This window comes from Syngnathus acus, chromosome 3 (genome assembly GCF_901709675.1).
Source record: "Syngnathus acus chromosome 3, fSynAcu1.2, whole genome shotgun sequence".
NCBI lineage: Eukaryota > Metazoa > Chordata > Actinopteri > Syngnathiformes > Syngnathidae > Syngnathus > Syngnathus acus.
In genome coordinates, this window is record NC_051089.1 from 2,292,446 (window position 1) to 2,419,455 (window position 127,010).

At 42.2% G+C, this 127,010-nt stretch overlaps 13 protein-coding genes, 2 long non-coding RNA genes and 2 other non-coding genes across 24 annotated transcripts; 8 read left to right on the top strand and 9 right to left on the bottom strand.

Moving 5' to 3' along the window:
* Window positions 1-6,657: 6,657 nt before the first annotated feature.
* Window positions 6,658-13,492, bottom strand: rbm26 (RNA binding motif protein 26). Of its 2 annotated transcripts, none has more exons than XM_037247835.1 (22): window positions 13,028-13,492; window positions 12,714-12,832; window positions 12,494-12,612; window positions 12,211-12,302; window positions 11,845-12,122; window positions 11,477-11,752; window positions 11,159-11,398; window positions 10,899-11,039; window positions 10,662-10,802; window positions 10,422-10,530; window positions 10,189-10,348; window positions 9,623-9,817; window positions 9,410-9,508; window positions 9,260-9,328; window positions 9,080-9,178; window positions 8,722-8,796; window positions 8,428-8,610; window positions 8,180-8,284; window positions 7,862-8,065; window positions 7,566-7,652; window positions 7,351-7,464; window positions 6,658-7,102 (listed from the first exon to the last, which is right to left on the bottom strand). In XM_037247835.1, exons 1-22 carry the CDS (start codon window positions 13,084-13,086, stop codon window positions 7,013-7,015), a joined length of 3,054 nt encoding a protein of 1,017 aa, XP_037103730.1. In that variant the 5' UTR covers window positions 13,087-13,492; the 3' UTR covers window positions 6,658-7,012. The 2 variants fall into 2 exon arrangements, with proteins under 2 accessions (XP_037103730.1, XP_037103729.1); XM_037247834.1 differs by having other exon boundaries at window positions 9,410-9,511.
* A 174-nt stretch (window positions 13,493-13,666) lies between these two features.
* Window positions 13,667-19,611, bottom strand: LOC119120885 (cytochrome P450 27C1). The gene is made up of 10 exons (XM_037248113.1): window positions 19,318-19,611; window positions 18,546-18,736; window positions 18,177-18,376; window positions 17,878-18,087; window positions 17,448-17,611; window positions 15,339-15,505; window positions 15,133-15,211; window positions 14,737-14,940; window positions 14,543-14,662; window positions 13,667-14,449 (listed from the first exon to the last, which is right to left on the bottom strand). Exons 1-9 carry the CDS (start codon window positions 19,609-19,611, stop codon window positions 14,543-14,545), a joined length of 1,629 nt encoding a protein of 542 aa, XP_037104008.1. The 3' UTR covers window positions 13,667-14,449.
* A 1,387-nt stretch (window positions 19,612-20,998) lies between these two features.
* Window positions 20,999-23,280, top strand: gpalpp1 (GPALPP motifs containing 1). The gene is made up of 7 exons (XM_037247738.1): window positions 20,999-21,223; window positions 21,303-21,417; window positions 21,499-21,588; window positions 21,665-21,914; window positions 22,082-22,246; window positions 22,339-22,440; window positions 22,508-23,280. The coding sequence occupies exons 1-7, from the start codon at window positions 21,145-21,147 to the stop codon at window positions 22,724-22,726; spliced, it is 1,020 nt and encodes a 339-aa protein (XP_037103633.1). The 5' UTR covers window positions 20,999-21,144; the 3' UTR covers window positions 22,727-23,280.
* A 249-nt stretch (window positions 23,281-23,529) lies between these two features.
* gtf2f2a (general transcription factor IIF, polypeptide 2a) lies at window positions 23,530-26,534 on the top strand. 2 transcript variants are annotated; one of them, XM_037247739.1, is made up of 9 exons: window positions 23,530-23,690; window positions 24,028-24,101; window positions 24,182-24,206; window positions 24,304-24,442; window positions 25,004-25,063; window positions 25,349-25,430; window positions 25,589-25,688; window positions 25,882-26,025; window positions 26,122-26,534. In XM_037247739.1, exons 1-9 carry the CDS (start codon window positions 23,622-23,624, stop codon window positions 26,242-26,244), a joined length of 816 nt encoding a protein of 271 aa, XP_037103634.1. In that variant the 5' UTR covers window positions 23,530-23,621; the 3' UTR covers window positions 26,245-26,534. The 2 variants fall into 2 exon arrangements, with proteins under 2 accessions (XP_037103634.1, XP_037103635.1); XM_037247740.1 differs by lacking the exon at window positions 25,004-25,063.
* A 2-nt stretch (window positions 26,535-26,536) lies between these two features.
* Window positions 26,537-28,279, bottom strand: LOC119120662. The gene is made up of 4 exons (XR_005097558.1): window positions 27,997-28,279; window positions 27,613-27,673; window positions 27,192-27,321; window positions 26,537-26,672 (listed from the first exon to the last, which is right to left on the bottom strand). It is a non-coding gene; the product is annotated as an uncharacterized LOC119120662 (long non-coding RNA).
* Window positions 26,858-26,991, bottom strand: LOC119121144. Its single transcript, XR_005097630.1, has one exon. It is a non-coding gene; the product is annotated as a small nucleolar RNA SNORA31 (small nucleolar RNA).
* LOC119121145 lies at window positions 27,389-27,523 on the bottom strand. Its single transcript, XR_005097631.1, has one exon. It is a non-coding gene; the product is annotated as a small nucleolar RNA SNORA31 (small nucleolar RNA).
* A 289-nt stretch (window positions 28,280-28,568) lies between the features above and the next one.
* LOC119120016 (zinc finger protein 771-like) lies at window positions 28,569-30,663 on the top strand. The gene is made up of 2 exons (XM_037246593.1): window positions 28,569-29,019; window positions 29,172-30,663. Exons 1-2 carry the CDS (start codon window positions 28,827-28,829, stop codon window positions 30,191-30,193), a joined length of 1,215 nt encoding a protein of 404 aa, XP_037102488.1. The 5' UTR covers window positions 28,569-28,826; the 3' UTR covers window positions 30,194-30,663.
* A 263-nt stretch (window positions 30,664-30,926) lies between these two features.
* On the top strand, window positions 30,927-32,924 carry LOC119120025 (gastrula zinc finger protein XlCGF8.2DB-like). Its single transcript, XM_037246609.1, has 2 exons — window positions 30,927-31,264; window positions 31,638-32,924. Exon 2 carries the CDS (start codon window positions 31,667-31,669, stop codon window positions 32,621-32,623), a length of 957 nt encoding a protein of 318 aa, XP_037102504.1. The 5' UTR covers window positions 30,927-31,264; window positions 31,638-31,666; the 3' UTR covers window positions 32,624-32,924.
* A 525-nt stretch (window positions 32,925-33,449) lies between these two features.
* LOC119120026 (oocyte zinc finger protein XlCOF6.1-like) lies at window positions 33,450-34,747 on the top strand. Of its 2 annotated transcripts, none has more exons than XM_037246612.1 (2): window positions 33,450-33,536; window positions 33,709-34,747. In XM_037246612.1, the coding sequence occupies exon 2, from the start codon at window positions 33,719-33,721 to the stop codon at window positions 34,649-34,651; it is 933 nt and encodes a 310-aa protein (XP_037102507.1). In that variant the 5' UTR covers window positions 33,450-33,536; window positions 33,709-33,718; the 3' UTR covers window positions 34,652-34,747. The 2 variants fall into 2 exon arrangements, with proteins under 2 accessions (XP_037102507.1, XP_037102506.1); XM_037246611.1 differs by having other exon boundaries at window positions 33,460-33,531; window positions 33,704-34,747.
* Window positions 34,748-35,355: 608 nt separating this feature from the next.
* Window positions 35,356-37,519, bottom strand: LOC119120007 (gastrula zinc finger protein XlCGF17.1-like). Of its 3 annotated transcripts, none has more exons than XM_037246582.1 (3): window positions 37,100-37,519; window positions 36,513-36,906; window positions 35,356-36,179 (listed from the first exon to the last, which is right to left on the bottom strand). In XM_037246582.1, exons 1-3 carry the CDS (start codon window positions 37,188-37,190, stop codon window positions 35,504-35,506), a joined length of 1,161 nt encoding a protein of 386 aa, XP_037102477.1. In that variant the 5' UTR covers window positions 37,191-37,519; the 3' UTR covers window positions 35,356-35,503. The 3 variants fall into 3 exon arrangements, with proteins under 3 accessions (XP_037102477.1, XP_037102476.1, XP_037102475.1); XM_037246581.1 differs by having other exon boundaries at window positions 35,356-35,647; window positions 35,816-36,906; window positions 37,100-37,517; XM_037246580.1 differs by having other exon boundaries at window positions 35,356-36,906; window positions 37,100-37,511.
* A 151-nt stretch (window positions 37,520-37,670) lies between these two features.
* dhodh (dihydroorotate dehydrogenase) lies at window positions 37,671-40,755 on the bottom strand. Of its 3 annotated transcripts, none has more exons than XM_037246597.1 (9): window positions 40,651-40,755; window positions 40,070-40,282; window positions 39,795-39,994; window positions 39,291-39,373; window positions 38,997-39,184; window positions 38,754-38,867; window positions 38,517-38,670; window positions 38,294-38,453; window positions 37,671-38,209 (listed from the first exon to the last, which is right to left on the bottom strand). In XM_037246597.1, exons 1-9 carry the CDS (start codon window positions 40,666-40,668, stop codon window positions 38,128-38,130), a joined length of 1,212 nt encoding a protein of 403 aa, XP_037102492.1. In that variant the 5' UTR covers window positions 40,669-40,755; the 3' UTR covers window positions 37,671-38,127. The 3 variants fall into 3 exon arrangements, with proteins under 3 accessions (XP_037102492.1, XP_037102493.1, XP_037102494.1); XM_037246598.1 differs by having other exon boundaries at window positions 40,070-40,279; window positions 40,651-40,741; XM_037246599.1 differs by lacking the exon at window positions 40,651-40,755 and adding an exon at window positions 40,354-40,561.
* Window positions 40,756-48,777: 8,022 nt separating this feature from the next.
* nr2e3 (nuclear receptor subfamily 2, group E, member 3) lies at window positions 48,778-51,797 on the top strand. The gene is given in 10 exon segments (XM_037246639.1): window positions 48,778-49,092; window positions 49,359-49,509; window positions 49,777-49,880; window positions 49,957-50,053; window positions 50,055-50,138; window positions 50,177-50,250; window positions 50,372-50,550; window positions 50,665-50,905; window positions 51,140-51,245; window positions 51,360-51,797. Coding segments are annotated over 10 exon segments (1,260 nt in total). The 5' UTR covers window positions 48,778-49,001; the 3' UTR covers window positions 51,493-51,797.
* On the bottom strand, window positions 50,047-55,482 carry LOC119120048. The gene is made up of 5 exons (XR_005097422.1): window positions 55,361-55,482; window positions 53,222-55,278; window positions 51,116-51,261; window positions 50,657-50,913; window positions 50,047-50,234 (listed from the first exon to the last, which is right to left on the bottom strand). It is a non-coding gene; the product is annotated as an uncharacterized LOC119120048 (long non-coding RNA).
* LOC119119997 (receptor for retinol uptake stra6-like) lies at window positions 52,615-56,945 on the top strand. Its single transcript, XM_037246563.1, has 17 exons — window positions 52,615-52,784; window positions 52,903-52,969; window positions 53,081-53,166; window positions 53,232-53,371; window positions 53,453-53,619; window positions 53,681-53,788; window positions 54,093-54,163; window positions 54,346-54,425; window positions 54,495-54,556; window positions 54,676-54,838; window positions 54,924-54,999; window positions 55,149-55,282; window positions 55,382-55,499; window positions 55,576-55,677; window positions 55,739-55,902; window positions 56,021-56,158; window positions 56,474-56,945. The coding sequence occupies exons 1-17, from the start codon at window positions 52,684-52,686 to the stop codon at window positions 56,725-56,727; spliced, it is 2,031 nt and encodes a 676-aa protein (XP_037102458.1). The 5' UTR covers window positions 52,615-52,683; the 3' UTR covers window positions 56,728-56,945.
* Window positions 56,925-60,696, bottom strand: LOC119120043 (immunoglobulin superfamily containing leucine-rich repeat protein 2-like). The gene is made up of 2 exons (XM_037246638.1): window positions 60,556-60,696; window positions 56,925-60,006 (listed from the first exon to the last, which is right to left on the bottom strand). The coding sequence occupies exon 2, from the start codon at window positions 59,995-59,997 to the stop codon at window positions 57,964-57,966; it is 2,034 nt and encodes a 677-aa protein (XP_037102533.1). The 5' UTR covers window positions 59,998-60,006; window positions 60,556-60,696; the 3' UTR covers window positions 56,925-57,963.
* Window positions 60,697-88,088: 27,392 nt separating this feature from the next.
* On the top strand, window positions 88,089-118,773 carry mpped2a (metallophosphoesterase domain containing 2a). The gene is made up of 7 exons (XM_037246614.1): window positions 88,089-88,521; window positions 90,435-90,687; window positions 99,614-99,795; window positions 101,496-101,721; window positions 115,788-115,903; window positions 117,081-117,194; window positions 117,274-118,773. Exons 2-7 carry the CDS (start codon window positions 90,575-90,577, stop codon window positions 117,390-117,392), a joined length of 870 nt encoding a protein of 289 aa, XP_037102509.1. The 5' UTR covers window positions 88,089-88,521; window positions 90,435-90,574; the 3' UTR covers window positions 117,393-118,773.
* Window positions 118,774-127,010: the final 8,237 nt, after the last annotated feature.

Sequence of the window (127,010 nt, forward strand, 5' to 3'; positions counted from 1 at the left end):
CCTACTCGTCGACACATTACTCAAGCGCAGCATCTGTCCCATTAACGGGCCATGTCGTTCCCGCAGCACACTTTTTCAAACATCTCCACACAGCCACTCATGGGCACTTCTTGGTAATCACTTGCTGAATCTTATCGACAGCCTCTGTCCGCCTGCCAGATTCGACTTTATCCTCTTTATTTATCGTTATTACGTTCATTCGACCTCAATTCCAATCTCATTCCGCGCCCGTCATGTGACAATGAAGAAGGTATATTTGAAATCATTCACTTTACAGCGGCACGCCAGCCAATTGGCTTTCCAAATCGATGATGTTGGATCGGAAGGTTTTGGCGGGTGAGGGATGGTCAAGCGCCAAAACTATTTCATTAGTCGTGATCGTTAGAGGAGGCAAGAACTAAGTGACTTTGACGGGATATGTCTTGTTGTACTTTGTCGCAAGGGCCTCTGTGGTGCAAACAGTGTCTGGACTTAATATATTTAAAAAAAATACTTTTTTATGATGGCGGAAATTACAATCTCCCAACTTCTAAAGTACACACTGCTGAGTTGAAAACAGGGCTTGGAGATCTGCAAACTTGATTCAATTCATGGTGCCAGAGTTCAAAGTAAACATGGTGAAGCTGCATTGGGTTGTTATGCTGCACACAAATGGACCAAGCTGCCAGCAGAAGTCAAGTCAGCTCAGCGTATAAATGCTTTTAAATCCAGGTTAAAAACTTTTATGTTTTCCCCATATATTAGTTCTTCACTTTTTGAATGTTTTTAAAGTTTTCTCTTTTACTGTTGTCACTGTGAGTTCTTTTAATATGTTTTTGTAATATGCTTTTGTTTTTTTTCTGCTTTGCTTCTGAATGTCATTAACTGTTGTGTTTGTAAACGCTTGTGTGAAGCACTTTTGTTTTCTCTGCTTTGCTTCTGAACGTTATTAACTGTTGTGTTTGTAAACACTTGTGTGAATCACTTTGTGTATCATCAGATGTGCGATGTAAATAAAGCTGCTTTGAAAAATCGTGACTTTTAACATTAAACAAAATATTTTTTAATTGTTTTTATATCTGCCTCAAAGCAACCGGGAGTTTCCTGCCTTTAAGAGAAAACTTCACCTGTTATAATTTCCTCATATGAACTCATTCACAAGCTCCTTTGTTGGGCAAATAAATCAAACGAAGCAAAATACAACCGTAGTCGTGGGAATTCCTTTGACAGACTTGGTAAATAAACTCTGTAAAAAGCTTGAGCAAAAAGTGACAAAAGGAGATATTGAAAAAATAAAAATCATACAACAGGAAACGGCGTCTCGGAACGTTAAGAATCCCACAAGTCTTTAATTCTGCATTTTGATGGCTTCCGCAGGAAAATGCCGGTCGTTATCAAAAGGCACTGAAGTGTTGCGGCTCTTTCCCCGGGGTTTGGCTAAGGCACTGACTGCACACTCTGACAAGTTCTTTTTATTAAGCTCATATCGTGCAGAATGGAGCCGTTTTGATTTGCTTTGTAAAACAGGCCTAATTACGGAGTGAGCGAGGCGGCACATCTAACAGGAAGTTGCAAGTACAAGCTTGTAATCTGGGCCATTTTCCCTGGTCTCTGCAAATACTGATTACATGGGGGACTTTAAAAGGGAAAGTACAGCAAAACAATTTAAATGTAATGTAGCAGTCATACGTGCGGGGGAAGAAGGATGGACAAAGATATGGCCGCATTAATAATACATGCTTTAATTAAGCAGCAGGGAGCGCAAGGAGCACGATCAAGAGATGGCGGAACGCATAAAATGGGGGAAGCAGTGTGAAAGATGGCGGGAGAAAAAAAGTGAATGACAAAGAAGGTGTGAGAAACAGTTCAAAAGTGGAAGGAGGGAGGGTGTGTTCACTTTTGTGAGTCAAGATGCAAAGACCTGATCAAGTGGAAGTTGCTACTCGTCTACATGTTGCACAGTGAGCTTTCGTCCATGTGACGGCCGAAGAATGATGACGGCTACCTCCGACAGACCATAATACACGGAAGGAAAGCTGCTTCCAACCAGAAGAATTCTTTTAAATATTGTTTTTTTTGTGTGTGTGTTTTCGTTTGTGCGACAGCAGCGTTTATTGATCTGCCACTTAGTTACTTTTTAGGTGGACACAAAATAAAATAAAATAATCCAAAAAAAAATGATAATAAAATAAAATAAACTGAAGCTGATCAATTGGCTGAAATGGAATCTGTCCACCTTTTGTTGTTCCTTCTGTATTTCAATATGTATGTAATGTACTTTAAAATGTAATGATTGTTGGTTAATCATTAAACCCGGACCTATGGAGCTAAAACCAATAACGTGTTTTATTTCAAAGTCTTCTTTTTTATTTGTAAAGAGCCCCGCCACACAAAGGCCCTATTTCCCCTGTCCCCTCACAGTAGACATTAACACCAGGATGCTAGCATGGTCACAGTCAGTAATAAATTGTGGCCAACATTGATAAACTAATGCAATTACCTGCAGGCCACGGCAGTCAGCTAATTTAAAGATACCAGGTTTGTTCATGGGGTGGGAGGCGCCCAATAGGCCCCAAGGGTGAAAGATGGCGTCTTTATTACATCTGAGAGGTCAGCTTGGTAGCACTGTATTAGGATTGATCTTTTGATCCCTGTCTCAAACACCCGGCCAGGCCCACCCCCACAATGTACACTATGCGGATGATGCGAAGGGTTAACTCTGCCAGCCAGGCAGCCTAATTGAGCGCCGCACATCTTGCAGCACAAACAGGAACCTGGAGGGTCATAACAAGCCAGCCGTGACTTATTCACATAATAAACCAAGCGGATATCTTAATGAGCCATTGAGCAAGCCAGAAGAGGAGGGGAGCGGGGGCCATTAGACCGCCTGGACCATGGGTACATATTTGTATATCTGCAATTGCCTAATCATTTGCATACGTGGCTGGCTTTAAGACATGCCAGAGGAGCCTTGCATCCTGGGCTCCGAGCATGCCAACTATCTTGGACTAGCTCAAAGGCTCATAAAGCACAAAGAGCTTCCACTGATAGATAACAACAAAAAAGGTGATGCACAGTCACGTTGATTCGAATATTTTTGAATTATTATAAGAGAGGCTGGATATTCTTTAGTTCGACTTGATGGTAATATACCACAGTGATTGACAACAACATAATAGATTATTGCAAAGGGAGTGTGTTTCTTTTTTAATGCAACATTATTTGATTAAAAAAAAAATAGTTTTTCTGAGCCTCAGATTGTGCAGGTCTATATGTTACTGTATACATACACCATTTAAAATGCTATGTTGAAAATTGGACCGACCCAGGAAATTGGGTCGATTTGAACCAACTTTAAAAAGATATATATATATAAATACATATACATTTATTTATTTATTTAAACTGATTTTTGAACAAAAGTGGGTTAGGTCTCATTACAAATATGCCAATTGAAGAAATGTGCTCCTCAATGTCAAATACTGTTTCATGACAAAAATGAACTGCTGCAAACAAACAAACGTGTAAGTTTCACCCTTCAACTTCATCAACATAACAACACCAGCAGCAATCATAAAACTAATAATAAATGAGATAAGACCACTCACAGGGATAAAGTTGGCAATCCAATGCAAAGTGCACATGGAACTCTGGACCAGGAAAACAAATGCTGCAAAGGGTGACACAACCAGAGGTCGTGAACTGTTAGGAAAAGCCCGGTGCCTTCTGGTGGCCGGAGGAAACCCCTACACTTTACTTTATTTTTCTAATGTGTGTACATTAAACATCTAATTAAAGCTAATTTATTTTTCTGCAAACATTTGACTTCACACTTTCAAGAAAGTTTATACTTGACATAACAAATATGCCTAAATTCATAAAATTCTGAATGTAGGTCAAGCTTCTTTCCTTATCTGACTATTATCATGCATGCATTCTCTTCACTGTTCCTAGGTTCTCCCTAATAAGATGGTCCTGTAGTCAGGGGTCAAGGATCAGAATTTAATGTGACCTCTGACACATAATTAAATTGCCATCTTTAACCTCAGTTACAAGCTGTCACGGAGCATCGGATTGCATGCTGCAAATCACAGGAGCAATCAATGTGAGAGGGGAGGGGAGGGGAGGGGAGCAGCATGCCTGCCTGCCAGCATCTGCACAAGCATGTTATCTTTCATGGAGTTCAACTGGACACCGATCATGTTCGTGTGCAGCCTAAGCACAGTCATGGTAGCTGCAAAGCACATGCTTGACACAGCATCTTTTGCAGCTATACCTGATCGAGGACCCAAGCAGGACCAGCACTAAGTCCAAATAAATGTAGACATTTTATGTAAATTAATTTTTGGAGTCGATTATCTCGAGTCGTTTGAAATTCAAATAATTAAATTGACTTGAATTAAACCAAAAAATCTTTTTATCTCTTTTAAGTTCTACTTTGCGTAAACAATTTTTGATTGAAGGAACAAGCTATTTTTTTTTTAAAGTTGTCCCAAATAAAGTTGTCGTATTTTTTTAAGAGCAAGATATGTGAACCATTTGAAATATTATTTTTAATTTACACTGAATACAACTGCATTCCACACCAAAAAAATATTTCAGCGTTACTGTAGCAACTGTGTCGCTTTTTAAAATCAGGTCTGTTTCCATTTTCAGCCTCCAAAACACTGACGTAATGTAAATCATAGCATATCTCTGCAAGTCAACTTCAGCAGTACATCAGAGGCCAGCAGGCTGAAATTCAGGTTCTTCACAGAGGCCAAGTGAACAGAACTCGCCATCAACTAGGCAGACAGGCGGATAACCTGAGGTGGCAGAAGAAATCCATCTTGAATTTAACGTGCATGTCGGTGTGCGTGAGGCAAGGTTTTCTTCACACAAGTGCGGATGTGCGAGAACATCAATGTGTCCCCAAAGTCACATGATGCTGAATGACGATGCTGATTATGATTTAGGGGCTGCTACTCTGGTTTCAAAGTGTGCCTGGCTTTGTGGCCAGGGGCCCTGTGTTGTTTAAAGGGGTAGAAATACTAAATTAATCATGCTTTGGCTCCACTTGCTAGAGAGTGAAATTTGCTTATGGAAGCCCATGATCACATCAAATATTAATGTCTTCACAGAGGCGTGCCATTGTAGCGGTGGGGACATTTAACTTGGAAGGGGGGTCAATGTGGAAAACACCTTCTTTATATTGGAGCCCTTACACGGTGGAATAAAGGACCGGTGGTTTCTACTGTAAATGTGACCAATCAATAATTTGAGATTTAGATTTGACTGTCAAAATGTGATTAGCATGCAAGGATGTTTTTGTGTTGCGAAAATCCTGAGATGAGATTCAAATGAATCGGAATAAATACACTGGAAAGTGTGTTATGTATATGCACTAGCCTAGATGTTGCATATCCATATGAGCAGCTTCTGGAGCCCCGACGGATTCCAGTAAACAAACTTTTAAGTGACAAGTTTGAGCATGAGAATCCCTCGCATAATTGAATTTCGGTTTTCTGTTACAACTTGATGTTTCTTTTGTCTCATATGTGGAGGTTTGGTGAAGCCACAGTAGGTAAATGAGATGGCGGGAGGGGGGCCTTTAACACCCCCTCGCTGAGATGGAGGTGCTGTGCTGCTGTGGAAGCCTTAAAATGATGAAGAGCCAAAATTGCACATGTGCAAATCTGATTCCTCACAATTATATCTGCGAGCCAGACAGGCACCGAGGGTGGTCCGGGAAGATTTGAAGTGCAACACCCTGATTGGCTTATTTGTCCTCTCTTATCCAAGCCTGAGGAATTGTGGGAGCTTGTCTCTGTGGGTGCTGAGCCACCTCACACAGTTGAGGAACACCTAACAAAGTCACTGCTGGATTTGTAAGGAGGAGACCATGGTGATGGACACATCTTGTGTGAATACTGACTCACATTTTAAATAGGACTTGTAAATGGCCAGTTGTGGTTATCTTCGTTGTTTTGATTTTGAAACACAATGCGGTCATCTACAATGGTCACTTATGATATATGCAGATAAATCAACTGGAGCAAATTTATTTTGAGGTTGTTCTTGATGATGGGTCAAAAGATTTTAACAATGCTTAATCTTGTAGGCTGTGGTATGAGGACGCGTTTTACCAGTCTGTATCGGGAACCAAATAAGCACAACACCGGGAAATTCGTAGAAAAATACATATATATAATATACATTAATTCTATAAAAACAGCAAGATTTGAAGTTTCTTAATTTCTTCAACTGGATTACCTGCAATAAAAATAAACATTTTAAGGATTTGTTTCACATTTGTTTTTTTATAAGTGGGAATAGTGCACATTTCAAACAGTGGAGATGTTTGAAATATTTGACAGTGCCTTACCTTGGAATCATTTACATACAGCAGGTTACCTTAAATTCAGGACGGAGGAATTTTTCAGGAAGTTTACTCTTTAGGTGAACAGTTTTGGTTGTTGTTGTTTTAATGGTCAATACAGCGTTTAAAGAGCAGAGTTTGTCTAACTGCCATACTTCTAGTAGTTTTGCCCCCCGTTTTGGCAGTGTCTTCTGACCATTTCAAGTTTCTTTTTTTAAACAATGCAAAATCAAAGCAAATTACTGAGAACGTAAGCTTTCGTACAAATCTTTTCAACCTCGACATAAAATATTTACATATGAACTTTCAAACAACCAATGTAACACTATTCTGCAAAAACTTTATAGTCTGTCAATTTGTTAAACAGTAATACAGGATGTATTTTTTCAAACTGATAATTCAGCAAGCTGTCACATGTCCAGACAAACCAGTTATCATATTACAAAAGAAAACAAAAACAATTCTACATTAAGAACATTAAAAAAAAAGTTGCATCTGGAATTACATATTAAAAATGAATCAAAGTTGCATGTTTTTTTTTTTTTCAGCCAGTTACATCAGTGTGACGCCAAGCTAACGTGCCTTGTCAGATTTATAAACAGGCATTAAAATAAATAAATTGCAGGACATCTGGTCATCATTCCACTCAGCTGTGAAAGAACATCGGGATCATCTTCATCTGCGCCAAGAGCGAGGTTCGTTGTCGTCCTCTTCTTCGTCGTCGTCCTGCAGCAAGGCGTCATCGCTCAGTGACTCTTCTGGGTACTGGAGAAGAACAAAAACAAGCAACCCATTGATTTGAGCTGGTTAATATCCAGAGGTACCTGATGAAAAGAAAAGTGCATTTTTCTTGAGCGTGTACAGAGAAGCTCTAATCAGAGCTCTCTTGTGTACTGGCTCTCTTGTGGTCAGGGATGGTACTGCAACACTCGCACTGAGACGAGACCTTATATTATGCGGAATGCATTATGACAAATGTGTTAATCTGCAAGACACAAAGAACTGACACAAACCTCATCCTCTTCTGGCTCAGCCTCATGTACATCAGAAGCGTTCAGCGTCATGGCAGGCTTATGCCAGGCCAGGCGTAAAATTCGGTTGTTCAACTTGAAGCCATGGAGGGCTGCCTGCGATTTGACAAAACCAAGCATGCAAGATGAAAACACAAAATAAGAGGGAAGTGGGTGGCAAAACAGCCCAAAGTATTTTGTGGAAGGCGACGACTCACCTGCTCAGCCTCTGCTCTTGTCCTGTAGGTGATGACTGCAGACAAGGTGTTTTCATCAATCTGGCAATCTTCTATTTCTCCAAATTGCTTCAAAATTGTCAACATGGAACATTAATCACTTGACAATATCCAATATTAACTTGTGAGACCAATTAAATGAAATTGCTATCTGACAGCACATTATTGTGCAGCGACACATGACTCTGACTAACCAGTATGTGCAATGGTGGACTGTAGTGCCATCTACTGGACGTTTACTGCATTACTCAGAGAAGTGTCAGAATATGCAGACTTACAGCAAAATGTGGCAGCAGGTCGACACACTCTGTCTCAGTGAAAGCAGAAATCGCCAGCGCTCTAGGTCGGTGGTCCACAACTGCGTGCAGGGGAGCGCCTCTTCCTCGTCCTCTGGCGCCTCTACCGCGGGCCCTTGGAGCGCCACGTCCTCGAGATGAGAGCCCGCGGCCTCGTCCCGGTGTCAGCAATCCCCTTTTGGCAGCCTAAGCAGAAGCAGTGGACAAGATCATTGAGAATTGACTATATATTATTCAAATTGCAATCCATTTTTCCTGATCACTCAATGTTTTTTGAAGACATTCAGCCATAAAGCATACTTCTATCTGCAGTTGGGTATATTTGATCTTCAGCAAAGCAGTATCCTCTCCAGCTTGAGTCTTCTTGTACAGATCTAACTCTGCATCAAGCAGTTCTCTCTGTGCCTGGGGGGGGGAGAACAAACATGACTTTCTGCCATCTTTCAAAAGTCAAGACACATAACACCAGTTACTTAAATCCCATGAACATAAGAAACTTGAATACATTCGGAGCTGAATGTCCATGCTGAGCATTCACAAAGTATTACCTGGGCCTTGCTCTTGACGGTGTGCTGTACCAATAGATTGCTGCTGATGCTGCTGCTTGAGATGCCTTTGATTTCCTCTTGCAGTTTGGTGATGCTCTTGGTTAAGGTGCCCAACGTTTCCATGATCTTGGCTTTATCCTCTGCTTTCATTGTTTTGTTTTTCTCCAGTTTGGAGATCAGCAGCTGTGGACAGCATGAATGAACCGTTGCGTGGTTGCAAAATATTTCAAAGTAACTTGTTTGCGTTTCAAGAAAAAAAATGTTTTGCCAGTCCATTCAATCAGATGATCTTACCTTCTGTGTTTCAATGTGCTTCTCCAGTATTTCCTGCTTTTTCTTCCGTACGTCTTGCTGTAGCTTTAGGGCTTCCTGGGAAAAGAATTATGGGACATGATCAAAGAGTGACGCTATTGAAAAGTACAGCTGCATTACGCAACCAACACCACAATTTGTTTATTTTTACAAGCTGATATATAAAAAAAAATCTCAACGGAATTTAACGACAACAAATATTATGAATTCCACGAAGATATAATTACACTTATAAAGATGGAATTTTACTGGCATCTGCGGTCGACCATTTCATTGATAAATTTGGGTGGAGGGTTTTGTGACGCCCTCCATGCCTCTTGCAACATTTCCCCCCCCTCACCTGTTTCTTCTTCAAAGAGTCCTCTGTGTTTTTTTGGACCGCTTTTAAGGCCGCGGGATTGTATACCGTCTTTGAGAGTCCCGCCGAAGTTGAAAACACCTGAAATTGTGTCAAATGTGAACACAAAAACGTTGGTACAATGTAAAGGGGAACGTGAAGATCTAATTGGCTGACACTTGCCTTCTCAACGGGACCTGCAGGTTTGGCAACGAAACCCAGACGCTCCTTCACTGAGACTTTAACGGGATTCTGGTTCAGTTTGGGGGCAGGGGGGTTACATGTTATTCCAAATAGTGTACATGGACAAGTTGCACTTCCACAAAAGCACACCTGAGAAGCTACGCTGGAGTCCTGCGAAGGCTCAGAGTTGGCAGGGAGAAGAGGCCCGAGGCGATCTTTGACGGACTGCTTCAACGAAGTCGCTGGAGGCTGCTGAATGTTCAAGAGATTTAAATCAATGCTCTGAGAAGCGTTTGTGGCTTCTTAGTCTCTGTGTCGGTGGTGGAAATGTATGAATCTCAGAGATCAAAAGGCACAGTTTACCATGGCTGACTGCGATTGCAACTGCTGCACGTGAGACAGACCCTGTCCTAGTCCATCATTTCCGTTCTCCCGGAACCAATGCACCCGGATAAAGCGGTTGTTGAGGACAGCCTCTGTGCTTTGGATGGCCCGCTTGGCCTCATCTGGGGCCGCAAACTGGATCAACGCACCTTCGGGGTCATTCTGGTAAGCCACCTTGGAAAATGGAGAGCATGAAATGATTTGAGGTATAAGGCCATTTCAATGTTTTGTCCACATGGAGTCTGCATTTTAGGAGCCCAGAAGTGGGTCTCAGGGTGGATACATTTCTCACTAAATTTATTGTCCATCTTAAACTTCCTTAATTCAAAGATCAACACTGTAAAAAATGTTGTTGTTGTTTTTGGAGAAAAGTGGCTGACATTATGGAAACCTCCCTGCTGAATACTGAGAGACTCATTCATACCCAAGCACGCACACAGTTACATATTAGCTCATGGACAGAATTGCTTATCTTTAGACCACCAGGCAGATAGTGGAGTCACGAAAGAAACAAACAGGACGGCAACGGTGAAGAGGTGACCTACCTGCAGGTTGACGATGGTTCCGAACTTGCTGAAATGCTCGTTCAGTTTGCTGATGTTGTTGAGTTCGGAGGGAATTTGCCGAACTAGCAGCTTGGTGTTGGGAGAGTTGAAGGGACCTCTTCTGTGGTAGCCCAGGTGGTTGGGTTTGTTATAGTTTGGTCTGCAAGGCAAAAGGAGACATTTGTCTATATGCCAGGCTGCTTTTGGCCAGACTCCGCTTCGTAATTTCTCACCTGTCAAACCAAGGTTTCTTGTGGAGAATGCTTCCATCATGCAAACCGGTAGGTCTCTTCCTCAAGCCCGAATCCATAACAATTCTCATACTGTTGTTTGGAACCTTGTCTGGGGAAGGACAAAGCCAAAGTTAGGTCATCAAATGTATTCAAAAAAAAAAAATCAAGGAACGTATGAAATACTGCATTGGTGTTTTGCAAATGAGCCTGCTCGCACGTTTGCCATGGGACCAGGCCTACCTTTCTGCGGCTGGTCCACATCCCCCATCGTGAGGCCAATCAGGTTGGGCCTCTGGGCATTGACCCGGTGGCGGTACATTGGCCTGGAGCCCGTAGTGATACTGGGAGCCTCGGGGTTGTACACATCAGTCTCGTACGTATCTGCCGCAAAGATTACGACAAGCAACGACGTAAGCGACATTTACGTAATTGGTTACAAATGCATTCGATTACCGGCGAGCACGCAGCTGCTCTTACCGGAGGGGAAAAGTGGTGTCGGCATTTGGGGAACTGAAGAGCGTATACCAGACGTGACAATTGTGGGAACGGCGCTTGTTATGGAGTTTGGAGGTGCATCCATTCCAGATGGTTGAAGTGGAGGAAGAGGAGGAGGTGGTCCTGAAAAGCAAGGGGGGGAAAAAAGTAAATCCCTATCACAGACGGGAAACCATAATCACTCAAAATGTAAGTGCCTATTCACCAGAATGTGGATTTTCCAAGGAGGACAGAAAGCTTACCTGCAACTGGTGGAAGGCTTGGTGGCAATGTGCCAGGCGGGGGGACAGGAGGCCCCAGATTCACAGACGAGGGGTTCATTAGTGGTGGAGGCGGAAGGCCTGGGGGCGGAGGGCCGTCCACGCCTGGGATGGGTGGAGGTTGGAAGGGCATCATATTGGGCAGACCAACGTCCTCCACTACAACGGGGTCACTTCCGTGGTCGAAAAGACACATGTCTCCTCTCATGCAGAAGCCTTTCTCTGAAGGACGGACATGACATCATTACCCCAAATAATGTCGACGTGGATTTAACAACTGCATTCTTCCGCTTTGCTCACCGTCATAGTCGCGGCAGCGTTTCCTCGGTTGAGGAGGGGGTCCTCTGAAAGGGCCGCGATCCACGGGGTGCTCAGGGCGGAAATCTGACCAGCTTTCAGTGGTGTTGTTGCTGTGATGATGAGTGGGCGCGATGACCGTGATGGTGCTGCTCAGTGTTGGCACGGGAAAATGGGAAGTGGTAGCAGCGGAAGCAAGAGCAGCCGGGGTGTAACTCTCAGAACCTTCCAACCTGTCCACTCGATCGTGATCATACTTCAACTTCCCGGGATCCCGCTCTGGAAACAAAGGGGTGTTACAGCAGCTAGGGTTGATATTTGAATCATTTGGCTTGACTTTCATGAATGCTGTGCACTCGCAACAATCTTACCTCTACTCCTACTTCTTGACCGAGTTCTGCTGTGAGAGGGACTTCCGCTTCGGGCTCGATCCCGGTCCCTGTCTCTGTCCCGGTCTCTATCTCGGTCCCTGTCTCTGTCTCGGTCACGGTCTCGAGTACGATCCTTGCTCCAACTCCGACTTCGGCTACGGCTGTAACTACGACCCCTCCGTCGATTGTAGCGATCGCGGTAGGAGTCCCTTCTGGGTGGATTGCGGTCGTAATCTCTCTTCCTGGACCGGTCATCTCTTTTACGATCGTCTACTCTCCTTTGGATTACAAAAATATATGTGACAGACAGTTGAAGATGATGGCAAATAGTGCATATAAAACGGACATTTGCTACACTACACGCACCTGCTATCTCTACTGTAGCGGGAACTCGATGTCGCAGGGCTGTTATTCACTCGCCGAGAGAACCTTTTGTCACGTTCTTCTTCTCGGTTTGCCTGAACAACAAAACGATGCATGCAAAACCATATATGCAGCTGTACTGGACAAAGGTAACAATTTTAATGTGTACAATTTAAACAATCAGTTATCGAAGAGAGCTAAATGAGGTCGAACTATGATGCGTGTCCTTATCGTGTCGTACAACTAGGAATGGATTAAACGTTTTTATGATGGAAAAAAATGTTACCTCCTCTTTTTTCGACTCATCTTTCTCAACTTTGGCCAAAGTGGGTTGTGGTTCCGTCGGCGGCAGATAGCTTTTGTTGACTATAGCTTCAAACAGCCTGTCCACAAATTGCTGGGTCTCTGGAATTGAATTTGATTGAACAACAAAATAATCAATACAAAAAAAACTCAAGATCAGACGAGAAGTCCGATCAACTTGTGACTGCGAGATCGATTGGTACCTTTCTGGAGAAACACGTCCAACTGGTCAATACACAAGGCTTTTAGTTCTTTTTCAGTTTTGTCTTTCTTCACCAGGGCAACAACATACTTGGCGAGTGCTGAGGGGTCAGCGTCGCAGCTACAACAGTAGAACAAACAACTTTTAAACCGGAACACACGCTCAGGGGAAACACAGATCTTTTGTTAAATAAAAGGGACTACTCATGCCATCCACGCTTTGTTGCTACGTAATCGTGTGCTTTCAAGGAAAGTTCATTCATACCGAGTTTAACTAGTCAGTGAGTCGTAGCTAGCAGCTAACGTTTTTACTTACATGGGCTCGAGCGTGTCAGACAGCCATGTTTTCAAAGCATCCAGATTTTCTATTATCATTTTAGATCCAGCCGGAATTTATTTTTTGTCACCGATTAATTAAACGCCGAGATGAATAGTGAGCATTCGCTTAAGTAAAGTAGTCACTTTAGCCTTTAGTTGAAGCTAAGATGCTAAACGCGCCGTTAGCTCAACTCAGCGGCAACAATGCTGGTCGACTTAGCACAAGTCCCAGGCCGCGAAACGTGCTGTCGGACGTCCGTACTGTGAGTGTTACGGATTGACGACTCACGTGCACTTGTATGCCAACCGATTTCACAAGCTCGACTCAAGATTACAATTAAAATTGCGCAGTTAAAAAATACAAGTGATTTGCACGCCGAACATATCACTTCATTTACGCTCCGCGGTAGCTCGCGTGCCTGTTCGACTATTTACTTCCGCTTTTGATCTCGTTAGCAGCTATCGCGAGAGCAGCGGTGACTAAAGAACACGTTTCATATGAATAGCGTTGTAATCGTCATGGTCATTAACTTCATGCATTAAATGTATCATATACATTTAAAAACTACAAATGTAGTATGAACGGTATGTTTCGTGATTTTCCCCGTGGTTACTATGAATAAGAAAAAAAATAGCACACATCATAATTCCATTATATTTATGATTTCCAGTTTTACTGAAACTACAATTAGAGCAGTAAAAAATACAATTAAACAGATCGTTACAATTGTATAAATTTGTTCTATTTTCTTCCATGAAAAAAGTGGGAATCCTCATCCCTTTCTTTGTTACATGCATTACCTCTAAAATAGCTAAAAGTATGCATCCATAAAAAATAACACTAAACAGTTTTGTCCTTTTACAGCGCATACAAAAATACAAACCTACATTTTATTTGTTTCACAGTTGTGACTCTTTTACAAATAACGGATTGATCAATTAGATATCTGTTTCTTCTTCACACGCACACAAACATTCTAGCACACTGCTTACACTTGAAAAAAAGAATTAAAATATATAGGCACAATACTTGGTTGGAATAAGTCGTTTAGTACACATATAACAGTCAGCAAAAAAAAATTAGTTATGGACATTGCTTATAAAAAACGCTGATTCTCAATACATTCACTGTTTACCATCAACATTCAGTGTCCAACCCAGGGGGAAAAAAAAAAACGGTGCATGTGAAATTGTGCCTGCATCAGTGTGATTATGTAGGTTACAGTTTGCGTTGCACTCATTATTTTTTATAGCAAATAACAGAATGAATCACAGGAGTCCCATCTCTAGCAATAAAATACAGTGGTTTGATCTATAACGGGCAAAACATAAAATGAGCTAGAGTATTTTACTTTATATCATTGGTCCAGTAAGATTCGTGTCCTTCCTTTGCTGCCCGAGTAAAACCTCAGCAGAAACACTGGACGATGTGCAGAAAGCAGTCTTGTGAGAATTTAAAAAATATCGATGAAAAATGTACAATACAGTAGATGTTACAGAGAGAAACTTTCACCTAGTTTTGTCTGTCAATAAACTGCAGGTGGATCGGGCTTGCAGGGCAGAGAAGGCCGTGAGTTTTGGCCTGCACTTCAGCAGTGACAGAAGACGTGCAAATGTGAAACCTTTGGATGAGCTGTAAAACAAGACAAGAGTGAATAATTTGCATCGTTTAAATAGTTTCTTGTCAACACTGGGTTTATTTTTTACCCGCGTCAGAACCAGATGCATTTCTAATTCGGCTATTCTCTTGCCAATGCAGCTCCTGATGCCGTAGCCGAACGGAATGGAGCCAAAGTTGTCGACACGATCTGAGGAATCTTTTCTTATCCAACGATCCGGCCGGAAGTCTAAAGCGTCAGCAAAGTTCTCCTCGTCCAAGGAAGTGGAGTAGTGACAAAGAGCCAACTGAGTCTAGCAAAATGGAGAATGGGCTATTGAGAACAACTGTACTGCAGCGGTACAACAAAGATGCATGAGTAATGCAGGATCACATTACAACTGGCTGCACTGTATATTAAAAAAAAAAAAAAGACTCCATTTTCTTCGAGCACGTGCTCACCAAACAAGACACACATGTTGAATGTCCACACAAGACGTACGTACCCCTTTGGGGATGTAGTATCCGCCCACTATCAAGTCATCCTGGGTAATCCGTCCATTGCCTGGGAGAACTGGAAAAAGCCTGCTCTCAGGGAGGAGCGCACAAAGACTGTTAATCAGCACCATTCTAGATTAATGCTTTTACAATAAGACACAAGGATAATCCTATTCAAACACAATAACTGTTATTTGTAGCATGCAATGTTCACCTGAGGGTTTCTTTCACCAGGCCTCTGATTAGAGGTAAGCGAGTTATGTCTTCGGCTACGGGGACAGTTCGAGGTCCTAAAGTCTTCTCCACCTCCATGTGGATTTGTTCTTGGATTTGGGGGTGCCGTGCTAATAGGTAGCTAGCCCATGACAGGGTGAAGGATGTCTGGAAAAAAATATACAGAGAGCTCATCACGTTAAGAAATCTTTTTTGAAGCGGGGAGTGTTTTATTAAATTGGTGAGAACGGGTTTTGTGAGCAGTGCCTGGAGTGAGCTGACATAAGAGTTTCTATCACGTTGCATAAGTGTTCAGAGAGTGGGGGGGGGCTTTTGAGTGAGGGGTGAGGGGGGTCTTTTTTTTCCATGTGCTGAGCAGACACCAGCTGCAGTCTTGTCCTTTAGCCCGCTTGCCATTATTAAGCATATACCTTAATTAGATGTGCTAAATCTAGCTACACATTTTGTTCCACTGCTGGAAATAAAATAGTCATGATTTAAATTCACACAGTTTCCTCTGACAAAAACATCATTTATATGACAACATTGCCCCACTCTGGTAAATTCCGACAGAAAGAAATTTACTCTCACATATGTGCCATCTCCGCATACTGTCAGTTCGCCTCGGATGATCAACTCACATCTCACTCCCTCTTTCCATTCAGCCTTCTTGTGACTTTCCCACCCAAGTATTTCATGACGCTTGCGTATTAGTCACCATGAATAGACCCAGGAGATCAGTAAGGGATCACTATCTGAACAATGAACAAACAAACCTTTATCCAGCCCATTCTTTTTTGTTTGGGAGCCTTCCAAAATGTCCTCCACCCCCCCATTTCGCACCCTTACTGATCATCGAGGCCAGTTGGCGGAGACACTTGCAACACCTGCGACAAAGGCCAAGAGGAATCATATAACAGAGGCTCATCCAAACTCCTCTTAAAAGACCTTCCTTTCACTCCGTCCCCCACAATCTCTGATTTTCCTGCATCCATTTTACACCCAGGATCATTTTTACTCCCCCCCACTATTAAAAAGAATGGTTGCTAGATTGCGAGAGAATCTGTCCCGCTCCGTTCCCACTAAGCCAGCTCACCTCTGGCCAGTTTGTGCCATAACTCTAGCTGTGGCTAACGTGTCTTGACAGCCCCTGTGTTTGCTGAGTAAAGGAACAGCACAGCTAAATCCACCCCCTACCAGCACATGGCCGTTGCTACAAGTTCAACAAAAACACACACCCTTTCATGTTGCGGCCCGCAGATGAGCACAAAACACTTAGGGTACACGCCGAACAAATTAGGCGGTAGCTGTGCAGATGTTCACATTCCTAGTTGTTCTCCAGAAATGGCTGTTGAAAAGAGATGACTTCAATTTGTATTGTTGCATATTTCTCTAAAATAACCAGTTGTGACAAATGGAGTGATGTAATTCATCGGAGAAAAAAAAAGAAATCTCAGATCTGATGAATGATTTTTCTTTCATCCATCAAATAATGGTAAGAAAATTCCTTAATATAAGAATTGTATCACTGCAAGTGTCTATGGTAGGGGTGTCAAACTCATTTTTTTCGCGGGCCGCATTGTAGTCATAGCTTCTTTCGGAGGGCCATTATGACTGTCAACCCAAATAAATGGATGAGCACCTCATATTATATACAGTAAAAGCTGCAAAACAAACTGACAAATAACTCGTTTTCAAATCGGACGAGTAAAAACTGATCAAATATTTAAAAAAAAAGATATTATTAAAAGTGAAGACAATTTGCAATTCTAGTAATGACACAAATCTGATGCACAATTTGTCTTCGCGGGCCACATAAAATGATGTGGCGGGCCATATCTGGCCCCCGGGCCTTGACTTTGACACCTGTGGTCTATGGCTTCATGGAGAAGCACACAAAATCCAAACACAGATGCCTGCTGGGGTTCTTCGGGACAACCCGTTGACTTCCCTGACCTGACGCTGGCACAACTACACAGGCGGCAGAAACGCCATCCTTGAAACCTAACACTGACTCAGTCACACACACACATGTGGGATTCCTTCATCCGCTGCTAAAACACACATCCAGCGCACCGCCGACCGCATTCCTCGAGAGCCGATCACACACCGTGTCAACCCCTGCGAGTAACATCTCGGTTGCATTGGCGTAGATTTCCTCCATGCTCATCTCCTTGGTGACGAGCATGTGTGTAAGCAGTCCTCCCTTCACCTCCTCTCCCCGCTCAAGCTGGGCCTTGATCTCACTGAGCCTCTTATCAATGTGAATAACGCCTGGGAGCAGACACACACAGAGAAGGTGGGATGAATAGAGGGGGAGTAGAGAAAGGGTAGTGAAAGAAAGAAAAGAAATGAAAGAGCAGGTTATGTAAGAAACAGAAGTCACACAAACTAAAGATTTTCACTTTAATCACCATTTCGGAAGTTTGGGAAAAGGAGAGCCTTTTAGAAATAATCTCAAATTGTACGTTTGTAGCTACCTGGACATTTTGCACGAATATACAGTACAACTGAAGCGTTAAATGACGTCGCCATCTTACTGAATTTGAAGAGGCCGTCCCAAGAGAAGCAGAACTCCTCCCAAGGTTTTGGGATGATGGGCCGAAGCCACTTAGGGATGGCTCCGGCATACATGGTAGTCTTGAAGGAACTGAACATGAGGTGCAGTGCGTTGATGTAGTCTTGAGTTTCTTTGGGAATCTCATTTTCCAGACAGCCTAAACGACACTCGTACAAAATGGCCGCGATACCTGCAAAGACAAAAGAGAAAGATTGCATCACCCCGAACAGCAACCTGGCTCGTTCCACTCATCACAAAGCTACGTTGTCTTTTACGAACCTTCCATGGCGTATTTGAAGAAGAGGTCATTCACGTTGGGCACAGTTGCTCCATCCGCCGCCTGGCTACGCACAATACAAACTCTCTTGATCAGGTCATCTACCACGTTGTTAATATCTTCGGAGAAGACCGCCACATCCCGGGGGCGCATGATGAGCTGCCTAAGGACACTTCGCATTTTCAGCCAATGCTCACCCTCCCTGTAGAAAATGTCATACTTTGTATGAATGACTTTCAATCAATAGACAGCAATGTGAGTGATGGCCAATTGTACCGATACAATTGTTTATTGATTTCTGCTTAACCCAGCAATATGTACTGTCCATAATCTATTAGCCATGCCACTTTATTGAAAGAAAAACTACTCACGCGGAGATGAGACCTGTGGAACGTCCCCTCATGTCTCTGTACTCTTTCCAGGACTCCATGTTGGCTCTCTGGGGGGCCACACCTTCAGCCCTCAGCACCTCAGCCACCAGATCACGACCGGCGATGGAGACCACCAGTTGAGGCCCAAAACGGGATTTAAAAATGTTCCCATATTTCTTGCTGTGCTCCATCTATCACACATCGGCAACCATTAACAGATGTTGACAATATTCTCGTTTGCTCCTCTTTATTTAAGATGTTGTATAAATGATCTGTAACAATACTTCACGGACTACATGTGCAAATATTTGCGTGTCTCACACACGATTTAGAATTTTTGTGAAGATTGCAATAAGACAATTTTGAAGAGCATGGATGGATGGTGCTACATATTCCAGCTGAGCCCCTGCAGTATTTTATTAGATCGGCACCCCCGCGACCATGAAAAGGATATGCGGTATTGAATATGGATGGATGGATTTTAAAATATAATTGGGGTTTATTTTGGCACCTGGAAAAAAATCCGGGAGCAAGTACCTGGATTGGTGGGGTGATTATGAATCACTACCTGCGTGAATCAAAACAATGCACGGGCCATAGTGAAAAAAACAATATATACAATCCCGATCAGGTGCATACACTCGAAAATAAACGATGAGCATATTGTGATAAAAAAACAAGTTACTTTGGTTTACGCACAGTGGTTTGGAAATACTAAAACGGACAATTGGCGTGATGCGCTTCCATCCAGAGGCATTGAATCCATTTTTACCTGGATTTGATGAATTCTACTAAAACCGTCCCTCCAGAAAAATTCGACGAGGTTGGACGTCGTGCTGGGGCCGGGCATCTCTTTCAAACTCTTAACTCTTCTGTTCTTGTCTGCGATTTGCGCCGCTGTGATGAGACCCGGGGAGACGCTGTCCTCGTCTGTTGACGCGGGGATCCCAAAAGCCTCGCTGGCTGCCGACTTGTGCAATGCCCGCAATGTGACCACCATCTTATTCAGATGGTCCCCGTGCAAATATTTCCAGCAAGTTCCCGTAAAATTACTGAACAGGGCCATTTTTTTTGTGACTCCGTCCCGTGCGTAAAATCGACCTCAGCAGCGTTTACATGGAGCACGTGCTCGTCCTCCGTGGTACGATTACGTGAAGTTGGTGCGGTTGTGTTGTGAAACGCTTTTAAACGGTGCCTTGTGCGATGAAAGACGAGGATTGGATGTTTGCTTCGGGAGACCTCTGTATACGGATGTGGGCGTTTCCTTACGCCCCCCCTTAAAAAAACTTCTGGTCCATCCTTTCTTTGAGAAAAGGAGGGGAGAGGTATTACAACATGCCCCCCAAAACTCTGTTACGTCACTTCAATCAATCGGCATGTCGTGAACCCGCAAACACAGCGAATGTACACAAAACCAACATACAGTCAATTACATGACCACAATTATTACGCGCGGTGATGCATCTATGCAGACATTAATTCAAATATTTCTCATCACTTCATTCCGAACCAAGTGGCCTCAAGTGTTAGGAGGCAGGACACAAAAACATGATTCACAGAGAACAGAACCCAGCTTCGGCTGGCAAATTTGAATGGACGAAGGTGGACACTTTCCCACGCTCACTTCTTTGGCACGCTGCACAATGCACGAGACGCTATATGCCATTCTTGAAGTTCTATTGGAGCAAATTCTCTTGACTTTAAAAGCAAAAACTACAACCCCCAAATCTCGTCCCAAACATTTCCTTATACTTCCAGTGAAAATAAACATTGCCTTTTGTCACCCAAAGAATTTCGCACCTTGAACATTGATAGGCTAAGAATAAATTGGAACTTTGATAAACCTTGTAAAAACATGAAAAAAGAAGGCCAATGCTACCGATGAAATGCTAGTATAAAGAGTAGTATGTGAATTTTATTGAATATTTTGCATGTGTTTTTACAGCATTTTACAAAATTGCGTGTGACTGTTACAGTTTGACTTACATATATCATTTTTATGCATCAGCCTTTGTCTGCTAAGATTCAAATGTTTTTTTTCCCAATACTAAAACAGGGTTAATCCACCTGTTAAAATCTAAATGATGAAATTGGCTGGTCTTGCTTTATAGAGAGCTAAAACCAAATTAATTGTAATTTCCATCATCACAAAATTGTGTCAACATTTTTGTATGGCTCTAAAACCTTCTAATCTGCCACTAATCCTCACAAAAAAGGTATGAAAAAGTCATTAGTTTGAGATTAAAAAGCGAGGGGAAGATGGAAAATGCAATTTCCGGTTGTACCCTTCAAAATAAAGTTTTCTTTCCAGGCGCAAACTTCAAACAAAGAGCGAAAAAATATACATGTATCCGAAGCAGGTACAGTAGCCTGATCGTAACTGAACCACAACCGTAACAATCACAATGAATACAATTTACTAGATTATATTTTTGTAGGTGACTTCCTGTATCGGGGTGAACTACAACAGAGCATGCGCAGCCCTGCTCAAAATGTCGTCCTGGGTGAAGAGCGAAATGGAATGTTTTACATGGATCGCAATGACTTAAAACCAATTTTAGAAAACAAGTAAACGTGGTTTGTGCTAACCGGTGCCAGTATGGCTTCCCAAAACTCAATAGGACCTGCTTTGCCCCCAAACTTTAAAAACGCGGACGATTCTGATGATGAACGTGACTGTGAGTATAATTTACATTTTGAAATATTACGATACTAAATCACGTTTAAGTGTCATATCCATCATATATCTGTGATTAGTTGCTGGTCCCGCTTTGCCTCCTGGTTACAAACGAAGAGAACAGTCCAGCTCGTCAGATGAAATTGAAGAAGTGATCGTCAAAAGAGTCAAGACGTCTGAAGACAAGCATGCAGAGTATGTAAATAAGTGCATGCTATTCATAAATGTAACGTGAACTGTACATAAACACAATCATAACATCTGTTATTTAAACAGAGTGGAGAAGACAAAAGCAGAAGATGACGATGGCTTCTTTGGACCAGCATTGCCACCAGGTTTTTGCAAGAAACAGAGCTCACCAGAAAGGTGACAGAATGCATGGAAAGCAAACGATTTGGATAATTCATTGTTCTGGGCTAAAGTTGTTGACATGTTCTTGCAGGCCACCTGTGCTGGGACCAGTTTTGCCTCCAGGGTTCCGCCGTGCAGTGAATGATGATGACGATGATGGTGATGAAGAGGGTTTCCCTGGGCCTGCCTTGCCACCCGGCTACAAGGCTGACTCCCTCAGTAGCGAGGAGGAGGATGACTTGATTATTGGACCCATGCCATCCGACGGTCCAGTTCAAAATACAGTGGCTCTGGACATTGAACGCAGATCACGAATAATGAAAGACAAGCTGACTAAAGTTGTGAGTCGAAGCTTTTCTTATAGCTTTTCCATAAGTATTTTTTAACATCTACCATACCTTCTTTTTCTCATATGAAGTGTTGGTCGAGAAAAAAAAATACTCTCGTAATTGATTTTTCTGATGTGCATTGGTGCAAGTGTAATAAGGAATAATTAAATAATTTCTAGGATGTTCCAGAGGCGCCAACCCGAGACACTTGGATGACAGAGCTTCCACCAGAACTACAACATATCGGTTTGGGGGCTCGCACTTTCAAGAAGAAGTCAGGTCCGGAGAAGGGTGACCGCTCCATTTGGACCGACACACCTGCAGACACAGAGCGCAAGGCCAGGGTAAGAAAATTGTCATTCTTGGCTTATTGGCATCTCGTCATCATTTAAAGTCATAAAAACACAATCATTATGAGTTTCTTCTTGAACAATAGGAGCGCCTCGAGAAAAAAAAGACAGGGGAGACTGAGAAAGATTCTGCTCCACAAATCTCTGAAAAGGATTTGGAAATGGCGGACAAAGTGTCCAAATATAATGTAAGTTGTGACAACGTTTACTTGACAAGCAATATGTTCACAATCATCCTTATTTTTTTTATGAAAGAAAACGAAACGCTCAGAGTCTCTGCTGAGTTTGCATACGAAGAACCTGAAGGAGAAAGCAAAGCAGGTGGAAGACCAGCCGGTGGAGAGAAGAGCGTTTGATCGGGAAACTGACCTGAAGGTCAATCGCTTCGATGATGCACAGAAGCAGCGTCTGCTGAAGAAATCTCAGGAACTGAACACGCGCTTCTCCCACAGCAATGATAAGATGTTCCTTTAAAGACTGTGTTTATAGTCAAATGTTGTCCACCGAATAAAACACAGAAATGGACAACTATTTGGAAGATGAGGGCCGAGAGGTGGGGTTTGCATTTTTTTCTAGGAGATTAGTTTAATCTAGTCAGTGTAAAAATGTTATGACTAAGTAACATTTCTTCCCATGCCATTCCTTAAAATGGAAACATTGTAAATGTAGTTTTATTTTTTTCTGCTGTCAGTAAGAAATAGTAAACAATCGTTTCATATTGTTATAAAGTAATGTAGACTCAATGTAACTTCTGGAAATGCTCGTGATGTCATTGCTGCGCTTCAATGTCATTTTATACTATACATAAAAAACATTTTATTTTTTAAATTCGATAAGAAAATTTACCATTGAACTAATGCTGTTGCCCAAGGGAACTCTGGAAAACACGAACTAGTGAAATTATATCTACCACAAAAAAATCTGCAACAGACCCAAATTATCATCTCGTCTCTTGATGTTGTGTTTCAGAGATGATCTGTTTATTATTTTTTGTAAGAAAATAAAGTGTTCAGTGTATTGTGAAATTAGATTCACATTATTTTCTTCTCTAATGTCATGTAAAACCTTTTCTAATGTAGAGGCACCAGTTATAAATGTTTTTCCTAAAAAGGTGTTTTGTGTCAGAGTAAATGTCAACCTCACTATTCAATGCATGATTGGATAGTCATAAGCGGGGTAACAATAAATTATAATCACTAATTATATTTACAATGTACACGTATTCGTCAACTGCGAATTGGCATGAAATATAAAAGACAAATGCCCTCGATATTTTTGGACCTTCTAAGGCACCGTCTTACAGTACTCATGCGCGAAATACTTAGAACAAAAAGCTTCATTGCAAGATTTTAAATACAACAACGTTACAATGACAGAGAAAGCAGGAGAAGTAGATTTAACCGGTGCTAAACTAAATACAGGCGTTTGGCTTGTAAAGGTATGTACATGTATTTAAATATTCGAAATACGAACACTCAACGGTTAGCTAACTCGGCTAACGATCGCTTCTACAATATTTCGATTGCAGTATTTTTTTTCAAAATCAACTTCAATCGTCGTCTTTGCAACACACAACGAGAACGATGATTAAAAAAATTTAAATAAGCTAAACGTTTCTCCTTCGTGATCGTGGTTCCTTCCCATTGTGCTCATTTGAGGAAGTTGTTCTGCATAACAGCAAGATTTGACCATATTTGATACAAGACTGTTTATTGTGGTAAGTGGAGCTTTTCCCAAAATGCATCCTGTAAACAAATAAACTTCTGATTCTTCAGGTGCCCAAGTACCTCTCTCACCAATGGGCAAAAGCCACAGGAAGAGGCGAAGTCGGGAAACTCAGAATCACCAAGTATGTTTTGTTATTATGGTTTATTACCATTAATTATTTTGTTATTCCACTTTATTGACATACTGTCTTTTTCTTTCAAGGAAAGGTAATCTAGGGAAACCAGAGGTAAGAACTAGTATGGTATATCAGCTACCACTATTTGTCATTATGGTAATCGGTAGTTATGCTGTAATATGTTGACCTTTGTCATTATTCCTTGCAGGTGTCTTTTACTTTAAATGAAGAGTTGACTGCTATTGATGGGATAGAGGACAAGACAGTGTCTGCACCTCGGGAACATCCGTTGACAATGCAGACGGTGGGAGGTCAGACATTGGCAGTATTCACAGAGATGACATCGGGTGAGTATTTTTTCCCCTCATCTTTGAGCTATACTTGGGAGTGCTGGGTTGTTCTACTGTCTCAAATATTGAGAAAGAGCTCACCAATAGATTTGGACATTAGTGAGCAATATTTCGGAGAACTTGTACAGTCACGTTTTTTTTGTTCTGCTTGTGAAAAACGGAAGCAAGCACAAGTGTTGTTAGTCAGAGCGCTTTCAAAACAATCATCCGAAAGGTTTTATTATGATACAAAGAAGAAAAAAAAAAGATGCTCTGACTCGATGTGGGCAGTGAGCGTGCCTTGTGTGAACTTGGGCAGCACCGTCGTTTGTGGTTGTTGTGTTTGTGGTGGTGGGTCAGGTTTTCTCTGCTCGCTGCTTGTGAGAGCTTTCTTGCTTTGCTGGTGTGCACGCGCGCTCATGTGTTCAATAGCGTTGGCTTGAATTCATTTCCCCCGGTGATAAAACGTGTGCAACTAAACCCTGGGAGTGGCTCTGATTGTGGATTCCCCCTCCTCCCTCTATTTTCCACCCCACATATCTATTTTTTATTTGACCATCCCTCCCTCCCCCCCTGTAGGCCAATCAGAAGAGAGATCTGATGGTGGCAGCTCAGGTTCGGGGGCAGGGGCTGGTCCAGGTGAGTTCACCTTGTTAGGTGAATCACACACAAGTGATAGTTTCTCGTCATCCTAAGATGCCGAAATTTTTTTGGTTGTGCCTTGGAAGATGCAAACACCAGAACGGTAGCTTCTTGATTTAAACATTTCGATACGAGGTACCTTAGGTGGATTATTGGGTGATTGAAAGTCAACATTTCGCTCTGAATCTGTCAATTTGTGGGCTTTGATAATGCAAATATTTTACAAATCGAATATTCTTTCAAATACCAATTGTGATATGCATTTCCCCCCCCCCCCTCCAGATAAAATTGCTTTGGAGGGAGTTGTGGTGCAGAGAGCAGATTGCAGGCCGGCTGTAAGTGAAGGCTATATGAAGCTTAAGAGGTGAGAGACTTGTGTCTTAAGCGAAACTCATTTCGACAAGTTTAAGAATTTTATTTTTACAAGTCTACCACTGCATTGAGAACCGTGAAATATTTTGCTCAGACCGCAATTGTCTTTTTGCCACAAAGCAAAAAATGCTCATGTTGATCTTGAAACAGGTTACAAATCGAAGAGTCCACCAAGCCGATCCGGCTGTCGCTGCAGTTAGCAAAACCAGTCACCAACAACTTCAAACCTAAGGCCGACCATGCGTACAACGTAAGGACAGCTCACATTTGTCTTCTCATTCGAATTGCATGTTGTACAATCTGTTAGCGGCATACCTCATGTTGCTAACAAGTGTATAAATTTCTTACTGTATTAATCGTTCATATTATTTGGTCAGCATGTTGTGGATCACAATTCAGGGCTTGGATAGGAAGTACCTATCTCTCTGCTTTATGTCTATCAGATTGAGTATGAGAGGAAAAAGAAGGAAGAAGGCAAGAGAGCAAGAGCGGACAAGCAGCAGGTGTTGGACATGTTATTTTCTGCTTTTGAGAAGCACCAATACTACAACATCAAAGACCTGGTGGACATTACCAAACAGCCCGTGGTGAGACAGCACTTTGAATTTACTTTACAGGGTTATTCGAATGTTGCTTTCAGAGTATATATATGTTGATTGCAACATTTTCGGACTCATTCACAGATTTATCTCAAGGAAATCCTGCGCGACATCGGCATCTACAACGTGAAAGGGACGCACAAGAACACTTGGGAGCTAAAGCCCGAGTATCGACATTATCAAGGCGAGGAAAAAGTAGATGAATAGGACGAGATAGTTTGATGTGATGGTTGACTCCATCACCCAGTGTGCCGTGGAACCTCAATTTGCAAACACTTGGAAATTTGTGTGTAACAAACTGTGTAAATATTTGTGGATCATGTGTGGGGTATAAATGTTTTAATAGCATGTTTACAAAAGCATGATGACAGACTGCATCACAGTTTTATGCCTTATTTTTGTGATTTTTTTCTTAGCATTTCCTTCATCTCCACCCATTGAAATATTTTCTAAATACAGTATGAAAAGCATCTGTAATAAATAAGATTTTGATTAGATGTCATGTGAAAATGTTTTAATGATTATCCATGATACAGTAATGCAAAATGAGTTTTCAGTTTCACTGAATCCAAGTCCTGGCAGGTTTTGTTGCCACAGGTAACGTCGACTTTGTCCTGCCGTGAGACATTTTACTCCTGAAAGAAAACACAAGCTATGAATAACCAATTATATAAACCTCATATCGCAATATAAAACTGCTCAGTAGTTCTAGATACAACTGCACAGACAAAAGGTGGCTAATATTAGATTCTTTCCCAATTGAAATCCAACTGACTGTAGATGGCAAGAAAGCAAGCGACACAAAGAAAGACAATGCTTGATATGTATTCCCCAATTCAAACTGTGCTGCCAAGTTAGAGTAGCAGTCAGAAAGCGAGAGGAAAGTTTAGTTTTGCATCTCTTTGCAAACCCAGAAACCAATGCAACTTGCTTCGGGTCTATCAGTGGATGCATCATGACGCATGGGACCACAACCAGCACTGACGTGAACTGGTCGACATGGCTTCACTGCAAAGTGTCTGATGTAAACGAGTCGCTGCCATTTTGATCAAGGGGAAAATATTTACACTATGGGAACTTTATATGTGTATATTTGTAATATTAAAAATAGTTTTGCATAGAAATTCACCAAACAAAATCAATGTACAGCTCACCGGCAACCTTCTGAAACATTTGTTTTCCCTCAGGCAAACATGAGTGATCACTCTTCTTAGTGGCATGTCGACTTTGTCCATCATGGCCAGCAGATGAGGCAGTTCATCCTGTTTCTCTTCTTGCTTAACCCTGAGCAAAAAGACGACAATTTTGGCATGCAAGTTTGCTACACACATTATTTTCAGTGTCATATTTCATATGTCGTCCCTTATTCAATCCGAGACACCATGAGACGGGTGTGCAGAAAGCGCAGGGACAGTTATTATTGCATCTGAAATAATAAAACCCAGAATCTCTCACAACAGGAGTGCCCAGGCTGTCAAAGATGCAGCTACGGTCCCCACCATACTACAACATACCAAAGTAGAGTAACACAGACATTCTGTAATAATCAGGTTTTTAATGATATTCGACACTTACAGGCAAAATGTCATCCATCATCAGAAGTGTGTGTCCACGTGTTCAAATGGCCTGTGAACATCTGGAGGGGTGGACATAAAATAAATTGGTATCTTCACAACTTTGTTTTATACACAACTTTTTAGAGTTTGGGCCAAGCCGACGAAGCCAAAACGCAACGCATTTCTGATATTACTTAAGAAAATATTACAATTTTGCTCGAGTAACTAGTCTTCACACGCGGGTTAGCATTAGCCACACGAGCCCATGACGGCCACGAGGGAGGTTCAAATCTTAAGATCACTGCAAAGCTGTCGCGCCGTACTTACAATATTTACAATATTGCACGATCACGCAGTTAAATGACAGGCTTGCGACTTCTCGACTGCAAGAGGAGATACGAACCATAAAGCAAGGAAGAACCCATGGCGACGATTCTGACTTCACGTGTCGCGCGGAACGGGTTGGTTCCAACTCGTTATTTTTGGAGTAGCCAATAAAAGAAAACGTCTTTTGTCAAATTTCTTCTCCGGCTGCATTGCTTTGCTGGCAAAACAACCGATGACGCAGCAGCTCCTCGGCATTGTAAAGAGCGTTGTTTTTTAACTATTTTGTCGAAAACTATGCTGCTAATGGAGCTCGCCGTCGGAGAAGCTTCTCCTCGTGCACTTCTCGATCGACAAAATGGCTGCGGTAGCTAGGCAGGAAGTGACGCATCACCGGACCTCTTATCTGACGTCATGTGTGCTCACTTCCGCCTCTTTAAAGACGGCACCTTGATTGACGCAGTTTAAATTTTAAAATTTTGAGTACAGTCACACAAAGTAATTAAAGGTATTCGGTGTATTTTTAAATTCCATTTGGTGTATTTTTTTAATCTTTAATATCGATTATCAATTTAGCAAGGCAAAGCAGTAATCATTTCAAATCAATGGGTGGCAGTAATGTCCTAATCCAGTTAGTAAAACGCCAAAAAAGGACAAGAAAAAAAGGACTGAGGATGAACATTAGCATCAACACACCCAAACAAGCTGGCGTGGTTGTTGTACCGGTTAATGCGTCGTTTCTTTTGTATGTATTTGTAAAAAACATCGTTGTTGTTTTTACTGCTTGGATAAACTCGTCTGAAGGTCCCTCAAATTGGCTTCGCTTGTTGGCTGCAAACAAAGAGACGTGGAAGTTAGCCGCTAAAGCAAAGATCGAGTGTGTCAAGTGTTGTGATTGCCGAGTGAAAAATGTGCAAAGTGCAAATGTTGAGAGCGTTGCTAAATCAGCGACTGAGTGCGGCTGTTGACGAAGTATTTGTAGTCTTCCAAAGAACGATAGCGGAATACGAGGAGGAGCTTTGTCGTACAAAAGCAGAGAACGAGCGACAGCGTCAAATATTGAAGGCTGTTTTCAAGCCTCAGTTTGGATTGAACAGCGCAGGTTTGTTCACTTCTTTCACTTTTGAAATATGTTTTTCCAGAACCTGACACAAATTATTTTAAGACACACCACGTATAAGCAAAATTGGCTCATAGGTTCGAATGATTAATTTTCCTCTCAGTGCAAATTTAAATTGGGTTATTTTTCTGCAGACACACAAACAATGGAGGACGTTGGTGAAGGTAGACCTGCAAAAAGTTGCAGCAAAGATAATCTTGTCCCTGAGCAAGAGTGGAGCCCCAGGGAGGAGCTAGAAGAGACTTGCATTAAAGAAGAGGAGGAGGAAGCTGACATCGCCAAGTTCCCATTGACTGTCGTCCACGTAAAGAGTGAAGATGAAGACAAGCCTCAATCCTCACAGCGTCAACTTATTCAAAGCAAAAAGAGACGAGAAGGTCTCTCAGCTTCATTACCAGACAACAATAATGCGCTGCCACACCTTCCCGATGCTGATGAGCCTAAAGGTGATGCGAGGAGTCAGACGGACAGTGGACATCTTAAATGTACAGATTGTGACAAAACGTTTAGTGACAACTCAACATTGAAAAGACATCGGCGCTGTCACACAGGAGAAAAACCTTTTGCCTGCTCACTGTGTGACAAAAGGTTCTCTCAGAGGGCAAGTTTAGTGGCACATATGAGAACACACACAGGAGAAAGACCTTATACATGCTCACTCTGCACCAAAGGTTTTCGCGATAATTCCGCACTAGCGACACACATGCGAACGCACACTGGGGAGAAACCTTTTACATGCCCATTTTGCGATAAAAGATTTGCTCACAAAGGCCATTTGATATCGCACACAAGAACACACACTGGGGAGAAGCCTTTCACCTGCTCGGTGTGCAACACGAGTTTTAGGGTGCACTCGGTGATGATGATACACATGCGAACGCACACGGGGGAAAAACCTTTTGAATGCTCGGTTTGCGGCAAAAGGTTCACTCAAAAAGGAAGCTTGATCATACACACAAGAACACACACTGGAGAGAGACCATACACCTGCTCAGTGTGCAATAAAAACTTTCGGGTTCGTTCAGCGTTGGCAACACACATGAAAACACACACCGGGGAGAAAGTTTTTGGCTGCAGTGTGTGTGATAAAAGATTTACTCACAAATTTCAAGTTGACAGACACAAGTGTGCTGGTGAGAACAGCAGCAGTCAGTGAAGGACTGGAAATGAAGGGAAAACTTGAAGGCTCTTTCATAAATCAATCCCTCAACATTTCAATATGTAGAGTTTATATTTTCCAACCTACCTTCTAAGTGCAATAAATGTTTCCAAAACGCCCGCAGATTGTACTCGAGGACACAAATGTGAAAAATGTTGTTTAGGGTTTATAGTGTGTAATCTCTGCGTGTAGTCAAATGTCATGTTTCGACTAGGGGGAAAAATTAAAATAATTTAATAAATGCATATTGATATTCGAACTGATTAGTGATTTCTGTAGACGCGCTCGATTCAGTTGATAATCACCGCACAATATTGTGACGTGTCTGTAGTAGTGAATTAGTTTGAACACTACTCGGGGTGCCGTTAACTAGGTTATTACAGTTGCGCGTCTACAACATGCCGGATCGCTTCTGGATATCCATAATAAATACTGAACTAATTAAAAATAAACACGATACTGTGGCATTGGTTTTTTTTTCCAGCTGAATGTATTTTTGCATGCGCTTTAATGCCACACCGTTCTGACCAGTAGGTGTCCCCCGTTGCAGTTTTTAACGAGTGGTTGTACTGTTCCGTACAGTAGCTAATTAAAAAATGATATTACGATTATAACATGTGATTTGTGACACAAACACACCACGTAAAACATTATAATGAAACCGCTTCACCGATGTGTGCCCTCATTCCTCGCAGAGGCATCGCTTGTGAGTAAACAATTTTGTCCAAGTGGCCTGCCGTAGATTGAAACGACTCGGCTTCACATCCGGTTACCAGAAGAAAGACTGGTGTTATTGTCAAATCGTTCATGACGACGCTGATTTTGTCCATCCAGAAAATATTTCATATAACTATTTGAACGTCAGTAACTCTACTCTTTTGGATAAACTAGCCTCGGTGCAGTCCTACGTTCTCCGAGCTATTTTCTCTTCCTCGCTCTCTGTAAACAAAGAGACGCGGAAGTTGCAAAACATACCAAGAGTACGACGAGGGACTTTTCCGATCCAAAAGAGCGGAAACGGACGGGAATCTAGTTTCAGGAAGTCTCAAGTTGCATTGCACATAACAGGTTTGCCGACTTCTCTAATTCAAACATTCATATTTCTCCTATCATTAAAAGTACGTGTGCAAAGAGCGATTTTTCCAATTGGAGATTATCAAAACGTTTTCCCCAATTGAAGATGATCAACACCGTTTCCCCAAAACGTTAGTAGGTCAAAAAGTCTTATTTGGTCTCCAGTTTCAGAGAGCTTCCTGATTGGCTATCGTTTGGTTTCACGTCACAACCACGAAGTCCGTGGCTCTGCTCAACTCGATGTCATATGCTTCTTTCACTTCTGTGCATGCTTTTAAATCTCTTGCACTGCTATTGTACCTTTTCCCTATTAGTAGCCAAATTTGAATCCTCTTGATGATCGTGATCATTTCTCTGATCATTCCAGTTTGATATCATACCATCAAAACACCAGCAATGGACATCGGAGGGATGAGAGCAGTAGAAATCCAGCTTCCGCCCGTGGAGCCGGAGCCATCCTATATTAAAGTGGAAGAAGATGAACACAGCATTAGTCAGGGTGGAGAGCAGCTTCCAGCAGTGGACTTCCCGGTGATTTGTGTCATTGTAAAGAGTGAAGACGATGAAGATGAGCTTTGTGAGCACAGATCCAAAGCTGGCAGCCTCGTCGCTCCAATGTCAGATAACGATGACAGTGATGATGAACACGCCAAAGGTGATGGGACATGTCGCACTGTCAACACACGCTTGACATGTTCTGAATGTGACAAAGTGTTTGTCAACAAGAGGAATTTGAAAAGACACATGAGGATTCACACAGGAGAGAAACCTTTTGTATGCTCATTTTGCGGGAAAGGGTTTTCTGAAATGACAACATTGATAGCACACACAAGAACACACACTGGAGAAAAACCTTTTCCCTGCTCAATCTGTAACACAAGTTTTCGAGTGCGTGCATTGTTGGTCAAACACATGAGGACGCACACTGGGGAGAAACCTTATTCTTGCCCAATCTGCGAAAGAAGATTTTCTCGAAAGGAATCCATGATAACACATATGCAAACACATACAGGTGAGAAACCGTTTGCCTGCTCAGAGTGTGGCCAGAGATTCTCCCGAAAGGGAAATTTGAGAACGCACTCAAGAACACACACTGGAGAGAAGCCATTTTCTTGCACAGTCTGCAATGCAAATTTCCGAGTTCAGTCAGGATTGGTTCAGCACATGAGAACGCACACAGGAGAGAAACCTTTTGCCTGCTCAGAATGTGGCAAACGGTTCACTCAAAGGACAAATTTGATGACGCACTCAAGATCACACACTGGAGAAAAACCTTTTACCTGCTCAATTTGTCAAACAAGCTTTAGTTATCATTCCTCTTTGAACAATCACATGAGAACACACAGTAAGTAACAATGTCCATATTAAGATTGGGTGATAGCTATATTCAAAAGTGTTCTCTACATTGTAAGGGTTTACAAATTTCCATGTCGCCATAGTGACTTACAGAAAACATATTGCAGTATTGGATATCGTTCTTTACCGCATTGTGTTCTTTATGGAAAACAAATTCCATATGCCTGATTTTTCATTTGACAGTTTGTTGAAATGAAAATGTATCGAGACTGTGGTGGATACTCACAATTTGTCATAATATATGAAACAAATAATAATGAATGTTGTGTTTTTGAAATATAAATGCATCACGAATCAATTAAGTCTTTGGTATTTTCTCCTTGAAAGAGAAAATGATGTCAAAACGTCTGGCGTTTGAGGTCGATATATTACCGTAAATTAGTGGAGTATTACTTTTATCTTCATTAAAAATACAAAATAATTCCACCGGAACCTTCGGGTTGGCAGCCTTTTGCCACCCGGACATGCATGAAATGAAAGAACGCTCTTTTTAAGTTTGTCCAAACAGGGTCGCCGTAGCCAATGCGTTGCACAGTGTACGCCTAACTGCCATCAAATTAGTTACTGTTACAATGTTTATTTTTGCGTTATAGTGATCTCATTTTAGTTTTCAATTCTATCACATAACGGGGTAACCGTAACTTAGAAATTATCAGGCGCCATTTAAACTGGTATGTGATCACTTTCGAGGATCTCCGGTTTAGCTTAGCTTGGTATCTGCTTTCAAAGCGACGCAGAAGTTAGCAACACAGCGCTAATCGCAATCAATTAGAGTGTAAAGTGATGTGATTCTATGAAATAACGAGAGTAGATGTTTAAAAGTGCGAAATACGCATTCTGAACTTTCTCGAACAAACGAGCGATAACGTCAACTCCCGGACGGACAAGCCTCAAGTTGTGTTGCAGCAGCTTTGAGCAATCTTGACTTTCACTCGTATAGTAGCTTTGTGTTTTTGTTTGTTTGATTGTTAAGTGGTAACCGTATCTGCCCTACGTACATGATTTTTCTTCCCCGATTTCAATACTTTACATTTAGCCAACAGTCGTTACTTTTAATTTTGAAATTTGCCATCTTTTGCAGCCACACACACAATGGATGACGGTGGTGGAATCGGGCTCTGCTTTGCGCAGCCCCCCAGCGTCAAAGAAGAAGAGGAGCAGCGCTTCATCAGTCAGGAGGGCGAGCAGCTTCAAGGGCTGGACTTCCCGGTGATCCGTGTCATCGTAAAGAGTGAAGATGATGAAGACAGAAGCGAGCACAACAGAGGGACTGAACCTCCGAGTAGCAGCGCGAGTCAACGCTTGACAGCAGAAGGCGATCACTGCGGAAGATCCACAGCTGACAGACTGCTAACTCCACTATTAGATAGTGACGACGCAATGTCACGCTATCCCGACACTGACGATGAACACTCCAGAGAAGATGTGAACAAACCCTTGAAATGTTCTCAGTGCGACAAAACGTTTGGCCACAAAAAGAATCTGAAAAGGCACATGAGATATCACACGGGGGAAAAACCATTCGTCTGCTCATTCTGCGGTCAAGCATTCTATGAGAAGGCCCATTTGACAACACACACAAGAACACACACTGGGGAAAAGCCATTTTCCTGCTCGATTTGCGATAAAATATTTTGCGATCGCTCTGCGTGGGTTGTTCACCAGAGAACACACACTGGAGAGAAACCTTTTACTTGCTCAATTTGTGGAAAAAGTTTCCCTCGCAGGGAAAATCTAAGAACTCACACACGAACACACACAGGAGAGAAACCTTTTACATGCGCTGTCTGCAAAACCAGTTTTACTGTTCGGTCCACGTTGGTTCAGCACATGAGAACGCACACGGGTGAAAAACCTTTTGCATGCTCAGACTGTGGCACAAAATTCTCTCAAAAGACGCACTTAAAAAATCATATGCGAACGCACACTGGGGAAAAACCGTTTACTTGCCCTTTTTGTGACAAACGTTTCTCTGTTAAGGGAAGTTTGATAACACACATTCGAACGCACACTGGAGGGATGTGATGTGTTGCTGTGAGTTCATTTCTTAATAATCATCAGTCACCTGAGTTTTCATTCTACACAATACTCATTTTTTTAACATTAATTCTGATGTATTTTCCGCTCTTCATATTATACAACACTATCATCTCAAATCAAGTTCCCAAGCATAGTATGTAAATTATGTATCATAGTTTGGGATGATGTGATGGATTCCATTACGTCATTGATTGTACTGCATGTCTTCACATGTTTACAATGAAGACTAATGGATCCAAAATGGGTTTGACTGCAATAAAACCAAATTGACACTCTTCACATGTGCAAGGAAATTGTGTTTCCAAACGTTTCACTCTTACACAATGGGATGGTTTCCTTTACACATAAACCCGAGGAACATTTCAATGACATGATGCCATAATCGTTATTGAAGCCTATTTGAGTAAGTGAAAGGAATATTATCGGCACCATGACGTGAGAAACTGCTGTGCACCTTCGACTTTACTGGTAAGTGATGTAAACTGTTTTTCGACATGTTGACATTTGTAAGGTAGGGTTCTCAAATTTCCGAGTCAAGAATCAGAAACTTTCCAAGGATGCCCTCATAATACAAACGCCAAATAAACATCTTCACATCTACTCCTAAATGCCATATTCATTTAAAAAGTCGCCTATTTTCTGAGAAAATAAAAACGTTATGAAAAAAGGTGTATTAGGTTTCAAAGTAGTACACTAGGACAAGATGTTTTTATTTTTAACGACACTTTTATTTATTCATCATGAAACATTTGACATTAAATAGAATGAGAATACCACACTTCAATGCTCAAGGCAAATAAAGAACATCACACACAAAGAAAAAACATCAGAGCAAAGTTAATTTGTTCCCTGGAGAGAATCTTGCGACACAATCTGCGCAGGCAAAGGGTTTTTCGCCAGTGCGCATGTGTGTGCTTTTAAAAGTTTCTTTAGCGTGAACCCTCGTTCACATAGTGAACAGCCAAAAGGTTTTTCTCCAGTATGTCTTCTTCTGTGTGCTTTCAAATGTCCCTTTTGTCTGAATCGTCTACCACAAAATGAACATTCAAACGGCTTTTCCCCAGTGTGTGTTCTTGTGTGTATTTGTAATTCGATCTTCATCCTAAACCCTTTACCACATATTGAGCAGGCAAAAGGTTTTTCCCCAGTGTGTGTTCTTGTGTGTCTTATTAAGCTTTCCTTTAGAGAAAACGTTTTCTCACAAACGGAGCAAGTAAAAGGCTTCTCCCCTGTGTGCGTTCTTGTGTGAACCCGTAAATCTGCATTTCTAGAAAATCTTTTACCACATTCTGAGCAGACAAAAGATTTTTCCGCATTGTGTCTTCTTGTGTGTCTTGTCAAATATGCCTTTGAAGAGAATCTTTTGCCGCAATCCGAGCAGGCAAACGTTTTTTCCCCAGTGTGTGTTTTTAAGTGATTGCTTAAACGCCCTTTTCTAGCGTAACATTTCCCACAAACTGAGCAGGCAAAAGGTTTTTCCCCAGTGTGTGTTCTTGTATGTATTATTAAGCTTTCCTTTAGCGAAAATGTTTTACTACAAACTGAACAGGCAAATGGTTTTTCTCCAGTGTGTGTTCTTGTGTGAACTGTTAATTCTCCCTTTGTCGAAAATTCTTTACCGCAATCAGAGCAGACAAAAGGTTTTAACCCAGTGTGTGTTCTAGTGTGACATATTAAGCTTTGCTTTAGAGAATAGCTTTTACCGCAAATGGAACAGGCGAAAGGTTTTTCTCCAGTGTGTGTTCTTGTGTGAGCGATTAAAGTGCTTCTTTGAATGAATCTTCTCCCACAAACTGAGCAGGCAAAAGATTCCCCTGTGTGTATTCTTGTGTGTCTTTTCAAGGACGACTTGTAGACAAACGTTTTGTCACACTGAGAACATTTCAATTGTTTGTTTTCGGTGTGACGCATCACATCACCTTTGGAGTGTTCGTCATCATTATCATCATCATCACGATTATCAGTGTCAGAAGAGCTTGACGTGATGTCGTCTCCTTCCGAAAGTGGAGCGAAGAGGTTGTGTGTTTGTGGTCCTCCGTAGTCACCCGCTTCAGTCTTCACACCAGTCAAAAGAAACTTTGTGATTTCGTCCTCCTGCTCCTCTTCTTTAATGTGAGGATGTTTTGACTTCCCCTCTTCTGCTTTAATTTGGACATACTCTGGCTCCTCCTCTTTAATTTGAGAACACTCTGACTCCTCCTCTTTTTTAATTTCATGCTCAGTAAGATCTTCATTGAGGACTGCAGGACACAAGAAAACAAAAGTTAACCTTTTCTCACCACTTTGAAATTCGTGGTCAATCATCTATTTGAGTAATGAACGTGAACAGTGAAGACATGCTTTTGTGCAAGAACCGACGTAAACAGTAAATAAAAACAGCGTAGGAATATATTTGACAGTTACTAAACAAGTGAGACTGACAAGAGAACAAACCTGCGCTGAACAGCACAGTTCGAGGCTCCAATTTGAAACGCGAAGGTCCACAAAGGTCCTCGTCGCACTCTGCTGTCTTTCTTGCACACATTTTCAAGCGACAATCAGAATACTTTGCATTTTGTCGATCTCCTCTTGGCGATGTGTTGCTGTCAAACACGTCTCTTTGTTAGCCGCGAGCAGGTTATGCTAAATTAATCATAGAAGCTTCAACCCCCGGACACGAAATTTAAAATGATTCTTTTAGTCGATGGTGCACGTTGTGTGTTCAGTCCTCCTTTCTGAAACAATTATTTGATGAAGCGTCTTCAAACTGTGGCTATACATATTAGTCAGTACGCATGCGCAAGGAATCGCCCTTTTTTTTTAAGAAAGGGAGGGGGAAGCAAGCTACGGCAACTACAATAGGACAGAATTATTGGATTTTCATAAACGCATGCAACTTGAACTTTCTAACTGTGCTTCAATATGTTTGAAATGAAATCAGTTTACTTCATACATTACACCACATTTGCATTTTTTTGCAGGGGTCCAGGGTACTTTTTTTTTTCTTGATAATAAAATGACATAATTGCAGCTTTATTTTCATAGCACATTTAATACAAAAGGCCATTGGGTCACCTTGGTTCAATGTGGTAAGAAAATGAAAGTAACTTGGCGAAAACCATCTGAAGAGGGGTGATGATCACATCTTTGACTACTTTGCTTTTGTGTGTATTATTAAACTTCTCATTGGAGCGACTCTTTTCCCCCAAGTTTTCAACCACAAACTGAGCACCAGTGTATGTTCTCGTGTGAACCGTTAACCTCTTTCATAAAAATAGAAGATAAAATACATACAGTATAAATCAATGCTGTTCACAAGAGGAGCACAGCAGCATTCATGTTGCACAACGAGAACGCTCAACTGAGGCGTCCGTAGTGGCGAGTATGTTTGTATTAGCGTTTTGCTAATCGCTGTTACACTGTAACAAAAGATGAACTTCTGCCCAGCTGGAGGAACGACTGCTGCAGAGATGGCGGAGACATCAGCTTTCTTTGCGAGTGGCTCCATCTAATCCCTTGTGATCTGCGCCGACGGCCTCAGAAACACTGCTAAATCCTTGTTCCCTGCAAAAAGTGGAAGGGAAGCAACAGACATGAAGGAAAAAACAAGCAAGTCTGTTAAATCTGACAAACGTCAACATTTCTCACTTCAGAAGCTGTTCCAATTCCCGCTTTATCTTGGTGACTACGGGCGGGCCCTGGTAGGTCAAAGCTGTGTAAAGCTGAACCAATGATGCACCGGCACGGATTTTATCCATGGCGTCCTGTCCGCTGGCCACGCCCCCAATTCCGACTATTGTCACTTTCCCTAAGAAAACATTACCACACTTGCAGTGGGAGAGAAAAAAAATAATAAAGGCGTGTAATGTACCTTTGGTGAGTCTGTACATTTCTCTAACGACATTTGTGGACATGTCTTTGAGGGGCTGCCCACTCAGCCCGCCAGTCTCAGACTTTTGAGGATCTTGTAGAGCTTCCGGCCGGGACACAGTGGTGTTGGATACCATTAAGCCATCCACGCCAAGCTACAGAAAAAAAAAAACATCACCGTGTGTGTTTGGGAGGGCCTGACGTCAAATCCAAATTAGTTTGAACTGAAACTTCAGACCTCAGTAACAACATCAGCGATGTCCCGTTTGTCCTGAGCGCTGAGGTCTGGCGCGATCTTAACCAGGACGGGAGGCTTGTGTCTTCCCTGCATGCCATCCCGCTTTTTCAATACCTGAAAAAAACATTAATAGCAGCACATGAGAACAAGAGGTGGCAGAAACAAAACTGGTTTTCGATTTCTATTCTAAAATAAGACGCAGCGTCACATGAAGGCGAGCAACGAACGGATGTTTCAACAAACCGTATGCAAGAGCCGTCGGAGCTCCGCTTTGCCCTGCAGGTCACGCAGACCCGGCGTATTGGGACTGCTGACATTGACCACAAGGTAGTCGGCCAGCGGGCCCATCGCCGCCATCCCCTCCAAGTAATCTGCCTTTGCATCCCAGGACTCCTTGTTCTTACCCAGGTTAATTCCCAGGGGAAAGCCGGCTAGAAAGAAAAATAATCGGCATCATCGCAAGAAGCCTCAGACGCAGTGAAATATCCAGTGAGGCAAAATTAAGAAAGCATTACAAATAAAAGAAAAAAAACAAACCTTTTGTTTGCTCCTGTTGAGCTGCCTCCCGGGCCTTCAACCTCTGCTGTGCTTCGAGAATACCACAACTGTTGAAACCGTATCTAGAACACAGTGAAACATCTCATATTTAAAATAAATTGCAATGAGGGATTTCAACTTTTAAAGTTAAAGTCCCAATGATCGTCACACACACATCTGGGTGTGGTGAAATTTGTCCTCTGCATTTAACCCATCCCCATGTGATTTTAATCCATCCCCTGGGGGAGAGGGGAGCAGTGAGCAGCAGCGGTGCCGCGCTCGGGAATCATTTGGGGATCTAACCCCCCAATTCCAACCCTTAATGCTGAGTGCCAAGCAGGGAGGCAATGGGTCCCATTTTTATAGTCTTTGGTATGACCCGGCCGGGGTTTGAACCCACAACCTTCCAGTCTCAGGGCGGACACTCTACCACGAGGCCACTGAGCTGGTCAATTCCTTGCCATGATTAATATTTAACAGTGGCGTTCCTAAATAATGACGTACCTGTTGATGATGGCACGGTCTGCTGCCAGTCGGAACACGCGCGGTTTGGGGTTGCCATCTTGCGGTTTCGGGGTGATGGTCCCAACTTCGACAAAGCCAAAGCCGATCTTGTACAAACCGTCCACCGCTTCCCCGTGCTTATCAAAGCCTGCCGCGATCCCGACGGGGTTTTTGAACTTCAGGCCCAGGACGTTAATTTCCTGCACACATCAGAGCATCAACACGGTTTTCAAGGATACAATTTTGTCTCTTGGACAGTAAAAATATCAACTCACCAGTGACTCGGGGTCCTGGTAGCGATTGACAGGAACTAAACCCAGACTAATCATTTTTATGGCTAGCACGTGAGCCGTCTCTGCCCCCACTAGCCTTTGCAGCAGGGGCATCAGTTGGTTGGCATAGAAACGCTCATCTCCCACCACTGTGAGGTAGGAAGCAAAGAGGAAGCTACCCGAGCTAATGACCTTCACTGCCTCTTTTAGCTGCTTCTGTACAAAGAGGAGAAAAGATCACAAACATGCAAGTTGACAGAGACATTAACAAGATTTGGATGATATACCATTATAATATTCTGTATGCATCAACTCTTGCTATTTTGCCTCTCCTGTCGTTTGCAAGTTATGAAGAACAAAGTAGAGTGCAAGCAATTTCGTCATTCTAATTTTGATTGGCATTTTCTCATTGCTATTTTATGAAAACAAGAAGTAGAAGATCACTGTGAATCAAATTCAGGACACTCAAAGTGGCAACTCCAACCTAACGAATGACTGCAAGATACAACAAAACAAACCCAGCAAATTAGTGTGGCTTAAGAACTTTACCGTCATGTCTGTGATATTATAAAGTGTTATTTTACCTTCAAATGTGCCGCCATGGGTCCCACTCTGATTCAGTATGAAAGGACACAAGTCACCATCATGTTACGCAAACGTGCGCGGACGCGTCATCATCTCGCGATATTTCCACCCGGCCTATTCCTCGTCTCGAGGACCATATAAATATAACCACTAGAGGGCGCCTCGGACGCTTGAGCGCGCTTGGGATACTGCAGTACTGTAATCCTCGGCCATCCGATATTCATGATAACAAATTGAATTATTTACCGATTTTAACGCGAATTGATTTGTTGCAAACGTCAAACGTGCAGCTGGCATTGTAATTTGATAAAAAGGGCTTTTTTACAAGTACACATTTACAGTAAAGTATGAAAACGCAGTAATATTGTTGTTTAAAATAGGTCTTTTAAACCAGAAAATGCTTAGTGGGCAGTATATGCCTCTGAATGTTTGTGGTATTATCCATGTTCCAGTTTACTTACGCTTGAACGCATTTATTTGCCAAACTACAGCATATTGACCTGACGTCATATATTCGGGAGCAGGTGCCTCATTATTTACCCAAAAGACTCTCATTTAACAATAATACAACTAATCCCAGATAATTATTGTATGACAGTATTTTCACAGTAGGGGGTCAGCGGTGTGTGATGTCAGAGTTATTGTTTGAAACAGATGTCACAAAGCCCCCTTGTGCTTTGAAAAGAGGGGAATAAAATAAATCACACAGACTAAAATTAGGTGAGGGTTGCTTCAGCATGGTTATTTTTTTCATGGCCAGTCTAATGTTCTCACAACGTGATGCCTACATTTAAATTGAATTAACATTCAAACTTGAGCCCAAATACTTTTTTCTTCAGAAAAAAAAATTGTTGGCTTTGATATTAAATTGTGATTTTCAGTCCACATCACAAAGCGCAGATAAATGGATTTCAAGTCTGTCACTGTATCTGTGCCTCCAGTGGGGTGGCCCTGACCACTGGAGGGGGTGCCTTGTTACAAGTGAGTTGAGTCAGGGGGGAGGAAGGACAATGCTGCTGTTAACACTGCTGGTGGGGACCTTTGGATCCACTCAATGTTTCATGTGACTCTGTGAGCGACCTGCACTCTAAGGTCAGAGATGAGCCCGGCTCGGCGTTGGTGCAGGTTGCCTTGTGTTGGTGCACATGAAACTAAATGCCTACTGGGGGGCAAGAGGGGGGGGGGGGCAGGACTTGTTTTGTCCCGTTTGGCATGGATAATGAGGCATCTGTCTTCATGTACTTCATAGAGAAGTGAGGCTCACTGTTTCAATGGAAAAAGAGCACAAGTTACCTGCCTGATTTGTCAGCCCAAAGACAGGCTCAAAAGCATCGGACCCATCCGCCTAAATGATTAATTGCACTTGAAATACTTATCAGATCTGATAAATTGATAATGTAATCTTATTAAATGTGTTGCCACCATATCTACATGTTTGTATTTGCAACTACATGGATTGGAACAGCAGCACTGTGAGCTTAAGCATGATGGTGTGTCCCATAATCACAATCACACCTGTGTGTATAGTAAATTCAAAAGTATAACCATCCCATCTTTTTTCCCGATTTGTCTTAAAATTGAGTTTGTGTGGTTTCTTTGCTGGTGTGCATGTGACAGAAAGCCATCAGCCTCCCACTGTGGACCTCACAGAGTCCGCGGAGTTGGATACAAGGCGGAAAGATGATCTTGGCGGTGTTTTGTCTTGGTGTAATCAGACAGCGACATCATCAATCATGAGCAGGGGAATTACAGTAGGTTACAATAGGAGATAAGCTAACGTGATGATAGTGGGGCCACGCCGACCTGGTGAGACACAGCTCAAGTTCCCTACCCCGATTACATGGCAGCGGCTTGCCCTTCGGCCTACCTGCTCGCCAGCTGAGGACACTGCTTGCTAAAATCCAACACGGATCTAAAATGGTGGAAGGCGAAGCGGACTGTCTAACTTTAATTGTGGTTGGGATTATTCAGGAACTGTGAAGGGTGAACTTCACCCAGTTTCATTGTGAGCCTCAACAGAAAAGAAATGTCTCTCTCTTATATATTATAAGTGATTATAGATTAATTTCTGAACCAAATAAATTAACAAATATTAAAATCAAAGACAGATCTTGTAACCTGGTGACCATTTTGAATTTGAGAAGATTCCATTCCCGTCCAAAATTGGCACGCTTCTTTATTGACTTCTATTTTTAAAATCTCATTTGTTTAATCAGCGCCAATGTTGTTAGCTTTGTAGCCATCACATGCTTGCAGGTGAGTGTTTCATGTGCCTGCGTGGAATTATAATCTGTCTGCGGCGCTTGGATTGAGCTCAGTGACGAGCACGCTTGGGCACACACTCTCACTCCCTGACATGTGCCGCTTGTGTCTAATCCCTCACTGACGCCTCTTTGGAGCATTACACTCGCCAAGTAGACAATAAATGACCACCGCAATGACCTCAGACAGGCCGCCGGCTTTCCCAGTTTCAATCGGGATTTTATTTGTCTTCGGGTAGCCAGATCGGCTGCTGTCTGTCAACAGATTGTTTTTAGGCCAAAGTCTTTTTTTTTTTTCAGGATTAAGGCAATTGGGAGTTTGAATAGAAGATAAAAAAAAGAGAGGATGTGAATACTTTTGTCATAATAGCTGATGTAATTATTTAACAATGTGTTGTATTTGCAACAAAGCACAAAATACTATTTAGAGCCTAATCTAATGAGATGTAATCTCATATGGTTTTATTGCTTTGATACGGATTATCCCCATGAGATCGACATAAATAAATATTATTCACCAAGGCAGTATATTTAACACATAAGTATGAGAGATATTGTTTGATAATCTGAGCAACGGGCATCATGTAGAAATCAAATAGAAGGGGTTCAAGAATGGAGCCTTGTGGAACTCCACATGTAATTTTTGTTTATTCAGACTCCCAATTGAGACAAAGTAGTCCTTATTTTGTAAGTAAGTAGTAGTTTTGTAGTACCTCGTGCAGTATATATTGATCACCAGAACCAAATGCAGTACTGAGACGTGTCAATAGCAAGAAGGAATTGTTATTCAAATGTTTCTTGACACGTTCACCTCATCGATCAGCTCTAATTTATTGTACAAGCATGAAAGAAGTTAACTGGTCTTTAAATGGGTACGATATTTACCCAGGCAATTGATTTCTTCCCTCTGATTATTTTGTGAATGGCAGATGGCTGGCCGGTGGTAATCCCAGATGCCCAATGGCCTGACCCTTTGCACTCAAGCCCTCCCCAAAAACCTTAACGAAGCGGCTGAGCTGCACAGCCAAAGAGCTGCTTTAAACTGGTGAGTAATGGCTGTGTCAGCAGTCACTAGATGAGCCAGAGGGTGTGTGTGTGTGTGTGTGTCTGTGTGTGTGTGTACGGGGAGGTATTAGAGCACTATTGAAAGCAAGTGGTTCTTATTGTTCAGAAAAGAATGAATGGAAAACATCGTACATTTACCATTATTTTAACAAAAACATGCAAAATAATGTTTTTATTCATTTCATTTGAATAATCAATTCATAATTCTGCTTTCTTACATGCTCTACTCATGCTTGCGTGGATTATTTCCAGTTACTCTAAGTCTTTTTTCCTCACATGCATCTGAAAAATGACAATTTTCCACCCCAGTGGCCTCAGAAGACTCCCCCACCTCCCCTTAATCCCAAACTACTAAAAGACACACTAGTTAGCAATATACTGCCCACCAAAGTGCTCCCATCTGTTGAAACAAAGCAGATAAACAGCTACATATCTGTAGCTTAGAGAAATATAACACTTCGCTTGAGGTACCTCATTGGTCGTAATCTTCTTGCTTTCTGTGCATTTCCACAAGGGCCCCCAATCTAATCTAAAGTCATGGCCGTTAATCTGCCGCAGCAACAGTGGTGCCACTGCTCGAGGTAAATTAGGTCTTGTGATCGCCATCTGCCACACGTGTGCTTAATTGGTTTGTTTTACTTATCTATGATGTAGATAGGTGTCAATTCAAACGTAATATTTCTTGTGGGATTTTTAGTTTAGGACACTACCCAGAGAAGTTTTGACGGCGCAAACAATAATATAGACGTAAATTCAATTAGATTGGTTTTGATATTGTTCCATTGTAGTCCTATAAATGGTGTTAAGCGGTCATAATTTTAATCTCTGCCAGCACTTGACATTCAAAGGAATGTCTAAACTGATTTAGGATGAAACCACTCAGATGATAGAACACGTGTGCAGTGTACGGGATAGAGGACCCAAACGCATGGAAACGCTGCAGGAGTAATATAAATGAAACAAAAGAGCAAAACATGGTACTGGGATAAATAAAGACAAATTTAACAGAAACGATCAAACAAAAAACAAACATTAGCATGAACAGCAGACAGCACAGCACATAGGACAACAGCCAAACAAAGACTGAACAGAAAGAAGGGAACTTAATATAGACAAGTTGACGAGATAACTAGGAATACCTGGACAAGACATAAGTGGCCGAGGGAGCTGATTGGAAGACACAAAGGGGGCGGGGCTAATGAAAACAGGTGAACACCAGGAAAACATATCATTGACAGAAGGGACAAGAAAAAACAAATCACAACCAAACAAACTAAGAATATGACATTAAAGGTGTATTTGCATTAATTTTTTAATTTTTAATGAATTAATTTATTAAGCAGTCAGAGATTTTGTGCATGGAAAGTTTATCCTTGCGTGAAATCTACCGGTCCATATTTTATATACTGCTTGTCCTCATTTGGGTTTGTGTTGGGCAAACGTTGTGAACACAGACATTCTTCTGATGAGAAAAAAAAAAAAGACAACAACAGGAGAAGCTTAAATAATCCCACAACAGCAGCAGTAGTCAACTGGCAAGTGTCTGCGGATGGTCTAAACAAACCACAGGGCACTGAGCTGCATCAAGAGGCTCAGCTGAGGTCCAATCTGACATTTATCTCTCCTGGCTGTTTTGCTGATGGCAGCACCACATCGCTTTAGGACGCAGCTGTTCACTGTCAGAGATCTAGGTCAGGACAGGGAGAGTTGGTCGCAAAAAGGCGGGCCTGGGTCCAACGCCAACACTGACATGCTGGCCCCTGGCACTGTTGTGGGCCACTTGATGATGGCGGGGCACAGAGCTGGAAGTGAGCCACGGAATGTTACAGGGATTAAACGTATTAAACAACAGGATGCTTAATTGCTTCAATCGTGATACACTAACTGTCTTTCCTTTTGGCGACCCTCAATGATAAATGTGACGACTGTGAAATTTGCTGGTGACCATTCAAGGTCAGAGCGAGGCTACATTAATTTTCCTCCTCGTTTATTACTCGCTGCACCCATCCGTTTTCTCTACAGCTGCCAAGATGGCAGGCAGGCTAATTGTGACTTTGACATACTTCCTCTCCTATTTTTAGATCTGTAATTTTAAATTTGGGTCAAATCATAGCCTCCGAGTGAGAAATTTGTGGTCAGCTTCAAATACGTGCGCAACTTACCAATTACGGTAAGGTTACTTATTTTATCAAGAGGTATGTCTTTTTATTGTAAATGTGATATTTTATTGTTTTGCAAAGGGCAGTTTGCTGAATTTGCCACTTTAATGTTACATGAGGCTTTCCAAATAAACCATCATTAAATCATTATGCTTTTTGTCTGTTGTGAACAAAAATATCCGAGTTGGATTTCCCTTCCTCTTTGAATCCAATAAATACATTTAATAATAATAGTCATCATTCAAAAATACTGCGTGTGTCTGCTCGTGTCAACATACAGTGAGCCGATTGATGTATAAGATTAAGATCCGCTGTCAGACACACCTGACATACAGGTAAGCGGCTCGGTTTTCACAGTCAGATCCCAAAGGCAGATTTATCATAGTGTTATATAACACACACACACACACACACACACACACACACACACACACACACACACACACACACACACACACACACACACACACAAACACACACGAGACGGGGCTGATGCGAGGATGTCACAATGCTGCCGTCAGCACTGGTCAGATCAGATTTACCCCCCCGCCTTCATCTCCACACAATCATCCTTGAATTCCCTCCATGTTCCTGGCGACACTCTAAATTGGAGAACGTCTTTTGGGAAGACCAATGTCCATGGAATGCCCTGGAATGCAAAAAAATAAAAATAAATAAATGAAGTGACAGATATTTGAATTTGAATTTTTCTTGTTGCTAGGCAGAACCATTGCTAGCGATGTCCAGTATATTATTGTTGTTTTCAAAGTCGGCTATGAATCTTTCATCATTACATAACACCGCTCCTCTAATCATTCCTTGAATCCTAATATTAGACTGCTCCCATGCTAATCTATTTGTCTTGGCATAATCTATGGCCTGCGCATGTAAGCATGTCTTCACCTAAAACGCCAGATTATTATCCACACGCTGTCGGGACCTGTGCTTACCACAGAAACAAAATCATCCCCCAAAAAATATGCAAATGTATTTTTTAAATAAGCACACCAACAGTATGACATCATCATGCTTATGATAAAGATATTTATTCTACGAATGCCCATTTGATATCCTCAAACAAACGATTACAAAGCTCATAATATTTGAAAGGTGATTTTAATGAATATTAAAGCAGTTCTTTGATCATTCATGAGAACCCGTGGGGAGGATATTAAAAGGCATGGCCAGTAAATATTAGGTAAATTATTGCTGCATAATATATGACTCCAGAGACTCTTTTTTGAAGATGGAAAAACTGCCGGAGGGAAATATGGCCTCTTTTAATTGCATGGACTGTGATTTAGTTGTGGCCTTTATTTTTATGGTCTATGCTTTATGAAAACTTTGATCCAAAGTTACATCACAATTTGAAATTATGTATGTCGCTGCTGCTGTTTATAATCTTTTTTTTTTTTTTTTAAATCCCCAAAGAAAAAGACTTGCACAAAAGATAGATTTTTCTTACCGTGCGGCATCTTTGGGAAAACATTTTCTTATTTATTGTAGTGGGGCAAAAAATACCCCTCCCCTCAAAACGTAAATAATTCCATATCCAGGTAATCAGGGTCCGATTAGGTGAATCCAAGCAGAAAGTCTTTAAAATTCGGACCTCCGAGGACTAATTAACCGGTAAATCTTACAAAGGTCACCAAAGTGGCAGCCAAGGATGAAAAGAGTAGTCACCATATGGCAAAAGATGCCCTCAACAAGTGTGTCTTCGCTGCTCTTTTAATCTTTTGAGCTAATTGTGTTTCTCCCCCCCCCCAGTCTCTTATTGACTGTGACTAGTGTTCGGGCAGACAAAATGTGGTCAAACCCTAATCTACTTAACTGCTTTCCACCTTGTTTTTGACATTTTTGTTTCTTTCCCATCCTTGTTGTTGTTGCAAAACGCTGACATTGACAATAAATTTGCTCTACCATGCAGGTTTATAAGTGATTTGAGCAATAAGCACAAACTTGACAAATTCAGACGGATTTCACGCGTCAACAGTTGGCTTTGCTGTCGATGAAAGCGGGATTTGAAGCGGCACCAATCAATCATTTGAAAGTCAACAAATATGGCGAGCGCACACTTATTCATTTATTGTCTCCCGGGAATTTCATTCACAAAATGAAAAGTTCTGATGAGTAGTTGCTTTGGACTGCGCACATTCCAACTCAAGAACATCCCTATGAGGTAAATTCACATCCAATTTTTATGAGTCCCCCCTGGAAGCAGGTGATATGCATTTTATCCAAAAAAGCAAAATGGAAGTAAATGGGAACCCCCTGAGCAAACACTCATTTAGAGGCAATCACACAGATTAAATATATGACGTGTCTCACTCAAATTGAAGAGACGTGTAAATATCATGATGTGAGGTTGTCCCCTCCCGGTTAAATGCATGGACGGAAAAGCAGTGATGCACCGACAAGACTTTAAAAAACTCTTCCAGAGGTCATCACATTTTGTGCATCACCAATATTCGGGCAATGTGACTGATTGATCCACTAGATGAACAGTAAAGATTAAGAGGATGACAAATAAGCATGCTGCTTACACAGCACTTGGGGCTAATCCCCGGCACCCCCCCTCCCCTCCGCCCCCTGCCCCTCGGTTCTCTTTTGAGGAGGTGCCACCGAGGAGCCCCCACAGACAGTGACGGACGTACAACCTGTGTGTAAGCTTGAGTTTGCATCTCCACACCAGAAGCTGCAGCCAGTTGAAAGACTCTGCAGGGGACTCAGGTTGCCATCTGCACATTGGGAGCTGTAGCGGGGCCCCCTTTTTTTCCCCCCTCCGTGCTGGTGGATACCAGATACAGTTTCAGGATCGGGGACATTTATATCCCCTCCGTTCAAGAAAAAACAAAAATTGTGAAAATGATGGAGGCTCACCTGACAAAGATGTCCATGGCCCCGTCGTGTTCGCCCACCGAGTCTAGCGGGAGCGGCGGGATGGACGACACCAGAGGAGGTGAGAGCCATATTTCAGCTTTAGAAGCAACAGGTGTACTCCAAGGATTGTCGGCTCATTTTATTTCATTATTTGAATTCATTTCAGTTTATTTAACTTATGTGTTCCCAGTTATTCATTAAGTTGAGAACTATCCACTAAGGTATTGCAATATTTTGTTAGACTGAGTCAAGTCACATCACAGATGGCAGTCCCATAGTGCATGACAGTTTATCGCTGAATGAATGCAACTGTACTAACCTCCTGGTGGGTTTGACCCTCAGCCAGGAGCCCGGCCCCCGGCAAAGCCCTCAGCCCAGCTCTGGTCTGCAAAGTGTGCGGAGACACCAGCAGTGGAAAACACTACGGCATTTACGCCTGTAACGGCTGCAGTGGCTTCTTCAAACGCAGCGTGAGGAGGAGACTCATTTACAGGTAGGATTACAAAACAATATTTCTATTGCTAATAAAATTGGAAATTTTCTTACTTTTATGTAAATTAAACTTTTATAATGATTTGGGGATAAAAAGATCATTCATTCATTCATTGTAATTATTAGACACATATATGGCTATGTCAAATATAAACGCAATAATCCACATATTCTTCAAATAAAAAAGCTATCTGCTAACAGCTGTCTTCAGAAAAGTAGAAAAATGTTTCTCGTCTTGCAAAAAAATGATGTGGTTGTTGGTTTGCAGGTGTCAGGCGGGCACGGGCATGTGTCCAGTAGACAAAGCCCATCGCAACCAGTGCCAGGCGTGCCGGCTGAAAAAGTGCCTGCAGGCGGGCATGAATAAAGACGGTAAATGAGTTTGAGGAGCGTGTGAACTTCCTGACGATTGAAACGTTGCAAGTCAATCAAACAAACTCTTCCATAGCTGTGCAGAATGAGCGGCAACCCCGCAGCACAGCTCAGGTGCGTTTGGACTCCATCGATGTGGATCACGAGAAGGAGCACCTGGCTACCACACGGGAGCCCACCTGTTCCTCTTCCTCCTCTTCCTCGTCCTCCTCCTCAAGTGGCTCGGTCATCACGTGGCCCCACATCACCTCGTCCGTCGCCATCACCTCCTCGGTGCCCCCGCAACGCTGCGTCAGCCCACATAACAACCACCGCTTCATGGCCAGCCTCATGACGGCCGAGACTTGCGCCAAGCTGGAACCCGAGGACGGTGAGGAGAAATCACAGGAACATTGTTTAGGTTATGTTGCAATTCTGTGAGAATTAAAAATGGACCAAGAACTTAAAATGGTCATCATCAGCAGACTGTAATATCTCCTCCTTTATCCCAGTTGACGAGAACATCGACGTGACCAGCAATGAACCGGAGCGGGCGTCTTCGGAGTACCACATGGCACTTTACCCATCCACCTCAGAAAATATCTACGAGACTTCGGCGAGACTTCTCTTTGTATCGGTCAAGTGGGCCAAGAACCTGCCAGTATTTTCCAACCTGCCCTTCAGAGACCAGGTGTGACTTCCCACATTGCACACGCTTAGTCACATTCACTGAAATAATATTTGATGCTCTGCCAGTTTGAAACGGAAGGGTGAATCATCGTCGGTCTGGGTTTTACCCTTTCAGGTGATCCTACTCGAGGAGGCATGGAGCGAGCTCTTCCTCTTGTGTGCAATCCAGTGGTCTCTGCCGCTGGACAGCTGCCCCTTGCTCTCCTTGCCAGACCTGTGCCCGGGTACGCAGGGCAAGACCAGCTACACCAGCCTGGACCTGAGACTCCTCCAGGAGGTCTTCAGTCGCTTTAAGGCACTCGCCGTCGACCCCACGGAGTTCGCTTGCCTCAAGGCCATTGTGCTCTTTAAGCCTGGTGAGGAACTGTAGCTGTAAATAGAATTTTTTTTCCCCAGGCGAAATAATATAATTTTGTATTAAAATTCCCGAATGGGGTGTTCAAAGTAAGACCATTAAGAAATAATTTCTAAAATAAAGCTTTTTACAAATTTTTGTTTTTTTAAGCCAAAAACAAATTTCTCATTTAGGTGAATTTAAGAAGTACATTTTTAAAAATCTCACTCACACGACTCCTTCTTGTTGTCCTCAGAGACCCGTGGTCTAAAAGATCCAGAACAAGTGGAGAACCTTCAGGATCAGTCGCACGTAATGCTGGGACAACATATCCGCTCGCACTACCCCAGTCAAGCGGCCAGGTAACATCTTGGCTCTCTTTTTAATATAATAGAAAAAACATGAAAATGGAATGACTAAATGTGAATGTCACAAAAGTGTGCAGCAAAGATACCTATTATTTTTTTTTTTTTTAGGTTTGGAAAGCTGCTGCTACTTCTGCCGTCGTTACGTTTCGTGAACTCCGAGCGCATCGAGCTGCTGTTCTTTCACAGAACCATCGGAAACACTCCCATGGAGAAACTACTTTGCGACATGTTTAAAAACTGATTCTGTTCGTGAAAAACGTGTGCAGTCTTCATTTTATTACCAGTATTGGCAGATTGCTGCTTTTGTTAAAGCTTTTAAGGTTAAATTTAAGGTCACTGTTTGCTCTTGCCACGCCAGGTAATTCAGTCTCGTCTTGCTTGTAAATTATTTGATTTTCGTGTCAAGCAGCTCGTTTGCAAATATTTCTCAGTTCTCTTCTTCCAAGGATGATTTGTTTGCCGGGTTGATAGATGGACTGTATATTCTATATTGGTGTGAGTGTGTATTCATGTGTCCTGCCTTGATAAAGAAACAGAATCATTTTCCATTTTGTTGGGTTTGTGAAATAAATAAAATATCAGCTCATTATAAATCAAAATAGCTCAGTCCATCACAGACAAGCAACAACCGCACCAAAATTATTTTTTCAGATAAACAACAGCACCATTTCCACACTGTCTAAAAGAATCAATCTAATCTGTAATTTAAGAGTTAAATTTTTCTTCCAAGGCAAACAAACGTTCCCTTTGTTTAGACCCGAGATGGGATTAGTCTCGTCAATAACAGGCGGAACAAGGATGAAAGTTAATTCCACATAGCAGCATGAAAATGACATTAACCACTTTTAACGCTAAATCACATATTCACAACATTATAGGGTGTTGAGGTGGTGTTATATAATAGGGTTTGGTTTTGTCAAAAAGTATAACAAGAAATAACAAACCGTCAGTGACGCGACCCCAAAAGGTTTTTAAATGCCTTGGAACGCCCTTAGCTTGTGGCAAAACACTACATGAAGCTCTTCAACTCATCTCAACATAGTTCCTTGCCATCAACAATCATGTTTATATGGAGCTGTGGCCTGGGCTCAAAATCAGAGAATGGAGCCAATAGAAGAGGTCCAGAAAAAAATAAATAAATAAATGAATGATCGACCTTATCAATCAGCTAATGCCAATGCGTAAAAATGCAAGTTCAGTGTCAGTTTCGTTGACGAGACGGATGAAGTGGTTAATCAGGGTTCACCTTAGGTCAAAATGTTCTTCTAGTTTTTCCACGCCCCCCATGTGCAGCAGCTAATCTACTGTGTTTAATTCTTAACGCTTACTGGAATGCATTCGGTCGCAACATCGCATCAACGGATCCGACCCGCTGAATTGAAAGCGGAACGGGAGCTTTATTCGTCCTGTTGGACTTCACCAAGCAGGCGCAATGAACCACAGCAAGGATGAATTTGAACCTTTTGAATATTCTTATTATGATTATTCAGACTGGTATTCTAATAACCCAGAGCCTACAAAACCTCCCAAAGAGTAAGTACCACCGTCCCTGAGCTTCAAGTCAGAAAATGATCTTTGGCTTTTTTCCAATAATATTCGGAATACATTTTGATCAACATCAGTTCCAATTTTGCTTGCATGTCTTCCACAGAGTCATTTTACCGTGTGACCCAACAGCCAACGATGCCATTTTTCACATATGCATACTCTCGGCATCTGTAAGTTATGGCGAATCTGGCAACAATATGACTCATCAACTGATTTAAACTAAAGAAAGTGAACCCAAAGTGGAAACACCAGAATCTGTTAACATGTCCTCCTGATTCTAGCTGGTGATTCTGCTAATTCTGGCAGTTCTAAGCAGGAGAAATAAACTCTGCCAGGGATTCACAAGAGGATCGTCCAGTATCTTGAGGTGAGCTCCGCAGTGGTTGATTCCAATAACGTTTACATGACATGGGCTGCCGTACCATCTCGTAGTCCAACCAACTTCCTGGACCAGACACAGAGCAAAGGTGTGGCGATGGCTGTCTTTGGACTTCTGTTCAGCAAACTGGCCGTGCTGGTGATTGCACCCGATCCGTTGCCCTTCTCCAAGGACACTCCGGCTGAAATCAAAGGTGCCCAGAAACATCAAAATCTCAAGTGGACAAACATGAAACAAGAAAGGATACATTGATTTAATCTCCATATTTAATCAGAGTTCATGAAGATAACAGCCATCTTCTACTATCCGGTTCTCTACTACCCTCTGATGGTTTGTAGCACTCTACAGCATAAGGCCGGTTATGTGTTTGGGGTTTTACTCTCCGGCGGCCATTTTGGTATCCAGTTGTGGCAAAAGTTGGACTGCCCAAAGACTCCAGAGGTAATTTGCGTTCAGTATATTTGTTTATGTTCACCATCTGATCAATTTGTTTCTTTTCCAGCTGTATAAGTTCTACTCTTTGCTAGCGACTTTGCCTCAGCTAGCTTGCCTGGCGTATCTTTGCGTCCAGTTTGCTTTGCTGTTTATCAGAGGAACAAAGACTGAAGAGGTGAGAAATGTTTGTCTCAAATCTCACCTTCTCTTTTTCTAACAATGAGCTAGAAGGGACATAAAACGCGATGCTGAACAACATGTATTTGTGCAACGTTAGGCATCACGTTCATGATTAGAATAAAGAGCTTTTTGTGAACATTACTCTGCATCTTTGAGCGGATTATCCAAGACCTCTGATGTTTTTTTTTCTTCCTCACATGTGCTAAGAATATCAATCCAAGGTTTCGTTTCAACATCCAATTTTGCTAGCATACAGTGATAGGATAATAGAATATTGTTTGAAAGTATTTCTCTTCCAGGACCTGGATAGCTGTTACTACAGTGACTATGTAAAAGGTCTTCTCAAAAAGAAGAAGCCAGCAGCAATCAGGTGAATGGAAACCATTTTTGCTGGTTCGGCATTTTACTGATCCAAATGTGATTTCGCCATTTGAAGGCAGAATGGACGTTTCAAGGGCCAAATAAAACCAGCTCTTCTTAAATTCACTACATTGCTGGTTAAAAACTTGGAAAGCTGTGATTAATTATTATTATTATTTTTTAATTGTGTAGTTCGTCCTCATCCGACAAAGCAACACTGGTGAGGAGACTGCTGGATGTGGCTAAGAGTTATATTTATATCCCAGAAAAAGGTGTGCACCCTTCACTTCAGAGATACTGCAACATTTTATTGAACTAATTTGTTATTATCTCGCTTTCAGTGTTTCGTTTTCCTCTAAAATTGGCTGTGTCAGTCTTTGTGGCTTTGGTGGCCATCTACCATGTGAGTGAGCTAACATCATGACACATTTTATGACCATGTACTCAAATTATTGAATTCTCTATAATGTTACTTGGGATTAAAAGTCTGTTTGCCTTACAGTAGAGCATTTTGTCTTTCAGACAGCCCTTTTATTAGTTGTATTGGTTGTCCCAACTCTTCATATTGTCCGTGCCGGTATTGATGAGAACATCGCCTTCCTCTTACTGGGATTTGGGATTATCCTCTCTGATGATAGAATGGAGGTTGTCAAAATTGTCACTTTCTATACTTGGCTGCTGGAAGGTTTGGGACATTCTAACGAAATTACATCTTGATTGCTAGAGGTAATGAATTACGTTTTGATCAATCCTGTGTGGTTTTTTTTCAGTCTGCTACCTTTGTGCAATGACCCTGTCTTGCATGGTCAGTCTGGTCATGCTCATGAGGACCATGGTGCTTCACAGGTAGTACATTTCTAATCTACCAAGAAATTATTGTATTGTATCCAGTGATGGGAAAATGAAGCTTCAAATTTGCTTCATGAACCAGTCAATAAATGGGTTTGTGAAATGGCCTCAGTGGATGAAAATGGCCCTTGTGCTCTGTGTTTAAGGTCCAACCTGTGGGGACTGTACAAGGGAGACATTTACAACCTCTACAAGAGCCAGAAGAACCTCCGTCCATCGAAATCTGGTGTTGTCTGTTGGATGGGCTTGACTGGATACCAAGCAGCAATTGTCTGTCTGGGTAAAGCCAAAAAATAAAAAATAGATTACTAATCACTTATTTGGTAATAAAAAAAAATGTGCAAAAGAGAAAATATACATGTTTGTGCTATCCTGGCAGGTATGGTGATCCAGACTGTGGTGTTTTTCATCTGCTTCTTGTTCCTGGTCTTCCTTATTATCATCCCCATCTTCCACGGACGTAACCTAATGGCCTTTGAGATTGCTGGCAAGGCTTGGTCAGTCAGCAAACATTGATGCATTGTTTTCATTCTGAAAAGGCAAATCATTTTTCACCTATGTGTGATGCGTCAGGCCTGCGTGGGTCACAATCACCTTGATCACGGTGCTTCAGCACGTCGTTGCCAAATTTGCCTTTGTCAAAAAAGACGCCGGCACCAGAGACTTAAATAACAGGTATGTCGTTCGTTTGTAGAAATCCTCAAGGGACCAGTTTTAAATCGTACTCAATTTCCAGGGAGAGTTTGTTCCTTCTGACGTACCTGCTGTTCCTCATCAACACCGTGGTGGGGCTGATAGTGGCCATATGGCGAATGGTCATCACGGCGTTGTATAACATTTTGCATCTCGGCCGGGTCGACATCAGTCTACTGCACCGTACTGCCGAATCCTATGACCCAGGTGAAGTAGAAAGACTAGAAAGAACAGTCAGGACAAACAACACAGCACAGTTCGTAGATAAAGCTTGAAGATATTCATGTCATTGATCAGTGCCCATGTGTCTTTTGACCCCACCCAGCATATCACTACTACACACACTTTCTGAAGGTGGAGGTAAGCCAGACACATCCGGTGATGAAAGCTTTCTGCGGGCTACTATTGGACTTAATGATCGAAGGTGGCCGAGTGGGCCAGAAAATACGAGAAGCTGAGGAAGGTATAATAACACGCACACCATTGGCAATTCATGCCCGTATTGAGTATCGTATTTTCCGCACTATAAGGCGCACCGGATTATAAGGCGCACCTTCAATGAATGGCCCATTTAAAAACTTTGTCCATATATAAGATATATACATTTGGCCCGCGGGCCGGGCTTTGGACACGCCTGCTGTAGTGGCTCAATATTGGTCCATATATAAGGCGCACCTGATTATAAGGCGCACTGTCGGCTTTCGAGAAAATGGGAGGTTTTTAGGTGCGCCTTATAGTGCGGAAAATACGGTATATGTAACACTAAATGACTTTGCAGGGATCCAGGAGAGCTCGCAAAGCAAGCCGACCAGCAGTCGTAGGATTCGTTCTCGCTGGCAACTGGTGTACACGCTGGTCAACAATCCCTCCCTGCTGGGCTCCAGGAAGCACTTCCAGACAACGCAGAGTTTGGAGAGCGTCCTCAACGGCAGCCCAAAGCGTAGCAAGCAGACAAGCAGCAAGAGGGAAGCAGTCAAGACACCGTCCGCTGAGCCCGTTCCTCCCAGTGAGAAGCAAGATAAATCTGATTGAGAATTTCTTACAAGCATCAAGATTGATTTACTAAAACCGTACATGTTATTATTGTCACAACAAGTTGAAGTAAGCTAGCAATGCACAACTCTGTAATACTTTGTTACATTGTACAAGTAAACATTTTAGCCAACATCGTTCCATAATTTAGATGAAATACTACAGTATTGATGTACTTTTTTTCCGTCTATTGTTGCAATAAACCGATTTGATGCACCTAGTATCTTGATTTTTTTTTTGTCCTGCTAGTGCAGGCCTGTGGTGGTTCCATATTGACATGCACATATATTGATCGGGACTGATCAATTGCAGCATGACAACGGGATGAATGAGGTCAGAGTTCCACTTTTGGAAAAACACGCCATGTTAAAACAAAGTAGTTCAAAGTACAATATCACATCTGCAAGCTTGTCACGAAGTTGGGACGGCACAGTATGTAAGCAGCAGATAGAATCTTGGTTATTGACGATAAAGCTAACACGTGTCTCAAAAGCAATCAATGTTCAACTTACACCGAGATAGTGAAAGAACTTGCGTCGAAACACAACTGCTGTTTTAAATGCCAGAATGCACAATAGAAAAGAGGCAGTAAGAAAAAAAAATTGATTCAAGAAGGGTTGGTTTTACAGCTATGTTCATAAAAAAATCGCAGTATGTTTTTGTATTTGACGACACATTCTATCAAAAACAAAAAAAAAATGTGGATGTCAGCAAAAAATTAAGTTGGAAGACATTGTCAAAACACAGAACTGATTGGAGAAGTGTTATGCGATGAAATCACTGAATATAATACCCGACCCCTTGCCCCCCCTTGGAAAATATATTCTAGCTCCGCCACTGCATGTAGTACATTGTCTTTTTTCCTGCTAATTATTTGCTACATGTTTGCAATTTTCAATCTTTATTGCTACCCAAATAAGGATGTCTCTTAGCAAGTTGGCAATGACAACTGCGATTACAATACATCAATTTTTTTTTTAATCAGGTGTCTCCTATCTCATCATCTACCCTACGATTATTGAACTGTCTGCTACGTTCACCAAACACTGCCGATTGTCTAACGAGTGAGTGAGTGAGTTAGTTAGCTAGTTGCTCGCTTGGTAAATTGACGAATGTCTTGGTCCCTCACTTGAGACTGGAGCACATTCACATAAGACTAACATCGCTGACATCACTGGCACAAAGTGAAACAAAAGCAGCATAGTATTTGACCAAGTGCACTTGTTGCGAGTATTTCTAGTCGCTTGCGATATTGACAGCTTCGGCCCCCAAAGGGAGCCTGTCGCTGAAGTCCGATCCGACCTCGCATTCGTCCAAATTCCCTCTCGACTGAGACAAAGTGCCAGTCTCGGTCATGATGCTGTCTTCCGTATCCGCCTCCTTCTCTCCGTCCAGACTCTCTGTGGACCCGTCGTCCTCATCCAGTCGCTCGGCGTTTATATTCTTCGGAGATTCAGTCAGTGGTGGGATGTTGATGTTGGTGGCCCGGCTCCTCTCCATTTGGTACTGGTCTCTGGCTTTTAGGATCAACTTGTAGGTTTTACTGCGGTATTTATGCACCAAGTGGAAGCACATGGCTCCTAGAAGAGGAACCGTGGACACAGTCAGAAGGCAGATGCTGACTGAGATGATGATGATCAGATTGGGGACTTTCTTTTTGGTTGCGAAGATGACTTGGACCTCACAGTCTTCCCCCTTGTAGGTCAAACAGAGGGAGTAGTTGGTGCCAGGCTGCAAATCGCTGAGGAGGTAAGTTCCCAGACCTTCTTTAACCGGCGACCACAGAACAGGTGAGTGTTTGTGGTTGGCGGTGACACACAAATGGAGTCCCGGCGAAGCGATTCTTTCATCGGGATTTCCTGTGCCGTTCCGGTGACTTTCCGAAGCTGCCACAAAGACGACGCTTCGGTTTGCCCGTCTAGGGATAAGAAGCGGGTCCAGTCGTATGGTCGCCTCGGTTTCTGATACCCAAAGTGCGATGACGCCAAAGTCAAACATGTAATGATTTGTGTCATGCGAGCTGGCATTCAAGGAATGACTGGAGATGTGCAATTTTTTGGCGTTCAATCCACATTTAGATGCACCGGTTAATGTTTTAAAAGATTGAGGTTTGGCTTCTGTGGGAGGCAAATCCGGGTTAGAGACAGAATCGAAATGAGATATTTCAGTCACGGACTGCATCGGTTGTTGTGTCGCATTGTCAAGACCAGGCGTGATCTCGTCCTGTGCAGATGTTTCTTCTGATGAAGGCGCCACTTTGACGGAAAGGGAATCTACTACGGTGCCAAATTCATTGGAGGCGGAGCAGCTGTAGTTGCCTCCAGCCGCTGCGCTGAGGTGTGAGATGATGAGGGTTCCGTTATTAAAGATCCGCACTGAATGATTTGGCAATAAGGACCTTTCACTTGATTGATCCTCTGTAGAAGTCAGGTCCAGTTCTTGCGCTTGACTGCGTCGACGCCACGTGACCAATGGTTTTGGATTGCCGTCATACTCGCAATGTAAGACCAAAGTATCGCCCTCGTACAAAGTCGTGTCGTCGATATTTGGTTCGGTCCATATTGTGACTTTTGGTTGTGGGCATTTTATATCAGGCACGTTTATTATTGTTTCTCCTTGAAGTGTGATTGGAGTGGCACAAGTGATCAAATTCTGGTGAGGGATGGAGATGGTCGTTGTTGAGAGCCAATCTCTTAACCAGTTGATGGAACAAGTGCATGCAAAAGGATTGTTGAAGATCTGTAAATGGGACAAGGACATCAGAGAATCAAATGTCCCCTCAGCTACAGTTAAGAACTTGTTATTGTTAAGACGAAGAGACTTCAAGTTCTGGAGATGAATGAAGGCATCTCTGGGCAGACTGGCCAACTCGTTGTGGTTCATCTTAAGTAACTGCAAGCCAGTGAGATCCTGCAGATCCCTCCATGGGAAACTGATGATTTTATTATGGCTGATGTCCAAGTTACGGAGAAGAACCATGGGCGTGAGGCTTCCTGGCTCGATGGAGACAATTTCATTGTGGCCCATCCATAGCGACATCATCTGGGTGACATTGTCGAAAATGCCGTGAGGTACCAAACGGATCTTGTTTGCTGAGAAACTAACAACGTTGACAGTAGGAGGCAAGCCTGTTGGGATTTCAATCAAGTCTTTGTTGGCGCATTCGGCAAACAAATCCCCATATTTGATTGAGCATGCGCAAACCGTCGGACATCCAAGCGAGGCACCGAAGAGTGTGGAAATCACGAACGTTAAGAGCAGGACAGCCATTTTCAGCTCCTGCAAAACAAAGACAACCTTTTAGTCAATCGATACATGAATCGGGACTAATCAAGCTTAGTTTGGAGTCATTTCATGCCAACGTGACATCCTATTAAGAAGAAAGGATGAGTCACTGCTGCACGTGGATATATATAGAACAGATGATTCGGTCCATACAGGGCATTGAGAAGGGCATCCCATGCAGCTATACAATGTATGCTGTCAATATTGTGGCATGTCCGTACCAACACCAGGAGGACACAATAAAAGAGAAGGTCCAAAATAGTCTGACTGGAAAACAATAGAAGTGTTTGAAGGCAAGTCTCATGCATGTGTTTTCAAATGTGAAATGACAAACATTTCGGGAAGAATCTGGTTGTGACGCAATAGCCTCCTCAGATGCGCGTCCTTGCGCAGGGAGGCAGCTGCACGGCAGATGTTTTGGAAAAAAAGGCTCCGCATCAGCTGCATGCCTGAGCGTCCGGTTGCTTTTCCGAGACAGTCACAATAGCGGTGAAAGACTAATGATGGTCGATTAGAAGAAGCAAATATGTTTTTGTATCTTACCTGCCTTCGTTTGTCCAGACGAGAGATCTGCCGACGTTTCTTCCAGTCCAGACAACACCTGAATATTCCAAGTTGGAAGGCTGACGACGAAATCACGTCTTGCTGTTTTCTCCCGGCAGTTCGATCCCCCCCATACCTCCCCCTCGCCAACGAGGCAGATAAATCGACGCCCCCCCCCCAAAAAAAACAAAAATCTTAAAGCCAAATCGACCTCATCATCAGTTTAAAAGATGTGACGACGCTTCATGTTCTCCACTACCAAAAAGATGAAAAGTTGTTCTCTATATTTTTTTAATATTGTTAAATTTTGGCATAGTCAGAGATAATTCCTTATGTGCCGAGAGCGCTTATTAACTATTAATATTATGCTTTATTCTAACGATCAATGTATACCGTATATAATAAGGAAAAAAAGTCAGTCCTAATATTTTTTTGTGAGCTATTTTTTTAAAATTAAAATTGTTTGGTTACTAAAGAATGGAAAGTGGACCAATTTACTCCCATTGTTGCGTTCCCACAGGACCAATAGTGACCTCAGCACATTAAACCCAGTATTACAACTGCATCATTAGGGAGGAAATAATACTTAACTATCAGTTGCACATGATTAAAATGTGGTGAACCGATGTCATTTTCTACTCTTGACCTAAAAAATATTTAACCATGGTAGTTGAACACATTTTTTTATCATGTGCAACCGATGCATGAATTAGGAAAGAATAACAAAAGGATCCAAAGGATTTTTTTTTGTGCTGCCTCCAAATGTAATGAGCAAGATTTTCCACTAGATAGCAGTAAAAGCTTTGTTTGCTTGCGAGTTTTTTTTTATTCTTTTATTTTTATAGGACTCTTCTACTTGACCTTTATACTTATTAGCTCAACTTTTGTCTTTTACGATACGTCATAAAACAAAGAAATATACACACCTGGAGAATTTTAGATATCGGTTTGCATATGTTATCATATATCTGCTTATACATAATATATGCAAATATTTGTGACTAGAAAATAGCTCACCTTTGATTTCACAGCACACAAGCTTTCTCTAAATCTCTGCCTATTGTCTTTCTATTACCATCAGGAATTAATAACCATAAAAATAGAGACACTTTATTCCTTTGTAAGTGCCCAAATTGATAACATCATTGGAGGCTCAAAGAAAATTCTTCCCCCCACTGAAAAGGAGCACTGGCAGTCAAGTCAGTGATGTTATGTCAGCGTTGATGAAAGCTGGCTTCCGCTGACACGGCCCTGCATGACAGAACACTGAAAGATTGATGAGCAGCAGCGCTTTTGCAGCATCTAAGGAAGAGTTCTCCTCCTTTAACACATTCAAACTTGCTACAAAGGCATCTAAAAAAAAAACAAAAAAAAAACAGCAGTCATGTGCCACTTTGCTTAGGAATCCAGCCGAGGCAGAATTTAATCAAGTCATCTTCCATTTTTCACCCAGCTGGAAAATTAAAGAGATCACATGTGTCAATGGAAATTGCACAGAGGTGTATCCCGATCCCCACCATCTCCCCTTCTGTGTGCTCCATCCATTTTTCCTGGTAACTTACACCCCTCACTAGAGGATAGCAATGAGATTTCAGCAGTAATGCGGTTCTATTGCTCCTCCCGTGATGCCCTGCGGTATCACTTACTCTCACGGTGCACTACGGAGAGCTTGGAGAGCTTTGGAGAGCCTCATTTACCTCCATAATCTCCCATCGTCATTGACATGCTGGCATAGTGGAAGACACTCATGCACACAATGTACGGCGAGAGAGACGGGACACGTGTAAAGAGTCCTAAAAGCTGGATGAGTGCAGGCACAATTAACATAATGAAGACACTGCATTATGCAAATGTGTTATGGTTGCTCTCTCTGAATTGGATCAGGCTTTATGATGAAGCAACAGAGAGTTCAACCTCAGTGGATCTGTGCATTTAATACCGTGACCTCGTCTTGGAATATGGCTCGGGATGATAAACTCCTTAGCTTCCGCATGTCGTGGTGATTGTCATCGTTCAGGCCGGGAGACAATAGGACGGTGAAACGGCGTCGGATTAGATGAGCGCGGGATGTTGCGCAATTACGTTGGCGGGGTTATAGAAGGATTGGCTGGATGCCCATGGAGTGATTTGACCGGCAATGACGTATTTCATTTCAAATCCAAAGTGGTCTTTTTTGGAGACGTTTGCCTTCTTGTGGAAGAATAACGATCGTCAGCAAGGTCGGACGTTTGGAAATAAACAAGAAGAAATCCTGTTATGTTGGGTAAGGTGGAGTGAGGGTGTCTAGCAGTAACACGCACACACACATGCACATGGACACGCACACAAAATCAAGGCCTTGGCTTTGTTCTAAAGCTCTTTTTTAGAGTTACACAGGCTGCATTTACTCCTGATTGCCTGTGACTGGTGACCTTTGAACCCAATCCACACAGGTACAACGGGAGGACCCATCAATGCCTGGCAGCAGTTCCTTTTTAATACCTATAGCCTGCTGGATAAATGATGCCCTTGGTGGACACACAAGTGCAAAGTGAAACACAAACATTGGAGACAAGACAGAAAAGGAGCAAATTCAATCTTTTTTACAGGCCCATTTATCATGAATTGATTACACTTCTGAAATGATCGCTTTGTCTCTGTGGTTTTTTTTTTCAACTGAACTCTCCATCCCGACTGTTTGCCACGATTGTGTAATTCTCAAGGACTACAGAGTTTATTGTATACATACATTGTTTTTAATCTGCTGTATGTATCTGTCTAGGTGGGCAACTGGTGGCCCACGGGCCGCATGTGGACCGGGACCACTTTATGAGTAGCCCTTTGATTAATTAAGTGTTTCTTTAGCTTGCTACAACTCTTGCATTGGAGCTCATCACAATGTTAAAATGTACCTGACCAAGGTCGGTACATCCATGCACGGATTTATTCGGTCTGAAGTAATTACGTTTTTCGGGATTTCATGTTTGATACGTCGGGACATGCTGTTCGTACTCTAAACCTCTTCCTTCTCTTCACCTCATCTCTTGTTAGCGACTTAGTTGGGCTTCCAAACACCCGGGACAGCACCGGCTGACCCCCTCACAACCTCCCACGGCGCATAAATGTATTCATCTCATCCTCTCCGGCCAAAGAGGTCGCAGCCTTATCGTGTCCCGTGCTGTTGCTGTCAGCTCGGCAGCCACGAGTCATAACTTGTAAGAGCTAGCGAGAGTGCAGAGCGGTCAGAGGACGGAGGAACAAGAGAGCAGAGGGGAACAAAGAGGGGAAGACGAAAGAGGATTAGTGTCAAGGGGGAGGGAAAAAGTTCGATGGGGGTAAAGGTGAAAAGAATGGAGCGTGATGGAAAAAGAAGATGCAGGCATATCCTGTAAAAGACCAGCAAATAAAGATAGCCAAATATTGCAAGAATAATAAAAACAAAAAATAAAATAAAATAAGAATCGGAATAAGACTAAGAAGAACAACAATGGCGGAGTACCGATACAAGGGAGTGATATCGAGCCGATACTGGGGAGTACTCAAAGAGTGAATAATTGTAATGTTTTGGTCTGAAAAAAAAAGTAGGATCAAACATCCCATATTTATAATGTAATATTAAAATCATGCAAATTGAATAGAATGTCCCTCTGACCACAAACTCACTTAACATATTAGAAGTTGCGTAAAGACAAACAGGGGGGGCTCGGGTTTCGGCGGGGGGGGTTGCGATGTAAGGCCTCTTCCTGCCACGGGAAGTGTTTTACATTGGAGCCGTCACATGCTTCCACCAGAGTCTGCTTAATTAAGCACATCAGTTCCTTAATGTGATCACTTTTAATTAAAAGGGAATTTAATCGGGAGCGGTAACATGAGGCTAGTCGTGGTGACAGTCGAGGGAGGGATGTGAGGAGGTCACGCCACAGCAGGCAGGTGTGCGTGTGTTGTGCGCCCTGAGCTAAAGCAGCCTGGTTTCCCTCACTTCAGATTTGTGGGTGCGTCTAATTAATATGGAAGAAGCATTAAGCCTTTTGGACTCTGGTGCCTCTCATTTCATGACTATTAATGATTTTAATGAACTGGGCTAATAAGGCCGTTTTTCTCCGTTGAGCTCGAGAAGGGCTGTCCGAGACACGCCAGGTTCACGAGGACGGGCTCTCCCCGCCCGCCTTCACTTGGGAAATTAAAACAGCGCTCACAAAACCATTAACGTCATTGTGTCTCTGCACTCATCAGCTGTGAGCGTTGTGTGATGGTGTTTAGAATGGAGGAATGCAAGGCAGGCACAAATCACGTGGCCCACCCGATGTCGTGTTTAGCAATGCATGCTGAAGCTATCGATTTGTATCAATAGGCCATTGCCGACAACACTTGCTAATGTCTACATTTGACGGGGACACATCACGGAAAATTGACTTTGAAATTGCTTGTGTACAAATACTTGGCTCTCAGGAGTGGCTGCCACCCTTCAAGTGTGAAATTAAACAAGCGTGTAAATCTTTTGCTTCAACGTGTACTTCTGTAATTGTGTCTGCGAGTGAGGCATTACGCATTGTTGCACTTTTGTGCTGTTACGTAATGCCTAATTCACATCATGGAGTTTCTCTGCCTAGATAGGCTGGCTGAAGATCTCGAGACACTTTCGAGCAACTGCCAGAGTGTGTCCATGATCTGTTTTGCATTTTATGGCTGGTGCGACTTATACTCCGGGGTGACTTATAGTCTTGAAAATACGGTAATTAAATTATAAACCAACAGACACTGATAGGAAGCCACTGATTCTGGCTACTACGAAACAAATAGGCTGTCGAACTCGCAGCCACCAATCACGGCCTGACCAGAACTGAGCCCAGGGCAGACACGTCTTTGACTTCACTCTCACATCATCCCTTTCTTGGTTTTCCTGACTGGCAAGTTCACACCGTTGGCCTTGCGTGAGGAGATTTACGGCATTATGTGGCTATCTGTTACTGCATGACGTTCGGGCTCCTTCACCTTCTTCAGCTTGTTGCTTTGTATTTTAAATGTGCCATTTGCATTCATGAAGGTATTTACATGCATTGGCGAGCCGCGGCCTACGTATTCGACTCTACGTATTATAATCTGTGATCGTAAAGGGCTTGAAGGTGAAGAACATGACGGGTTTTTCTTTTTGCAGTGGCCGTAGTTTGACGGATGATTTTTCTTTCCGTTGTTGTTCATTGTGTTGTAATTTGTTAGTTGTTAAAAATGAAAGCACAAGAATTCGCTTGTCAGGTTTGATCGAAATGAACCAAAGTTCAGCTAGCATTTAGCAGTAGAGCACGTCGACATCCTCCTGAGACGATTGACATGTTCACGAGGACTCCAACTGACTGAGCCCAGTCATTAAAATATCTTTTAAATGTCTTCTCCGCTTTAGAGGAGCGCAGGTTAAATGTTTGCCAATTAGCATCCAAAACTCAACACTTAACGGCGCTGGAAGCTCCTGACACCGCCGAACTGGCAGCCCTGCACTTGACAGTGAGTGAATGAGTGTAATAACAGCGCTGAAACATTACAGGCGGCGAAATGTCTCCAGCCTACTGGCATTTAGCGGCGAGCTCCTCTGTATGCCGGAGACGTGTTTGGTCTCCTCCAACCCTTTGGCTGCTCATATTGTGCTCCTCGTTTTGATGGGTGAGGGAGTCAAGCCAATACGTGCCCGCTTGCTTTTACAGCTATTTTTATTACAGTAACTCATTTGTCCCTTTGACCGCACGACAATACGCGGTTAGCTCAGGTGTCTGCGGGTTCTAACCGAGGCAGAACTGCCTCATGCTGGCACTTTCATTGCAAAAGTATTTTATTTGGGCTTTATTGGATCCCACAGTGACACGCTCATTATTTTTCTATGCTTCTAAAGACTGATTGCCTCTTTTTTAATTAAGCAAGATTGCTAATTAGGTTTTGGGTATACAAACAGCCTGTCGAGGTAATAAAGTAAAGGGATTGCTTTGTGAAGAAAGTGTGTGTGTGGAGAGGCAGTAGAGACGGATGGTATTTTTGTTTGTCTGTTGTTACACAGCTCAAGACAAATAGAAATGAAAAGGAAATCTTTGCCACCAGGCAAATACTTGGTTCATATTACTCTCAGCTGACATCCTATTTTGGTGTTGTCGCTGTCAGACATTAGCCTCATCACATTCTGCCTCACAATGAGGACGTGCCCCGAACGGCAACGGCATGCCGTCACGCAAATGGAAGGACAGACGCTATCCATTTCCACGTGATGCTTTGTGCGCTTGCATCTTTTAGCGGGGTAATTTGCAGCGTGCGCGTCAATACATCATAGGCCCGTCTAAATTGAGCTTTGGAGCACAAAGGGAAGGGCAAACAAGATGGACACAGAAATCAATCTCGCCCGCTGATAACGCAAAGCGAACGCACACGCTGGCTGGCTGGCACTCGGGGAGTTGACAAGCAGTCTGCCTATCTGCCTGCCACGAGAAACAATCATTTCTGACATGTCGTACATAAGGAAGATAAGGCTACTTAGGCTCAAAAATGCAAGGTGATTGGACGGGAGAAAAACAAAGGCACTAATATAAATAATATACAAATGTGTGATTTTGCACACGGCACTTATGCTGCCTTTCAAACAGCAACATTGAACATGGCGACTATTCCCAACCTTAATTGGCACACCACCAAACAAAAATGTCTCCAAAGATTTGGTCTTACATTACAGATGGCTTCGGTTCTTGGAATATAAACCCAATAAGGTACTGAGGTCAGCAGATTCAAGTTGTCATGATCCATTTTTCTCCTTGGTACTTTTCCAGTACCTGAGCGAGGTGGGTGGGCGGAGTCTCCGGCACACACCTGTCTGGCTGTCCAATTAGCTGACTACTTAAGTGCTCCGAGAGGGACACCGCTTGCCAGAATGTTGTTGCTCCTTGTCATTTGGTCCTGCTCAAATGTGTGCTTGTTTCTGTATCTTGTTAGTAATTTTGGTTTTCCTCTCGTGTGCAGTGAGGATTACCTCAGGTTAATTGCGTACTCAGTTATCTCCTGTTAGGCGGTGTTCTGTTGTTCGTGTTTTGCAATTGTTTGCATTTTTCTCTGTGTTAGTTTTGGTTTAAATTTGCTTGACTCTAAATATATTTTGAAAAGTTTGTGCATGAGTGTGTGTTTGTGTCCGAACACGACAGCAACGGCGTGACACTTGGCTTTCTGAAGAAGAGTGAAGCTAAAATTGGTGTTAGGTGGGGGGAAAGAGAAGAGCAGTCACATTTCTCTTGTTGTTGTGCACATATCAGCCCTGCCTGTGAGCTACTATTGATCGGGAGCACATTAGTTCTGCAGCTGGGGGGCTGGACCCGACCTGCAGAGTTCTGCCACAGTGATACAGCTGCTTCAAGATAGACCTTTGACCGATGACCCAAGCAGAAATGACTGCACATGAACAGTATTTTCCTTTTCTTTTTTTAAGACTACATCTGCATTGACATTTTGCATTATGCTTTGCAATAATAAAGGCTTATTGATTTATACAACTTTTGCTCAATTTGTCAAGAAGGAATTTAGTAAAACAATTGCCTGTAATGTCTGTTAAAGGTTTACATTTTTGGTCCAGATTATAAGACGTTACAAAAAGAACAAATTTATTTATAATAACAATAATAATAATGGATTTGTTTTTTAATGGACTTTACATTTGAAGGCAAAACTCAAAGTGCTACAGAACACAGGACAGGTCAAATTAAGTAATAAACCAAATAAAATATCATTAAAGAACTAGCAAGAGTATGCTTTCTGGAATAAATAGTTTTTTAAATCTTTCTTAAAAACTTACACCATCTGCGGGGACCGAAAATGGTATGGGAGGGCGTTCCTCAAACGGGGAGCAGCGGCCTCGAAGACCTGGTCCCCCATGGTCTAGAGCTGTGTCAAGCCCATATAAATACATTTGTATTGTATTACATCATTTCCAAAATTGAGGCAAATGGAAATGCAGTACTGTCCTCAGCCAGCAGTGGTGCTGTTGCATTACCTTGGAGAACAATACGGTGGGGCTTCAATCAATCCACAGCAGTTTTATTTTGCTCAGGATGACAATCACTGAGCACATGCATTGAAAAGACATTCCAGAACCTTCAGTGTTGGACTTGTCACAATCAAAATAGAAACGCAATTATTCTGTGCTCAGTAGCTGTCGAGTTACTTTCCAGCATTGCATGTTTGTGACATTCCGCTCATATTCTTTGTCTCTACCTTTGCCATACGAATGCGGACAACACACGAGCAGGTTGGATGCTGAAATTCAGTTTTTCAGTGTACAGATGCCTCCCGGAGCCACAGCGTGTCCCCGGAGAGAGACCTGACAGAGAAAAGCCATAAGACAAGCTTCAAAGGACACACACAGATTGCCTGCCTCGTCTTCCTCGCCCCCCTCCTTTCCTCCATCCAGCACCACCACAAACACCAGACTACCGAGCTTCATTCTTCCACGAGATGGATGTGTGGCGGTAGCGCGCAGGCAGCGGGTGTACATTTGCAAAACATTCCCTGGAGGAGTTGTGAGATTGCCTTCATTTGGATGGACTGTAATTGGCCAGGGGGGCTCTCCTCTGCAGACAGCCCCGACCGACCGACCGACACCATGCACACACATCTCTCTGATATTCCGCACCAGCTTCCGCCCGGGGCCTCCAGCCTCACTGTGTGCCATCTGTGCCCACATCGAGCGCAGGCTGCAGTTTTTCCCCTCTTTGAGCGAGCTCTTGCTGGAGCGTCTTTTGATCAGCGCTGATACACCGGGCCTGCAAGTAAAAAAAAAAAAAACACAGACACTATCTCATTTTTTGGGAAATGGGGGACATAAATCTTTCATAGCGCATGTCATTTTTCCTTCGTCGCTAATTTAAAATGCTGGGCCCAAGCTCGCCAATGTTCCGGATTCTAATGGGAAATCGAGATTTACAGTCAGCGTCGTCCCGAGCTGAGATTGGCATACGATTTGCCAGATGGGCGAGGATGCAGGAAGACTTTGAAAAGCTTGCCGTGCATGCTGTGGCATTCCCCAAACGGGACGAGCCCAAAGGAAAAGAAGAACTTTCAAATTTTGGTTTGCGGAATGTTGCCTTTTCCAAATACATATTTCATGAAATCATCATGATCTATCGCCATATTTTTTGGTCATGCGACACAGTTTGGATTCGGATTCTACCGGAACACAGCACCGACATGAACAGTTGTTATCTGAGCCACCTCCAATCATTGCCATGAGATTATACTGGCAACAATAAAGCCACAAATGAAAACGGAATAAGCGGTTATTAGTCAGACATTCATCAGTGATGATGCATCCCCCTTTTCCCTCGCTGAGGGTAATGATCATAACTCTCCTTTGTGTTGTGTCAGTGGAAAACTCGCAAGTGCCAAACTGATGTATTCGCCCGGCTATCGCCGCGTCCTCGTCTTGTCCTCTGCTCCGTCGAGTGTTTTTTCCAAATGTTTGGGCAAAGACATCGGAATGTGCAGCCAAATAAACAGGCAGATATTTACACAGCGCAAGTGTACTTCTTCTTGTCTGCCTACTCGCCCTCAGCTCTCTTTCCAAGGAGGACTTAATGAATATTTCCCTTTGAGAGAGAGAGAGTTTAAAACAAACACAATCCCGTGTCCCTTTTTCCCTCAGCATGCTTCCTTGGATGGAAGATGCAAGACACATGAAAGGGTTGAGAGACCAGAGAGCAAATACAGTATTTTGGCATCTTGCACTGGATGCTTTCCCTCCACAAAATCATCTTCAGTCCCTCTGATCATCTCCCCGAGTACAGCAAACAGTGATGGCGGCATGAAGGGATAACGGTTATGCGGTCCGCATGCTGTGAGAGAGGCTCAATTACTTAAAAAATCTAATATAGTCAACAAGAAATAAAATGAAACAGCCCCCCCAAAAGAAAATAAATAAAATACCGTATCATTACATGAGTTATGCCGCAGTCAACGCTTGTCTTGCTTTTGAATATCGCTCGCCAGATGAAACTAAGAAAGTGTGGCCGACAATCTTGTCAGTCGCTAAGTGATTACTGATTAGCAGCGAGGAAAATCAGTTAAAATGTGTGTCACACCAAACCAATGATGAAACGCAAAGGAGACCTAAACGCTGTTGGAAGGAGGTAGAACAGTTTTTTTTCCAAAGTCAACAATAATTATAATAATCAATATTATTTATAATATTGAACCGTTTTTTTCAGTCAATAATAATAATAATAATAATCAATATTATTTATAATGTTGAACAGCTTTTTTCAAAGTCAATAATAATAATAATAATGATAATAAATATTTAAAACGGACTTTACATTTGACGCCAAATCTCAAAGTGCTACAGTGCAAACAAGACTTCAAAAGAGACAAAAACAACAACAACAACAGACTATTAAAAATATAAAAGAAATAAAAAAAACATAGCATGTATTTAGCTGAATTGTGTTTAGGTGTGAATTTGAGCACTGCTCAGCTGGGATCGTCTCCAGCTCATCCGCGACTCTACAACCCGTCCAGAGAAAAGACGGATAGATGTTTTAGTGATGATCCAACCTCAAGGTTCACAAGGTCCCGTATCAGTAATCGTTTTGAGACTCACAAGGCCACATATTCAAGTGTCTGGTTGTTATGGTATCCATATTTTGACAACGGTGGACAAGTGGTTTTCGGTTACATTTAAGACACGAATCTGTGTGCAGTTTGAATAGTATCTCCATGATTTTTTTCTTCCAAGAAATGATTCACAATACACAAGGACACAAGAATAGCGACTGTGCGATCAATTTGTTTTGTTCTTAGCCGATACAGAAAAAGCAATCTTTTGTCTTCCGTCTTGAGGTCTGTGGGGCAAATGGAACATTTCAGAGCATAGGAGTGAGAAAACGGACAGGTCTCAAGACAGAAGATGACACTGTTCATTCCTCTGATAAAGTCAGACTGCCATGACCCCCAAATGTCTCCCAAGACAACTTGGTCACCCTTGGGATTTGCTCATAATTCTGTTTCAACCCTAAGCTGTCGTCCCCACCGTCCGTCCGTCCCTGACATCCCTTCCACGTCATCCTTCAATCTTCATCCCCTTGCTCTCCCAGAATCGATTTTCTATTTTCTCTTTTGTCCCTTCCCTTTTCTCCCTTGTCCTGCATCTCGCGCCATCAGCTCACTTCCAACAGTTCAGGTTTTTCTCTCTCTCTCCCTCTCTCTCTCTCAGAGTTTCTCCTCTTTGACAAGGTCGAGGACCTAGCCATGCTTGGAGCTGCTTAAGGTTGGTAAATGGAGATGTAATGTAATAGAGTGGTGGGGTAATAGAATCTATGAGGGCTGGGTCTGATCTCGTTAGAACGGGTCGGGCACGATCGGCTCAGTCGAGATCTCGAGGCATTCGCATCGTGGACGGAGGCCCAGTCCAATACTCTAATGCCCTTCGACTGCACATTTGAAGATGGTGGATGTCTTCCAAAATGACATGCGACCATGGTCAAACGTTACCAAAATTAATTAACTAACTAACTAATAAACTTACAGGGAGAAACAATATTTCTGATATGTGGCCATGGTCAAACATTTCCAAAATTAACCAACTAATGAACTAACTAACTAACTAACTAACTAACTAACTAACTAACTAACTAACTAACTAACTAACTAACTAACTAACTAACTAACTAACTAACTAACTAACTATATGTATACATATTGGATATGTAGCCATGGTCAAACATTTCCAAAATGAACTAACTAACTAACTAACTAACTAACTAACTAACTAACTAACTAACTAACTAACTAACTGGGAGAAACACTATTTCTGTTATTCAAACTCTTGCTTGGCTCGCAAACAGGATCATACGGTATATGGTATCACACCATCCAGTTTTGTCCTTACTTATGAAAAGTCAATTTTCCTTTAGAAATGTGACTAACTGAAGGAATAATGTGAAGTGGGTGTGCGGGACCTTACTGACAAGGTCAAAGATCAAGGCTTCTGTTGATTCAATGATGTTCAACGTGCACCTGTCTAAAGTAAATGAAAGCAGTGGCTTACACCCCCAAAACCTGTTAAGTTGCTGTCCCATCGCTGGATGGATCGCTGCCGCTTCCTTTGTCCCATCTGCGATGACCTTCAGAGGGATTCTGATGCAGTAGGATGTCACCCGGCTTGGCAGCAGCAGACGGACGGCTGCAAAGACAAGGACGCGACTACCTCAAATAGATCACCAAAACAAACGGCCACTTTGTCTTGATGCCACGGGTCATTTTGCTTCACTGCGCCACTATTATGTACTTAAAAATTAGGTGTTTACCTATAGAAAGTCTTCCCAGAAGACTTAAAGAAAGTCTTTTCAATCTTCATTCCCGAGCAAATTGTAATTAGGAAGCAATAAAGGAAATCTAACAATAAGCTTTTACGGCCTCATTGCACTTTCCTATTCCAAAGTTTCAACAAACTATTTTCTCACTTGGTGATTAATGACGATGAACAAGAAATCTGTGTTCATTTTTAAAATGTGGCTGACAGGAGTGGAAAGGGGAAGTTCTGGGGCTGGAGTAAGTAAGCACAGTAAATAACTTCTTTAAAAGAAATATAAGGCAGCCGCTCCCTCCCTCCCCTATGCCCTCCCTGCCATGCCGAGTAATTACTTGCCCCGGCCGGCTGTAATAATTCCTATTACAAGCAGAACGGAAGAGTCGGTAATTCAACGTGCGGGACAAGGTGAAGGCAAGGCCACTGAACCGCGGATCAATATTTCATTTACTCAACCTGCTTCGCCATCCCGGCCGGCCCAGGATCAAATCCACCAACAGGAGGTAGAAAGAGGGAAATAGGGGACAAAAAAGAAAAAACAATTCCACAAGCCTCCTAATTTCCTTTGGGTTTAGCGGGGAGGTCGGAAGCTCGTGCATTCTCGTTTTGATGACATTTGGTCCAATAAATGCGTTTATGTTTTTTCCCCATATGTTACTTGTTGAGCCTCATCTACGGCCGACATTTAAATCAAGCTCAGCCTTTTCTACCTGCAGCGGCGCAGCATCGATAATACTTAGCATTGTAGTGCAGACTTCAATTTGGAGTCAGCGAGCGTATTTTGGTTGCTCCCGGAGCAGCTCTTCGGCCTGCATTGATTATTGGGAGTCAAAGGGGTCACTGTGGACAAATCTTTTTATTGCGACAGATTAACCTGCTGTTAAATCTTAAGCAAGCTGGCGTCAAGTACTAACAAAAGAAAGGCACTTCATTTTTTAATTTTGGACTCATAATTGGGGCAGCAGTAGCTTTGGAGCCAGAAATGAAAAAAGAAAATATGAATAGAGATAATACTGTCTGTACTTTTACCATACACAAGACAGAAAACGCTTACGTAAGCATTTTTATAGGTTTTGCCTGTGAACATACAGTAATTTATCACAAAAGATTTTTAACATTGTTTGTTTTAAATCATAAAAAAACTATAAAAATCGTTAAATAATGAATATCATAACTTACTGTTTTTATAGGTTTTCTCTGTGAACATACAGTAATTTAACACAAAATATTTAGAAATCATAAAAAATCATAAAAATCATAAAATTGTAAATAATAAATATAAAAAATAGCTAATTTGAAAAACCTTATTTTCCTGTGCAACAAGAACCAGAATTTGATCAAAAGGAGGAAATTGGGCTCAAATAGGCTGGCAATTAAAGTCGCGTGTACCCCGCTAAGATAATAAGAAACAGTGTCAAGCCAAAGCATTCAAATAAATTTCCCAGGCTGCTTTGAGATGGCTCCTTAGTTGTTAATTGCATCTGGAAAGCTCCACAACAGCCAAGGTAATATTTGTATAACCTGCAAGAAAACAAAGAAGACTCAATGGCAGATGAGAGCGTTTCAAAGACTCCCTTTGTTTGGAAGTGGGTAGCGCTAAGCTAACAAGTTTTTGTCATTTGCGTCAACTGATAGATTCAAGAATTTGGTTCTGTGAAGTGACTGAGCTTTTCTTTGAAAAACCAGCGCTGCTATTTCATAGGTGACAGAGTTTCGATCAATAGGTGAGAACATTGGTGACTCCCTTGGTCTTCTCGTACAATGGCTGCGGCCTTCTCGGAGCCACAAAGGTCATATCACTTCAAGAGGTGACAAAAAAAAGCGAGAATCACATGCATTAAAGGCCGACACGAGTTGCGGCCAAAGAGGAGGAGGAGAATTTAATAAATAACAAATTCTCCTCAGATCCACCGCACCGGGCTTTGTATTTAATTGCACAATATTGATTTTTCTCCCGGCTTCATTCTTGAGCATTGCTCCCATTTAGGAACAATCAGGTTACCAAGGTGGGCCACCAAGTCGAATGTCATTTATTCTCCTCCTCCTTCAATCCCCAGTCTTCTTCTTTATGTCCCTCTCATCATCTTTCCACCTGGTGCTTTTTTGCGTTTTTTTTTTTTGGCTTCTTGGCCATCAAGGTTATCTTAACGTGACTTTGCCGATTTTCCATCTGTTCGTCAAGGAGTTGATAAATAGAAAAGATATGGAGCACTGCAGTAAATGCTCTTTTCCCACCCCCCCTTAACAAGCACTTATATTTTGTATAAATTCACGTAACTCAAAATGAATCATTTGTAATAGAATATCAGATTTTTTTTTTTTTTTTTGCATAAAGGTTATGTGAGGTTCCACCGTCTACTAACATAAAAAATCATAATGTGTGAGTCATCTTCATCTCTGTCTGTCTCGTTTAATAAAAGACCAAAAGTTTTTCCACCAGCATCTTTTGTTTCTACGCGACCTTTGTCTGGAAATGTTAAACGATGTGTGTTTTGAGTGAACTCACCACTGTGAGTTCACGTCAAATGTCACGAACAAACCAACAGAAGCTTAACCTCATCAAATTTCAAATCGTACATGTCAACGGTGGTACGTCTCGGCACGCAGGTGTATATTTTCATCGAAAAAGCAAAGCGATTTAAAGGGATCCTCCCCTTTAAATGCCGACTTGACATTTCCTGCCATTATGAGCACACTGTGCTCTTTTAGACAAGGAATAGCAATTAGCCCACGGGAAAATGTCAGGTGAATTAGAGCCCGCTGAGGTGCACCTGCTGATGTGGTCAACTTTTTGCCACAATATCTTATACTAAACTATCTGAGAAGGTTTTTGTGCTGAAAGTATTATTCTGTATATAGTCGCACATCATTTGATCATTTGAGATTTTTCGGACTATCAGGCGCACTTAAAATATTATTCTTTGAAACTGTCCCTCATAATCTGGGGCGCCATATAGTCAGAAAAATACGGTAAAAAATAAATACATAAAAAATACATAAATAAATAAATAAGTCACCTTTTCATTGTCTGTCCTTCTTTCTGGCTCAAATTTAAATGTATTGATGATCAAAACAACTGAGCACTCCCCGAAAACAGTAAATGCCTTCATCCGTGCCCGCTTACCCAAGACCAACTCACTAATCATCAATGACGGATTTCCAATCCAATCTGCCCGAGGTCCCAACTCTTTAATTATCCAAAGAGGTCAGAGGTCACAGACACTTATCATGCAGCGTGGGTCAAAGGCCATTCAATGAGGTCAAGGCAGTAGCAGGGCATGTGGGGAATCTGCTTGCAAATTCTGCTGCTCACTCAGCCGACGTGATTGGTGTTGCGGCGATGATCGCAAGCAGACACGAGACCTGCGGTGTCTGACGTGAGTGTAGAGTCGCTCAAAGAAAACTTAAGAAACGTTGAATAAAGCGGAAGATTTACCTCATCTCTCAGTAGATGTTTAAATTCATTCATCCTCTATATGCATACAATGAATAATAATGGCAGAATAATACATGTCAAATGATGGTAGTTTCCATACTATCATCATTTGGTTCACTTCCTGTGATCCTCATTTTTACATTGACTGGCGTAGGACACAAAAGTTGCTATCACTGAAGTAACATAGCAAAAAAAAATAAAAAATTCAATCTGAAGTAACATAGCAAAAAAAAAAAGAAATCCAATCCATCCATATATTAAATGAAGGTAAAGATGTGGAAATAAAAATTGCTCTTTAATATTGAGTCACTCTGACTTCAATAGAACTGTTCTCAATGGCCTTCTATGCTCAGGTCAAAATACGGGGCATTTCTTTTCACTTTCATTCCCAGTTCAGCCTTGGAAGATCTTTGCATTCCATTGTGTGATATTCTCGTTACTTGTGGTCAGTATTGAATCACTAAAAAGCTTCAACACACGTTAGCATAATTCTTTCGTGTGTTTTGCAATGTTTTGTAATGGCAGGTCGTCTTGAAAAAATGTTATGATGATGTTATCACTGTGGGAGCGATAAAACACGCATTAAATACTGGTGGTGACCTTGATGGCCCCGCACATAATAAAACATAATGTGTGTGTGTCGTATATACAAAGTAAAAAAAAAATCAGACTCTTTGTGTTTTGGTGTCAGTGGTTATTTTCATTTTTAGTCATCCAATGTTATTCAAGACCACCGGTGTCAAACTCGAGGCACGTGGGGGGGGGCAGACTGGAATGTAATCAGGCAATTATTATTGTTCCTTTATTCCGCCTGCCATCTAAGAGACTATGGGAATAAATGAATTAATGTGAATCAGAGCAAAGATGCAGTGCTCATTACCCAGGGGAGTCAAGCTATTGTACAAAGATCACATCCTACAGATATGTGCGCTGGTAAATTCCCGCTGCTCGGATACTATTAAATGCTTTAGTAATCATTAGAGCTCCCAGTCTGTGTGCCAGTGTGATCTGCTGTCCTCAGGGGGTCAACTGTACTATCAAGCAAATCTCATTTTCAATTTTCCTTGAGAATTTTGGATTAATTGGATCTGATTGATTTGAATTACCGTATTTTCCGCACTATAAGGCGCACCTAAAAACCTCCAATTTTCTCAAAAGCCGTCAGTGCGCCTTATAATCAGGTGTGCCTTATATATGGACCAATATTGAGCCACTACAGCAGGCGTGTCCAAAGTCCGGTCGGCGGGCCAAATGTATATATCTTATATATGGGCAAAGTTTTAAAATGGGCCATTCATTGCCGGTGCGCCTTATAGTGCGGAAAATACGGTACATTAAAAGATCAGAAGTGCTTAGCACATCTGCCTTACAGTTGTGAAGTTGGGCGGTTCAAAATTGGTCTTCCTGTATTGAGTTTGTTTGTGCACTTCAAAAAACATTCATGCTAGCTTCCTGGAAGACTTGTCCTGCGTGTTTTGTACTACTGTAGCTTACACTTGTTTGTCCCATTTGGGGCTGAAAAATAAATTGAATAATAGAAGAAAACAAATACAATCTGGTTTCTATTTATTAGATACCAATAGAACCTGTCAACCACATTACGAGTCACAGCGGTATATCTTAATTGACTTTTAAACAATTTGTAGTCTTCATTATCTGTAATCATCTTCCAATGATTAAAAAAAAGTCTGGTAAATTGATACAAAATGAGTCTAGCTTTCTGCTACAATACTGAACAAAGAAATCTCCCAAACCATCTCCCAAAGCAGAGTTCTAAATGATGGCAGCGCCGCTGTCCAGTGTGATCCCAACTCTGCTGACTGGGCTGCCAGCGGCTCAGCCGAGCTGCCTCGCTCGCACTACATTGACAATTTATCTCTGGGACTTGGATTACGCCGGTACTTTCTTGTCCTTTGATAGCGTTACAGTCTCACGATAAATCTTCCCGTCACCGCCAAATATGCCACAACAGGCACGTAAAGAGTCTCACAGGTCGGAATGAGGAGACCAGAACAAAACCCACCTGGATTTTCAGCCAGGGGCCTCTTTAAGGTATATAAAAATAAAAGTGCTTGGATTGCATTTTTTTCCTCTGCCCAAAGGTGAATAAGAGCACACAAAGTCACCAAAATAGTGACAAAATATGAAGGTTGTGAGAAATTAAGAAATTTGAGTGTCCACGGGAGGACGATAACATCCAAATATCAGCGTATATACATTAACTAATCACTTTTTGTGTTTGTCCCAGGTCAAAGGTCGCAGTATAGTGAAGTCCACTTAAAATAGTTGCCTCTTTACAATACATTGACATGTCTTGCTGATGTCATCTGACCCGCTGTTGGCCCCTTTGACCTGCTCTGTGTTTTAAAGCTCTAATGAGTCATTGACCTCGTCTCCTCCCACATCACCCTTTACACCCATTTTGACCCCCCTGACCTTCGTGATGAGGTCATAAGCCTGTTGAAATCCAGTCACTGCTTTTTTTTTTTCCCAGGCAGGTGCAGAATACATTTAAGTAATATTTAAGTAATTTAGACGATTTGATCCGACGTGCAAATGGACAAAGTTTCATGCTTTGGAATAATAACTCTTCACAGCAATCAAACATATTGAACAAAGTGAAAAATCTCTTGTCAATCCTTGATTGCATTAGGGAATTGTGGGGCATGAGCTTTAAAACTGTCATTTAAAGAGACAAGTGGGTTGAAATGCAAGTATTGACACCTGGTCCACTTTATTAGTGCCACTAAAATTAGGCTAATTGCAAAAGCAAGGATGCACTTTTTCAAAATAGCTATTGTTGTGCACTTTTCGCCATCTTGACATCAAAGTATAATTTTGTTCAACACAACGGCCGACCCCTTGCAGGGCTTTATCACAAACGGACCGACCCAGAACCGATGGGTCAAAAGCTATCAGTGGTTAAACAACAGAACACTGCTTGCAACAGCTGCACATTTGCCTCCTTCCCCTCTGTCCCTCTTTTTGTCTAAAATGAAGCACATCCAGTACAGCTGTCCTGGAAAATCAGGCTTCAACAACTCCACTCAAAAAATGAATGAATATTTTGTAGTTTTTTTTTAATGTGGTAGTTGTTGAAACGGCTTTAACTGTGCTTTGTCATATTGAGAAGAGTTGAACACTTTGGTTAACTTCCATAGCTGCATATGATTGGGCAAATATTAGTATAATACAGCATATGATATTACGCGAGTATATTATGAATGAATGAATCTTTATTTCGAACATGATTTAAAGAATAAAACCAATAAAAAACAAACAATATATATCGCTGTTAAAAAAAAAGAAATAATATAGTATTTTATTTTATAGTACTAGTCAAATCTACAAAGAATAAAATTTGCTTGTTTTCTTTGGGTGTGAATCAAAATTAGTTATGTGTTTTGGAACCATGTGCACGAGAGTCTTAATAGAGCGGCAAAGTTTGGAACCGTGTGCACGCTGGGGTTTGCCGAGCGACACTGTCAGGGTCACCTCTGCAGTGTCTGTTGAACACCCCACACAATGCGCCACCTTGAGGTAACAATGGCTCTATTGTTGATCCACACAATGGTGTCTGAAGGGCAGGGCTAAGGGGAGGGGGTTGAAAGATGGGAGGGGAGGGGGGAGTCAGCACCTGGTTACACGGTAGGTGGATGTGAGGGGGATTGCGTGGTCACACTCCATCAGTTACCAATGACCACAGAGAAACATGTTCAGAATCACTGACCTGAGGAAGCATTTCTCACGTCGTCCAAGAACTAGCAGGTGTCCTTAGGGACAAAAAAAAGAGACTCGGTTTTAAATAACTGCTGAGTCGCTTTCAACTCTCTTAAGTCCTTGATTTAAATGGTGTCTGGGAATACGACCTCGCATTTTCATAGAGCCGTTTCCGAAAGTAGTGGGCTTAAAAAGGGATATTTTCTTTTCATTGTCCAAGTCTGTGGCAGCATCTTTGACTGCAACAGGAGCCATGGTTTAGTTTAGTTTTTGAAAGTTCTTAGTGTAAATCTCATTTTTTGGACAAATGCTATAATCTGTGGATATCAAAAGAAAGTGCTTGATGGAGAGAAGTACCAACTGAACAGCAATTGACATTTTAAATATTTGTATTTTTATTTATATGCTTATTCATTTTTTTTTATTATTTTTTTTTATTTTATTTTGTTATTTTATTCTATTTTATTTTATATACTGTGATTAGTTTGCAATATATTGTTAGTTGTTTTACTAAATGTTAAGGTTTATATAATAAGTTAAATAATCTTTTTATTTTTATACTGTGACTGGTTTGTAATATATTGTTAGTTGTTTTATTATTGTTGTTCAGGTTTATATAATAAGTTAAATAATATTGTTCTAGGTCACTTAGTGGTACCTTAACTCCACTTTTGGGTGTATTTTTTCTTCCTTGTTGCTTTTTCACAGATCAATATATAAGTGTAATTATAGATGAACTAAAAACTTTGACAGTGAATGCAAAGCCACATAACAAAGATGCCTTGTTACCGTCATGGATTGATTTTCACGTCCATTATGAGCATTGTGGATCCTTGGTGTTAGGAGTGCAATGAAGGGCAGTAGAATGAGCTTAAATATATTTCTGCTTTTATTCCAAGATAAAGAACTTCCACTTGTACACATCCAGTGTGGCACTTTTCACACACAAATGCAAAGCCAAGCCTGAGTGCTTAAAAGCTCGCTGTAAACATGAAACCAAGGCCACACATCGAGCGCCGGAGTTTCTCTTATCGATTTTGTCATCAGAAAAAATTGCGCATTCCAGAATTTCGCATCATTTTATCTGTTGGGGGGTTGGGGGGTCCATGTGAATGTGAGGATTACTATAGATGTCAGGACGTCTCACTTTCTCTCGCTGGCTTCGTCATGTCAGCGGCCTTGTAAAAAATAAAAAAATAAAACAGGAAAAAGCCCTTTGTTGTGCACTGCAGTATAAATCATTTACAGGCTTTGCATAAATTTGTGTAATCTCCTTCTTGGGGGCTGGGCTTCCTATCTGATTCAGTGGACACCAGGGAGGAAGAGTTGCCTTTGTATGCCAAACATACGTTGCCGGCGTGTGTGTGTGTGTGTGTGGCTGAGAGGAAACCTGGACACAATTACAGTGTGGCATGTGAAATGTGTGCAGCAGTCACACCAGACCATACGTGAAATATTCCTTCACATACACTCAACTTTTTCCATTTCAGGGTTCAAACAATTTATATCCACTTTGAGCATACGGTGAAATTAAAATGTTTGTTCACTTATATAATATTTTTTGTTAACTCATTCAGTGCCATTGACGGTTATAGACGTCAAATTTATGAACTGGGTCGGCAGTGAATGAGTTAATATTAAAAGTAGTATGGATGGATAGTTGAGTGTTAGAGACCGCTCCAGGCTGTACCCCCCTAAAAAAAGTCAATTGCCATAGGCTCCCCCTGACCTTTGACCTCATGAGGACAAGCCATGCTTACTGTTTGCTGCATCCTCTGCACACTTCCAGAGTGCTGTGAAGAAGCCGCCGTAAGACAGCAAATCATGAGGAGGCGGAGTTCATGTGACGGATGATAAAACATGCAGAGGCAGGCGGACTCTCCTGTCTGACTACCTCCACCGGCTCTTCTGCTCTGTCGGAAAATATTCTGACAGTGATTATTCTCACGAGAAGCTCTCTCCTCTCGATGGAGCTGACGATTTCATTCATATGTGAATATTTTCTGTTTGTATGAAGTGCGGGAAAGGAAAGCTGGAGGACACGTAAATGAGATGTTCCAGTTTTTAATGGAGATTCTTCAGAAGTGATCATGATCATTCAAATCTTGCTTTTAAGTCCAACAAATGCAAAGTAAAATAAAAATAAATGACTTTTTGAATTTTGACACAACAAACACGAGAGTTGTTAACAAGCCTTGCACAGAAATTAAAAGTATGCAATCTTTACGTGGTGTCATCTGCGGCTTGAATAATATAAGCGATGACGATAATGTAATCAGACTATTTGAAGATTGTGAAATGTGTTGCTTTCCTGCTTGTGTTGACAGCTATGGAACATTTCAACAAGCTTCACCCTGATAAAAGTCCCAGTGAAGCAGAGGAATTGTCGTTGTGGCCGTTGAATTTTTAATAAGAATGTTTTTCCCGGCCAAACTTTAACTTTGATTACTGCGTATACAGGATGAACATGAATATTTCATGTTCTCGAGAAACACTTAACATTCCAAATCTGGTTTTCAGACCCTTCCTCTCTGCATCTATTATTTTTCTTCCCGTCTCCACCAACAATCAAGTTGATTAGAATAAAACAACCACAGTGTTTCTAAAACACAAGCGATGCGCTCCAACTCATTCCCGGCGACAATCGGAGCTATTTTCTTTTCAATTTGTCCGGCTCTTGCGTAGAAGAAAGGAAAATCGTGTCGGGGAAATTGGAAGATATTAAAATGACTCACACCGCCACAGTAAAACGGCTTTGAAGGCAGTTTGGAGACAAAACAGCAGCATGAGATGGTGTCGCCTGGGTTTTCAATCAGAATCACTTCCTCCCTAACCTGCTCAAGCACTCCTGAAACCCACAACCAACACACACACACGTCACATCACCTCGTCGATTCCATTTCACACACACACACACACTTGCAAATCACTTGCCAGGATCATTTTGCACGTCCTCTGTGAGAAAAACCCATCAAATCTCACAGCAGGGAACAGAATAACGAAACACATCCTAGATTGTAGTTCGAGCCTGGGAATCACACACACACACACATGTGTGTATTTACTCAAGAGAGGTTGTGGGTGATGATGAGCCAATATGGTGGCAGCACAGGGATGTGAGGCGCATTTCACACGAGCATCTTGTAGTCACACATTAGGATGAGTCGAGATGGTTATACAGGCCATGGAGGCTAAAGCAGTTTTGTAAACGTTTCCCAAAAATGAAAACATTTATCATTTATTTAAAGGACATGGATGTGGCGAGTTAGGACTGGGGACTGCAAATTTGAGTCGCTTGAATATATTCTGAGAGTTAAAGTGAGTGTATCATTATTTGTTTTTTGTTATTTATTTATTTATTTAATTGTTTGTTGTTTTTGTTGTCATTTTCGTTTTCATTTTCAATTTATTTTATTTTATTTTTTCGTTCTTTCTTTCTTTCTTTCTTTCTTTCTTTCTTTCTTTATTTATTTATTGATTTATTGATTTAAAGTTAAGTTAAAGTTAAAGTCCCAATGATTGTCACACACACATCTGGGTGGTTTATTTATTTCATTTTATTTGAAATATTTTTCTATTAAAATATTGTATATGACCAATAATATTCTTTTCTTATCAATGCTAACTCCATTTATAATCAAAGTATGTGTTGGTGAAGTCAAAAAATTGTCTTTTTCTGTTCAATCCCACCTCCAAAGCCTGAGACTTCTTTGTTCCCCCCCCCCCTTTCCGAGTGTGTCTCACTCTGCTGTCTCCCTCCTCTCGCAGCTCTTGTCGAGTTCATTTGTTTTGATCCCGTGTCTGTGCCCTCTTTCTGTCACTCTCTTTCCTGAGTGTGTTTCAGTGATTGGAAGTTCACTCCTTGCTGCCCTGCCAGCTGACCTGCTGACACGCTTTTTGTGCCATTGTTTTAACGTGTCTATCACTCTCGAGCCGCTGTCCCACCAACAAACGCACAAAAACTCATTTCGGACCAAACTTAAATGCAACTTTCATGAATGCTTCAAAAAAATCATATATTCACAGAAGTCTAGATCTAACCCCCCAATAATTAATAACCCGATCTGCTCAAGATAGTGAGTTCAAAAAACCCGCCGAGGTACGAAGGATGAGACACTAACAAAGCTGCTGAGGTCTCCCTGCAATCCCAACGTTGTCCTCCCGTGAACTTCAGCTAATCAATCGGTGTGATTTAATACATTCCGCATGGAAACCAGCGAGGAGGCTCGGTGTTCTACTCATTTATACGCTATTGATCGTTTTGCACAGTTGCACAAAGAGAGATGGAGGGAGCAAGGCCAGGCAGATTGTTTGTAATGTTTGAGGCAAAATCTCCATCTCGAGGGTAATAAGGCCGAGATATTGTTGTCTTTATAGGCTGCTCCAGTTAAAAGGGCTGCAAAGGAAGAAGGGGATGGGGGGGGGGGCCTTGTCTCTTGTGAGCCCGGTCTTGCCTTTGGCATGGAAAGTGAGCCCGCATATTAGTCTGTCTATCACAACACAGCAGGAGAATGGGAGGAGAAGTAATACTCTTGGCTATCGGTGGGCTCTCTCACTCTTCCTTTTTCTTCTCTCAAATGCTCTCTTCTTCCTCCTTGGGCTCCACTAGACAAAAGCACTTTGTGTGCTAATAAAATTAACTTCCAAGCATAGCCATTTTATTCACCTTGCCCATTACATGGAGTATTGACTATTGAATTTTCAGCTCATTTCTTCCGCCGGCGTTCGGTCTTGAGAGTGTTGCGCAAAAGGCTCAGGGGCAAACATTTTAGGCCTGTGTGCTTTGCAATGAAATCAACAGTATGTAGCTCCGCATAGCCTCAGTGGCAATCCAGCTGGCTCCCATAAATCTGAATGGCATTAACATTTAAAATCTCAAAGTCCTGCCCGTCTGTGGATGGGGATCGCAGACAGACAGGGCTCCGTTGTTGACATGGCGGACGGGCATAAATCCGTGAGGGTCGGTGGTACTACCGTATTTTCCACACTATAAGGCGCACCTAAAAACCTCCAATTTTCTCAAAAGTGCGCCTTATAATCCGGTGCGCCTTATATATGGACCAATATGGATTTGTGGATGAGGACTAACTTATTAAAGTAAGCTTTACGTGTTGATTTTGTGCATTGTGTGACACTAACGTTTGAGCAACGTTGAGTTATTGATATATTGTTATTGTTTTCACTATTTTGAGTGTTACTATATTGTGATTGCATGAACGTTTGAGCAACGTTGAGTTATTTATTCTATGCGCCTTATAAAGTTTTAAAATGGGCCATTCATTGAAGGTGCGCCTTATGGTGCGGAAAATACGGTAAATGAAATAGCCAGTGGGTTAAGTGAATATCACACTCCACGTGCTCAAAGTGCTCGCCCTTCTAATTCCTGCTCCCGTTAACTTATTTGGATGGAAAGTCATTTTACCTTTTTTTATAAGAAGATCATCAAATATATAACACTCATCATAACATTTACATTTTGTATTGTATGAATGTGATCATAGCGACAAGGGACTGAATAAAATATTCGTGGCAAAAGCCATTTCTTACGTGACATTTGGTCACCCTATCTATCATCAGTTTTCTATATGCAGAGGGGTGGGGGGGAAGTCGGTCAAATGTATAAATGTAGCCTCGCTTCATAAAATTTAAAACCCGTTTTCACATTAACACCCGCTGGCTGGTTGATGGAAATGCTTTGTGTGTGCGTGTGTGTGCAGATAAGAGAAAAGTCAAATGGAAATGACTAGCGGGTCCGTCGTGACAGTGGAGAGTGTGCAGACGGGTCTGGGAAATTGAAGCTTGTCAGTAAAATTAGAAAAGGCGCAGCTCTGCTTGAACTGGCAGACATGTAAATGTGGCAGAGCCCTGGGATGAGTCCATTATGGATTGTCCTGGGCAGAGTCTTTTCATCAAAAATCCCATCAGTGTATTACCTAAAAAAAAAAAAAAATAGTATAGCCTCGGAACTGACAAATTAATTCTTTCATTTTTTTCCCTCCCCCTTTGCTGATGTGAATCTCTGTTGAACTCGGCGGATTCAATTATATAAATATACAAAAGGCGAGGACATTGTTCATTTTTACACTTTATTGTGATTTTTGTATCAATTATTTTTTACTAAATACTGTTCAAGGTCAATTTAATATTTGTCATTGAAGACAAAAAATCAGCAATCAAATGAACATTTCAAAGAATTTTTTTTTATGATTGAATGATTTGATAATTAACCATTTATACCCTCGTAGCAGCTGTTGCTGTTTCCACTCCAATCCAAGTGGTGGTGTCTGGCCCATTTCATGTTTTGTGAAGGACTCCCACAGGTGCTCATTAGTATTGTTTACTTGTGAACCCAACGGAGCCATGTTCTCTTCTAATCATAGATCTGATAACACCTTCTACGCTTTGGAAGAATTTTCCCACATACAGTATCTGTGATCTCATGATGAAATCTTCCACGGTTGCACTGTGGGGAATGTACTGTCCCAGTTGTGCTTGACAAATAAACAATGTCAGGTAGCAGTTTGGCATTTGATTTCCCTCAAATTGAATAATGGGAGAAAAATTAATACGAGGTTCAATGTGCTTTCAAAAGCAATAATACAATAGAGCCATCAAAACTTTTCCGCAGCTTCAAAGCTCTGATGAAGCCCTGTTTTATCTTCATGAGCTCGTCAAACCAGAATCCACAACTTGTTCACAGATTCTCCACAAAGAATCACGTCACACGGCGATACATGACTGAAACTTAATTTAACGACTGGTGTCTTCATTGGTCGCCGTTGCTACTAAGCACAAATGTGTTTAAGCAACTAAAATAATTGAATACTGCACAAGATTAGATGCGATAAAAATCAATAGCCTGCTTAATAAGCCGTGTCATAAAGTTTTACAACCTTGAGAAGGCCTATCACATTTAAACACCGCTTGTCAAGACTCAGAGCATACAGGGGCAAGAGTAGCGTCATTTTTTCCATTCCCGAAAATAATTCAACAAGTTTCGGACGAAATTAACTTGCAGGTGCAGGAGCACACCAAAAACACCATTCAAGCCGGCTTTGTCTCTGAGCCAGTGTTGGCGTTCACAGCTGATTTGGTCTGCGACCAAAGTGCCCCCAGGTCTGATTTCCCTGACTGGCATAGTGGTATGGCTTGGGGGAGGGAATGTCCCTTCCTCTCCTGGATATCCACAATGTCACCGCCGAGGTGCCCTTGAGCAAGGCTTTACTTTTTTCTGGGCCACTGAAAAGCTGCTCAGTGTGTCATCGATATTGTTTGCTGGCTGTGTTCATAATTTAGAAGGCTTAAATGTGGAGCTGCGATTATTGTGATAATTAATTATGGTGGCCAACGTTGTGGTCTTGCTAACGAGAACGTAGTACCGTAATGGCCCAATATAAGACGATGTTTTTTGCATTGAAATAAGACTGAAAAAGTGGGGGTCGTCGGGGTCTAGACGTTATACCCATTCACAACGCTAGATGGCGCCAGATATCTTTAAAGCGAATGCGGAACTTAACTCTCCAGGCCAAAGTGAACCCCTGTCACGAAGAATAAAAATAAAAATAGCGGTAGCACATAAAAGAAAAATAGAAACTAGCGGTAAGAAAGAAAAAAAGAAGAAAATAAGAGAAGAGATAACAGTAAATGGCAAAACCAGAAGCCATTCATTTACAAATGTAATTGCACTTTAGTTTACATATTTAAATGTTCAGATGTTAAGATGTGATCGACAGTTTTTGTATGATTTGACAAAATTTGGCAAAATAACATGCTTTTCTCTCGAATATATTGTTATAATCATTTGTTTCAGATGTACTGTAATTATTTTCTGTATAAAAATTAAATTTGGTGTTCAAAAAGTCTTTTTTCAAACTTGAGTCTTGAAAAAGAGGGGGTCGTCTTATAATCAGGGTCGTCTTATATTCGGGCCAATACGGTAATTGGTTAGACTGGCGTCTTATATTCCCACGTGGAAACTATAATTTCCGACTGTAAGTGAAGGCAGCACAAAGCGAGCGCGGGACTCGCTCGCCCTCCTCCACGCTGTCCCTCCCTCCCTCCCTCCCGCCCGCGCAACTGCGCGCGTGTGCCCGCCGCCGGTGTGGGCGCGCGCACGGGAGGTGGCTGGGGGTTGTGCTCGCTCCTGCTCTCTCTGCTCTCTGACCCCAGTGGCAACTGCGATTCACTACAACTCTGCACCGTCGGTGGGAGGCTGCTCCCTCTGACTCCCTCTCCCCTCCCGCTTGTCTGTCAGCGTCTCTCGTCCGCCTCCCCCTCGCTTTCTTGTCTGGTTTCTTTGCACAGAAGCCAGCCGAGGTCCCACCGGGTCGAAGGTTCTGCCCTACCTGCAACCATACCCCTGCCAACCCGGATCGCTCGCTCAGCTCTACCCCGCCCGCTCTCCTCTGCTGCCGCATGGACCCTTGTCTCTCCACCGCGTAGAGGGCGACCCCGACCCGACTCTCTACCTCCGACTTGACCCAAAAACCGCACAAAACCCTGCACGACGAAGGTACGGGATCCTTTCTGCACGCCTTTTGAAAGCAAGGAAAGAGGAAGGAATGGCAGAAAGGGAAGAGAAGCGACACAATTCGCGATTAGCTTTTAAAAACCGTCGTTTTGAGGTCGCTTGTCATTTCCGTGGAAAAAACAAGAGGTTAGCGAGGCGCTGGCTTGTCACTGACCACCTTTGGGGGCTCTTTAGGAGACCCGGAGCTGAGTTCAGGACTGCACGGACCTTTCTGTGCAGGGCGCTCGTGTGCTACACATCGCGAGTGTGTTAATGCGCGGTGCTTGACTGAAAGGGTCAATTTCTCCGCCGTCAACCCTCTTTTTTTATTCTTATTTTTTGTGTGTGCTTTACCGGGGTGATTTCCAAGCGGAAAGTTGGAGCCTATGCGCGGCTTGCGGTGCACGCTACACGGACACTAAACGCGTGCGCACCGGCGTCACAGCCAAGCGGTTTGAGTGGGGAGCTGCGAGTGCAAGGCAGCACAATTCGGATTTAAAAAAAAAGGGGGACTGTCGGAGGAGGTTTAGCACGCTAGGCTAGAGGGCTCTGGCTAGTCGCTGCTACTGTAGCGATAGAATGTGGAGACAGTTAGAGCAGCTAGGCGCGCACATGCCTGAATGTGGATGCAGACAGACACACGTTCAAACACAATTTTAGTTTATCTTTGCAAAAAAAAAAAAAAGTCATGCTTTTAGTTATATTATAAATAAGAATGCAATTTTTTGCATGCAATTGTGTTGTACACAATTAAGCAAAATGTTACATAGGCCAGGAAGGTCAAGATTTGTTGTACATGGCGTAGTAATGTCATTTAGATACTGATGTAAAATAGAAAAGGTGCGCTAGAGAAGATCCGCAGTTTCACGAGACACTCATGCGGCAGTTGTCCTGTTCTTACTGTAGTCCAACGCAGCCCTAAAAATAAAATATCATTTTTAATTGCAAGAATAATTTGTATATTTAATTTGTTCCTGGCCTTTGGGGGAAAAATGCTGAATTTGCCATAAGTCATAGTCAAGTCATAAATCCATAAAACTGACCCCGAATTAATGGCGTGCATGAATGTTTACTATGGGCTTGGGGCCATTTTCTTTTTGTTGTTGTTGAAATTGGCATGCAGTTTTCTTTAACATGCAAGCATTAAATCAACTCTGGAGCTGTTGATTTCCCTCCAAAAAGATGACGGATTGTAAATTGAGGGCAGTCTTCTTATTATATTTTCCCAACCCCGCTGATAGTGAGTGATGTGTATGCATCAGGGGCTGTGGTATAAAACACGTGTCAGAGCCTGCGGTGGGCACTTTACGACCAGTCAGGGAGGTCAGACAGGAGGGAGGCTGAGGGTCCGAGCAGACACAACGGTGGCGCTGAGTGAGTGAGTGGCGAAGATGCACCGACATGCTTCTTTTAGCTGCTTTTCTTCAGCTGCGTTAATATTTGATATGGGCTTCTTTTAAAAAAAATGTTTTGATTATGCAAGAATATGCCACGCGGGATTTAATGCAACAGGATCATTTTTGAAGAGAGGGAAAGTTTTATTTTTGGCTACCGGTCCGTGTGGTTGTTTCTTGATTTCTTTCTTTCTTTATTTAATTTTTTTTTATGAAAAGGATTTTCCACCCTGGATTTGCTTCATGTTTTTTAAATGTCATCAGTTTAATATGCTTATAGCTCCATTCTTTACTTTAAAATCAGCCAAACTAAAGGCTACTGATAAACAATGCTGTTTTTTACTGAATTTAAAAAATATATTTTTATTCTTTTCATTTTGCTTTATTGTTTGAAACAATTCTAGATCAACACATCCTTTCAAAGAGTAACTTTTGACCTTTGTGGTTATTCTGAAACAATACAAACAAAATAAACTGTACGTTAACGGGTGACTTTTAAAGTTTTTTCTCTTCTTGGTACAGCCGGCAGAGTGCTGGGTGGGTGAGGCGGGTGTTTGCTGACTTCCTTGGCTTTTTCTGAGCCGCTCCAAAGGATGTCCGCTGCACGCATCGCTGCTGAATCCCGCTGAACAAACGGCGTCTCATGTCCACGCGTCGGAAGGATGGCTCATGGCAAAGTGACCATCACGGTGGATGAGTACAGCTCCAACCCGACACAGGCCTTCACCCACTACAACATCAACCAGAGCCGCTTCCAACCGCCACACGTCCACATGTAAGTGCAAGCGTGACACAAACACACACACATGCACATGCATTGTGACACACCTGTCAGGAGTGTGAAAACAAGACTTGCTCCAAATGTGTATTCAGAAAAAAACAATATAAACACTGAAAGCCGCTCTAGTTTTGATTGAAATGTTGATATTGGATAGAATAGGCTGAAGAAAGGCTGTTTATGGAAAAAAAAAAAATCTGTTATTTTGGTAATAATTGATATCAGGGCTATTCAAACATAGGTCCTAAGCAAGAAAATGTTTAAACATGTAAAAAATATTAGGACAGATTTTTTGAAACACAATGATTTCTTTTGGACCAATCACAATTTATGATTTTTTTTTTATTTTAAAACCAAAACCAAAAAAAGGTGCAAATGTATCAAGTATGGTTTCCTTGTATAAACAAACAGTGCATTGGATTTTTTTCATTATGCCAATCTTGTAATTGTGGAATATAATAATCGAAATTATAATTGATTATCGATTAATTGCACAGCCCTAAACTGATTTAATATTTTTAGTGGCTTTAACAACTGCTTAGTTTTTCTAAAGTAAGACACATTGGGAATTTGCGCTCAGTCACAACTGAGCAAACTTAACTCTATATTATTTTTGGAAAATTTTACTGTCTTACCAAAAATACATTTGAACAACATTATATTTAGATACTTGGCATTTCGTGCTCAATGGTAGATAAAAAAAATGGAATATTGGGATTAAAAAGAGGACACTTAGCTTCTGCTCAATGTTGGCAGTGTTCACAAGCTGCTTGTTATGGAATTCCGGTGAGCTGTGAGAAAGCCTGGCGGCACAGCCAACGTTGGTCCCTCCAATGTGGAAAAGGAGACAAGGTCACCTCGCAGTTTATGTTATGTCAGGTCGTTTTAATGGTTGGCACAGGCGGCAGTAAATCAAGCCAAATACCTCAATTTGAATTAAGGCTAAACGTGCCGGGCAGCACAGGACACATTCTGGTGGCATGTCAGAGCCACACAATTTATCTCCCTGGAGAGTTTAGTTTCATACCTTTGTGATTAACACGGACAGGTGTTGTGGCAGCTTCTTTATGGTGTCTTCGTGTGTTTCATCTCAACCTTTTAATGGCGGTGCTGCACCAATTGACTCGATGCATAGAAAAATGGGAAAGACCTGAATACAATTTATTAATGGGGAGCTGCATCCATCTTTAATTCCTTTCACGCAGGGAAATATTTTTGGCTTTCGATGACATTGCATGTTTATTGCCGTTTCTTAGCTTTATTTTACCGTCGGAAAGGTGATGTGGGGCCTCTCTCTCTCTCGGGATATGTGTTTGGATAAACGCATTAGGCTGTTTCCTGACTTCCACAGAGCCAGCAGTGTCATTCTAACATTCTAAAACTCCGAGCGGGAACTCCAGGATCTCGCACGCACACACACAGCCCATCCCCCTGCCGTTTTTAAATGCTTATGGAGTACGAGTCTTCTCTGGAAAAGTAAAGACTTGTTTATATTTGCCAGATAATGATCTGACGGTTCCTCTCTCGGTGTATTTGTGGATAAAGTTGTGGCTGTAAAAAAAAGGAGTGAGAACAAAAACTCAAGCGAGACGATTGCTTCTCTTTTGAAATACAATCTCCTCTTATGCCCCCACTCCGTTTCCTAGAGGGACTATTTAGATTTTGTGATGGAGTACAGCAGTGCCTTTTGTTCAGTGCAGAAGGTATGGCTCTATGAAGCACATATATATGAAGACACGGCATGTCGCAGCGGTAGTAGCGAGAAAAAAAATGCTTTGTAATGTGACCCTGAAGTCCACGGTCATGCTTGGCATCATGGGACGTCTGCCTGTTTCTGGAAGTGAGCGACAGACTGAGTCCAGGTCTGGTTTATTTTTCTCTGCAGACTCGATGTGTGTGTGTGTTTTCTTCGTGCCTCAGCCCCCTCGCCATCGTCTCGTGAAATGAAATGCTCAACAACTTGGAACATATGCTTCGAGTTGGGACACTAATGGCTTCCAATCCAATTTGAGTAGAATGTGGGCCAGACTGCAAGCACAAAATACAGATACGCCCCCCCTTCCAAAAAAAAAAAAAGCCAAGGACTTGATGTCTGAGTTTTTTTCTTCAGATCCTTAGAATTAAACTTTCAAGGTAAATAGGTTAAAAAAAGGTTAGCATTTAGACTTAAATCCAAACAATGACTGCTAATGGACCAAGCCTGACGTCTAGCTCGAAGCAAATTTTTACTTGCCACATTATTAGGGACTCTTTCGAAATGTGTCTGGTCTTCTATTTCAGAAGCGGAGTCCAGCGTGTGATGGAAAAATATACCGTAATTTTCGGACTATAAGTCGCGGTTTTTTTCATAGTTTGGGTGGGGGGGCGACTTATACTCAGGAGCGACTTATATACATATATATGTTTTTTTTCACTTTTTTGGGCATTTTATGGCTGGTGCGATTTATACTCCGGTGCGACTTATGGTCCGAAAATTACGGTAAGTGTTTATTAATGACAATAAAAGAAGTCAATCAGGAAGGCAACGTTAATGCTTGTTAGCTAACGCTAGTCGCTAATCTCCGTATTCAACAATCTCTGCTTACCTATTGACTTTGTCATATTATTTTTAATATTTTTAGCTAATGCTAGTCGCTAATCTCCGCATCCAACAATCTCTGCTTACCGATCGACTTTGTCATATTATTTTTGAACGCGTAGTCAGTAAACGTGTGGTTTGAAAGTAGCGAATTGTCGCCCAGTCTAGCTGCCAAGTCAAGGCAGAGAAACTCAACCTTTTATCATGTGAGTGACAATTCGCTCACAGACACATTTTCACAAATCGACAGATAACACAAGATTTACTTGGTTGTTCAATTTCACACATGATGGTTGTGCCGGCTCTCCAAATACCCAACTATTTATTTACAAGCGATTTAACTGTCACATGTCCTTAATATGTCTCCTTTAATGGCTCTGTTGCGGTGGCATAACTGTCATTGTATAAAAAAAACTCCTTGTAATAAAGAAAAAAAGAGACAGAGAGAATTCCTCTTTTGTTCGATTGTGCAGCCCTATTTAATTTTGTGACCACAAATTGTCGACTTTACCTGAAGGTCTCCCAAGTACAACAATGGCCCGCCATGATATTCTTGACCCAGTTCGACAGTTCTTTTTTTCATTTGCCTGAAAGAAAGATCTGCTCTGTGATTGTTTAACTAATGGACGATCTCCCCTCACTGGCTTTGCGATTATCTACAAAAAACGAGAGAGAAAAAAATGGCAACGTGGTCTCTCTCTCTCTCTCTCTCTCTCAAATAATTAAGAAGACAATTAGTATTTGCGCTCTTTTCAACCAAGACAGCAGAAATCCTCGAGACAGCGAAGCATCCCTTTGATTCAGCCAGCCAATCTGTGTATTTGAGCGACAGCAGCATAATCTTATCTACGTTGGTCAGCTTGTTAAAATATTTTCACCTCAACCAACATCCAAACACACATTCATCCAGGCAATCCTTTGACAGGACACCACTACGAAAAACGTTTGACAGTGTTCCCCAATCTATATAATATAATATAATATAATATAATATAATATAATATAATATAGTGTAAGACTGTACCTATAGGTCAACGTTACTGTATTGCACACATTCACAATGGATGGATTATATAAACTTGATCCCACATTTACAATGAATTTAAAAGGGCTGAAAAAAGATGACTTTTCTGTCGAACAGTTGACGGAATGATTTTTCTAATGGGAATATTCTCCTACTCTGCATGGCTCTGATAAGAAATGTATTAAAAGTGTCATTGTTAATATTACAGTACTCCAGCGCAAGCCTTCCTGTAAATAGAATGAAACCAATTTATTTTGCATTTTCCATCCTACCATACGACGACTTCAAGAATATGTTAAAACGCTCCTGAACAAACTTTGCTTGCAGAAAAGTTGGGTTATCTTTACATCTCATCTTTCTCGGGCCCTCCGGCAAAGAGAAATGGAAATAATGTCGTCATAGATTTCATAGCGTGCTTTTGATGCTTCCCCTTCGCCTCCACTGTGAGATCCCAACTCCAAATGATTGCATCATTGAAAAGTACCGTATCATCTTTAGATTTGAGATTCTCAACTGTCAAGACAAAACGAAGGCGAAGAATCTGATTGACATTTCTGTTTCGTGACCTATTGTTTTTTTTCTGGCATGTTGCTGCATGTAGTGTGTTTTGTAAGAGGAGAACTCTTGATGAAGTCCCCCGCCTTCACACCTGACCTGCTTCGGTAGCCCAGCAAAATGGTTCTGGAATTGCAGGAAGGGTTAAGTGACAGTTGACATTGTACAGGTTCCTGTTTTTGGAGCATGAAAACCTTTTTGGAGATTGGGCCATTCATTGAAGGTGCGCCTTATAATCCGGTGCGCCTTATATATGGAGAAAATTTTAAAATGGGCCATTCATTGAAGGTGCGCCTTATAATCCGGTGCGCCTTATAGTGCGGAAAATGCGGTAATATTGTTGTATGCGTGGCTAGCTTCTCGCTGCTAGCCTCGCCATTCCCGTCACGCTTGTCTTGACTACATTTCTCCCATCAGCCCCGCAGCCACGCACACTGTCAGCCGCACAATTAAGGCCTGTGCCGTAATGAAAGGAGCATTAGCAGAAGCAATTTATTTCCCAACGTAGTGCCGCAAGGTTTTTCCCGCACCGATTTTCCACTCTGCGTGTGCTACATTTGCCGACAATAGCAGAAATAACGAGAGGCGTGGGGGCAACTCGTGCTGGCTGAACAAATGAAGAAAAAGACGGTGGGCCTCACGACAGAGTGGCGCCATTGTCTCTGAATTATTTGAATATTTGTTTGTGTTTATTGTGCCAGTTTTCTAATCGCCCCACATCTCTTTTTTTTTTTCGTCCTCTTTTTGCATGTTCTTGTCTCTCACCTCAGTTCTGTTCCCTTGTGCACAGCCAGCCCCCGGTTGCCATCCCCCTATCCGTTATTGCCGTGTTCATTTTGTGCCTCTGAAGTTTATTGAATTAGCTCAGACAGCTGAAACGCAGAAGATAAGAGAGGCGCGCTCTGTGCTTCTCTCTGAGAAATGGCATTGCACCGTGGCGTGGTTGAGTGAGCGGCATGTTTGGGGCTGAGTCGGGTGGAGGGGGAGGGGAACGAACGGAGGTTAGAGATGCTGCTGCAAATGGGCAATGTTGTGGTGTGATGTTTGCACTGAAAAAGGATAACCAAAGTCAGAAATCAGTGAAACATCTAATTTGCATACTTCGTTTTTTGAGGGGGTGGTCATGATAAAATTTCGCCAATATCTTCATAATGCACATTTTGCCAGCCCATACAGGGTACAACTTGTCAATCAAAATATATGATGGAGTCATAAATTGTTTAATCTATTAGAAAACAGTTGTGTGGTTACACAATTAAATATATTAGTGACTCACCGGAATTGTAGATTTTTATTTATTTTTTGGTTCGTACAGTCACCCAATATTTATTTTCCTATAAAAAAAATGTATTTTCTTCATTTTTATTTACAATATTGTGTTGCTCCATGCTGTGAACCCGTCAGTTATCACGTATGAAAGGGCCTGCAGTCTATTTTCACAACCTCCCTTTGACCTCAGAGGTTTTTTGGGGTCTGGTTGGCTTATCGATGAGAAATCATTTGCAGGATGACTTCATTAGTGTGTGAAGATCAATTCAGAGGTGCAAGAGGCAAATCTCATTGCAGTGGCTATTCCAGCTGGTAGAGATTGAAAGACGGACAGGGCAGTGACTGGACAGGTCCTTCTTTTTAAGACATTCTAGATTCAACATAAATGCACGATATGCAGTCAGCGAGCAAGCCTGCCGGAGACTTATCAGCAAAACCTGCACACGGCAAAGCGGTGCAATCAATCATGGCGCTCACGCGGCTTCTGTATTGAGCTCTGCGACTCGGAGAGCGACGGCGATGGTGACCTTCTTATCTGCTGCCAGTTTAATGTCACATTTTAAGGAGCGAGCTGGTGCTGAACTTTGACCTTGTTTGCTTGTGTGTTTTTTCCAAAGGACGGCAGAGCCAAGTGTGCTCAGTCAAATGAAATATCCTCCTACAGACAGTAGAAAGCGCGGCGACTCCCTACCTCCCTTTCCTTCTAGTACCGCTTGATATATGGAACCAGAAACAATGGTCTCTTCCGTTCAGTTCTTTTTAGTTATATGCTTTTGAGGAAAAAATTGTTGTACAGTTTTAGTTTTCGACACCTCTTGGCTTGCCAGTTTATTACCGTATTTTTCGGACCATAAGTCGCAGTTTTTTTTCATTCAGCCTGTTGCTTATTCATGTCTGTTCTTGGTGTTGGATTTTGTCAAATAAATTTCCCCCCAAAATGCGACTTATACTCAGGTGCGACTTGTGTTGTGTTTTTCTTTATTATGTATTTTATGGCTGGTGCGACTTATACTCCAGAGCGATTTATAGTCCGGTAAATGTTGATTTTACGGTACTGCCTTAGTATTTGTTCGTAATGGTGTAAGTGAAATTGAACATTTCTCACCTGTAAACATCAAATATCCCATTATAGCCATTTTATATGATTATCTGGAAGCTTTAATTAAATTTGGAAATTTACCCGGATTACCTATTCACCTGGTTTTTATTGTCGTGTTTTTACTCCAAGTAAGGCCACTTGAACGTTTCATTGGTGAAGGCTCACAGCCGTTTGTTGATTGCGAAGACATCCGTGGCGCCAAGGACGGACCTTTTCGAGTTTGTGTCGGCTCAAATGTCATGCTGGATTTGAGAGTGTGCTACTGCCCTCCTGCTAAGCATTTGCATTTCTCCTTTCCTCTTGCTGAAGTACAGACATGTTGACACAAACCTTTTTGCTAGCATACTTCCATCTGTCGCAGTCATGCTGTTTGAGAGCAGCATGACTTTATTTTGCCGCTCTCAGTTTATCGATCAGATGTTTGCGGTGCACTATTCTGAACGTATCACAGATATATAATTCTTTTTTATCGTTTCCCTCTTTTTGTAACTGTAAAACAACTGCAACACGCTTTTGTGGCTGAGACCAGCTCTAATTGATCGAGGCTGCTTGGTATTTACTTACATTCTCGGGATGGGTTGTTTATCAAAGAAACGGGGAAACGGAACGTGGCTATTTTTCCGGACGGTTGTTTTTCTATGCATATATGCATTTATCTTTCTTCCAAGCACTCTTGAAACATGTAAAACTGCATGGCTGCTGTCCAAGCACCGCAGAGAAGACCGAATCCAATCTGCATTCCAGTCAGATTTGCTGCTCTGCTGGCATGTCATGTCTTTAAATGTGTATTTTAGAGTACAGACTCTAATTTACTGTGCAAAGTCAAGTGAAAATATGATTACCTTTTGAATCCTCCCTTTTATGCTTTTTATGTTCTGGTAGTGGTGCCGTAGAGTCAATATGGAATGCAAAGAGAGACTAAAAAAAAAACGGATTTGTCAGTTTCTACATGCAACAGTTTTACAATATTTTTTGTAATTCTTTTTCCATACTCTAACAAATTTTAAGTATTTTTTCCATCTTCTATCTATCTTTCACTAATTTTTATGATTTTTGAATTGAACTATTGAAATTGAATTATTTAGTTCATTTTTTATTTTTGGGGGGAGTTTGTAGTGACAAGAGCTGTGAAACAGCAATGTGCCCGAAAATAAATAATTCAATCGAGACTTCTATTTTCTCACAGTTGAATTTTACATTAAAAGAACTGATTGTCAATTTTTTATTAGCTGATGTCAATTACTCAATTTTTGGAAACGAAATCAAATGTAGGTCAACTCCATCATCTCAATCCCAAATAATAATTTGTAGCATCTTTTGTTTCCTTCCCACATTGTTCCAGTCTTCTTTTCGCCAACTTGTTTTGTTTTCTTTTGAAACTTGTCTGCAAACAGCTTCATGCTTAAAATGTGCTTTATGCATATCAACACACACGCTGATGATGACAGATGGCCGTGGCGGCTACAGACTGCACGTTTGCCTCGCACTACAGACGGCGGCCAGTTTGTCCTTTGTTGCACTACTATTAACGTGACCTAGCAGATAAGTGTTGAGCTGAAAAACAGAACAACAACAGATTCCAGGCAATTTGTGATGCCCTTCACCGTGTCGTATCGCGCTCCACACAAAACAGGATCCCTCCATTAGACCCTCGCCATTACTGTCGCCGCTTTCCTAACAAAAATTCTTTTGTGCGGCCGTGTTTGTTTTCCATCCCCGCTAATCACGTCGGCTTTTTGATTCCGTCGGGCGCCGTTGCCCATGTTTGCGCTCGCACGCATGTTAACCGCCCGTATGCTCTCGCACACATGCCTAAAAGATTGCAGCGTTGATTATGTGTCTGATGTTGTCAACGGAGTGACATCCTTCTAATGAAATAATGGCCTCGTGGCAGAGTGCTGGAGATTTGCACATTGGAGACGTCAATTACGCTCACTGTGATTTTCTTTCCATTTAATAACAAAAAAAAAATTCCCCACTTCTTTCTAAAGGACGGGCACGCATTGAACACAAAAAGAAAATATGAATAAAAGCAATTTTTTTTCCCAGGAACACGTCAGGCTAAGTGTTTTTTTTCCTTTTTCTTAGAAAATGGATAGAAAGGACATTAATGCAACAGCACTTTAGCGGGCCCATCACAAAGAAGCCGCTGCCCTCCTTTTGTGCACCAATCAACGCAACAGTTGGTTGTCTTCCAGGGCAAATAACATGTTTTTCCACTTTTATGATTTCACCTTTTATTGAAATGCTGTTTGCTTAGCCACATGACATTTATCATTCTAAATTCATGTTTTGATCAGCAAATTCAGTGTGTACTAAAGACAACAAAAGGGATCGTTTCTGTATTTAGGTGACCCAGCTCAACGTCAACATGACTGACCACTCTGTGTGCTTTCAGGGTGGATCCGATTCCCTATGACACTCCCAAACCAGCCGGCCACACCAGATTTGTGTGCGTATCCGACACGCACTCGCGTACAGACGGCATCCAGATGCCCTACGGCGACGTGCTGCTTCACATGGGCGACTTCACGGAGCTGGGCCTCCCTTCTGAGGTCAAGAAGTTCAACGACTGGCTAGGTAATAAACAGCTTAAATGCCTTTACTCATTTGCGTGGATGCTTTGTTTTAACCCTGATTGACTTTTTTTTGATGTCATAGACAATGATTTATAGATAAGCGACGTCGTGGGGCAGACACGAGACACATGGCACACGCGTAACAAGCGTGGACCACACAATGAACCTCTCGCCCCTCCTTCGTGACCTCACAACTGCTGTGCTTAAGTGTCTAGTTTAACCTTTGCGACCTAACACCCTGGATCAGTTAACATTTGACCTTTCGCTCAGACCACATGCCGTGGAAGGCTGTGCGTGAACGCATGTCATGCATGACGGAAAAAAAAAAAAAGCATTTCTCTTTGGCTTGTTTTCACCTCACCAATTGGGAAAAGGAGCAAGTGCATATTTTGTTTTTTGATTGTTTTCTTGTTTTTGTCCACAATGTCCAAAAGGTCAATACAAGGGTTTGAAAGACTTTTACGGTCAAGTAAAAACTATTTGTGCAAAAATCCAATGCAGTATTTAGTGTTAATGCAGTTTGCTCAAGCAAATCTTTTGCGGAAGTATGAATTATTCTAAATCTTCATGACAGTCATATAAAATACGAAAGCAATGTGAATCACAAACAGTTGCGACCCCAAAATAACTTTTCACTTTTTAAAAATGATTATTCCAAGTGGAGCAACAAAATCTCCCCATACATACTGTGTTTTTTTCCCATAAATCTTTCCCTTTATTAAGGAAGAATAAACGCTAAATCTTAGCATATCACTCTGCTTATGCTCAGTAAGATGTATGATGCCAGTAATAAAAAGCAGAGCAAATTCCCAGTTGTGCTGGAGATTTCTTTGATGGTAATTAGCTTTCCCACCTTCCCCACCGTGTGGTGACTGGGGAACACATTTGCTTGTGTGTTTGTGTACTTCCAAGTCGTTGTGTGATCTACTTGGAGAGTTGGGAAACTCGAAAGATGGAGCTCGCATTTAAGTTTAGATGGGAATTTATGATGCTCAGATGAGATGAGAGGGGGGCTCATTAAGAAAAAATAGGATTCTCGAAATGTTACTATCAGAGAACTTATCGCGTGCTGCTACTTTCAAGGTCGCTTTCAAAGCTGAATTAGTTCTTATTTTGCCACACGCAAAAGATTGAAATCGTTCTTTTATGTGCGTTTCATTTTAATTTGAATAGTACGGCACATAATAGCAGATTATGCTAAAGAATGCCAAAAAAAAAATAGGGAGAAAAGAAAACAGTCTGGTGGAAAAGAAATGTTGAACGGGTGAACAGAAGGGTGATAAAGGCCTGAGCCTTTGGTTGAGTGCTCAATCGGCTAGAATAAAATAGTAAGTTAGTTTTGTGCTGCCGAGAGGGTACGGGGACAAATCACCCAGACGGAGAAGCGCAAAAAGGTCACTGGAGACATTGAATGATGAGGGAATGAGAAACGTAATAGATGTTCATCGCTATGAAGTTCAGGTTCACCCGTTTCCGCCCGCCCAGTGTCTGCTGAGATGGATAGTCCTCTGCCGTGGTCAAGCGCAACTATCAGATGTGCTTGTGACCCCCGTGACTCTGTGGAACGATAACTGGGCAAGACAGACTATTCCAAAAGGAAGTCACACAGCTGTGGGCTGTTTTTTATATCTTCTCTTCCCTTCTGTGATTGTTTGAATATCTTAAAGCCGCCGCTCACCAAATGTTTGTTCTCGTCCCCAGGTGGCCTTCCTTACGAGTTTAAGGTGGTAATCGCCGGGAATCACGAGTTGACCTTTGACAAGGACTTTATGGCTGAGCTGGTCAAGCAGGATTACTACCGATTCCCCTCGGTCTCCAAACTCAAACCGGAGGACTTTGACAATGTCCAGTCGCTCCTTACAAACTGTGTCTACCTGCAGGACTCGGATGTCACCATCAAGGGATTCCGGATATACGGCACACCCTGGTAAGACCAGAAACTGGAAAGCTTTCTTTTTTCTTTTTTTTTTAGCCCAAAGCCATCCTCGCCGCGTCTTCCTTTCATCTTCACTGAGTCACATTTATTTCCCGTAGTGTTCTAAATCCCTAAAGTGGAAGGGGTGGCCTCCCTTCTGTCGGCGTTTGGCCGTGTTCCAGCTCCCCTCCTCGCAGCTCACTTCTGTACGCTCTGTCAGGGGCCTCGCTAACATGCGCCATGCTATTCCCAGCTTGCGCATTCCTTTATGAGCGCGGGACCTTCGCCCGCACTCGGGGCTTACGTTACACCTGTGCTTTGACACGGGGTTAAGTGATACGCACGGTACCGGGACCCGCTGTCAATCGGCTCTCGTGTGGAAAGAACTCGCGGAAGGCTGGCGTGATTGTCGGAGGAATGTTGGAGGGAGCAGACAGAGGCTTGTGGGGTGTGTGGTAAAATAAGAAGTGTTTGTGAACGGGAAGAGTTTACAAGCCGCGCGGATGAGATCACCGCTGCGTTTTGAGGACGGTATGGCAATATCACCAAAATACGAGCAGAGGCCAGATCAAACCAAATGTCGATGCGCTGATGTTATTCGGTTATTTTCATTGTTTAAAACGGGGGCATATAATTCCAAAATAAATCAAATAAAAAATACAGGTGGCGCCTCAAAATAAATACCTGGAGTCACCAATTTGGTAAGTGTGTGAGGGTCAGTCGCCAGCACCCCTCGGCCAAACTATGAAAAAAACTGCGACTTATAGTCCGGAAAATACCGTAATCATATTACCGTAATTTTCGGACTATAAGTCGCACCGGAGTATAAGTCGCACCAGCCATAAAATGCCCAAAAAAGTGAAAAAAACCCATATATATGTATATAAGTCGCTCCTGAGTATAAGTCGCCCCCCCACCCAAACTATGAAAAAAAACCGCGACTTATAGTCCGAAAATTACGGTATGTACCTGTATTGCCGTCTATGTGTCGGATTGGTTTAAAGTCTGCATTGTGTGATATGTTGAAAAGTTTCATCATCTGTTTGTCTATTTGAACACACATCGCTTATTATTTATGGTCAAGATGAAAGCTACTTCAATCGGTGCCCCCTGCAGTGCCATTACGTGTTGTGTTCAAGGCTTTGGCGCTATCTACTCAGTGGTTCTCACCAGTCTGGCCCAGGCTTAAAATAATCATGTAGGTCATCCTTTTGCAGTTATAATTAGCAGCCTTGGAGCCTCGCTTGAGAAATAATGGTGTATTTAGTGGAGGAGTGCGGGTCACAGGAAAAAGAGACTGCTCTTGTTCTGTCCTTCCTTCCACCTTTCTTTCCTTGTCTTGGAAAGGAAGGATGCGGCCTTTGCTCCCTGGTGGGTGTTTAGCGTGAGGGCTGCTAAGTGTCTGTTGTGACAGCTGGGGGGGTCTCGTGAGAGAAGTAGCAGACAGCTTGACCACCCCCTCCTTGGACTACACACCTCCTTCACACCCATATGCCCAGCGTGGCCCGAGGTCTGGCCTTCTTGTCCGCTGTGAGGTCTCACTTAGCCACGTAGTGACCCCTTCACTTCATCGGCAGCTCACCGACCGGGTGGCCGACCTTGCCCTCTCGGGCCTTCTGCTGCCAGCTAGGCTAAGTCGGCGGGCGCTGTGTGTCCGATTGTGGCCTGTTCATTTAACCAACAAATGCAATTAATAACATATTGTTTATTTCAAGAGCATTTGCCATCGTTGAAGTCAGTCCTTGTTTTGGCTCGATTCTTTCCTCAGAAAAATAGGTGGGCCGATGTGAAAGCAGTCGGCCATGAAAGATACACAACACACACTGTTTAATGACAGATGCTTAACAGACCAAATAGCTCAAGCTCCTTTCCCCAGGCTTGCTCACTTCTACACACACACACACACACACACGTATATGGACGGGCACTCATACGCATGCACAAACACAGTAGACGACCTTGTCAATCAAAGTTGTTGCAAGAAAGCTGAAGGTCTGTTTCAGATGGACAGTTGGTGGTTTGATTATATTAGAATCGTTTGACTGCTCCAGGCAACAATCTTTTGGACGGAAACATGTCTTTTTATTTAGACACAGTTTTATATTCCGTCACATTTTCCAACCCTTTGATATTACCTTGTGGAATTTTAAGGGTTTCCAATTTTGTATGTGGAGTCGTTTGAGTACAAACTATTATAAATGATCAATGCGGGTAGCAAAACGGAATTGATATTTTTCTACAAAATATTTCTTTTGTTTAAATGAAATAAAAAAATAATCAATCAGATGCGAGTATTTCCGTGGCATGCTTCTTTAAGGTTCTTTGTTGTGTAATGGAGTCCTGGCACAGCAGGATGGTCACAGGTATGTGAGGAATCCTTCTGCTTCTGATTCCTAATGCGAGGTGTATTTGGAAGAAACCGCTTCTTTTCGCTGTGGGGGGGGAGGAAAAAAAGAAACTTTATAAGACACTGTAAATCCAAAACGATCCAGATTGGTAGTTGTCAGACATTGTAAATACGCTCCACGTGTGTGCGCGTGTTTGTGTGTCTCCCAAAGGCAGCCGATTAAATCCAACTGCCCTCGTTTGCTCTCTGTAGCTCACGTCGGGGGATTCTGGAGGGCCAAATGCAGATTTGTCATTTGCAGATTTGAGTCTTATTCATGTATTCATTTTCTGCTGTAAAGGTCGGCCGTGCGTGTGCGCGTGCATGTAAGTGTGTGTATGAGAATAAGAAAGTGAGAAATAGGCAAGTAATCCCAGCGTAGTGTTTCGCTTTTATTGTTTGGACCGCATGTTTATTTACTCTGTAGCATAGTGTTCATTTTTTGTTTTTCTTCTGTACTTTCCTTCGACTCTGTCATCCAAGTGTGAATTTGTGTCGGCTTCTGTTGAGCTTAATCACCTCTAAGTCGTCACCCCTTCAGTGGTGCCAGTTCCTAAAAGTTTGCATTGGCTGCCAGCCCAACACAACAACGCACACGAGGCCCCCGATAAGCCAGTCGGGACAACTTCTCGTCTTCAAAATCAAGTTCATTTATTTTTTTAATTATTATTTTTCATTTTTTTTAAACATTATTTTCATCATTTTTTCTTAAAAAAGTTCATTTATTTTTTAATTATTTATTTCTAATTTGCTATTTTCACTTGAATTTTTTCTCTCGCAGATTTGTCAAGAAAACCCTTTTTTTTTTGCTGCAATATAACTGTGTTCTTTCCTGTCCAACAAAAAAGAAATACACCCCTACGCTGCAGCCAAGGTACTGTCGCTGCATCCCCGAGCTTTTCCGAAATTAGTTTTGCGTTGACAGCGGTGTCATGTTAATTTTAGTAGTATTTCAGAATTAATGAGATAATGATTTATTGACGTTGAAAATGAATCTATATTTAATGGAGCATAAAATGGTGAAACAACTGCTGACAAGGATGGATTGCGGTGGAAGTTGCCTCTGCCTCACTATGCTCGGCTGCTTCTTTTCCGTTCGTGCTGCTTCTTATGCGGCGGGGAAGCCAGTTTTGCTGCTTAAGCGTGTGCGTGCCTGCACGTTTGTGTGTGTGAAGCTGCGTGAGCTTTTTCACCTGAGTGTCAGCCCAGTGAATGAGAGGGTTAAGTGATGGATTTGTGATGGCGCCCTCACTTTTTTGCACGATGACGACTCGGAGCATTCCCCGCTGAATGACTCACCCTCCCTCCCTCAGCTGCGCATAGACAAGTTCTTCGCTCGGCTAGTCTGTTCTGCCCCGTACGGCCTGTTTCACATCTCTCTGAGTGCTCACCCCCACACCAAGGTAAGCCCCAAATATGTCAAAGGGAGAGTGATGAGTCCTCGGCACCGCCTAATAAAGCTCTCCTCAGTGGCCTTGTGCACATCAGTCACCGAGGGGTGAGGCGGACGCAGGGGTCTGCCTCGCGACATGGTCGACAGCTCCATCACATATTTGAGCATGAAAAAGGGCTGACGCAACCGAAGCAAGACCTCGAAAGGGTTGCGTATAGGACCAGGCCATGCGATCGAAAATACAATTACAATGCATTTCTTTCGTAGTTTGGGTGCGACTTATTCTCAGGAGCGACTTATGTGTGAAATTATTAACACATGATATCATTTCACATGTTATTTCCTGACTTATATATGTCTTTTTCTTCTTTATTATGCATTTTATGGCTGGTGCAATTTATAGTCCGGAAAATAAGGTGATTGATTTCTGTTTGAGTGTAATTTGGCTACTAGACCCTCACCAGTAAAAAAGAATTCACGAAACAAGTGAGGTTGTGTAGAGACTGTTGACTTGGCTTGATCTGAGGTTGAGATCAGTATTTGTCAATATATGTCAACACTGCAGCAAAATGTGTATTTGTACGTGTGTAGATGCTCGTGGGCTTGAGAGCTGGGTTGACCTTGTTGGGTATTTCAATGGGAATGTCAAGAGAGCCATGACGAACCTTGTAGCACCAGTGGCCAAACTGCACGCTAAATCACCTTTTCACCTGCACGCCTTTCATTTTCTACTGTTGTCGTAAACATCCATCTGTGGTGGTGAGCAGCCGCTTCGAAATGCAGGACATCTCGGCTAATTTCAAATGAGATGATGACATCCTTGCCATCATTTGCCGTATTTAATTCCTGTCATGATTCATGTGTTCTTGCCAGAATGAGTCGTCTGGCGTAATAGCAAATTTGCTTGGCTATGATGATTGCTTGTTTGACCCTTCGTCTTCCTTCGTTACAGAAAAACATCAAATGTGTAATCTGTATTTGCGCACCTGCTTTCGTTTTGTTTTTTTTAAAGACAATGTTCTGCAGTATGAGCAAGTCCAAGTGCCCTTTGCTCTAAAATTACAAACAAAGGTCAATTGTGTTTCTTTTGTCCTGGCGAACTGCAGATCATTCATCTGTCAAATGCAAAAGGAAGTTCACTTCTCCCTCTCTGGTATTTATTTTTTCCCGTGTCACGTTTGACCTCTCACTGGCCTCTGAAGTGTGAGCTTGTGTAGATGATGTGCTCCAAAGTGGCCTTGTCACCCTTAGAGCTTTTGAATGCTTGAAAGGAATCCTTCGAATTGAACCGATGACTAGCTTTTGTCCCAATTTTTTTTTTAAAAATACACAATATATAAATAGATATATTTTTAAATATACAAATATCATGTTTTTATAAATATATAATATGATGTATAGTAATATAATATATACATATAATATATAAATAAATATTTTTCTAATTAATAAATATCACAGTATATTTCTTAATATTTATTGATGGATAAGCAAGCACTGATCCACTTAAGAGTCAATCGCTTAAACTCGATTTTTGCTCTTTGTTTTGTTCCAACTTTTGCACCAGCGTCTTTACTTGCTCTTCAAAGTGCACTGCATTTGCAAGAAGTTTCATTTGATTCTTGCTGCTTAAACCGTTTGTTTTCTCGTGGAGGACAGCATTTTATTTTTTTATAGTCAAACCTTGGCTTTAAGGAGCCATAAAAAAAGAACTTGCATCTTTTACAGCTTTTTGGGTGGAGACTGAAACAAGGGTGGCACCTGCTGAAGGACGGCAAAATTGAAAAGGAGACAAAGTGGCTTTTGCAGCAACCACAATAATAAATTGTATAATGTTAATACTCTACTTTGATTTTTAATTGATAAATGTGCTCCTTTCATCAGCCTATGTTCAGATTTATTTTATTTTTACTTGAATGTTCAAGCCATTCCTTTCATTTTTCATTCATGCTGCTGTTGAATTTCCACATTTTCCACCACTACTGACTGTTAAAAGCAGAAATGGAATTAAGCCTGAAAAGCTATTAAGTACGTCCAATTAAAAGCGCCGCACAAACATGTTTGGCATGCGCTGCAGCGAGAAGAACAATGCTCTTCAAATGTGCCGTTTTTCCTCAAACGTGTCTTCCGCACTTTACCATCTGTCCAGGAATTGGATGAAAAATAACATTGGCGCTCGTGTGCCATGTGAATTAAAAGTGTGCCGCAGACCTGGAACCGCTGCAGCAATTCTTTTAATTAAAACGGAAAATAATTGTTGTCAAGCAAACGTTCTGAGACATGTGAGACGAAAAGAAAGCCAGCAGGAGGAATACGGCGGGGGATGAAAGACAGTGAGCGAGTGTTACAGAGTCCTGGCCAGCTTGCTGCTGTAATGAACATTAGGGCTGCGGCATAAATTTAATGACCTGTGAAACAAACAGCGTGGCTGAGACCAATGCTTCGGAATGCTAAGTGGCTCTATCATTAATACTAGTTCAGAGATGCCACTGTGTAAACACACTGGAAGTCTCTTTTTCCTGGAAGCCTGTAAAACAAGGTAGCTATGTGATGATGACGAGGATGATGATGATAAGGCAACACCTCTGCAGATCTTTGTCAAAGGGTCACGCCTTTTTGTGTATGTGCACTATTAATTACCGTATTTTCCGCACTATAAGGCGCACCTAAAAACCTCAAATTTTCTCAAAAGCCGACAGTGCGCCTTATAATCTGGTGCGCCTTATATATGGACCAATATTGAGCCACTACAGCAGGCGTGTCCAAAGTCCGGCCCGCGGACCAAATTTATATATCTTATACTATATTGACAAAGTTTTAAAATGGGCCATTCATTGAAGGTGCGCCTTATAATCTGGTGCGCCTTATATATGGACAAAGTTTTAAAATGGGCCATTCATTGAAGGTGCGCCTTATAATCCGGTGTGCTTTATAGTGCGGAAAATACGGTAACCTGTGCTAACTAAAACGATATTGCTAGCTAAATAATGCTAATGAGCACGCAGGTTACACACCTTACTAAAGTAGTTCTTTGGTTCATCATGTAGACAACATGACAAAAGGTTTGACATTCTTAGAGATGCTCAACTTAGTAGAAACTACCCACTCAGTTTGCCCCATAAATTGCAATTGATGTGGATGTATCAGTTTGTTTTTGTCCCTCCCGTCCTTTGAAATGTTCTCTCCTGTATACGTATTTAAACTCTGTACACGCTACGCAGGTAATTTAGGTTGTGAGGGAGTGCTCTGCTTGTGATTATGAGCACTGGAGGCTTAATCAAAAGATGGAGCACTGTGGGGAGCAGGGCGGAAGCTAAACGACGGTAGCCCCGAGCTAGCCAGATGTCTTCAGCGCGAGGACGGATACATGGCATGGGCAGGCGACTCCGGGCGATTAAAATGCAATCACAATTCCCTGGAAGTCAGCCCAAGACGTAACCAGTCGGGGACTACATGGCGATGAGTCCCAGCTCTCAGGCTTGTGAATCATTCGGAAGAAATGCTAAAAACGCTTGCTAATCAGCAGCGGGCTTCTCTACTATCAATATGTGGGTTAAAGCAGGGCCAGCGTGACATCTGAATGTATCCATCTGTTTGCTCTGGCTCTATTAGGTTCCATCTTGTTTTATGCGCCACGCTGCGTCTCCTGCTTTGACTGGATAAATATTTGAACAGCAGAGTGTCCACGACTGATGTGGCCCGAGGTGTGTTGGTCTTGCGTAAACCTTAATTGTTGTGACTTTGCTGAGACACAAGTTGGATGTTACGAGCCATCTCACCGACATGATTCTATTTGGTGATGGTGTGAAAGGTTACCGACAGAGTGCCGGCGTTATTGTTTATCTACGCAAGCGAAAGGCTCAGATGAATAAATAATGCACTCGGTGTGACAATGAGGCAGTCGTGGAGTTCCACATAGAGTAAGACTCTGCTGAGAGTGTTGCAGACTTAATAATACCGTTGTGAATAATATCGTTACGCCACTGACTCCCCTTCACGTTGTGCGGTCAAAAAGGTAGCTGCGGATGGCGAGCTATCAATCAGCATTAACAACGGCATCTTAAATAGCGAGGCGGGCTATCTGCTCTGTTGTGATACCATTAACATCATCCTGCTGCACTTCCCTTCCTTCCTGCTGACCTCCTCCACAACTCTCCGTGCCAAGAATATAGTTTGGACCACCAGCATGGATGCCAGTCACAGGTGACACTTGGTCATGTGATTTAAATTCTTACAAACATCATACCCAAATATTCATGAGGAATAATTAATGGTCTGATATGGATATGCATCTCAATACTTGGGTCGTGTAATTGTACCCGCAGTACGCATGTAATTTGCTTGTTTGGTACAAACCCTGGAGACCAACAATAGCCGTTTGTGCGCTTTCCTGTGCCTATTGTTGCCGCCACGTCTCGATGCCCTCGCTAACATGCACTGCTTGTGAGGTCAAGACAATAGCTGCAGACAGAGTGGCATGTATCTGCGCCTCTTTGACCCCGCCAGCCCTTCCTGTTGCCTCGGACGCCCCCTCCTCCGCTCCCCACATCCTCGATCTTTGACCTGGACAGCAAAGACTGTCTGGCTGTTATGCTGCTACAAGGCAGGGTGCGCTCTCAGCGCTTTGACAGGTCTGTGAGAAAACCTGCAGCTTCCCGGCTTTCTCAGGAGAGCGCGATACAGAGGAAGAAAAAAAAATGCACTGTAGCTTCATTGGTAAAAGCTTTTTGGAACAAAAATAGGACACGCAATGAAGAATAGATATTATTAGTCACGAAGGCACTAAAGGTTAGCTTCTTTAACTAACAAGGGCATGATTGCGTTTATCGTAATGACCTTCATTGATGAGCTTTGTTTGGTACATCGGAATTCAATCGATTTTTTTGTATCGATAGTTGCAGACTTGCCGAGAAGGAAATTTGAGGAAATATCTACAGCAGGAGGGCGTGAATGATTTGATTGCGTAATCAGTCATAAGTATTCATGATTTCATCGCAAAATGTTTTTAATCACACGCATTGATTAAATGAAGGAAAAAAAATGTCATAAAGATGCGTCGAAGGTTGAGCAAAATGTTTTTTTGTTTTATAAAATTAATTGGAGCTTATGAATAATGAGATAAATTGGTGGCTCCTCTCCTCGAGTCAACATATAACCCAGATGCCCGATTCATATTTGAATCTTTCAAGCAAGTGGTCACAGTTTTAATGCCATCATTTTTCTAATTTAATTTGCTCTGAGAAAAGACTCCAACGTGGTCCTCAGAGGCAAGCCGGGGAATGAAACGTGGCCTGTCAGTTTTTGTCAGCCAATTTCCCCCCTCCCTCATTTCCCAGATATATTATCCTCACTGCCTCCCTTCACTCCACTTGGCCTCGCCACCCTCCCCTGTTCGCCATTGTTCTCCTGGATCAAGTTCACGGAGGTCGGGGCTGGAGAAGGGTAATGGGACCCATGGCCCCGTGTCTCGGAGCAGGTTGAATAGGACTTTGGCCCCCCCATGGGCTCCCTGAATAGGACCCAGATTCCACTTCTTTTTATGAGTCTGGTTTCGAGTTTCCGGAGACCTGCCCGGCCTTCTCCATGTTCATATCCGTGTTCCCACAACACCTCACCGCTTTTCCTGAGCTCCACCTGCAACATTCACCAGCAGCTTTGTGCCCCGCACGCACACATTTTATTCCATCACACTCGGTTCACAAGCCTCCAGACGCAAATATTTCACGTGAATAGTTTTCTGCCATCGCTGAACACTCCGTTAGTTCCATCTATATTTTATAGCAGCGCTTCTTTCTGTTATCACGCCGATCGGGTGGCTCGATTGCGGCACATAGTCGGGCTCACTTGCTTTCGCTCGCGTATTTTTATGTTGTTGTTGTCAATCAACACAGCGAGAAGGAAATTGGGTTTTAATGGCATCCCATTAATTTGACCAGCTCATTGTTATATTGCCTGACAAAATCTCCACAAATCAGACTTGGTAAGAGATTTATGGCTGTCATTTTCACTATCGTGAGATGCAAGCAAATGCTTTCAATTAGCCAGATGGTACGGTTGTCGGATTTACAGGAGCTGGGCGTTAGTTTGTACTTTAATGTTGTTTTTATATGAGTAACTCGTGATAACAGTAAAGAAGAACAAACTGTCTGATTTGAATTTCCCTTCAATTTTTTTCATTGTTAGTATTGTTTTTTTTTTTTATACTGGACTGTGGCCTTAATGCCGGGAAATTATCGTACTGCCAGATTTTACCGTCGTTGCTATCAGCCTGCACATAAATCAAGTTTAACCTGATAGTTATTTACATTAGGGCTATCCAATTTCAAATTCAGTTGGGCCAACGTACGTTTTCGCAACTCCTGTTTTTCGCACCGCTAGCCACGTTTCAAAACAATGTAGGTAAGTGACGCAAGTGTTGCATTCAAGGTATCAAACACTGTAGGAATTTTTGAAATCTTGCAAACTGAGACACCCTCTGTTCAATGCATTTCAATTCAGTCAGGCTGGGCCACTCGGAGGTTGGTGCTGGGCCGCATGTAGCCCGGGAGCCGCCGATTGGTATACACAAACATTGACTAAATCAAGTAATAAATGTCTGTGATGTACTGTAAATGCTACTCCTTTATCTGTACATGCATAATATCCCATCTTGTAATTCCCAACGACATCATCGGATAGATCTCAGACACACACGGAACAACGGACCTGCGGTGTTGCGAATAGCTGAAAGCCGCCGGGTCGGCGAGAGCAGCTGTGTTTGCTACCAAGCATCTGCTGGCTCAGACAGCGGTTGGTTTACGTCGCCGGTCTGCGGGTCAAACTGCAGCTGGCTGCGTCTCAACCCCGGGGAGAGCGTTTGTGTAGCCTCGTGTGCACGCCAACGTGTCCCTACGGTTGTAGCTTTTTCCTAAGCGGGCTAAGTCCGGTGGCCAACCCTTAGCGTCTTGGCTTTGGCAGCATGACTGCAGCAAGATTAATCCATTCCACACTCCATCAGTCACCAGGCGCAGGTTATTAGTGCTGGGACACACACACACACACACACACAAACCCTTCACCCCTGTGACTTCACTTTCCACCTTGTCCCCAAAGTTTGCAAAGGTGGCCTTGATGCTGAGAGGCCATTTTTCAAAAGGCTACACTTGGCTCCTTTTAATAAGGCTACTCGGGTTTCTGGGATTAAACACACAAACACACAGCGACCCAGACACACACACATACACACACATGTCGGACTGCTTTGCGCATACTAGTGAGTGTCAGGTAAGTGCACCCCCATGAGGCTTATCAAAGTCCCATTAACATGGCCCTCCTCATTGGTTCTGACAGGTTGATCAATTAGAGCGCAGCCCACCTTTGACCTCCGGGCTTCGCTGACTCGAGAGGCCAGATGCGATGGATCACTGGTCCTACACACACTTTCACACACACACACACACAGACTGACCTCTCTTGTTAACCGGTCACAGTGCAAATGTTTTTGTAGCATCTTGTACCACTTTGATAGCCGATGGTGCAGCAGGTCTCGCTATATATAATGTGGTGGAGAATAATGCATGAATATTTTGGAAGCGGATAATATAACAGTTGCTTATTAATTATACATAAAAAATATGCCACATCTTTCTGTGTAAATATTGGATGGACAAATGTTGGCTATATCTAGATTATTAGCAGTTGTGCATTATATTCCAGTGGCCTTAAATATAAGGCCATAAATAATAAATAAAATAAAACAATTAAAAGAATAAAATAATAATAATAAATAAATAAGTAAATAAATAAATATAAGTATGGAAATAATAGTCATAAAAGTATGCCAGGGTCGTCCGCTGGGCAACTTTATTGTTAATAGTTTTATTATGGTAAAATTCTCATTACGTGAGTTTAATGCTGTGAACAATGTCAAGATTTCCTTACTGCAACAGTTTCTCCTATTTGTACCATGTCATATATCTCATGTTGGCGAATGTGTGCGCAAGCGATGCATCAAGACGTACCAACAGCGAGACTTTCAGGCCCGCCGCAGCAAAAACGAGAACAAAAAGAATGGAGGTCCTCTTGGGCTTTTTTTTTTTATGATGATTGTTCTTGTTATGATGGTTTTCAATTACAATTCATTGCGGTCTTGTAGGCTCATTTTGATAAAACAATAAGGTCCTCCGGTGCCAAACGTTGCGAGGTATTGTTGCCCGCCCGGGGACCCAGAAAGAGGTTAACAGCAGAGTCGTGCCCCGAGAGAGCCACGGCGTCCTAATGATGTCCAACGGCTTAATTGAATATCGGCGTTGTGCGCATGAGGGCTAAATTGCTTCTGTCTGCGTCACCTCCGCTGCAGGCTGATTTTTAACCCATTTCCACCATTTGATTCCCTGGGGGATCATTAAATGTGCCTGTTACCACGGTTACCAGCCTTTGTGCTCGCCATGCTTTTTGTGTGTGGGAGCCAAATACTGTTATTTGACTTACGGAAGATCCTCCCGTTATTGGTGTGTTACTTTCACTTGTTCTTTTTTTTTTGAGTTGAGAGGGGAGGGGGGTAAATGTATTTTACATCCTACTGTGCCTGCAAACGCTTCTGCTTTGTTTCCATGGCAACAAGCCCCAGATGGCAAGTGTCAATAAGACATGACAGAGTATTTTCACCCGTCAACGTATATATGAGGGAGTGTTTTCGCCATGCTGTACTACTTATGTTTCATAATTACGTGGACACTACCGCAATACATTCCGATTCGAACCCTCACACACACACACACACACACACTCAGACAGCAGTGCATATACGATAGCGGCACAGGAAACCATCTTCCCTTTATTTGCCTGCGACGCCATTAATCTTGGTGGGGGGTTAACAAATGCACTTGCATGGAAGGTATATTTCACATGCAGACGTCTGACAATGGGGCCATTGTGGCGGCGGCGGGCTAGCACGCTGCTCTGCATTCAGTCAAGACCTTTGGCTTGCCTTCGGATCCCCGGCTCATGTCAGGGGTTTAGGTTTCATCTCCCAGATGAATGAATGCGAAGGGAAAAATCTCACTTGTGTGTTTTTTCTTCAATAGCATTTTTTTTTCTGAATGGGGAGAGCAAATATATTTTTTTGTCAAAGTTTGGCCTTGTTGCTATTAGTCAGACAAATGTTCCGTTAGTGTCTCGTGTGTGTAGCCAAGCGAGCACGCCAGCTCAGCTCTGATTCACGGCTTTCGAAGATTCTCCCCGCCAGCGCCGCAACAGCAGCCGCCCCATTTCCCTCGCAGAAGTGCTTAGTCCTCCCAGTAATCCATTAGACTTCCATTAGCTCTGATTTGTGTGATTAGTTCTAATTAATCAGTCGAGTCTGTGGCCTTCGCTCCCCTTGCTCCTCACGTTTAATTTTTAACCTCATTTCTCAGCTCTCCGCCGAGCGAGCCAATGGAAGCGTGGGCTTCGGAGCCGCCTTTGTTTCCCAGCGCACGTACGCACGCTTCTTCCAATACGGAGCTCCGCACCTAGAAGACGTCTAAATCATTTAGTACCTTCGTTTATATTTAGAAGCTGCGTGATTTTTGGGGTTCGTCTGCTCGGACTCACCCACCGCTGCGGTCGGTATCGATGGGCCAGGTGACCCACTGCTCATTGTAACTGGACTTATTGATGCTTTGGAAGCCCTCGTCTCCTCGTGCTCAAGCTAAACATAGCAGGCTCAGACGAGTCAAAGAATAGCAGAGTCCAAATCGTGACGTCCTCAGCAAATATCTACTTTTGCTTTGTGCGGGTTTTGATGGAGTTTCTTTATTCCTCGTCGTTCGGCATGATGATAATCTATCTTCCTTAGCCTTCTTGTCAGCCCTCTATTGCCATTACCACTATTGTGATAAATGAAGGCTCAATTTATCAAGGCCCATCTACTCAGTTGCTCTCTGTTCGTTGATAAAACATCTGCCCGCTTTGCTTTCGTCCATCCATCCATCCATCCATCCATCCATCCATCCCCACATTCCCACATTCCCACTCAGCCACATGGAGGTTCTCTTTGTGGGTGCCAGGAAAGACACAGCTTGTCACCCCGGAGCTCGCACATTCTGATCCAAGCCGCCGGAGGTGGCCCGGCTGCTGTCAATCAATCTGGTAGCGGGTTGCCGAGGGGCTGCGGAGGGTGTGATGTTGACGCATGACACGAGCTCCCCTCTGTTTCGATCTTCCCGCTTTATTTTGGGAATGTAGCCGCGTGTCCTTGAATTGGACGAGCTGAAAGATCAGTTTGCCGCTCATCACGTATTTGAAATGTTGACACTGAAGCGTTTTGAATTCTTGCAGGTCTCCGTGGTTCAACGGCTGGGGCTTCAATCTGCCCCGGGGTCAGTCCCTGCTGGATAAATGGAACCTGGTCCCAGAAGGCATCGACATCCTGATGACCCACGGCCCGCCGCTGGGTGAGACCAATTAACCAATCACCCCCGCGTCTAATACCTCATTTTAGCAGAAACAGTAGCAGACACACTTCAGGATTCAATATTTGTGTTTGACTTTATGAAAGGAAGAAACGTGTATTGTTGATTTTATCACCCCAGACTGATTGTGTTTTCTCTCTGGGTGTTTAGACTCACTTGGTTTATTTTTCCTCCCCCTTTCTTTTTTTCTTACGTTCTCCACCTGTTTTTATTGAGTGATTTCCTTCCTCCTCGCCTACGGAGGGGCTGCTGCTGCCGCCGCTTCTGGCGTTGATTGCATGTGAACTCCATTTTGTAGCACTGTGACAGATGCCACAAACAAGGGCACGGATCCGATTTTGGTTGGAGGCTGGCTTAAGGAATACAAACATAAATACTGCATGCTGGCTGTCTGGATCAAAATATTTTATAATATAGAAGTAGTTCAGATTTTTTTGATCAGTTCTAGTCATTGATCCATTAATTGGTTAGTAGATTTATTTTTCATAGGAAGTCCTCATCGCTCTAAATATTGATTACCGTATTTTCCGGACTATAAGGCGCACCGGACTATAAGGCGCACCTTCAATGAATGGCCCATTTTAAAACTTTGTCCTTATATAAGGCGCACCGGACTATAAGGCGCACCATTAATGCATCATGTCAGATTTTTAATCCAAATCAAATCATTCTCCATTTTATCTTTTTTATTTCAACTTCAGACGCAACAAATTACTTTATAATCACAAAATAATGATCCATAGTATTTTTGATTAATGATTCATAGTCTTCAGCGGGCCTCTTATGATTTATTTTATGACACAATGCTTCGGGCCAGTTTAAATTTAGGGATTTGGTCCATATATAAGGCGTACTGGACTATAAGGCGCACTGTAGGCTTTTGAGAAAATTTTAGGTTTTTAGGTGCGCCTTATAGTCCGGAAAGTACGGTAGTAGGTAGAAAACATTGTCGTGTTCCACAAGAAGGCATGATTGTTTTATATTTATGGCCTTTATACAAATATTTACTGTCATTGTAACATTACCACTGCATTAGTTTGGACTGTTCTGATTAGCATACAAAATTGCAAAAGCAGAGAGTTGTACAAATATTGACATGAAATTCATAAAATGATCACTTGTTAAAAAAAGAGAAAAAATGTGAAATGTGTGTGTGCAGGTTTCCGAGACTGGGTTCCTAAGGAGCTGCAGCGGGTCGGCTGCGTGGAGCTGCTCAACACGGTCCAGAAGAGGGTGCGACCCAAATTGCACGCCTTTGGCGGCATACATGAAGGTCAGTTGTCGTTTTTCTTTGAATCTCTCTTTGAGTCCTTCCGTGACGATATTTGCCATGGTTGTGTTGCGCTTTCCAGGCTACGGCATCATGACGGACGGTTACACGACGTTCATTAACGCGTCCACCTGCACCGTCAGCTTCCAGCCCACCAACCCTCCCATCGTCTTCGACCTGCCCAATCCTTCCAGCTCCTGAGACCACAGCAAAGGGGGGGGGCGGGGCTTGGAGGTGAGAATTGTTTTTCTACAAATGTCAATTAAAAAAAAAAAAAAAAAAGAAAAAGAAGAATGTGTCTTTGCAAACTGTTGGTCCTCTCCAAGAATTTTTGGAGATGTGTCGGGTCAAACTTGAAGGAGAATATCGGTGTTGGTCTGTTTTTTTTTTTTTTTTGATCTGTGATTGTATTTCCCACACAAAATCAACATGTGTGGAAGTTTTCACCTCGAGACTTCACTTGCCTTTTTTTTTAGGCGGGGTGTCAATTATGTGCCACTTGTTTTGTCATCGCACAGACTTCCCTTTTCATCTCAGAGCTGCATCTTGTTGCTTTTTTTTTGACTGCAGGGAGAAAAATGTCTTGCCTGTCCCACCACTGACAAAAAAAAATGCAGAACACCGGTATTCTCCTTTTCCCGGGGGATTTTGTGATTAAACAATCTTGCTCTTGATAAATATCGGTCAGATCTGTAAGATAAATCATGCTTTGTGAATTTGTACAATTTCTTTGTTTGGTTGACCGAACAACGGATGCCATCTATGTTTTGCTGTTGTATCATCCATTTTTGTGTTTTAGTTTGGATTTTTTTTTGTTAGTTTTTCTCGTCAGTTGCGCTTTTCTTATTGGCTGACAGGGACACTGCCTTAAACTAGCTTTAATGTTCTCAGCTAGAGCTCCACTCTTTCTTTCTGCAAAATCAGAGAGAGAGAGGGAAGAAAAATGTCCTTATTTATTGTCCGACTTTCCCGCTAGACAACACGGAACTCGCGCAGGGACCGAAAGCTATTAAATTACAGCCCAAACGTTTACTTTAGATTCCATCCTATTCGATGACTCCTAATTTGGAAAGTTTATGTATAAAAAAATATATATATTATATATACATGTTGTAAAATTTCTGTACTAAAAGTTGTGTTTAACGAGGGTGAAGGAAGGGTGGGCGGTCTTTTTTTTTTTTTTCTCGTTCCACAGGGTTTTTGTTTTGTTTTTACGTCTTGTTCATTTTGGATGAGAGGAAACGTTTGGCCGTCACAATCCATCAGGTGCTTTTGATTGCCTGCCTAAACATGCTTATGTTGTCCTTTCAAGTGTCATTCTGATCGTTTTTTATTTTATTGCTTTCTTTTCTTTCTAATTTTGCACTGTGTGTAAATGCAATCTTGCTAGCACAAAAAAAAAAACGTTGCCAATAGTAGTTTTGACTTTGCTGCTGTAAATGCTCTTTTCGTGCTTTTATTCCTTCCCTTCTCTTTGGCTCTCTCTGATTGTATGGAAATGTTAGTCCTCTCTTTTCTGTTCATTGTGATATATTTAGCTGCCTTTATATGCAAATAAAATTGCAGATTTTTACTTATGAAATCTTTTCGACTTTTAATGCAGCAGTGTTGACGCCGGGGCGTCGTTAAGGTCTCGAAGATTTTTATTTCTAAATGTCACTTAACGTTGTATGATGGAGGGCGGGAAAAAAACACTTTGCGGTAAAAAGTTAGTTTTGCTAAATGTCACCATTCTGACATTTCTATCATATACTTCATTCTTATTATGTTGGAAATTGTTCATTATATAGTTTGTCATTTAATGCACTTGAACCTGAAAAAGAAATTCGACACTACCAATGTAGCTTTCATTCTCTGACCCAGATATTTGTGTGGCGAAAAAAAAAAAAAACCACAAACCAGAGCTTAGCAATAAGGCCTAGATAAAATCATCGGCGCTCATTTCTCACATGATTTCATCAGGTTTCCTTCCTTTCCACCTCTCTCCAACACAAATCTGGTGTAGTCCAAAAATAAAACAGGCTTGACTTGTAAGGCGCCTCTGCCAGCCTTTTTCCCACCAACCCCCTTCCCGTCACCACAACATCAAAGCAGCCCGACCAATTAGCTATTCCCCGAAACAAGAGCGGCAAAGCATGGCCCCGCACCCACCAGATCCCCCCGCACATTACCATAATCCAGTCTAATCATATTAACACGGGCCGCAGATGAGCAGGGGCAGACATGACTGCATACAGGCACCTCATCTAGAGAGTCCGTCTCTGTTGGCTTGGGGTTGTAATAAATACTCGCATGTACGTACGCCATCGCCCTTTAACGGAACGGAGCGTTCTTCTTGGTCTTTCAACCCAACATTATACTGGACTGTATATAATCATGTTCCACGGATTATAACGGAGGATGAAAATAACAATAATATGTCGAATTTTCTATTTCAGATAGAAATAGCTTGAAAATCATTGGGAAGGTCCACTCATTGGATTCTAATATACCCATTTTGATTTGGTCAGATGACATAAAATGAAAACACAAAACATCTTTTACAGAAATGCCTTCAGAGATTTGGCCTTTAGCAGATTTACCCGCAGAATGGTGAAGCGAGTCAACTCTGCACCTCTTTTGGGAAAGGCCAGAGTGAAATCTGTGTCATAATATATATCCTGATGATCGTCCATGTTTTGGCCATACCTGTAATATCCTTAAAATGGGGAAGAGAGGTCGCCATTATTTTTCGAGCTTTGTTGAGTCTCGAGAAGGCCACCACTATTGTGTGAAGATGTAGTTCTTACTGGTTTTGACCTCAAGATGAATAGTAGTGGGCTCGGGACACGTCCTTGAGGAGAACCGTTTCCCAGGAAGATTGCGATGAAGTCGTTCTCCACTCACCCACGCTGCCATCTGTTCATGAGAAAATCTAACAGCACAGGGGGATGCTAACACCTAAGAAGGATCGTTTGTTCACCAGGCACTTGGGGGTGATCGTATTAAATGCTAAGCTCAAGTCCACACGCAATATTCGTGTTCCGATGCTCCAGATGAGGCAGGCTAGTAGGTAGTTAGCAATTAAGCTAGCTTCTCAGTACTACCAAGCGATAGATAGATAGATAGATAGATAGATAGATAGATAGATAGATAGATAGATAGATAGATAGATAGATAGATAGATAGATAGATAGATAGATAGATAGATAGATAATCATTCTTCCAATGTGACATTTCTTCTGCGCAATCCCACACAATATAAATTTGCTTCATTGTTTTGTATCAATTACGCGGCATGCAAAAGAAATGAACAAATGAAATGCCTCCCCCGCACACATAAATGGAAATTTACAGCGCACATAAAGACACGTGTAAATCAGTGAGGCGTTCAGGTTTAATGTAGTCACTTGCCAGTGTAAAAGCTAATTTAATTAAATGGAAAGTTCACCGGCTAATGATGCAGCTTTGCTAATTATTTTCTGAATTAATTATTCCGCCGCGGAATGAATGGATGTCGTCACCTCTCCTTACGTTACGACTTCTAGAGGAGCACTGATTGAACTCTGAGTGAATTGACCCCCCAACCCCGCCAACAATATGTGATTATCACAAGTGGATGGTGGCGAAGGATGACTACTTCCCTCGTGCCTTTACAACACCGCCACTTTGACATTGACTTTTTTCCACATTCTTGCTTTACATGACATTTAGAAAATAACTGTAATTACAATTCATTGGCCTCGCCGACTTATTATTCACTCATTTAGAACATTGTTTACCTGGCAATTTCAATTGCAAAGTAAGATGACTACATTATGTCTTCCTCTGCCTTTAATTACCTAATTTTGTGGAGAGAATCAAGTTGGTGATAAAAGTTGTGGCTGGTCTGTATAAACTTAAATGGGAAAATGTTAGAAATGTTGCATATATAGCTTTTATGATGTCTGACCTTGGAAGAAAGGATCACAAAAGTAGTCCCGAGTCTCTTCATCCTCTCGCCTTGTGTCATAAACGTGAACGTTGGAGATATTTTGACATTCTCTTGAGATGCTACTATTCACGTTGTAGCTGTAAATTCCGAACAGCCCCATTGTGGCACAAATAATAGCTTGCGCTATTCTTTTGTATTCTCCAGGCATTTTTCATGAAAAAGAAAAGTTACATTCCACCGACTTGCTTTATCTCTCCATACACAGGGATGAAATTGATTTATCGACAAAATGGCTGGATGCATATTTTCTTACACTACACTTTAAATGACATTTTTGTTTAGTATTGTGATGAATAAAAAAAAAATAGTCTGATAGTCCCCATAAAAGTTATTTTCTAAACATTGCAGTAGCTTCAGGTTCACCTGTCAATCAGCGTCAGGTTGTTAAAAATAGGCGCAAAAACACCAAACTAAAGCGCCTGTTGAGCGCCGCTTGTACGCGAGCAAGCAAACAGACTGAGTGAACAGCAGTGCGGCTCAGAGGTCAATACTTCATTAATGTCTCATTAATGTCTTCAAGCCGATTCATTCAGTTTCTTACACCAGGCGCGTATTAATAGGAAGGAAGGAGGGAGTCCCTCAGCAGGACATGGCGGATACCAGATGGACGACGCGTGCGTCATGGCTCTGGTGGATTGCTGCAGCCTGGCAATTGCTCATGACGCTAACCAACACAGTATTGGCCAAGAGGTCACAGGAAGTGACCCCGCGGGCCCCCCTCGAGCTCCGCCAGTGGATATGTGCTTGTTAGAAGTTACATTTGAGTTTTTACACTTTAATTAAAGATAAATATGGAGTAAATTATCATAATTATTATATTATTATTTTTTATTATATATACACTACCGTTCAAAAGTTTGGGGTCACAAAATTGTTTGGGTGACCCCAAACTTTTGAACGGTAGTGTATATATTTATTTAGATAATTATTTATAGATTATATATATAATCTTCTGTATAAAAAATCTTATAATATATATGTATACTTATATTCATAGATTATATCTAATCTTATACAAATATAAGATATAATTTATAATATTTAATTCATAATATTTTATTATAATAATATTTACACTACCGTTCAAAAGTTTGGGGTCACCCAAACAATTTTGTGACCCCAAACGTTTGAACGGTAGTGTATATATATTTATTATATTAAATTAGTAATTTTGATTTAGAGGGGAAAAACCACAGCAAATTATTTATCATTACTAACCCCAAACAAGAAAACAGGGGAAAAAAAAGAAATAAAAGAAATACCAGGTTTAACTAGCAGCTAAAATGCTGTTGTGCTTTGTTTACGCCTCGCTTCATACTTTTCAACCGGAGAGCTTATGTCGAGGGCGAGCAAAAAACGATTTTACTTCAACCGCAGCGGCCCACCGAAACAAAGCGTACACAAATTAGCGCTTGCGTCTGATCTTCACATCCAAAACGCACATTCCACTATATCATTAATAGCAAGCCAATCCACAAAAGCCAAAGTATCACACAGAGCAGCCGCTGGTTTATGACAGTAAAGCCGCTGAGATCTAACAGTGAAAGAGTATCTGTGGAGGCCTTTGCATGTAATCCGGAGGAATTCCTGGGAAATGGTCATTTGGCGCCAGTCTTGCTGCCCGGACGGAGCGCGGCGACTCAAACACACATAAGCAGAGGCTCACCCAGGGCAGTCAGTCCACCTGTTGGAGTTGGCAGTGTGAGTTAAGAGCAGACATGAAAGATGGCCTCTTGCGTCAATCAAGTTGAACATCACATCACACACTCAACTAAAATTCTTAAATTCGTAATAATTTGCATGCCACTTGTTCTAATTCCCAAACATTAGTGCAGATATTTCAATTCAGTTGCGATCCTCACATGTTGTCCTAACTCATTCAGTGCCATTGACGTCAAAGATATTAACTGGGTTGGCAGTGAATGAGTTAATTACCTTTACTTTTCATCTCTGTCTATATTTTTGAATTTCCGACCTTCCCCTCTCCGCAAACCTTGACGTTGAATTCGAATGTGTTGACATAACTTCTTTACACGCCCTGACATGGCCTTCATTAGGAAAACACTCCTTGAGTCTCTTCATAATCATATTAATCCCCTCGGCAGGCGGCCAGATCATTTGACTCCTCGAATGCGTATGGAATAAGCTTATTAAAAATAAAGAAAAAAGATCTGTTCCCTAAACACAAGGCAAGGAAATGTTTTATTAATTGGCATCTCTGTTTTATTTACCTGCGAGATGGTGCTCGCCCGCAGCGTCTCCTCCCTGTGGGTCTAACAGCGTCGTGGCCTTAAGACCTCAGTTGAATCATTTAATTAAGCGTGGCACTTCTCTTTTTTTTCCGTGATAAGCCGTGAAGGTGCACGGCCTCCTTTTAATTGAATGTCCATCTGTGTAATTATTGTCTATGTTCACACAAAGGAGACGGCGGGGATATCCGCGGCGGTGCCGATCTCTATTGAACAAAGTCGCGGGATTCTCTCAGTTCAAATTGTCTCCTAAAATATAAAAACTTTTCAGCAGTTCTGGTGAGATGAAGATTTGGAGCATAGCATTTCTGTCACCTGGGTGAATCCTTCAACATTAAAAAAAAAAAAAAAGCATAAACCCAGGCAGTCAGGAGTTGCTAATCCTGAAAGAAATGAAGTGTGGATCATCAAACATAATCTACTTACTTCATATTTTCTGCAGCTTAGTTCACACATGCCCAAGAGAGAAAAACCAATCAAGCGCTAAGTATCTGTAAAAGACATACAAGAACCTGCAAAAGTCCCCCAAAAATATGAAACCTAAAACTTATGTGCACTCACAACAGCCCTCGAGTCAAAGTCATAAAATTGTTCGTAAAAAGATAAAACTCAGTTTTCGCTGTTTCAGTTCCTGCGAAATCCACACAGTAAAAATGAGGTGTGTGTTTATTCATATGCATCTGTGTGTTTGTGTCGAGGGACCACCGTGATGGAACAAGCGCCTGGTACAACAATCACAATTACTGCAAGACTTGTTCAAACAAAATCTCAAGATGAGGCTCATTGGCGCGACCACCTGATCTCAATCATCAGCAACAATAGCGTATTTGCCCTGTTTTGCTTTTTCCTGCGGCACAGTGTGTCGCTATTTCGATCATTACGAGTCAAAACGAAAAGTGAGACACGGTGGAAATTATAAAAATGAGAAATTGTGTACCATATTGGGGAAGATATTACACTATGTGTACCAAGAGTGAAAAGTCCCTGGAACTGAATTGAGCTTTTAGCCATGTTGATGTTGTTGTTTTTTATTTTGTTTTAAGATGTTCTACTTTAATAAACTGATGATGAAATAAGAACAAAAAGAGCGATATAACCTTAAGATTTTTAGTTTGTTGCATTGACTAGAGAGCTAGCCAACTAGTTTTGCTATGCTAGCTGCGTCTGGTTGCCCTTTCAAATGTTTCCCTCCTGTGTGTATTGATTTAAATAATTTGCACAAACAGGAAGGTACAGGCACAAATACACGGAGGCTCCTCTTCAACAATTTGACACATGCTTTCATTGAAGCGAGCAGCTGCTCGATAGCACTAAGGAGGGATGGGGATTGACTCTGGCATAATTACACAAACCCCTGCATGAATTTGGTCCCAATTAAAGCTACACACTTAACCCATGCTAAAGCTAAACGCAGAAGGGCAGATCAATGCTGCGAGGCTTTTTTTTTCTTACCTTGAGTGGCCGCCAGACTTCTCCAAAACAGGCCTGTTACATATGCGGTGCAGCTCCTTGAAGATAATCACGGCGCTTCAACGCTCCGGGACTTGTCAGGTGGCGCTATAGCTAGCCTCCTGAGAAATATCAACTACATTCATGTACGTGGCCATGCAGATGTAGTTTTCTTCACAACTCTCAAAACTGATCTTTACCAGGAAATAGACAAAGTTTACCTAAAAGCAGTGGCGGCGCTACAGTGGGGGCTGCGGGGGCACTGGCTCCCTTTGAAATATGCTTGGAGTCCCTCAGGTCACAGACCATTTGACTTTTAGGTATTTCTTTTTGTATCAGTGTTTTCTTTTTGAGTATTTTTTTCAGCGTTTTCTGAAGGTTATTTGGGGTTTATAATTTTTATTTGTTTTGTTCTACGGATGCCCTATCAAATCCTTGACCCTTTGCCGCCTATCCCCCCCCCCCCCCCCGCCCCCCAAAGAAAATAATCCTAGCTCCGCCAGTGCCTAAAAGGACACGAGCCTTCTTTTGTTTTTCACCTGTCACCACCGTACTTTGGAATGTCGATTTGGCTGCAGGAAACTCAATCCCAAACATGGAGGCACGGAAAGAGCAGAGAATAAAAGCGGCATTAAGACGGTCCATACACACACTGCTATGTTTTATTTTAACTGGCGCCAAGGTGAAAGAAAAACCTGTCAAATCTTTTCATCGGAATCTCCAAAAAAAAGGCATAATTTGTATCGAGTGAGTGAAGCTGCAAAACAAACATGATTTTCTTTTTCTTTGACAGGCTCGAATTATGTTTCAAAAGTGCGCAAAAACAACAATGAATGAATGAGGACTCAAAAGCTGTTTACTTTTGCACTTCTTCACTTTTAAATGGCATTCTGTAATTTATCGCTTTGTGGTTTACCGACATCGATCGGCAAATGGAGGATTCACAAACAAGTCCTGTTGCGAGCCAATTTTAATAAGACATTTACTCATCTATAGAGCAGGCACAAAAGGTTTCTCATCACCAGCCAAGCCATAAATTTGGAGTTACAGCCAGTGTCTTAAGGACACGGAGATGGGCAGACTCGGCCTCCCTTTTTTGTCTGGCCCATTGACATGTAAATGTCCTCCTGCTATAAGGCATCAGCAGAGAGCAGTGGAAGAAAAAAAAAAGTCCACTGAATTGAAATGTCAATAGTAATTTTTGGCATGCGAGGGACATCTGAGAGTCAGGGGCTGCCTCCCGGGAGAAATGCAAAAAAGAAGAGAGTCGGTCGAGGGAAGTGGCGGGAATGCGAGGGGAGGACGCTGGCTGTGAAGGGGAGGGGCGGAAAATGGAGAGATGGAAGTAAAGGGGGTCTGTGTGATGGAAGAGAGGAGGGAGGGGGTAATAGCAGTCAGAAGGTGAGCTGTCAGAGGAAAAACAAGCCAGGGGCATTGGATGGGGGGAGGAAGGCGAACAGATGAAGAAAGATGGAAGGGGGGGGAGCTTGTGTCCTCCTCTGGGAACGTCTCCCCCGTCCTCCTCTACTGATGGACAGGCAGAAATACCACCAGAGCCACCTCCCGTAATGACTTGATGAATGAGCCTCCATCCAGCCCACCACCTTCGCCCCCCCCCCCTCCCCTCCCCTAGTACAAAATCACACAGCAGGACTCTGGCACGGTAGATGCATTTACTCCACCACGGCTAGTTTGAGATCTTCTTAGAACAACACGTTTGTTTTTTTAAAGTCGCTGAGAGCAGCCCGTCTTTGTGCAATGTTTCTTCTTCTTCCTCTTGTGACTTGTGCAGTGAAAACATTGTGTGCTCAGAGTGGCAAAGTCATTAATAGTGGATTTTGCAATCAATGGCGGGGGTTCTGTCTTGTTTGTCCAATCAATTTAAAGATTGCCGCCATCTGTGGTCCTCACTCTAAAACAACCCTGTTGGGAAACAAAATGGGCCGGAAAAAACTTCTTTCAAAGAAGCAGCAAAAACATTACAAACAAACATCACCACACTACACATTGCTGAGTTCATTTTGTATTTTGTAGGAAGACTGTGTAAGAGCATTTTTAAAGAGGACGGTTGATGTGAAAGGGTGAAATTAAACAACCAAGTACATTTTTTTGTAAGCGAGTCATTCTGGATTTTAACCACTGCATTAG

Excerpts from the sequence above, each read along its gene's own strand:
- rbm26 (XM_037247834.1), bottom strand. The coding sequence starts at position 13,086 with ATGATAATAGAAAATCTGGATGCTTTGAAAACATGGCTGTCTGACACG. Across the intron at positions 10,349-10,421 it reads AAGAAACCTTGGTTTGACAG|ACCAAACTATAACAAACCCA; the intron begins GTGAGAAATTAC and ends TTTGCCTTGCAG. Across the intron at positions 8,066-8,179 it reads ATACCCAACTGCAGATAGAA|GCTGCCAAAAGGGGATTGCT; the intron begins GTATGCTTTATG and ends GCTTCTGCTTAG.
- LOC119120885 (XM_037248113.1), bottom strand. The coding sequence starts at position 19,611 with ATGGCCCTGTTCAGTAATTTTACGGGAACTTGCTGGAAATATTTGCAC. Across the intron at positions 18,377-18,545 it reads TCCACAGGTCTCATCTCCGC|GGAGGGTGAGCATTGGCTGA; the intron begins GTGAGTAGTTTT and ends CATTTTCTACAG. Across the intron at positions 15,212-15,338 it reads CTGGTGAAAGAAACCCTCAG|GCTTTTTCCAGTTCTCCCAG; the intron begins GTGAACATTGCA and ends CCCTGAGAGCAG.
- gpalpp1 (XM_037247738.1), top strand. The coding sequence starts at position 21,145 with ATGGCTTCCCAAAACTCAATAGGACCTGCTTTGCCCCCAAACTTTAAA. Across the intron at positions 21,224-21,302 it reads TTCTGATGATGAACGTGACT|TTGCTGGTCCCGCTTTGCCT; the intron begins GTGAGTATAATT and ends ATCTGTGATTAG. Across the intron at positions 21,915-22,081 it reads AAGACAAGCTGACTAAAGTT|GATGTTCCAGAGGCGCCAAC; the intron begins GTGAGTCGAAGC and ends AATAATTTCTAG.
- gtf2f2a (XM_037247739.1), top strand. The coding sequence starts at position 23,622 with ATGACAGAGAAAGCAGGAGAAGTAGATTTAACCGGTGCTAAACTAAAT. Across the intron at positions 23,691-24,027 it reads CAGGCGTTTGGCTTGTAAAG|GTGCCCAAGTACCTCTCTCA; the intron begins GTATGTACATGT and ends CTGATTCTTCAG. Across the intron at positions 24,443-25,003 it reads ATTCACAGAGATGACATCGG|GCCAATCAGAAGAGAGATCT; the intron begins GTGAGTATTTTT and ends CCCCCCCTGTAG.
- LOC119120016 (XM_037246593.1), top strand. The coding sequence starts at position 28,827 with ATGTGCAAAGTGCAAATGTTGAGAGCGTTGCTAAATCAGCGACTGAGT. Across the intron at positions 29,020-29,171 it reads GTTTGGATTGAACAGCGCAG|ACACACAAACAATGGAGGAC; the intron begins GTTTGTTCACTT and ends ATTTTTCTGCAG.
- LOC119120025 (XM_037246609.1), top strand. The coding sequence starts at position 31,667 with ATGGACATCGGAGGGATGAGAGCAGTAGAAATCCAGCTTCCGCCCGTG.
- LOC119120026 (XM_037246612.1), top strand. The coding sequence starts at position 33,719 with ATGGATGACGGTGGTGGAATCGGGCTCTGCTTTGCGCAGCCCCCCAGC.
- LOC119120007 (XM_037246580.1), bottom strand. The coding sequence starts at position 37,190 with ATGTGTGCAAGAAAGACAGCAGAGTGCGACGAGGACCTTTGTGGACCT. Across the intron at positions 36,907-37,099 it reads AACTGTGCTGTTCAGCGCAG|TCCTCAATGAAGATCTTACT; the intron begins GTTTGTTCTCTT and ends TGTGTCCTGCAG.
- dhodh (XM_037246597.1), bottom strand. Across the intron at positions 39,185-39,290 it reads TCAACAGGAGCAAACAAAAG|CCGGCTTTCCCCTGGGAATT; the intron begins GTTTGTTTTTTT and ends TTTTCTTTCTAG. Across the intron at positions 38,454-38,516 it reads AATGTACAGACTCACCAAAG|GGAAAGTGACAATAGTCGGA; the intron begins GTACATTACACG and ends ATGTTTTCTTAG.
- LOC119119997 (XM_037246563.1), top strand. The coding sequence starts at position 52,684 with ATGAACCACAGCAAGGATGAATTTGAACCTTTTGAATATTCTTATTAT. Across the intron at positions 54,164-54,345 it reads AAGAAGCCAGCAGCAATCAG|TTCGTCCTCATCCGACAAAG; the intron begins GTGAATGGAAAC and ends TTAATTGTGTAG. Across the intron at positions 54,557-54,675 it reads CTTTGGTGGCCATCTACCAT|ACAGCCCTTTTATTAGTTGT; the intron begins GTGAGTGAGCTA and ends TTTGTCTTTCAG.
- LOC119120043 (XM_037246638.1), bottom strand. The coding sequence starts at position 59,997 with ATGGCTGTCCTGCTCTTAACGTTCGTGATTTCCACACTCTTCGGTGCC.
- mpped2a (XM_037246614.1), top strand. The coding sequence starts at position 90,575 with ATGGCTCATGGCAAAGTGACCATCACGGTGGATGAGTACAGCTCCAAC. Across the intron at positions 99,796-101,495 it reads GAAGTTCAACGACTGGCTAG|GTGGCCTTCCTTACGAGTTT; the intron begins GTAATAAACAGC and ends TCTCGTCCCCAG. Across the intron at positions 115,904-117,080 it reads GACCCACGGCCCGCCGCTGG|GTTTCCGAGACTGGGTTCCT; the intron begins GTGAGACCAATT and ends GTGTGTGTGCAG.